Raw genomic sequence first — 144,179 nt, 5'->3', positions numbered from 1 at the left:
CAATCATTTTTTTAAAGCATTTACCCAGCAGATCATTCAGTAGAACCAGATCTAGTAGATGATTAATGTTTCCAATAAAGATACTGTCAATCTGACATCTGTGCGATGAGTCACAATATGAAATGCTTAGCCTTAGCGATTAATCAGCATTAATATGCATTTTTGTTTTTTAGAGGCTGGTTTGGCAGCACCGCATTAATGTTTTTCCTCACTGTTATTGTGATCTTCAAACATTAAACATAAAATAATAGACTAAGTTTCTTTCTTAAAACCTAGAATCTAGGAAATCACATCCATTATGAAGCCAAAGCGTTCACATGATGATGTAACCGATGCATTAACACTGAAAAGTTAATTGCTATAGCACGTCAGAGCTCCGTGCCTCTTCGTTCAGGGTCATTTTAAAAATTACACCAGACCTCACTTACACAGAGACAATTACAGATAATAACACTAATTCATATTCCAATCACTTTTTTTGTTTTTTCTCTCGTGGTGAATTAGTTTTTGAGCATCATTAAAGACATCTCTGTATTTCTGGTAAACACACTGGAAACTGCATGCCACCACATGTTCGCAGGAGTGAAACAGAGCTAGTTTTGGGACTGCGTTGAGACAGATTGATGACGGTGATGTTGTGGAGATCACAGGCGCAGGTGGGTTTGAGTGAAAGGTGTTGTGTTTCTCTGGGCACAGCATGAATTCAGGCTTGTTCAAATGTGTGCAGTCATTCCTCATCGTGACAGAAGTGCGCTGGGTGCTTTTCATGTCTGTCTGAACAGATTCCCATCACAGAATCCATGAGGCAAAAACACAACTGCATCCTAACTGCACCAGACGCAGTCTGCAGTCGAGCACAGCTGTGACACTGTAAGCATCTGGCAATATTTACAAGCTTTTTCAAACTAAATCGTGTCAGTTCAGCCATAGAGGGAATAGATCTCTGTATTATGGTTTTATCTCGTCTGCTGTACTCGCATTGCAAAATACTGAAGGAACGCTAATGGAATTTCATATTTTGGAAATTACCACAAAGGGATGAATCCACTACGAAACAGAAGGTTTTTTTTTTTTTTTTTTTTTTTTTGAATTAAAAGGAACGGTTCACACAAACATTATTTACGCCCCCTCAGGTCGTTCCAAACCTGTATAAGTTTCTTTCTTATGTTGAACATAGAAGATATTTTGAAGAATTTTGATAATCAAACATTGATTGTCCCCATTGACTTATTACCCCATAGTTTCCCTTTCCCTACTATAGGAAGTCAATGGGACCGACGCTTGCTTGTTTCGTCAAAATATTTGAAAAACTTTAAGAAAAGAAAGATTTGGAACAAAATAAGTAGTGTAGTAAATGATGACAAAATTTTCATTTTTGGGTGAACTATCCCTTTCAGGGTGTTTACACTTGAGGTCTGGTTCAGTTAAACTCTGGCACAGAGTGTGGTTTGTTTGAATAATAATAAACGCTGCCATGCAAACCTTGGTGCACAACAAACAAGTGGATTTTATTTGATTCTCTAAAGAATCTTAAGACAGAAATCTATTTGCATTCCTTTTTTGACTGTCTTATTTATTTACTTATAAATAGAACCAAAGGGGATTTTACAGAAATAGCCTTTCACAGAAATAGCCTTTTGTCCCCTAGTTCCCCGAAAAACTACATACTAGTCTAGTTTTGCTGCAGGGAATTCAGAATTAAATATGCTGATTTGAAGGACCCATATCAGTGGCATAATATCATACAGGCCTCAATCTACAACTTATTAAACATGAAAACAAATCTCGCTGTGCAAGATTTTGTCCAAGGCATCTTTTCACAACTATGAAAGGTTCAAAGTTCCTGTCAAATGAACTATCCTTCAAGGGATTTCACAAAACAACTCTGTTCAGTCTGTTTATATATTCTTAAATGCTTCAATTTGCTTAATACACCTCAACTTGGGATAAATTAATTATCAACACCAATCTCTGGCAAAGACCCCCTAGGATTGCGGGGGCGAGCTTTGCATGGGAAACAATACTCACATTTCATAGAAATTGTAAAAACTCTAATTTTGTTGTTTAAAACAGGTCATTTTTATTGTTATACAGTGCTGGCCAAAATAATGATTAATAATAAATGATTAAACATTAAAACGAATAAAATAAAATACTAAAAATAAAATAAATAAAAGTAAAATATTTTAGCTACCATGCTCTGTAAATTTTTATTAAGGCATATTTTATATAGGTTTATGTAAGTCTGCATAAATAATTTATATTAAAGGGATAATTCACCCAAAAAAGGAAATTTGATGTTTATCTGCATACCCATCCAAGATGTAGGTGACTTTTTTCTTCAGTAGAATACAAACCAAGATTTTTTATATATATATATATTATAATAAATAAAAAGAAAACAGATAGAATAGAAAAGGAATAAAGCAAGCTAGTGTTAGAGGCCTTTTTTTGCTTTTGTTAATTGTATAATAAATAAAAAGAAAACAAATAGATAGAATACAAGAAGATTAGAAAAGCTAGTATTAGTTGTTTTTTTTTTTCATTTATATTGCTATGAGTTCTATTTTAAAGGTGGTGTATGTAAGATTTTGACTCTACTAAAGCATAAAAATACCATAATATGTTTGCAGATATTTAAGAAACATGCTAAGTTAACATACTTGTTTATCTGAAAATGAATGCTACAGTCAGTAATTCTCCTTTGAAAATGTGCGTTCAGGGCCGGAATCTCAGACTTTGTTTTGGTTTGTGAAACACGCCCACTGCTAGTTTATCCAATTGTATTTCGTCACCCCGGGTTGCCAGTTGGTGGAAAACACAGCGTATTTCATTTCATTCATCATCAAGTGCGCTCGTTCCTGTTGGTGAAGTCAATCTGGCAACCTGCGTGTGTCAAGTCTGAGGAGGAGGGGCTGGGTGAAAAAAACCCTCTCCAATATTTTTAATTTTTGACTGCAAAACCTAGTTCAACCACTCTGTGTCAATCCTACTTTCAGCACCTTTAAATAAATGTTATTTTGAACTTTCTATTCATCAAAAAAATATGAAAAATATTTACTATTAAACAAATATTAAGCAGCACAACTGTTTTCCCTATTGTTAATTATAAGAAATATTTCTTAAGCAACAAACCAGCATATCAGAATGATTTCTGAAGGATCATGACACTGAAGACTTTGAGTAATGATGCTGACAATTCAACTTTGCACAGGAATAAATTACATTTGACATTTTTTTCAAAATAGACAACTATAACTAGGGATGGCCCGATACCGATACTGGCATCGGGTATCGGGTCGATACTGTCCTCATATACTCGTACTCGTACTCATAAAAATGAGCCGATACCACGCACCGATAGCACGTGCGTTTTGTGAAACGAATGGCCGCCGCTTTGTCTAGGTGAACGCCATATGAACGTAAAATGTCGGCGGTTTGGGCTCATTTCAAGATAAGGGATGATGACAGCAGCAAGGCAGACTGTAAGTTATGTTCAGCTAAGGTGTCGAGAGGAGGAAAAGAAAGTACATCGTTTAACACCAGCAATCTAATTAAACATCTGAAGACGCATCATAGTGCTGAATACACACAGTTTAGTCAAGCTAAACAAGCAACTCAGCAGCCAACATTAACACATGTTTTACAGAAGCGCGAAAAGATGTCCAGAGATAATCCACGGGCACTAAAAATAACAGAGGGAATTGCATACTTTATTGCACTTGATGACCAGCCATTGTCGGCTGTTGAAAATAAAGGATTTCGACATCTTCTTGGCATACTGGAGCCGCGATACTAAATTCCGAGTCGCCATCACATTACAACCGCTATGCTACCGAAAGTGTTTCATGATGTGAAAAAGCACGTCAGTGGCCTGTTGCGTGCCGTTTCGACCGTCAGTTTTACAACAGATATTTGGTCAAGCAGTGTCTGCCCAATGTCTCTGCTCAGTTTAACTGTACAGTGGATTGATGACAACTTTACTCTTCGCCAAGCCACCTTACAAGCAAAGCCGTTTCGGGGTTCGCACACCAGTAAAGCCATAGCAGACGCGTTCGATGGGATGCTTCAGACCTGGTGCATTCCGAAAACCTCTGTCCACGTTGTGCTACGAGACAACGCTAAAAAATATGATTAAGGGCATGAATGATGCTGGACTCCCCCAGCCTACCTTGTGCTGCTCACACTCTCCAGCTGGTGGTCCACGAAGGACTTTTGTCACAGAGAAGTGTTGCTGATGCATTGGCTATCGGACGCAAAATCGTTGGCCATTTTAAACATTCTCCTCTAGCTACTCCTGCCGAAGATATTCAGTTAGAGATCGGTCAGCCTGCAAAACGACTACAGCAGGACGTACAGACCCGCTGGAACAGTACATTTTACATGATCCAGTCCCTGATTGAGCAGAAACGGGCACTAGGAGTTTTTGTGTCCGAACATGAACTCCCTGATAATCTCACGGCTCACCAGTGGGCACTGCTGGAGAAGGTTGTAACTGTTCTGGGTCCGTTTGAGGAGTTAACACGAAAAGTTAGCTCTTCTGAAGCTATGGCAGCAGATGTGATTCCTGCTGTCACTGTATTGCAGCGATTTCTGTCTAGAGAGACCGACGATGACCATGGCATCAAAAACTATGAAAGGGACTTTAGCTGCAGCTGTCAGGAGGCGATTTTTCTGATGTGGAAGAACAACCCCTCTACAGCTTCGCTACTCTACTCGACCCCAGGTAGGTGTGTGTCTGTCTGTCTGTCTGTGTGTGTGTGTGTGTGCGTGTTTGTTTCTGTGTGTGTGTGTGTCTGTTTGTCTGTGTGCGTGTGTGTGTGTCTCTGTCTGTCTGTCTGTCTGTGTGCGTGTGTGTCTGTGTGCGTCTGTGTGTGTGTGTGTCTGTGTGTGTATCTGTGTCTGTGTGCGTGTGTGTGCTAGATAGCGAGTTAAAAGTTGCCAATGTCTTGCTGAAAAGTACATTTTAGTATTTCATTTTCATTAATAAATTATTTGATTAGGCTATGTTATTTTAATAAATACCTATTGTCAGATGCCTCATTTTTTTTCTCCCTCTGTTATAGGTATAAAAATCTTTTTTTCTCTAACACCAACACTGCTGCAAATGCCAAGGAGATGCTGATGCGTGAGCTGTTGAGGTCGTCTAGAGAAGAGGAGAATCATGACCTGCACGAACCTCCTGCCAGAAAACCACGCAGGGACCAGGCAAGCAGCAGCCTGGACAGTATATTTGATGAAATAGCAGATGAGCAAGCACCAGTCTCTCTAAACAGATCTCAAGTAGGTTCTACTGCACAATTAGAGACATGCCTAGGGGAGACCACAATTCCTCGAGAAGACAAACCACTACAATACTGGGCAGTTAACAAAGTGCGGTTCCCTACTCTGGCCAAAAATGGCATCCAGATACCTCTCAGCACCATGCAGTAGTGTTGACAGTGAAAGGCTGTTCAGCTCAGTGTCACATATTGTGAATGACGACAGAAACAGAATCACAGCTGATCATGCAGAGATGATTTTGTTCATCAAAAAGAACCTGCCTCTCATTCTCCCAAAAAGGTACCTAAGCTAGTTCAGATCACATTGCTGACTGAAATGTTTGTTTAATTGAAACAAGAGAGCTGTCACTGCGCCACATAGTTTAATTGTTGTTTAATTGAAATATGCAGTAGTTTAATTGAGACTTGCAATAGTTACATTGATGTTTTGTTTAATTGAAATATGTAAGTGTTTCATTGAGACTACACAACAGTTACATTGAAATTGAGTTAAATTGAAAGCTGGAGACGTTGTCAAACATTTCATTGATATATTGTTGAGTTGACGGTGTTGACTGTACAATACGTTTTATTTATATTTTGTCAGTTGTGAAGACAGTGCCAGTATTTTGTTTACACAGAAATATATATAATTTATTTTTTATTTGAAATTGCCTACATTTATTATTTTACTCATTATTTATTTTAGACTTGTTAAAACAAGCAGAGAAAATAAAAACATTCTTCTAACCTGTGTTCTAAAATAGTCTTCTGTCTTCTTTTCTGGTAGCCTGTAATTACTTTCGCGGTAGAAATATCGGTATCGGTACTCGGTATCGGCAAGTACACAAATGTAAATACTCGTACTCGTATCGGTTTGGAAAAAAATGGTATCAGGCCATCCCTAACTATAACTATTGTTATTTTAAACTGGAGTACTGTTTCATAAATTTACTTTTTTTTTTTACTGCATTTCTGATCAAACAAAAGGAGCCTTGGTGAGCATAAGAGATCTCTTTCAAAAACATGAATCTTACCGACCCTAAACTTTTGAATGGTAGTGTATATATTGTGTAATTTAGGAGTTTGTATAATTTAAAGCCCTCACCATGAATGGCATATTTGCTACAAATGCAAAAATGCTGATGAAATGAGAGTATAAAACACTAAAAACAGGTATTGTCATATTAAACTTAAAAAAAGTTGCAATATACAGTGGTGTGAAAAAGTGTTGGCCCCCTTCCTGATTTCTTATTTTTTTGCATGTTTGTCACACTTTAATGTTTCAGATCATCAAACAAATTTAAATATTAGTAAAAGATAACACAAGTAAACACAACATGCAGTTTTTAAATGAAGGTTTTTATTAATAATGGAAAACAAAATCCAAAACTACATGGCCCTGTGTGAAGAAGTGTTTGCCCTCCTGTTAAAACTGTGGTTTATCACACCTGAGTTCAATTTCTCTAGCCACACCCAGACCTGATTACTGCCACACCTGTTCACAATCAAGAAATCTCTAAAATAGGACCTGCCTGACAAAGTGAAGTAGACCAAAAGATCCTCAAAAGCTAGATATCATACAGAGATCCAAAGGAATTCAGAAACAAATGAGAAAGAAAGCAACTGAGATCTATCAGTCTGGAAAAGGTTATAAAGCCATTTCTAAAGCTTTGGGACTCCAGCGAACCACAGTGAGAGCCATTATTCACAAATGGAGGAACAGTGGAGAACCTTCCCAGGAGTGGTCGGCCGACAAAATTACCCCAAGAGCACAGCGACGACTCATCCAAGAGGTCACAAAAGAGTCCACAACAACATCCAAAGAACTGCAGGCCTCACTTGCCTCATAAGGTCAGTGTTCATGACTCCACCATAAGAAAGAGACTGGGCAAAAATGGTCTGCATGGCAGAGTTCCAAGACGAAAACCACTGCTGAGCAAAAAGATCATAAAGGCTTGTCTCAGTTTTGCCAGAAAACATCTTGATGATCCCCAAGACTTTTGGGAAAATACTCTGTGGACTGACGAGACAAAAGTTGGACTTTTTGGAAGGTGTGTGCCCCACGTCTGTCGTAAAAGTAACACCGCATTTCAGAAAAAGAACATCATACCGACAGTAAAACATGGTGGTGGTAGTGTGATGGTCTGGGGCTGTTTTGCTGCTTCAGGACCTGGAAGACTTGCTGTGATAAATGGAATAAAAAAATCCTGAAGGAGAATGTCCGGCCATCTGTTCGTGACCTCAAGCTTAAGCGAACTTGGGTTCTGCACAATGATCCAAAACCCACCAGCAAGTCCACCTCTGAATGGCTGAAGAAAAACAAAATGAAGACTTTGGAGTGGCCGAGTCAAAGTCTACCTAAATCCTATTGAGATGCTGTGGCATGACCTTAAAAAGGCGGTTCATATTCTGCATAGATGAGTGGACCAAAATTTCTCCACAGTGCTGGAACAGACTCATTGCAAGTTATCGCAAAAACTTGATTGCAGTTGTTGCTGCTAAGGGTGACCCAACCAGTTATAAGGTTTAGGGGGCAAACGCTTTCTCACAGGGCCATGTAGTTTTGGATTTTGTTTTCCCTTAATAATAAAAACCTTCATTTAAAAACCTTCATGTTGTGTTTACTTGTGTTATCTTTGACTAATATTTAAATTTGTTTGATATGAAACATTAAAGTGTGATAAACATGCAAAAAAATAAGAAATCAGGAAGGGGACCAGCACTTTTTCACACCACTGTATGGTCATATAAGGTTATGATGTGCAGCAGCATGTAAGAATCAAGACAAGGAGGAGACACTGTATAAAAACACTGCCGAAAAAATAACTAGGAAATGAAGGTTCTCTGCTCCTGGAGATGAAACACATAACAGACATACAGGTAACCAACAGAATGAAATTGGCACAAAACAAAACGAAATTCATCGGGGAGTGGGTGAGGGAAATGAACTAATCAAGAGCAGAGACAGGGAACAAAAAACTATGCTATGTGCTTGGAATTGCAATATTTGACATTACGTTACTAAAATTAAACATCAGGAAACTTTGACATTTCCAAACAACTACTCAAGACTCAAGAACAAAAAAGCACAATTAAAATGTGATAAGAAAAGGGTTCTTTGCTGGGCTTAGTGCTGCATTGTTGAACATTTGCATGGACTCCACAAGACCTGCCTGAACCCAAGGTTTCCCAGAAGATCATTGCCCAGAGCATTACATGCATCCGGCTGCCATCTCTCCCTGAAATAAACAAAGCACACTCATACATCCACCAGATCTAAAAACAAACGTGATTCATAATGTGGCAATAGGTGATCAGGTAGGGAAAAAATAAAATTCACCAAAAATGATGGATACAAATCCTATAAATCAACCACGCCACCCAGAATATACTGAGACATAACAGCCCTATAGAAGGGCGCACAGGTTTGTGGCCAAAGGCAGGGTGAGCATGGAGACATAGACAAAGTATAAAAGTTAAGCAATTTATTTATACACAAATGAAACTGTTCAAACACATTGGGTTTTGGATACAATATAAAGCAGTTACAGAATGACCAGAAGGAGAGAAAGACCAAAACAAAAAAGTTAAAACAGTCACCCAACAAACACTAAAAACAAAGCAGCAGTGCAGTCACATAACTGATGTACATTCATCTCCAACCAAGTTACTGGAAACCCCTGGATGAGCAGTTACACCAGCAAGAGAGATTTACGATGTAGTAAAATGCATGGTCGCTCACCACGCAAGACCACAGCCACTAGCATGCTGAAAAAGGCCTAGCTGCTAAAACGCAACAGAAAGATGCACCAAGCTCTATCCATTTTTCATGATGACATACTTCCACAAAGGTCTAGTACCAGTGATGATGCATCCCGAATCAAACCAACACTGATAGTTCAATCAGGACCACTTCCATCAAGTATATTTCTGACAATTATATTGCATACAGTTAGTATTGGCGGTATGGTTATGTTCTGGGCAACACTCCACATGCCTGTCCATGCAGCCATGCTTGGACAGAACTGGGAGAGCAGCAAGACAAACCCCCCAGGGTACAGAACAGAACCATTATATGCATACATAATTACAATTCACAATTACATGAGTTGTAAAGGAAATGTGATAGAGACTGCTTTGAATGAAGAGACTGAAAAGAAAAAACGTTAGATTGGATTACAGGTTCAGTTGGTGGAGTTGGGGTTGGAGGAGGGAGTTAATTGCAAGCAGCGATGCGATGGAAGAGACGCTGAAGAATGGGAATTTAAATAGACCACATGTGATAGGTGTCAACACTGGATTGGTACACGTCAGGAACAGCTGACTGTCGGCTGATGCAAGCGTGACTAACGTGGCCTGATTGAACTAACGCGATGCTGAATGTTCATAGGATTTAAACCATGTTAACCAATCACAAAGGAGTAGGGACACTGATAGGTTCACAGGCTGGGATGACATCAGCCAATCATACCTGGGCTATACCTTACCCGGTTACAATAAGATCAGACAACCTTCTTCCATTGCCCCATGGTCCAGTTCTGACTTCTTTCAGGGGTAAACAGCAGTCATCATCGGTTAAAAAGCCCCAAACCAAGCAAACTATGAAACTGTCTGCTTTGACACTTTTCTATCATTGCCAGTTTTTCAGCAGTCTGAGCTCTTTTGTGTAATCGGACCAGAGTGCATCAGTGAGCCCACAATCCTGACACCAGTTCACTGGTTGTCCTTCCTTTTGCTAGGTTCCAACCGCTGCATACCGAGAAAACCCAACAAAACTCGCCATTCTGGAAATGCTCTGACCAGTCATCTAGCCATCACTATTTGGCCCTTGTCAAAGTCACTCAGATGTTTTCGATGCTTCCAACACATGAAATTCAAAAACTGACTGTTAACTTGCTGCCTAATAGATCCCACCCCTTGACAGGTGCCATTGTAACAATATAATTATTGTTATTCACTTAGTGTGCAGCTAAGCAGTTATGGGCTTATCTGTTCATCTAGAAGTTGTAGGTTCAAACCCCAAATGGGGTTATCCATGAGTCACCACCATTGTCCCAGATCATCTAACCAGAGATTCAAACAATTTACTGTATCAGTGTGCTGAAACTTGCATGGCTAAAAAATAAAAAGAAATCAATATGAAAAAAAAAAATCTGTGTGGGGGGAAAAAGAGGCATTTTCAGCAAGTCTACAATTTTCTTGTCACAGAAAAATAACTCAATTTTTAGAAGTGACTATGCTTTAGTTTCTGTGACAAAACTAGAAACTGTTGCTTTGTATTCAGCCTTCCTTCACTGATTACAGTACTCCGTGAGACATGTCAGTGTTTACATTGAGTGCTGTGGAGTTTAAAGAGAGCCTCCATTTCCTCTGGCTTAATGAGTGGGAGGGCAAGGGCCAGTGTACAGAGCTTCACCCTGCCTGCCTGCTCCATTATTATTCTGGTGATGAGCCCATAGCTCTCCAAAAGAAAACGCTGTGTGGGCAGCCTGCATTGTCAGGTTTGATGTCCCTGATATTAATATTTTACCATTGTCTGAGTTCACAACAGAACCTAGTGGAAATAGTTGTGAAATCTGGAACAAAATGAGGTGAATTCGTGATAACAAATGTATTGTGTGTAGCAAAGTGAGTACACTTTGAGTTTCATGCCATTGTTTTGATGAAACCCTTAATGGAAGGCAGCTGTCTCTTAAGAGCAGATGCTGCTAGAAAATATTGTACTTTTTTGAAGTGTTCTCTCAGAAGGAGGTGAAAACTACTGGATAAAATACTCAGTGAGTCATGAAGTCCTGAGGGTTGTCAAGGATGCACTAGGTCTGTATGAAGTGTAGTCTAAGTGTGTGTTTTTTTCTTCTCTCAAATGTTTTTTTTCATTGGACATGAAGTGCCAATTTGTTTAGTCCATAAATCGATAGATATGCATATTATAATTTGCACAAACCATGATCATTCTTTCTGCAAGTTAATCTATGTTCAATCATATTGTCTGTAGTTAATATAGTTCTGAAAATGCAAGACTATCCCACAGTGCAAAATATGAAGGAGCAGGCTATAATGTGCTGTTATTTTGCACACCTACTGTGGCTGAAAACCTTTTAACCACAGCACACAAAGCACAACAGTAATTAGCCTAATTGCTAATTGTTAGTAGTTTGGTGACGTGTTTAACAAGAACTAGCTTTAGAATTCTCCGTATGCACACCGTTTCTGAAGGCATATGCATATTCATTTTATTATAATTGATATAGTTTTTTATATTAATATAAAGAATTCGTTTATTTTTAAATGTTAAAGTTTTAGTAATTTTACTGTATTTTAGTCTATTTTATCCATTTATTTTAAATATGTATGTCTGTATAGATTAAATTCATTAATCAATTATTAATTTATTTATTTTGTTTTTGTTTGATTGCTTTAACTTAATAAGAAACGTTGTCTTGGCAACAAGCTGAAATAAAATAAGTTTAGTTTATTAGTATAGTTTATTTTTTATTTAATTCACACCGTCAGTTAATGTTTATTTAATTTCAAATAATGATTTTTTTATGTCTTTAGTTTTAGTTAATAATAATAAACCTGATACCTATACACAAAACCCAAATCATGACTGTGGATCTCAGTTAGGTGTAAAGGAGATGCTACAACACTAGAATCTGAATCACAGCATTAAAAAACAGGATTCAGAACAGTTCTTCCCCCAAGCAATATGCATTATAAACAGAAAGACAATAAGTACCTCATACATTCAATTTTTTTTTCCCCATGCATTAATGCATTCCACTTTGATCACATAGTGCACACTCTCCTGCTGTTTTCACCATGATCTTTCTTTTGATTATTATAAACTGATTATTATTTTTTTTATTTCACATTATAAGTTATATTTTTCGTTATGATACCCTTAAGGCTTTGCCTGGCCTCTATCACAGCTTGCACAATATCAGTTTTTATTCATCTGTCAATGCTTTGTTTACATAATTTTCTGCTCGCTACATTACACATTTTTCCCCACAAATCCACTGCTATTTGTAAAAACAGCCTGTTGTTGTTGTTGTTTTTTGCAGTTGAGCAAGTCTATAATAACACAAGAGCATCCCAATTCACACTCAACCACACATGACAAATAAATAATCTTCAATTTCAATCTCACATTTTCTGTCAATGAACAAATCTGACCTGATGACACGCCTGTTAAGTGTGTCTGAAATGACACACAGCCTAGTGTTTTTGTGCAAGCTTCAAGCCCTCTCGAGCCGTGTGATTTTTTCACAATGACGCACATACATTGAATCACTATGCGGAGGCTTATCACGTTGCTCTATGAGCGTATTCACTCAGCCCATACACACTGACACACATTTTTAATAGGTGCTCCTTGTATTTTGAAGCATCAAATGACACATTGCTATTGTGTACATGTCAGACTGATTCCACAATAACAAAAATAAAGGCTAGTGACAACAATAATGAACAATTATAATGAAGCTGTTTCACAATGATCTCTCTTAGTATCTGACGAAGATGACAAAAGAAAAAAGACATTCAAATGACAAAAACAGACACTGCACACACACAAAAAAATAATGATTAACAGCCTTAAAAGTGAAGTAGACTCAAATAATTTGGTGTTATTGTAGATCAAAATTGTGCTTGTGTATCATTAGTGTGTGAGGCATGATCGTTTGCTCTTTTGCGATGCATAAATGATGGTATTGATAACAAGGGACAGGACATATAAATGATGGTTTAGTGAGAATGATTAAGCTTGTTAGCCATTATGCCACAGACATGATCTTATTCTGCAGTTGTTATGCAATCAATGTGATTGCTACACACTGACAGGTCTTGCGGTGCAGACAATTAGCAGTTTAGAGATGATTTACTGGATGTAAAGGAGCATATTGCACAACATTAGCAGAATATTGTCTCAGTAGATCTGAAGAGCTGGAGGAAGGGAGATGTCTGTCGATTTTTTCACCTCTGAACCCATGACAGCGGTCCAGTGATGAGCAGACACAAGGACATGCTGCCTAATTAAGCCAGTCATTTACTGACTCAAGGTACAGGAGTGCAATTAGCCAACGAATAGGGTCTATTCTCTGCAAGTTCGAAATGTCATCATCATTATCTCTATAATTATAAACCACAAAGCAGTACAAGAAGCATATAAAGGTAGTGCATTTTGTTTAAAAAAAAGAAAGAAACTTGGGTGTGTGTGTAAAGACTGTAGCTTTGATTTCCTGTCACTGACTGAAACACTGTTAAAAATAGACTATAAACATATAATAACAGATTGTCAAGCACTACATTGCTGTCTGACACCTGAGCAGAAAGTCTATTTACTGAAAACCATCGGTTACCAAATTGTGGGTTGAAGGGTGAATAACGGGCCAATCAGACACAATATGTTTTTTGACGTTTAAAAATGTGAGATGTGATGCAATGCTGAGAAATGAAAAAGGACAAAGGGCCTTGAAGCGCATTTTTAAACCTTGAAGAATCAGAAAAGCAGTGAGATGTAACACAACAGTCAAAAACATCCATCAAATTCATGTTTACAAAGAAAAACAATGACGAAGGCAGCGCAGCAGAACAAAAGAAAAATCTGTTTTGTGAATCGGTCAGAAAGATGTGATCACAAGAAAAACAATCTGCCTAAACTAGGTAGATTGTGCTGGAGTTTCTGATGGATTTAGTGCTTGACATATTAAATCATGTTTAACCATTGAACACTTCGCAATTATTATGTCAAATATTGCAGTTTGGATTAATATTTAATTTGAATAGGTTGGCTGGGTTTAAATGTTTATTAAAATGATACTTTGATAAAGATTTTTATCTTGACTTGGGCATTCGAAAACAAAGCCCAACTGTCTATTTACAAATCTGGGATCAAATATATAACGGCATGTTAGAACTATAATAAAAATAAATAAAGTTTTTATTCTTAATTAACAAGTTTGTTGGTGGCTAATCTTGTACTTACATATTTCACACAAGTGTGTCGCAGATCACAGCAGTGTTTCCTTCACGATGCATTCAGAAGAATTATCAGAGAACACCACCTATAGTTTAATCAATGAACAAAATACTTTTATGACTTAGAAGTGTGTTTTCATAATGAATTGTTCACAGTGACTTACAAGTTACCAGATTGAATCCATCTGTCAAATCATTCACTGAATGAACTGAATCTGACAGAACAGCTAATGAATCAACATTTGACTCACTCACTGACCTGCAAGATCCAGGATGTACCACTGAGAATGTGGTAAACTAAAATTGATAAATAGGCAGCTAATATAATACTATCACAAGGGGAAAAATTATTAAAAGAAAAAAAAAATGCATTTCAAATGCAAATGCATTGATTTTACCTATCTAGGTCTTAGGATGAAAAATCTGGGAAATTGTAAACCACTGAACTCACATTGGTGCTCTTTGTTGAATATGCTGGAGAAAAACACAACCAAACAAAACCTCTGTAATTCTATATCAGGCAGGTGATTTACAGCTGCTTTATGTTTGGTTTCTTTAAAGCATTTACCAGTGAGTTTATTATAACCATTCTATGTTCCCAATGGCCTTGCTCAGACCTCTGTGATATTACAATGCACGCTATTGAATCTGACGCTGTTGAAAATAAAGGCAAACTTTTAAATTGAGTTCAATACTGTGCATCTAGTGAGGATCAAGGTCCAACATCACTTTAGTCCTCATAATTCAAATGCTTTAGGCTTGTCTTCGATTCATGACAGTCAAGGGAACAGGCATAATTTATATAAATGTTTACTGTCTTGTCATTCTCCGGTCACCTTTAGTCAGCTTTGTGTTTTCAGAAACTGTATTGGACTGTAACTACATGGAAACAGCCATCTTCTTACATGACTTTTGCATGCTTGATGTTCTCTTGTAGTGTTTAGTGATGAATATTTCAACCATCTGGCTGATGGACGTTTTGTCACATCTCCTCCCACACTGTCCCCCCTTTTAAGAATAAACAGATGACATGATTAAGCAAACAAACTATGCTAAAATCCAGGCAGTCCTTGAAAGAGCAGTTTTGTCAGGGTCGCACAGTGTCAGATGAGATCTGAAAGTTGATCTATTTTAAGTTTAAAACTAATTCAGTGCTTGTGAAGCGTGGGTTCTTTGTCCACCCAATGCATTTATTCTGCTATAACTGGCTGTCATTATGGTAATGGTTTTAGACAGAATAAAGAGGATGAATAATTCAAAAAATAAATAAAAAAGAAAACTCTGTGGTGATTCAAAATATTATCATTATTATCAATATTCAATAGCAAACAGATCCATGAACTAGGAATAAGGGTCTTGACCTTCTGTGTTGCACTGACAAATGTTCTTTTGGAAAAAAGAAGTCTGTACTTCACATACTTGCAAACCAGTTCAAACAGATGTGACAGATTACTCAGATCCAAGAAAACCTCTCTTGAAAGAAAAAGTGAAAATGAAGATGGTCACGTTCATGTATACCATATAGGGAAAACTGCATATGCTTATAAATATAGGCATCGAAATGGGTGACAATCACACTAAGTGACACTGCTTTTTTGAAACCATTTGAGACGCTTTTAGGATAATTTCTGAACTACACAGAGACTCAAACTAGTTGGCCCAGATTTTGCTGCTTGTGTTGTCATGACAACAAGGGAGAATTCTCAGAATGTGCTATGAATTTAATTTGATTGTGCCGTGTTTAAATATTTTAACCTTGGAAATGTGGATGGACAAGATGTATGGATAACAACAAAGAAAGACTGAAACGTGCCATGTATAATCCCAATAGGTTTCAGCTGTTCAGCGACTGAAGAAACTGTGCTGAATGACTAGCGCTAACCTACACTTGACTTACACCTCAGAGCTTTTAAAAACTCTTAGGCTGTAGTCTGAGATGGGTAGACATTCATACTCAGGCCAACAGATATCAGTAGTGGAGTGTGTTAATAATCCAAACGCTGTACTTTCTTTTGCTTTTTTTAAGCCATTTTGCGCTACAGAAGTATATCATTTAGATGCATTTACAGAGACTGTTTAATGCAGCTCAGAGGAGGAATGAATGCATTTACACTGCAGTTACGATTGCATAAATAATGTTTTGAGATTAATGTTTTAAATATAACTTCAAAAACAGAAACATGAAATTATCTAAAAAATTTAATAATACTTTAAATATGAAACTAAACCCGCCTGTAGGTGGCAGCAAGTCTCACAAATCAAACTTTGCGTTACTAAAAGCATGTTCTAAAACACCAGTCCTCAATCCGTAATATTACTCTATTACTCTAGAGAAAATGTTGTCTCTTCTAAGAGAAATCACCAGGTGAGAGGACAACGGAAGATCAACTTTTTCACTGGAGGAAGCATTATTATGGATTATGGAGTCATATTTTGGTCATAAGTGATGGATTTACAATAAGTTAAAATGCCTCGATGATGGATTTTTTTTTCTTTTTCTTACAGCTTGTCATTTCACAAGATGTTAACTGATGGATTGAGGTTGTATGGAATAATTGTGGATTATTTTGTGTTTTTTTTATCAGCTGTTTGACTGTTGTTTTGCATTGTTGACGCACTGTTTTCCTAGTTGGTGTTGTTCAGATGCTTTGACGCAATCTTTTTTGTTTAAAGCACTATATAAATAAAGATGACTTGACTTGACTTGACTCTCATCCTGACGGCACCCATTCACTGCAGAAGATCGATTGGTGACCAAGTAATGCTAAATTTCTTCAAATCTGTTCCTGATTCATACAGATGGCCTGAGGGTGAGTAAACTGTTGTTGTTGTTTTTTAATTGAACTGTTGTATAAAATTAATATCACATTTGAAATGGGGCTGGTACTTGTGAAAACAACACCATTACCTTAAATGTCTGGAAGTGCCTGTTAATTTCCAACCCTGATGAAAAGGCCTACATGTCTGAAGTGACATCTTTAGCTGCTCCTAGTTTAGCTCCACAAATGGACCATACAATTACATATGCAGTGATAACTTGCTATTATGACACACTGGTCACACAAGAACAGAGGATTTCAATGTTTCAGTTCATTTCCACAAATGGACCACATAACCTCCCTCTCTTTATTTCAGTGGCAACATATATTACACATAAATAACACATACAGAGCACAGACAAGAGACAACATAAAAATGTCATGCATCCTGCCTTTTACTAGAAGAATAAGCGTTCTGAAATCTATAACATGAGGAAAATAAGAAAAAGACAGACGGCATGAAACTGGCATGAAATTATCATGCATTTTGCTGGATCTTACACTGCACAACAACAGCGCAATCAGTCAGAGGTCCTAAGTGTAATGATGCTCTTTGTATTCAAGCCCCGCTAGAGGGATCCATTCCCATAGTCTTCATCAAAGTGGTAGTGTTCCCCAGTGACTAACTCTACCCAGGTTGCTAGACTTTTTATCACAGCAATTCAAAACCCTCAAGTAAAGAATCGAAAATAACTATAATGGCACCTTTACCCTAAAGTAATACAGTATACATGAATAAAACACTGTCGGCAAACTCAAAATTTCTTATTAGCAATGATTGACTGTTTTATTTAAGCATCTCTGTTGGTAATGTGAACTCTGTACCTGTTCCACTTTTAACATGCATGACAGCTGAATAGCTACAGGAGAAATTCACATGTGCTGTTTCACACATTATTGATATTGCTTGAGGATATTGCCTGAGATGTTAAGTGAATTTTTAATATGTACAGAATGTGTTGAAGAAGATGAGCAGAATTTAAAGTAAACATCTGTCTGTAAGAATCGAACTGACACATGTATAAAACACAATCTGGTTTGTTCTAAAAATACATGTAGGTGAAAATGAGAACTATAGGTGAAAACCTATATATATAAGGGGTGTAACGTACACAAACATGATTGTTTGGTACGTACCTTGGTTTGACGTCACAGTTCGGTATGGTTTTGGAACAGCAAAGGGAAAAAAATACAGTACTAAACATAAAATAGCTTTTTTATTAAACAGAGATTTACCTCAGCTTATGCTCTAAACTATAGAAAGCCCTTTTTACTATAAGGTTACAATTAACAGCAGAGCCCAAACTTTAATACTATTTATTAATTACTTAATTAATATTTATTTTAAAGAATAATAATCAACACTTAAAAACTTTAAAAAAAATGTACGCAAACATGTAAATTGCACATAATGTAGTTTTTTTAATTAACTTCTAAATAATAACATTTCTAATTGTTGTTGAAATATATTCATTTACACAGGGGCTGTCATAACTTGTTTCATAACAGATTTGTTAACAAGCTGTTTTATTGACACCTTTCGGCTGAAACACTGATTAACCAATTAAAGGTGTGAGATGTTCATTCATGTTTATTTTGTGTTAAAACTGGTAGTAAAGAAGAGGGATGATTGCGTTCCACACACCCTTTATTACGACAGGACAGATCAAAACTGTCAGGAAGCAAAATGGGAGAGAGATAGGGAGGCAGGATCAGAAAAGGTCCTCAAGTTAGGATTCGAACTTGGGACACTTGTAGTGCAACTTCGTTGTATGTCGGCGCAGTGCCCTATCGGTGCCAACTCTATTTGAATATATTTTAAAATTGGTTTAATTTATTCCTGAGATGGCAAAGCTCATTTTTCAGCCTCAAAACTTGAACACAAAAACAGTCATCAGTGTCACATGTGTCACAAATTGTTCTGTTGATTTGCTTCTTAACCATTTTGAATGAAATGGTTCTAATACCCCTAAATGAATGCGTCTGTATAACTTAGACAAAAATGTATGAATTGTGTCACTGTCAAGTATTGTACTGTGGGCTGATCTGGTCAAAGATTGTGCACAACAGAAGCACTAGTGTCATCCCATGTGGATGTTGCTACATGATTTTTTCTGATTTGAGGTGCTTGAACATCAGCAGGGAAACCCTAGAGTGACAGACCTCTGAGAGGATGTCATTATAGTCTGTGTGGATTGAGTTAATGTACCTCTGAAATGGGTTACATACATTTTCCAAGTGGGGAAAAAATCCTAATTTAGGTATAGAAATAGGGAATGTGGTGGAAGTAATACCATGCAAGAGAACAGAAGCTATTCAGTGTGCACTGTATTGTAAATGGTCTCTTACATTGCAGCACAGGTTATGCAGTCTGACAGTCTGAGCTGTGCATTATTAATAGATGAATTTCAAAGGCAGTGCTGTGTTGTATAATGCACTTGTGACCTGAAGACCTGAATGACCTGAAAGACCCCTTTGCAAACCAAGAACAAGCACACAGCAGATATAATTTTCAAACTGATGAACTCATACACAACTATTACAAAAGGTGCATACATTCACTCATGCTCAATAATAAAACACAATGCATTATAACCTGGGGGTGTAAACTTTTTAACAGAATAACCATGTGTATTTTTTCTTATTTTGTTTGCCTTTCAGAAACTGTGGAAAGTACAAAATATGTACAATATTCCCTGATCTTCCTGTTCAATAAGTTTGTTTGCCTATACTTTTGACTTTGATGAAAACATGCAAACATGTTTCAGATTTGAGACAATTGCATTCACAATGTAAATGTGCTATAGCACAATTTCCAAAAACAATAACTGTGAAATTGGTGTGGAAGTAACAGAAACAGTTTTGAAGACATTTTCCATTCTTCTGTCATATTAGCATGAGCAATGATGCCTTGAAGGTGTATTGATTTGGTCAGAGTGTGTATCCAGTTTAAGTGGATTGCAGTTGAATGATCTCTTGGGAAATATATTCTGATACATTTCTAAATCATGCTTCTAAAAGGAAAACTGTCCATGTGCAAAGCATGATGCAAAAAGTAAATAGCATCTGAACACCAAGGCCTCATTCTGAATAATTTACCAGGTTTATATTCTAAATTTGCGCCTGAGCCACATTGATGCAACCGCAACTGCTCAGGTGCAGCATTAGTAACGCAGATGAAAAGATCTTGTAGGAATGTGCATGGAGAAAGAATCACTGCATGTTCTCTCTCTCTTGCAGTGAAGTGTGAGCCTTTACCACGATGTGGAGGAGGAGCCTTCATAAGAGGGGGAGTGAGGGAGGGAACGCATAGAGAAACGGAGAAGCGGAATGAGAGGAGATGAAGGCTGTTCAAGTACTGTTACATTCTGCAAGCACCTCTAGCTTGCCTGGACACCAGAAGCTTGTCAGTATTACAATGAATCTAAATCGTGGATATACAGTCATTTTTCATCCCATAAGCTGGTAAGTAAAAACAACTGATTGAAATTCTCACACCGGCATCAGATTCTAGGATGTTAAGTTGGCTCTCTGGCATTCACAGTTAGTACACATTTTCCATAACACCTCAAGAATTATGTTTAATGTATGTATATTTCTGTTAGATGACCTTGTATGACTTATCTTTATTTATCTGACTATATCTTTAAAATGCAAGATGTATTTATATACTAAATTACATGCAATGCGTCTGTTACGTTGTTTCTTTGTTTAATGTGTCTGTATACTCTGTTTAATGTTTTATGTAGTAGATTTATATTTGTTGCATTTTGCATGCTTCATTACAGCATTTTCCAATATATTTTGATGTTATTTTTATGTCTTTGTTAGAACGAGTCTCTTTTGAAATCTTAGTCTAGAGGGATGCAGTTCATGTACTGAGATGCTTTTATTTGGCTTTGAGTTCATGAAAGTTTGACGTAATTATTTTAAAATGGTAAATGAGTTTTAAAGGGGGTTAAAGAGAGACAGTGTGAGGAGGTTTGGTGCACCATTTGTCAAGTGACAAAACGGATGCACTCCGTGACTGTGACCAAAGGGATCAGTTTAACAGCCCTGCTTCTTGAAGGACACTTCATGTTATATTCACTGGCAGCTAGTCAGCTGGCTTCACATGAAAGACAGTCAGGTGTGTTTACAAAGGGAATTGTTCCCTAACAAAGGTGGCAAAACAAAGAAGAGATTCCAAAAGTCAGAGAAGCAAAAAATATTTAACATTTGTCCTGCCAGCACTGACTTACTGTAAGTGGTTTCTCTGTCTCTTAAAGCTGGAACACACATACTTGTGTGGTATGAATCTATAAATAACCTAATCTCTGAAATTATTTCTACATAAGAGTCTGTACTGTCTGATTAATAAGGCTGAAGCATAATTCACTAAAGGGGGATTCCTACAGTGCTGATCTGCTTTAGAGCAGTCATTTCTGAAAACATGTTAAGAGAGTAAAAAGAGAGGCTCTTAAAGCTACTGTTTTTGAGAACACTTCACTTATAGTTAATACACATCAACAAACCACCATAAATTTAAAAAAGAAACCAATCTGTTGAAGTTTATTACTTTTCTTTTTTTTCCTCCTCTTTCTCTCCTTTCTCACTTCCTCTTTACTCTCAATTATCCATAAGGTCGCTGCAGAAGCGAGAAAATAACTTGATGAATGTGTCCCGGAGAGCTATACCTCTCAGAGTAAATGGCTTCCTGTTCATTTACCGCTATAAAGGTCTTACTAAATAATGAGTCACGCTCTGTTCCTGCTAGAAAAAAAAAAAAAAAAAAAAAAAAAAAAAAATCACAGCAGTATCATCCATTCATCCAATTTATGTTGTTTCATCAAACAAAACAAACAGTAAATGTGATTGTTTTAGAAGAGGGACCGAAGATCAGCATTTTAATTATATCATGATGAATTCTGAGAGCCAATTACAGCCTAATAGGACGTCTACATTTCTGCATGAAGAGGATTAGTCACCTATATTCTGCATACTTCTTTTTTTTTATTGTCAGCTGGTTGTGTCATACTTTTAGCATGCAGATTGTCAGCCTATTAGGGAGCACAGCATTACATTCGCAAACCTAGTTCCCTGAAAGCTTTTGCTTTTCCTCACTTAACAAATGTTTTTTGAAAAGCTTTTGTGATTTCAGGTATGCATTGTTTCTCTTAAAGTCATCTATTGCATTTTTATGTTATTAATAATCATCATATGTATGAAGAATTTATTTACATTATTTATAAATCTTTCTTTATCACTATTATTGGTTTGTAATATTAGTGGTGCTCTCTAGTAGAATATCTAAACATCCTTGAAACAAGAGCAACCATACTTCAGAAGCTAAATTTAATATATTAAGATATTTCAGACAATATATCTTGAATTAGGTTTTTCTTCACCCCAATTTTTTAAAACTCCATAGCATTTTTTTCCCTAGTTTTAAATCTACCAAAATGTTGTAAATAAAGTTAATTCAACATATATTCTCTGAAAACAAGTCTTATCTCACGTAATTTTGCTTCTCAAATAAATTGAGCCTGTTTTTGCAGTATAATCTGACTCAGCATGTAGATCCCATGTAACTAGAAATTAATCTAGATTCATATTAAATCAATCAAATCAATCAAAAACATATTTACAGTGCTATAAAATATTTTTTACTGGGAAGATGTTTCTATTCCCCAGATAACTATATCATTAAATCGGTGTGGTTGCTAATGTAAAAGATAAAAAGTGTGTTTTTTCTTCTTCTTCTTTCTATAGCCTGATCAATAATTGAAGAGGAGAAATCGATGTTGACCGTTTCTGAGCAGCACCTATTGGGACATACTGTGAGATTAACCGCTGGTAGGCAATTGCATTCCTTCTCATTTGCCATGTTAAACCAACAACCAAATGCCTAATATAGTCCTGTCATAACCCAATGTATTGCACTCTATTCAGTCCACGATATCATGCCACGTTGACTCTGTATTTTTATCCCCAAATAACTACTCTACTAAGATCTCTGATGAATACAAAATGAATTTGTCCATTTTCATTTCGATTAGTTCTCAACCAGATGGAGACATGCTCTTCATATCTTGATGATACTGGTTCATTGCCTTTAGAGAGGTTATGATAGCTTTCTGAAATTGATTTTAGTCTTGACTCCATTTCGTTCTTCAATCCTCTTTGTACTTGCACCAGCTTTCAGGATCTTTTGTAATCACAATGCACTTTGTTCATGTTCATCTTGAGGTCTGATCCTCCTGATATTTGCTGTCAGTGCGGGTCTAGCTATATGGCTTTTCAGAAGAGCTTTTATATCTCATCATGCTGCGATACAGATTCTAGAAAGACATGTGAGATTTTCAACCATGCACTTTACATCAAATCCTCACATTCTTCATGAGAGGAAAGTCCCTAGTGACTCTATGCACCAGTGTCTAATAATTTATGGCCTTTTGCAGGGCTCTTCACGTCTTAAAATGTCAGATCACGAGGACCTGAATAAAGCCATGGGTCACTGGAACACCTCCGAGAGCTACCAGCTAAACCCAGCCAGTGTCATTGTTTCTGTGGTCTTCTCGCTCATCTTCCTTCTGGGGACCATTGGGAATAGTTTGGTGCTGGCTGTGCTCCTCAGAAGTGGGCAGGTTGGGTACAACACCACCAATCTGTTCATCCTCAACCTCAGCGTAGCTGATTTCTTCTTCATCATCTTCTGTGTGCCTTTCCAAGCAACCATCTACTCTCTGGAGGGTTGGGTTTTCGGGTCCTTCATGTGCAAGGTGGTTCACTTCTTCATCAACCTCACCATGTACGCTAGCAGTTTCACTCTGGCCGCAGTGTCTGTGGACAGGTGGGTTTCTTCAACTATAATTAAGTAATGTTATATTTAAAAAAATAAATAAACTCTCTTAAAACACTTTTCACACTCTCACTGGTTTATTTTATTTAGCAAATATTATGTTAATGTGTACAGTGTATATGCATACATCACAAAAAAACTGTCATTGTTTTACTTTTTTTAATTTCAGTAATGTTTTGTGTTAATGGCATTCTGTGATGGAAACTTTATTAACTAGGTCTGGAAATAAAACTGCCAACTCCTCATAGCTAACATTTTATGAATCCTAATACACACAGTTAAATGATATTTTCACAATTTGTGCATAATTTGAAAAAATGTGGAAATGACAATATTCGGTTCTCAGGTGATATCCACATTTATTTATTTTTCTTTGTTTTTGTCACATCTCATATTTCATCTTCACTGTCTTCAGACTTGGTAAACAAGTACAATAACTTCTGGGATGAAAAACTTTATTAGGTGCAAAATTTCTCATTGGAGATGATGCGACAACAATGAAAAAATAATGAAAATGTATATGGATTATTTTCACACACCAGATATAGAAATGGTTTATCTTTATTCTTCGTTAAGAATATCATGAGTTTAAACACACTCATTCATTTTTATGCAGGATTTTCACAGTAATGACAAGTCATGATGTCAGACAAGGGCAGTAGCACAAGTAAATAAAGATGATGTGGTAAAAAGTATTAATGTGATATCCATACAACAATCAGAAGTAAATTAAAGTCTATTAGTTTTAATAAAAGTTGTAAACCCTTGATACATAAAAGTAAATGACCTTTAAAGACAACCAAGGCATGCTGATTATACATAACATTAATCCTGTCAGGTGAAGTTCACACTAGGCCTAATAGCATCATGGCTTACCTTCACGTAACATTTTCACTGTAGCTCCATGGGGTCTAAAACGACATCCTAAAGGAGAACTTAACAGCGTTGTAATTGGTCAGGGCCAGATTTGTTATTTAATGAAATGGATCGCCTGAACACAAGAAAGTCTTGCAAATTGCATCAGCAAAGGTTGGAGTTTAACTGCATAAATGTCAGTGGAGTTATCGCCAATGATGCACTTCATTAATAAAACACCCTTCAAAAACCTGCAGCCCATTATTCCTGTCTTCACAACGAAACCAAATGGTACGGTAGCACCCACCCGTATCCACTTACTGGTATGTTAGCTACAATGATGTAACATTAAGGTCGAACTAAAGCACCAGTGACTAGTGGGACTTGTGAGCTGACCCAGAGACAGCTGAATGGGATTATTTTGCTGAAATAATGGCATAAATGTAACAAGGCCACCTATATGACCCAGTATAATATGTTACTCTCAGCCTGAGCAGCAGACCCAGTGCGCTCCATCCCCACTCAAAGTGTTTACCGCATGTTAATTTGATGGTTTCCTGCTCTGTGAAAAATGGTCCAGGGCTCAGCGGAGGCTGAGAATCCCCATTGGCAATTACCTCACCTTTAGGTAGAAAACAACAAGACACATTCATCTTGTGCACTGAAACCTCTGTCTATACTGATCACATGGCGTTTCAGGGCAAACTTAATTTCAGGATGAACGTTTCCTGTGTTTCTTTTATACATGACTACAGTGCCAATTTTTCACAGCTCGATTTGAACGGCGGGTTTCTTCTTTTGCAGGTATCTGGCCATCCGTTACCCCCTGCGCTCCAGAGAATTGAGAACGCCGTGTAACGCCGTAGTCGCGATGGTGGTCATCTGGGGCCTGTCGCTTGTTTTCGCAGGGCCTTATTTGAGTTACTACGACCTGATTGATTTCGAAAACAGCAACGTGTGCGTGCCTGGATGGGAGGAGCATAACCGTAAGGTTCTGGACACCTGCACCTTTGTTTTTGGCTATGTTATTCCCGTGCTCATCGTGAGCCTGTCCTACACACGCACCATCAAGTACCTCTGGACGGCGGTGGATCCTCTCGATGGGATGTCGGAGTCAAAACGAGCCAAGCGCAAGGTCACCAAGATGATCATCATAGTCACGGTGCTATTTTGCATCTGCTGGCTGCCGTACCATGTGGTCATTTTGTGCTACCTCTACGGAGACTTTCCCTTCAATCAGACCACCTACGCCTTCAGGCTGCTGTCCCACTGCATGGCCTACGCCAACTCTTGCCTCAACCCTATCGTTTACGCCCTGGTGTCCAAACACTTTCGCAAGGGCTTCAAGAAGGTGTTTAGCTGCATCCTTAGCAAAAAGGGACGAAATAAGGTGCACGTGGTCCATGTGGCCAACACCGTCCCTGGCTTCGAAGCAGGATCCACTGAAGTGTCTCAAATGAATGAAGAGAACGCCAGACAGAACGAGAACGAAATGGTGAACCGCCCACTCGCAGAGTCGCAGGACGCCACTATGACTATAACGTTACCCTTCCAGAATCAGCCATGAAAATAAAGCGCACGGCTAATGATGCCTTACAGAAGCCTTATTAAAAAACTCAAACCGAGCCGGAGGATTTCAGCAGCTTTGATCGACATCACCATGGTTTTGCATTGACTGAATGAGCACAGCGGAGTCCGTAGTTATTTAAGATTCAAATCGCTGAGCAAATTGAAAACGTAAATTCAATTTGGTTCTCGTACAAATGCAGCTTTGTGTTCTGCTTAGTTGTTTTGGTTCCAGTGCTAAATTATGTCTTATTTACGGCCTCCTTATCCTTTTTCAGCAGCACTGTCTGTTTGTTTTCTATTGATGTGTTACCCTCTGAGCATGTTTCAATTTAATGCTGTGATGACTATTCTCCTGTGAAAATTTGTTACCAATTATTGTGCGTATAACACACTTTAATATATGAAGAGTCCTGTGTCTTTATGTGAGCAAAGCTGTGATTTCCTACTGTGCTTGAAGCTTTGAAGAGCACTCTTTGATTATGCTCCTCAGCTTCGCTTAACAAGCTCTTTAAAAAAATATGCTTACGTTAAGTACTGTATGTTCTTGCTCTTACCTCTGTTTCTAAGCTCTGATATTCTCTGCTGTTTCAGAAAGTCTTGAGATTATTTAATTGGTGAGTTTTATATCATTACTACATTGCAAAAGCCCTAAAAACAGGGTTATACAGAAAATCTCAGATTACAGACAACCAACAGTTTAGTACGTATGGTTCTTGTGCTGTCCTGAAGGAATATTCTGGATTCGGTACAAGTTAAGCTCAATCAACAGCAATGGTGATATAATGTTAATAAAAAAGATTTTGAACAATACCTCCCGGGTTACAGTGAGGGACCCACAATTGAAGTAAATGGAGCCAATAATGGGGACGTAAATGTTAAAATAATCACTGTGTCAATAGTACAGCCACAAGACATTTTCAGTATTCTATTAGTGTGGAGGAAATGCTTTCTAACCTTTTGGTTATATCAGTTTTTTTTTCAACATGACAACATAAAACCCTAAAACAACCATAAAATAAAAGCAAAAATTAACCATAAAGTGATGAGAACAACTTTACAGTTCAAAAACACAGCGTTTTAACAAACTTGTAATGCTTATATGAAGTTATAGATGTAAAATCTGAACTGTTAATGTCTCAAAAACTGTCCATTCAGTTTGGACATTTGGAAATGTCTCACCACAATTTTGTTTTTGCTTTTTCTTGAGAGAGAGAGAGAGAGAGAGAGAGAGAGAGAGAGAGAGATGGCAAAATTATTTTGTGATAATCAAAACAAATGCTGCAGATTCAGCTTAGCTTGTACAGAGCCTGGAATATTTCTTTATCTGTCTTCAGTTCATTCATTATGTATAATGTACTGTAGCTATACAGCAAGTGCTATGTTGGAAGTTTTGAATTTGATGTTGACAGTGAATTTCAATAAAAAGTGCATTGATATTCCTCTTGGACCAGCATAATATTTTAATATATGCAAATAAATAACTCCAGTGCATTTAACAGTAGCCTGAGTAACCTTGAACCACCCTTTGGGGGATGTTTCATACGAGATCAAATCTTTATTTTCCCCTGGAGGCTGCATAAGAGAGCTGCAGCATTAAGTGAAAATTAAAATTTAATGTCTTCCATTGAAAAAACAACTTGAAGCAGAAGGAGTGAGGGAAGCACTGACGCATGCACCATAAAAGACAATAAGTCGAGGTGCACTTCTGAAGTTATTACAACAACAAGGTGAAAACAAATCATTTAATATTTTTTTTTTCTTAGCTTTTAGAGGCTTCTTTTTTAAAATCATTCTCAATCTTATTCAAGGCAGACTTTCGAAACTTCATAAATTATAATGTTTCATCACTTGGAGAAGCTAAGTACTTTGGTAAACATTACAAATCAGCCACAAATTCCTACCTGATGCACTGAGTTTATGTTTATTAATCATGGACATGGGCTATTTATTCATATTACACTCTTTGCTTTTTGAAAATTTAACAGCAAAACACTGCACATAAATATGAAACAAACCAGTCATGAAAATTTAAAAAGCTTCAATATTACAAGCAGCACTCATCAGTAATGCAGCATTGAGAAAATGAAGCCTCAATTGGCTTGTTCTGCATATTAGTCGTTGATGGCGAATTCGAAAGCTTCCGTGCACAATTAAATATCCGCTGCCATTTCTGCATATTTACAGCATTTAGTTCATCCAAGGATATTTATTGAAGCTCTCAGTGTCATTAAAGATCACTTAGCATTTCTGTCAAGCTGCAAAATTAAGAAAACATTTCCTAATGTTTGACGTAATCTGACCATATGAATGTCAATGTCAAAATTATTCTCACAGAAAAAATAAATAAGTTAACATCTTCACACAGAGATGGATTTTTGCCAGTTTCGAGATGATGGGGAGCTCAGTAGCAACCTCTCAGCTTCAGTATATTCCTCTTAGCACTCTACTGTTTCCTGAGATAACACAAATAATTATACAGACTCTAATATGTTAGTATACTTAAGCAATCTACTTCAGGTCGTGTGTGATTTGTGCTGGGTCTAAATCAAACATAGACTTTTTTTCTAAAATGCACAATGGAAAAAAAAACACTTAACCTTGAGTAACCATTTTAATATTTCTCCCTAGATACTGAATAGTCTAAAAAATATCAAAACACTTAAGTGTTCCTCATAACTTAATTACATCTGCTGTTAATTTCAGTTACTTTGACTGTGGCTTACATAACAATAACATCACAAAAAATGGGGTGTATATAACCACAAACTACATAATAACGCTTATTTTGGCCTTTATTAACAGCAGATGAATTGGAGATCCTGCAGGAAATTGAGGCAGATTTATATTACAAAGAGAAAAGCTCATACAGTTGTTTGTGTATTGTATGTGAGTGAATTATGGAATTATGCTGTAGACTGAGATGGTTCATGAACTTTAGATTGAGTAGATGCCAGATTTAATGAAATGTGATGTGAATGAAAACCAGGCTCTGGGGGATGGTCTGTTCAATTGATTGTACAGTGCTAATATCTTGTAAACCATTAGTTCTGATCCTTGAATTTGATTGACTGAATAGAGTAAGGAGTGCTGATATAAAGTCCTATAATACTAGTAATTTTCAAGTTCAGTCTGTGCATTATTGGTAGCGATTTTTCAGTGAATCTTTCTACACATGGCTATTCCAGTAGATGGAAAGAAGTCTATGGAATCATGCAATCATTCACTCAACTGATTCATTTAAAAACACAGATTCATTCAGAAACAAATTAACTATGAATCAGTCATTGAATTATTCACTCAACTGATTCATTTAAAAACACAGATTAATTCAGAACTAATTAACTATGAATCAGCCATGGAACCCTTCACTCAACACAAAATAACTCAGTAAGTCAGTAATAAAATCATTCATTTGAACGAGTTGTTTAAAAACAAAGATTATTTTAGGAACTAAATAACTGTCAGTCATGGAATCATTCACTCAACCAGTTCATTTAAAAACACAGATTCATTTAGGACCACAGCTACTGTTTGGGTTTTATTCCACTTTGACATTGTTTGGAATTCTTTCCGTTACCACAGAAAAAACAGACAAATTAACTGGCAGTATTGCATCTAAAGTGCAAATACCTCTAAACAATTCTTGTTTATTGAACTGTTGTGTACAACAACACTCAAAATCGTGCAGCTCTGTCTGTCCCTCACAGCCTTCTTTTTACTAACATCAAATTAAAGATGACGTCAAATGGTCACTATGCTCACTATGGTCCATCGTTCAAACCACTAAAGTCATTTACATATTTGACTCAAGGGGCACTTAGACGAGATTCTTAATTGGACCGCCAAGCCTGAGATAGCTTCTTCATTCAAGTGTAATTATTTGCTGATGACATCTCAATAACAAGATTTCAGGGACATAAACAGCAGCTGAAGTATCACAAATTTTAATTTAGGCCTATAGAAAACAACACACACACACACACACACACAAATAAATAGTTAGGTTGTGGGTGTATGTGGACTTGTGGGTGTTAAGTCAAGAGAGTAAATTACCTTGTGCTGTTCCTGCCACTCTGAAATCAATAACAACAGCTCAGCTGAGTCTTTCTGGTGACCATATAATCCATCACACCATAGCATATGCAATAAACATGTTGCCAGGCACACCCAAGATGTGATTTAGGGTACTCTTTCTATTAGGGCCACTTCTGTGAATCAGATTACCATGGAAAAGAGTTCAATATCTGGCTCTTTTGCTCATCTTTAGGTGCTAAATAACATTTCCTGAAATGGATGGATAATAACTACTGTGGAAGATTGCTACTGTATTTGTATCTAGGGACAGAGTGACAGAGCTAGGATCTCATTTAGAAAACTCTTAAATCCAGAAAATGAACAGATTTTTCACCCTCCATCGTACAGATCCAACCCTACATAATGATACCACTTTCAATAGTTAATCATTTTAATATTGTTCCTCTAATTTGCACCTCTTGATACATGATTAAATAAAACCAGCTCTATACTGCATCTGAAATCATCTCTTTTCTTTTACTCTGTTCATTATAATGTAGCTAAAAGAAAAGCTGGAGGATGGCGTGAGTTCACAACAGGGTGCTTTTATTCAAGTGTTTCAACATTTCTCCCTATTGTTTGGTCATTTAACATGACAGACTATTTAACTGACTAGCAATGTCAGAGGGTCAGTTTATGTATTTCTCTAATTAAAACCATGTCATAGCTTTACACATAAATTATCCATTCTCTGCTATATATATATATATATATATATATATATATATATATATATATATATATATCAGTTTTTATTTTTGGAGAATGGTGGAAAATTCCTGTGAAATCAAAGTTTATGAATGGTTTGTTGTTAATAAACTTCAATCAGAGTCCCACAAAGTATTTACAGCCTGTGCATGTCATCAATTTTATGCCGGTGTAAAATGTTGAAGTCTTATCAAAAGCACCCCAAAATGCCAGAACGCGTTCTTCTGATCCAGATCCAGACTAGAGTCTGCTAAAGTGTGCTGTGACAGAGTAGCGCAGCTTCTGGCATCATCTGTTGCTCTATCAGCGGATGTCAGGCATGCCTGTACTACCCATTCCTTCTCTCTAATGAAGCACAGCCCTGTGGGAGCATGGCAGGGCTTTTGTCACAGTTTCAAGGCAGCAGAATGTGCCTCAACAATCAGACAATCGATTCAGAACCGTGGGTGTGCATAAGTGATTAAGAGTCTATTGAAATATAACCCACTTTAAGTAATGTCTTGTCCGAGTTCAGCTGTACAGAAGATATGATTTTGCTGTTGAAGGAGCATGCTGATTATTAATAGGGCTGGCAACACAATCAAACACAATTAATTGAAGTCAGTAATTGTTACTATTTGCAACTATATATTAAAGGGGTCATGAACTGCCTTTTTATTATTTTGTACTGTTCTCTGATGTCCACTTATAATGTTTTCTACATCAAAAAACATAATTTAGAAGTATTAGGCTATTTTCTGTCCTGTTTTTAGCCCCCCTCATCAGAAGTAAATTGTATGTTTGATAACTCATATCCTTCCTCAATGGACGCTGCAGTGATTTAGATAAAAACACATTAATAGCACATAATCAGTACATATCAAAACGATCTGTAATAACAGGCAAAGCAATAGTGACTACATAATGAAAACAGTTACTCACACTTGTGTGTTGCGGCATTACTGTCAGTAAAATATAGTCCACACAGCATTGTCTTTCCATTTCAATCTTTCTGAAAATCCTGAATAGAATTGTGTGTTATTTGTAAATGAATCCATGATAAAATGAAGTGAACAAAAGACCAAGTTCTTACTGATGCGGTATGGAACTTCATTAAAAATAAAGTTAATCCTATTCGCGAGTTCACGCTTACATATAATTAGCTGAAGTATGATAATGCATATTTGTTGTGTTGTCCGAGGAAGGGCTCCGAGCTCGGGAATGGCCCGAACCTAGAGTACCCCCCTTCCCCATATAAGTGTAGAATGACCTCGAAGTGAGGAGATGGGGTGGAGGAGGGATTCTGATAAACCGTTAATGGATAGAGGTAAGTCAGCTGTATTTATACTATGGTGTTGATTAACTTGATTGTGCTCCACCAGTGTTGATTAGGCTAAGAATCTGACGCGCTCCTCCTGAACCTTGTTAATAAAACATTATATGTTAGGATCAGATAGAAAGCAATGCAAAGGCTGTTTTTCCACAATTTGGCACTGCACAGCATCTTATCTTGTGAGCCATCTTTATCGTTTAATTTCTGTGTAGACCAGCGTTTACCTCTATTCTCTTTTACACACTATGTATGTGAATCGGTGGGTGGGGCTAAACAGGCAGTGCTGTAGAAGCAGGTGTTGATCTTCTTCTGCAGAGGCAGTGTTTAGCCACACTATTACATCATAGAGTGGCACATTCCACAAGCTGTCGCTTTGGCAGATTAGTTTCAATATAAGCTGTTTTTAGACCAACAAGAAAGTTTTGAGTTCTGAAACTTACAGGATGTTTTTATTGTTAAATGACCTCTTGATCAAAAGATCAAAGAAATTTTGATTTCTCAGTTCATCATGACCCCTTTATTATATGCTAAAAAAAAAAGTCAAGGTAATTCAAAGATATATGTTTGGTGTTTGGTTTATTTCCATAAATCACCAGACAGAAGATTATCAGTGGCCTACAGTCTATAGCAACCCAATTTGCAACCCACTTCTCCAAACTCCATTTGACTGATCTGGCTCTGACTGTGGAATGTTGGACTGTTTGGTGACCTTTTCCATAATGGCAACAACTTTTTTGTGAAGGTCTTCAGAAATTTCCTTCCTTTGTGGAATGGTGCTACAATCAGAGTGCTATTAAGTTCACTCTGAAGGTGCATCCATGCAGAATTGGCATGAGATTGCAAGATTACCACTTAGGTTAAAAAAATAAGAAGCATAAAGCACCCTTGTAGAACTCGTAATTACAATTAGAAAATTCTGAATTTTCTCAGAGATTTGACTTGTATCACCATCAAGTGGAATCACTCAAAATATCAGCAGCTCTAAATGAAGCCAAGCCATTATCTTGTAATATTTCTATTTAATAATTACTATAATTGTATGCTGTTTATATCTTTATAATCCAAGGATAATGTTGATGATAATGGAAAGGCATACAGTACAGTTCATTGTTGCTACATCACAGAGTTCAGCCAAAAATGAAAATTCTGTCATCATTTGCTCACCTTTATAAATTCTCACTCTTTTGTGTTTGTGTGTGTGTGTGGAGCAATATTAGAAGAATATTGATGAGCAAATAGTTTCAGTTCCCATTGACCTCATAGAAGTGGACATTAAACAGGTTTGGAAAGACATGAGGGTGAGCAAACTGATTAGGGGAGTGTGGGGCACAAAGTAACGTGGGTTAGTTGTAACACAAGTGGTTTACATATTTTCACACATGTTAGCATAACAAAATTTACAGCATTTAATAGTTACCATATCAACATTATATAGAGAAAAAAGTGTGGCAAAATTCTAAAATCTTTTGAAGATATCACTGAACATTTATTTTACCATAGTAAAAAAAAAATCTGTCTTAAGTAAAAAAAAATTATCTCAGTTTTTATTATTCATTTAAAATTAGATAAATCTGCTATTATTTTAATCTCCAATCTGTTATTTACCAGTTTATTAATGCTTCAGTAACTAGCAGAAACACTAACCAGTTTTAAATTCCAGTTGCGCCGATGTGGTTATAATACTATAATAAATGGTGAAAGTAAAAAATGAGGTGACATGTGTCCAAGTATGGTGACCCATACTTGGAATTAGTGCTCTGCATTTATCCCATCTAAAGTGCACACACACAGCAGTGAACACACACACACCATGAACACACACCCGGAGCAGTGGGCAGCTGGGGGTTCGGTGCCTTGCTCAAGGGCACCTCAGTCATTGTATTGAAGGTGGGAGAGAGCGCTGTACATTCACTCCCTCCACCCACAAGAGGGGCTGGTACGAGACTCGAACCCGACTCAGACAAGCCAACGAGCCAGACTCTCTAACCATTAGGCCACAACTTCCCCACATTAGTGATGGCATCACTATTGAATTTTAATGTGAAACGGAACAGGTGAATAAAGACTGACAGTCAATGTTTAATGTTCAGAAATTATTATTTCAAGACATGTAAAGCATTTTTGCTCATTTATGTGGCCCGTCACATGCCTGGTTGCAATGTGTTCATGGGCAAACTCCAAAATCAGATTATTTTTCATTCTTAAAAAACGCCATTATTTTATTTTTAAAAATATTTATTTAATTTTATTGACAAAATATTTTAGTTTGTCTATTTTTTTTTCCATAAGATCAGATAATGTTTTAAGCTGTCATAGAGTCATGTGACAACATGCCCCTCAGATGTTACAATGTACCCCACCTATGGGGCATGTTGTCACATTTTACTTTCATTTTTGAGGATAAATTAAGAAAAGCTGTAATTATACACTGTAATTATGAAACAAAGTGACATATTTGTACTAGAAAAAAAAAAAAAAAAATATATATATATATATATATATATATATATATATATATATATATATATATATATATTATATATATATATATATATTCTGAACCCCATGTGGATTTACACAAACTGACAAAGTCAAAAAGTGACTTTAATATCACACTAAATAAACCATAATTTATAATAAAGCATTTGGATAATGATTGTTATATTGTGGTTTTCTACTGATTACTCAAATTACACAGATTCATTTTGGCCTTAATAGCGTTGCCATAGAAATGCATAATTCTGAGTTTGAGGAAGTGCACAGCTCCAGAACATCCCAGGTTGTCATGTAATAATTACAGTAATTACAACATGGCACGAAAGCAGCGTGATTGTCAGGGCAAATATCAGCTCAAATAAGAGCTGCTTAAACACACGCACACACACACATCAATATTAACTATAATTCATTTGCACTATTCCTGGGCTTTGTCACAGGCGCTTTGTCATACCTGCATAAAGTCTGCATAACTAAAACCTTGAAACCCCAGTACAAATTAGACCTAAAGTTAACAATGTGCATGAGCTCAGAAATTTAGACGCAATTTCACAGCACTTTATTTCAGATTAAATAATCATAAAAAGAGATGATTCATTCATTATGAATAACTCTGCTACGCTGAATACAGAGAAAACTGAGACATTTTCAAAAGCGCACACTGTGCAATCACACAGTAAAATCTCTGCCATTAAAAGCAAGTCAAAGACTCTTGCATATCAGCAGTGGCAGTCCAACAACATACTTGTACGAGAACTAAAAAAAACAGACGTCATAATGATTTCACTCTCTCAGGTTTATACCTGAATTTAATAAATCTGAAAACACATTTTACGAAATATGACAACATACAGATGCATCATCTAAGACAGGCTTTCAATTCATCTAATTTACAACAAAGACTTTGTCATAAAAAGCTGTAGGACTGCCTTTTCTCATCAAGCCTCAAACACAGGTTGTCTTTAATGTCTTCCACAGTAATGTTCCCACTTTTGAGACAGGCTCAAAATGATCAAAGCCACATCCTCGGATAAAAGCAATTAGCCAAATGCTGCTGATAATCTACTATTCTCAAAGGGCTGTGATCCAGAAGACACTATACAAATTTTCAGGGGATGTATGTATCCTTTCCATTTCTTCATGTTTTATTCATCTACAATTTCAACATTACTTAAAATCACATCTATGCAAATTTGTCTGAACATGCAGCATTTTTTTAAGCTCAACTTTGCTCTATAAATTTCCTACTGCATAATCAGTGCTATGAAGAAACTCCTATCTTCATTATTTATTTTAATAATTCAGGACAAATCTAGTTCTCCAGCTTGATCTTGCCCTGTACCACTTTCCTCAGCCCTTTGAGAGCAAAAGTCAGTCCAGTCCACCATTTCCTATCTGCATACTGATCTACCACCTTTATTAAAGATAGTTTGTATGGATCACCAATTTCCACAATCTTCCACCTCTTGAACAAAATTGTCTTAGGAGAGAGGAAAGCAGATGGTTTAACTCTCTTCAGTTGCTCATACACTCATTTATCCAGTGCTATTCCCATAATAACATGTTCTGTGATGTAATCAAAGCGTGGTATTTTTGCATTGCTGATGAGCAATCACTTATGGGCACTGAGGTGGGACAATTCACTGGGGGGACTCTAGCTTGGAAAGGGCCATCTTTGCATGGTACAGAAGAGCACAAATGTGGCATTAAGGAATATTTACAGAATTTTTGACAAGACTCAGAGGTGGCATTAATGCTTCTAATAATAACAATGTTATGAGATTAACGATTTGAATATAAAGTTTGGAATATAGAAATTTAAATTTATACTTTAAAAATTAAACTGAAACTGCCAGTAGGTGGCAGCAAGTCACTGTCTTTGTCACTGAATCATTTATTCAATCGATTCATTCAAATGGCTGATTCATTTAGGAACGAAGCAAGTGTCTCTCTTTATGAATGGATCATTGAATAATTGACTCACTAGATTTGTTCAAAAGCAAAGATTCATTCATAAACGAGACATCGTCAAAGACTATAGATGTGCAGCGGCCCAGCTGTGACTTTATTTTTAACTATATTTTTGTTGACGAAATAGAGCAAAATAGACAACAGTGTTCCTAAAATGTAAGTCACTTAATATTAACTTTTTATAAAAATCAAAAATGTATAAAACAGCTGTATAAATTCAGTTTCACATTTGCAAACTCTCTTTATAATCATTAAAAAGCTGTTACCCTCCTTAGTTCATCGCGATCTCACAAACTTCCATTTTAATGACTGAAGCTCTCTACACAGCACACTGAATCTATTAATTACATCATCTCTACACTTTGTTTGATACAATGAATGACAAAAACTGCAGTCTGCTTTCACAATCTGTGTTGTGAGGATCAGGATGCACAGCAATAGAGAAGCATTTCTATTGGCTGCAGTCTGCAGGTTTTATGGCAAAAGAGGAATTGTGCAGCGCACCATAAACACAGCGCTACATTTATGTGCAGAACTGGGATTGCTTTCGTACTCTTTTGAATGGATTAAATATAGAAAACACTTTATTTTCCAAAAAAAACGTAACCAATTGGAAGTGAAATCGAAATTCACTCCCTGGACTCCTAACCAAGAACAAAAAGTGGAGCGTGCACTTTCTTCAGCACTTGCACCACCAAATGGAATTTTTTTAAATAATAATTGTTTTCAAACCAGTTTCCCAAACAAAAATAAATGTAATCATTACTTCATGAAAAGCTTCAAAAGAATTTTTTTGTTCTTTCTGATATTTTTCATATTTCATTTTATATATATAAATATATTTCTTGTTTTTCTTGTGTTTTTTCTCTGCAAAAAGGCTGCATACAGAAAGGTATATAACGAGTTGAAAAATATTCAAAATATTCAAGACTTTTCTTTCTTTCACTAATATTTCTATTTTTTTTTTCTTTTTCCACAAATGTTTTTTCTTCCACAAATATTCTTACAGCTGCTTATTGCAAAACCACATAAGTTTTTGTTGTTGTTGTTGTTTTGTTTTTATTTAATATTTTTCCTTTATTTCAACTTATGCAATCATTTCATATTGAATGCAAGTTATTGCCAAACACCATTTAATTCAAGGTTATGCAAAACAAGCTCTAGCAACAACACATGCAGCAGATTGTACTGTACTGGAATGAACATTTAAAATGAATATTATTTATGGAAATCATATATTATATGATTTCAATAGAGATGGTGCATTGAAAGAATGTAGAGGAAAAACTCAAGGGTCCGTCAAAGTTGAGAACATTCTGACGTAGGTATCCATTTACCATTATGAACATCAGATAAGAGGGTTCAGCTGTGCTCTCGGAAATTCAATTCACTGTATTCCCCCTTGATTTAAAACTGACCCTGCTCTTTCTACACCTTCAAAATGGACCATATGCCATTTCTCTAAAAATGGTTTCTTTCTCTGGTGTGCAGGTGCCCATAGCATGAGGCTGTGAAATCATCTGCCAATCTTGTGTGTGAAAATCTGTAACCGAACTCACGTCATACCAGATCAACTTGTTAAACTCTGTAACTTTCACAGGAAAGTATCTGAAAGGGCATAACTATCCATAAATATTAAACACTATGCAAACACCACCAAAATTAATTATGTTTGTAATGCATAACCATTCATTTACCCATGTACAAAAGTCAGAAAGAAAAGCTACACATAGAAGAAAGTGTTTACTTCAGCTCTTTTTTAACACAAGGTCTGCCTGCAACATTAGATGAAGAGTTTGTTGTGAATTATTCCATCCCCACCAAGCAAAAGGATCTGTATGATTAATTTCCAAGGACATCAAGCATTTGCTCTTGGCTCTGCATCCAAAGAGAAAAGCACGTCTAAGCAAAGGTGCATTGCATACTCGTTACGAAAAGCGATGAAATCTTTGCAGCCTTTCTGTGTAGGTGTGAAGGAAAGCCTATTTCCCAGAGACGCTTCTCTTTGAACAGATTAGATGATAAGCAGTAAGACTCTAGAGAAGATTCTCGTGGGAAATATATTTCTCTAATTATTTGTGGAAATAATAAAGGCTGTATTTTGCTCATGCTTTGGACACCTGCCACTTGACACATCTGTGCATTTTAAATAATGGACAACACTCCAACTGAATGGAGGCAAATTGGTTTGTGCTGTGCCTCAATTAAAAATTATAGATATATTTTAAATCTGACTATGCAAATGCAATTTAAAAATAGACTTGTGCAGATTCAGATGCAGGGTATGAAGACATTGTTGTTTGTTTCTATACCTCACATTTGTTTTTCTCTAAATTTACATATGTTTCTTTAATTTGCAATAACAATAAAAATAATAATTGCAGCATTGCAAGAAAATAGTTATTGTTTTTTGTTTAAGGCCAATTGACCACACTTCTCACACTCTGTTTGTTCCTGTAGGAACAGCAAGTCAAAATAAATGGTGTACTTTAGCTTGGATGGTTTAATTTAGGGGACACACAGGCTGGCACAGAAGCAAAATGAGCAGTTCAATGCTGAGGGCTCTAGATTGATTATCTCACAACACTGAGCTGCTGAGAATATTGGAGACCTGCTAAATAAATAATCCACACTGATAATGCAGCACCACCAATATAAAATTCTTCCCCCTTCCTGGTAATGAAACTTAGGTTAAAACTCTTGCAGTTTGATTTTTTTAATGCAGTCTCATTTGTTGAAAAATCGAATGTGTCCATGTTTTTTAAAGTTATATTTTCTTTCATCTATTGACTCCAAACTAAATTCTTCACTTTGTACAGAGGTGTGATGATGTAATTAACAGTGAAGATGTGCAAATAGTGCTATATCTGGAGCTAATATAAGGGAGTGGAACCTCATACTGTAAAATGTTATGCATTTTTGTAAACTCCATAAACTTTAATAAAATAATTGTGTATAATGATTATATGCAATAGAAATGGTAGTCTATTAAAACTGCCCTCCCACAATGAACTACAAAGTCTTTCTGTGTCTATAATAACCCACAGAAAGCAAAGATTTTAAACCTATTGTTGTAAACCAGTCCTTAATAAAAACAGCTATGAGCTATGCAACAAGTTTGTCCAACCCAAAACCCTCCAAAAACAAACAAAAAAACAGCAATGAATTCCCATAGCTATAATAAAAACATTAAATGCATTTTAAACTTGTTGCCACAGTAATGCTATGAATGCAAATCATAAATTCTGGATGGCAGCCAGAGGTGGTATTAAATATTATGAATAACTGCAGTGCCAGCCATATCTGAACATATAATAGCAAGTCCCATTTTGCAGTAAACATAGCCTATAGTCTACACAACACTTGGGTCAGATAAACAGTGTTCTGTTTCCATCCTATATGTATACCATCCAATACAGTAAAAGATTTGTTACTATACAACATAGTTATAGGTCGTATCCTGTAGCAGTCATCGCTATCGCTCATGTCAACAGCTTATAATTCTGTAAATCTGAATCAGAATTAGATTTCCGATTCAGTTAAATTTTGTACACTAACAGGAGAAAAGACATGTCTAAAACGAAATCTGTATTAAGCTTTAAATCTGTATACTTAGCAAATATGTGATAGTCTAATTCAGTCTCTATTTTGTTAAACATAAACAAGCATACACATGCTTACCACTGCACTACGTATGAGCAGAATGTCCGTTTGAATTCAATTGAGAGAGTACCCAGATAGCACACGTATGTCTGTTAAAGATCTCTTGATCTGGAAAGCATCTGCTGTGTACAAACATCTGACAGACGTCTGTAAGATTTCAGTTTTAAATGCATTCTAAATCATAAACATCTTAAAGACATCAAATAGATATCTATTTGACATCTGAGATGAAATGTCCTATAGATGTATTGCAGACGGGCAATTGCTAAGTAATACATCTTTCAGATCTAAATCCAGATGTCAAATAGACATCTCCATGAATCTCCATCAGTGTAGTCGGCTAAAATGTTCCTGTTGAATGGATTAAGATCTACACCACCCCTTTCAATCAATCGAATCAAACTCTAATTTGGATCGAGTTCTCTTTTAAGTCAGATTGAGGCAGCATTTCAACTAAAAAGATTATTTAGTGGATTTTGGACCATGAGGCACAGAGTGTATACAGTATATAGGCCTATTTATAAGTATTAATAAAATAGATGAGAGAGTGACTACAGAATATGTTTAGGATATATTAATTTTATAAAATAAGCCCTTTGTGATGAACCCTAGATGCAGCTAGAAAGAATATTAATAAAAGTGTCACAGATTAACACCTACAGTACTTAATTAAATACGCATCTAAAGACTTACAAAAGTTTCTTCAGATTACATGGGTTTCCGAGCGGGTTTCCACTCAGCTTTGCCCATTGACGTGAGAGTTTGATTTGAGTAGGCTTGAGCCATTCATGAGAGCTCTTGCTTTCTCAAGGACAGGACTGTCATCTGTTCTCTAGCTGCCATCTTAAATGCATCAGCTCTTCAACATAACAGAACTATACTAACACACTTCATAGAGTGCCTTTTAAAATATCAGTCACACAAATGTCATTTTGTGGAACTGTTGTATCAGTCTGCTCAAAACTTGCGCCTTCGTGACAGTTAAAACACGAGGTGGTGGTAAATATGAAAAGGAATTCAGAAATAACAAGAAAACCTTGTGCTGTGAGCATGTTCACTTAAACATAAATAGATGTGGCAATCATGGTTAATAGCACTACAAGAGAAATGATAGCAATAGAGGGAAAATGACAGCACAGTTAAGAGTTTTCTTATATTTTTTTTTTTTTTTTATGCATGCTCAGGCTTTTGAATGAATTTTTATTCTGCCTTCACGTCCAATAATAGTTAGAAACTACTCTTAACATCTTAAGAGTAGAATTGAATTTATGATTTTTTTTAAATGACTTTTCGAAAATGCCAAGTTTTACTGTCTTTATAAAGTCATACATACATATATTGTATTATTGTATTTGACACTTTGACTAGATATTCACACTCTGTCTGTCAGTGAAGACATGCTAAACTGGAGTGAAAATCAATCACCCTTGTAGACAAATATCTAAACATATACATATAACATGGTGTTATTTCAGGATATTATTAGATGTGTTTTTGAAATTGCAGAATATAAAAAATAACTTGACCAGTTATGCACAATCATGAATTACTTTTGAAATTGGTTGAAAAAAAAAAATAGTTTGGAAAAATATATACAAAAATTGTATTTTCAACAAATCCTTTTTTTTTTCTTTTTATCAATCCACTATTTTTTTATATAACACCTTGAAACCCAAAAGTATGCTGGTTATTTGTTATTTGTTGTTCTTACACCTCCTCAGCTTCTTACTCAATAATTTGATTTTCCATTTACCTCCCACGAGACGCTATTCAGAAGTAATCCTGAAGGCTACTAGACAGCTGTTGCAGCTAAAGATACATGCAACATGTTCTTTTAATTCAACCCTTAATTAAAAGCCATTTATCTCACACTCCTTTCATTTTCAACTAAAAGCCAGGACCATAACATTACACCGTACAATCTTCTTTTTTAAATAATTAACACCTCCATAGTTATTTACTGCCTTCAAACTGCAGTGTCCTAAGCTGCTCCCGACACTATGTCTGTATATACAGAGAATCAAGTGATAGTTTCAAAATAAAGGGATCAAAGCCTGTATAAAATCTATTTCTCCTTGATCTTTTGAAATGTAGGCGTTTCATGTATTATGTAACATAATGTAAGTCCTCCATCCCCTCCCTAAAAAACCTTCTGTTCAAACTAAGCTTCACAAATGGCTCAGAAAAGACTTGCAGTCCTTCTGAAAGATCTCAGTGTCCCAATGCTGAAGTTTATGTGGCATATATTCGAAATGATTGTTCTGTGAACTATTGGACCTGACAGTGAACTTGCAGTATAGCCCACTGTTATTCACTTGTGAAAACAGCAGCCAATCGTAACAGAGTTTACAGTGATGTGCAGCAAACAAACATTCGATTTTTAGCCGTAGGGATCGGAGAGAAGATGGAAGTTTGTCATAAAAAATGAATGTCTGGTGCACAAAAGCTTGACATAAAAACCTTAACCATGATCTTTTTAAATGGTTAAGGTTTTGAAAAGCCAACGTAAATTTAATTTCTAGCTCTGCATCTGGTATTCTGTATTCAAGGTCTTCTCACTTTAACTTTTCAATTGTTCATCTTAAAGCTACAATCTTTTGTGGAATCAATGTTTTTTTGTATAAGCCATGGTACATTTACATGTGCAAATAAAAGAAAATATCTATTTTCAGAGAATCCATCAACAATCTCAATATAATTTCTTTTTGTTTTATAAATGGAAATACTTTTAAGACTGATGTCTGCATAATGCATGTGAAATGTGCATATTGGGAGGCCTCAGATATTTCGCTTTATATTCAGGGAGCATTTGCACAAAAATTCATCAGCTTCACCTTATGGAAAGCCAGAAATCAATGACAAATTATTTCTAGAGCTGACCTTCAATGGCAGCTGTTTATTAGCGGTCTGAGTGGATTCTATCACTTCACTCCTCCATCATTCTGGAGGTAATAAAAAGAAGTGTCTCCTTGAACTCGACTGATTCAAAGAACCAACATTATCAACTTCTTGATCTATGATTTTACCTTAATAGCAGAAACCATGCATCTGAAACTGAATATTTCTGGCCAATACTGTGGGGAAACAACACATACACACACACACACACACACAGAGCATTGCAATAAAGCTTTCTGTTTCAAGGAGGTCCAGTCCATAGTTGGCTGTATTTGATAGACAGGTTGACAGGTGGAGTGACAGCAGTTGTCACATTGCAAATAAAGGGTTTGTCTGTTTATGATGGCTTGTGTACCTATTGCCACAAGTACAGCTTTCTGAGATGCAGGTGTACATCTCTTGGAACAACAACATAAATCACTACCAGTGAGGCAGCACGATGGCAGCATTAGTGTTTTTAGGCCAACCTGCCTGCATAGGCTCTCTCATATGATGAGCAAAAATAGTAGGCTAAATCATGTGCATGATTTACTATTTTGTTCCCTCGATTTATATATTGTGCTCACGATTTACTAATTTGTTTCCTTGATTTGCTAAATCGTGCACACGATTTATAAATCAAGAGAACGAATTAATAAATTGTGCGCACGATTTAGCAAATCGAGGGAATGAAATAGTAATCGTGTGCATGTTTTAGTACATCAAGGGAACAAATTTATTTTATTTATTTTTTCTTGCATGTCATGTGCAGGGTTCCGTATCATATAAATGACTCCACATAGATATTTATGTGCTCAGTATTTTTAGCGACAGTCACCGGACATCTATCTCCGAACCAGCATGATACGTGCAGGAACCAACGTGTTGAATTGTTGCCATGTCAAGTCTGTTTCAATGTAAGCTAAACGCGCTTTTAGCACCACTTACGGGACATTTCACTTCAAAACTGCAACAATATGTGCAAGCAATTTTATTTCAACTTTTGTTAAAAAAGGTACACAGGTTTTTCAAACCAACATAAATAGGCCTAAGATTTGACTCAATGCATTTAAAGATTTTCCTTATATGAAGCTTTGCCTGTGATCTCAGAAGAACAGAAGACCTCAGCTGACCCTATTCTACCATCTCATGCAAGGCTGAATTAGAATGACCATCTTCCCCCACAGCGGTGCTTTATATGCTTTTGAGGTGCCTTAATATGTCCTGCTGTGATGAGACTCACCTAAAAAGGTACTACTGTCATAAAATGCAGTCTGAACCTCCTTTAAGTCTAGAACCATATTATACTGTCAATTTTATTGCGTTAATTTTAATATCTATATTATAAGTTTTATTAAATCACATTTAAATGTCACACCCAGTGTCTTTATTCACCCTGCAACAGTCAGTACAAGAGAGCAAAATGCACAGGTTCAGCTGCACATCTAGCAACAATGTGCAAGATTTCTCTTCTGATTCATTGCACTTTTATTTTATTTTTTTTCTTCACAATCTGACATAAGGGAAGGAGTTCTCTTCCTGCAGTTGTGTAAGTACTGCAGCACTGACAGTCATTTGTAAGCAAGGCAGGACACCCAGTAATCAGACACCCTTTTTTTTTTTTTTTACACAAGTAAACGGCAATCCTCTTTCCTCAGCAGATCATACAGCAGCTCTACCAGAGCAGCATAATTGATAACCTTCGAATACCAAGTGGTCAATCCCAAGAGGGACTGCATAATGGCTGTATCTGAAGGAGATTGAGGAGGAGCAACTCTGACTGCCACCACATGGTCAAGGTTTGGGTGAAGGCCAGGAGAAATAGCAGTGCATCAGAGATTGCATTTCATTCTTTCTGAAGCGTATCAGTCCACTGTCATGTGAAAGCCTTACAATGTTACAATGTACATTGTTCATACATGTTCTAGAAGCAGGGAAACCAGAGAAACAGAATCAAAAGCAACACAGTAGAAATGCTGGCTCCCTTTCCTGCTCAACAGAACAACATTAATGGCTTCCAGAGTGGCTTTTTCATTTATGTGCAAAATTGCATTGGCAACTTCACATTGCCTCTCTGTATAGCACCCCTACAGACCCCAACAAATGTCTATTTTTATAACATGCTAATACCTGAATGGCAAAGCTGGGCATGTAGAGTAGTTTGGAAGCCAAACAGTGGATCCACAGGAACTGCTTGTTTTTTTCTGTTAGCTCATTTTATTTAGCTTTCTGCTCTCACAATGTCGCAGAATTCCTGTGACACATTGTGCCTGTATTTAAGTGATGTATTGACCAGACCTCAGCACACACAGTTGAAATTTGGGTTCAGCCACCATATTTTGCTTATTTGAAAGCATATTTTTCAGACTTATATTTTATCTTTTGTGAAGTCACAGCGTATCTAAAATAAGAAAATATCAAAATAATATACCAGTAATACTGCTGAATAGTTTTCACTTTTATTGGTACTCGATATTTAAACTTTTTAATGACCCCTTGTAAAGGACCCCCTCTTAATACAAAAATAATGTTAAAATACAAATGCAATTATATATTTTATGTATGTTGTTTCACTGGTATTTGTGTTATAAATCCAAAAAAACAAGAAAAAAAAAACATTCTGGAAAATATTAATTGATTGATTGATTAAAAATTATATTGATACATATTGGTAATTCACCCTATATATACCATTTTCCCAGCAAATATTGTTTATTTGTTCATTTTTTTTGTACACTTTTTACTGAAAATTTTCCCCTTTGAAACCCATGCCATACATGATATAGTTGATGGAATAATAATGTAGACATTTTAAAGATTACATTTTTCATGTATTGTTTACACATATTGTTTCATAATTGTGACCTTGGACCACAAAACCGGTCACAGGGGTAAATATTTTCAAATTGAGATTTATACATCATCTGAAAGCCTGATAAATAAGCTTTCCATTGATATATGGTTTGTAAGGATAGGATGCAAAAAATCAAAACACTGAGAAAATTGCCTTTAAAGTTGTCCAAATGAAGTTCTTATCAATGCATGTTACTAATCAAAAATTCATTTTTTATATATTTACAGTAGAAAATGTACAAAATATCTCCATGGAACACGATCTTTACTTAATATCCTAATGATTTTGGCATAAAGAAAAAATCAATAATTTTGACCCATGCAGTGTATTATTGGCTATTGCTACAAATATACCTGTGCTACTTATGACTGCTTTTGAGGTCCAGGGTCACAAATAGTGTTACAATTGCTCCCAAACTGACAGTTGTGATAAAATATCACTAAATAAGGTATTGGCATCTTTTATAGATAAGAAAATATGTGTAAGATAGTAGAATATGTTTTATTTTTTATATCACTTCTGAGAAAAAGCATCATCACTATGGTTTGTTTATTTCCTCTAATGGGTCCTTAAAAAAAATCACATTTACTACTCAAGTTCCAGGGGCTTATAAAAGACTGCATTGTTCTATCTACATTTATTTTAAAATAATTAGTCTTCACAAAAGATTGAATAGCTCTAATAGTCCCCATGGGATAGACATAACTCATTGATCCAAGCACTTGTACTTTCCATAAATAATTCCCTTTAGTTCCCAGAGCACAAACATGACATCACACCACAATTAGTTCAAGCATAAAGGTCGATCTGATTTGTCAGTATTTAAAACATACTTGAGGAAATGTTATGCTTGCCTTTCTCTGTATCCTGTGTTCTCCGAGCAGCTGAAAGCACGAGTCGTCCATGTGCTTATTCTCGTATCATTGATCCCTTCTAGACTGAATGGCCTTGTGTGAATCAGAAACCTCCCCTGAGTCCCCTGCAATGAGACAAGAGCAGCATCGATGTGCAAAAAGTACTAAAATGGACATTTTTCCTAATGCTCAGCAGAGGACTCCATTCACAAGACCTCTGTTGATCCTTTGTGGAACAACAAGGAAGATGCGATTGATTTTAGGCTTGTTATGTGCACAACAGAGAGCTGATCCATGAGAAGTAAAGCATGACCCAAACAGAATTACTCCATTATTACACTTCAGTACTTTTGTCTTGTTAATCAATCAGCGATTCAGTCATTAGCGTATATAATATAATAAGGCCCAGTACTTGGTGTGGTGCTCCCCAGCTGCATAATTAACACATAATTTCTCAAATGAATTAATGAGCAGGGATTATTTAATAATTCAGACAGAAATGAAATTTCTGGGATTGGCAGAAGGGAAGAGAAGAGCAAACAGAATACGTTCAAGCTCAGACAAGGCTTGCAGTGAGGCAAAAAAGCACTTTTCTGAATGTTTTTTAAATTGGAGCCAATAAAAACAGCTATTAGACAACAAACAAGAAGGGAATTTCAACATGTCTTTAACATTTCAACATTGTGAATTTGAAGAGCATGATAATAAATATATCTGAACTGATGATGGAGAGTTTCACAGGCTCTCCATTTTTAGGCATTAATTAGCATTCAGGTCAAGAGTGTGGGCTCTTTAATTTGTGAAGAAATTATACAGGTCAAAGAGGGTCAGCAAAAGGTCATGTAGTGCACATTATAATTTTAAATAAATATACATGGCTGCAAGTGGCAATCATCAGGGTCAAATCACCAATGCCTCAGGTGGACAATATGAACTCCAGTGGCTCGTGCCATGTTTCTTTCTAAATACTGTGTAATAATACGGCAAAGTTAGGGGTTGATGAAATAGCAAAAATAAATAATTCCAATAATCATCTGTCATTCACATTAAGCCAAATATATTTTGTATACAAAAAATAAAAACAGAGATATACATTTTAAGTTTTTGACACAAAGATTAAGCTGGCAAGTACTGATGCAAAGTACTTCAGTAGGCTATGCAAAAAAAAATTCTAATAATCATCATATATAAAAATAAAATAGTCTTCACTGTGTGAATTATTAAAGCTATTAAAGTTATTCAGACAGAAGCACTGAGTGAGTTTGACTTTTCTTGACACAGACAGTAGCAGGTATTTTCACTTTAAGACAGGCAATATCGACAAAGTTGTGATTTCCAAATTACCTGCTGTGTTTACAAGAATACAGGAGGGCTTCTATTTTCTCATTTCTTTGTTGCTTTAAGGTAACATAAAATTGATAAAACTGCTATATTTACAACCTGCGATGTAAGTGATATAGCAAATTATGTCCTTTAGTATTAAACATCATTGGATATGAATGTTATCATGCATTCTCTTGCGCTTTTTTTTTTTTTTTGTATTCCATTCCGCATGAGCAGAAGAGCTTCTGCAAGTGGGGCGCTCTTTTTCCATCCCGCAAAGCTGAGGAGAAATACGAGATAGAGGCGGAAACACACTGGAGAGATAGTGATGGTACACTCACATCAAATATTGATAAATCACTAAATCTTCAGTTACGGGAACTTCTGTTATTCCTCCTTTTTCTTATTAAAAAATTATAATAATAATAATCACTGTCCCAAAACACTGCTGTAATTATCACAATAAACAATTTAGAGTAACAGTTTATATATCAGAAACTGAGCTTAAGATTTTTTTTATGAGAATCTGAACTTTATTAGGTGTCATTACCAGAAACAAATAGATTTACATTGTTTAGATAAGTACAATTTTAAGTATATCAATTCAAACTGCCCCTAATGGAAGAACCACAATAAACTGATTATGTAATATTTTACTTATATTATTTATTGGATTTGATTCATATTATAGCTCCAGAAGACCTCCCTGCTGCTGAGGAACAGCAGAAACACAATGTCCTGGACAAGAGTAAGATTAATAAATATATGTAACCCTGGACCACAAAACCAGTAAATGTTTTGAAAATGAGATTTATACATCATCTGGAAGCTGGATAAATAGGCTTTCCATTGATGTATGGATAGGACAATATTTGGCCGTGATACAACTATTTGAAAATCTGGAATCTGAGGGTGCAAAAAAAATCTAAATACTGAGAAAATCACCTTTATGGTTTTCCAAATGAAGTTCTTAACAATCCATATTACTAATCAAAAAATAGGTTTAGATATATTTACAGTAGGAAATTTACAAAATATCTTCATGGAATGTGATCTTAATATCCTAATGATTTTTGGCATAAAAGAAAAATCAATAATTATGACCCATACAATGTATTTTTGGCTATTGTTAAAAATATACCCCAGAGACTTAAGACTGGTTTTGTGCTCCAGGGTCACATGTGAGAATTAGAAAACTTATTAAAAATTCACTCATTATTGCCTCTTCTTAGTCATTGTTTTCAATTTATAACATCTTATATTAATGTTAATCACAGACTACAAATGAGCTTTCAGAGCAGACAAACTGTTTTGATTTGTGAACAATTTTCTTTTTTTTAGCCTGGTTATACCGAAAGTCTCCCCATGAAAAAACTGCTCAAAAAGTTACCCCGTGTATCATAAGCCTAAATGTCATTATGGTATCTTCCAATATCTAACAATTTAATAATTAGTTTTGAGAAAATTATAAAAAAAGAGATTTTATTTTATTTATAGGACTGAACTAATGAGAACATGATGGATATTTTCCTGCATTAAGAACTGTCAGAAAAATTGCTTGCACACATCTTTGATTCGTGCAGCACAGTAATGCACTATATCTCTGAAAACCCAGTGATCTTCCTTTGAAGATAAATGACAGCCTTACTAATTCTTTTGTCCACATCTTAATCATTTCCTTATGTTTAGAGTGAATATTTTCAGTAGTTCCTGCATTCAGTGTTGCACATGGATGACAAGCACTTTCTACGCCACTGGAAGCCAAATTTATCCACATCTTTCTGCATAGCATTTGAGGCATCGTGTTCAAAGCAAAAGAGCAGCAGCACCCTACAGGTGTTTGAACATTTCTCTGAACAGTTCTGATGCTTTCATACTTGCGCTGAATTATCTTACAGCGACTTATAAAGCAATCATTCACTTTGCCCCAGCTGCAGAAAGTAAAGCACAGAGTAGTGTCTGTGCTGAGTGCAGATACTGTACAGAGTAAATGACAATGTAGGTGAAAAACAAGAAAATAGCCCTTTCCGAGCAAGGTTAACAATGCAAAAGTGGAATCATTTTTGATAGATTCAAAATTGAGCACTGATGAAAGCTTTCGGCCTTTAAGCTTTTAGTGATCACATAGCCCTCCCAAATGTGAGTATATTGAACAAAAAATAAGTCTGACGTGATGATAATGACAGACTATTGATCACAAACTCACTTGTGCGTTGAACTGCAAAAGTGGGACAGTTATTTTAAGTTGACAGCATATATTTGTTGCAATATAAACACTACAAAATTTTCACAACAATCTTATTCTATGAAAACTGACTAGACGTTTGTTGAATTAAGTCTATGGATCCTTGTGATCTTTAAAAGGCAGCTCATTAAGCTGAACCCACTATATTTGGTTGTTCACTTCCACCCATTTGGCAAGTCAACAGTGAGAATAATTATGCCTACATTTCATAAAATAAACATTTAAAAAACTCTTCACCTAAGCAGTGCCTAAAAACTGTCTCCACAGCGCAATGAAAGAACATTAATCTTACTTCAAAAGTTTTGCATGAAGACTTCTTTGCTTATGAAACAAATAACTGGACCACTTCCAATTATTCGTGCACAGCAAAAGACTGACTCTCCCTTTGAAAATCCGTCATTTCAAGGTTAGTTTTAAGTGCTGCGACATAAAACATAAAAGACATCGAATTTCTATTGCCTCTACCTTTATTTGATTAAATATAAAACACGTAGGCCTAACATCCTTTCTATTTTTCTTGACTTCTCTGCTTGCAAAAATGAATGTCTTTTTAACATCATTAATGTTTATTTTGACATTTCGTATAATTAATGTCTTTTAGCTCTATGTTGACATCATTAATGCTCTATGTGACACATTTATTTTGACATTTCGTATTAGCTCTATGTGAGGGAAGTAAGGTCATTTTAACATAAAATTAACTTTTTTGTTTCCTCAGCCATTATAAGGAAAGCGTTTTGCTATCGGTGTATCTTGTGGTGTATCACGCAGACTAAAGGTGTCTTAACACAGCTGTGTTAAGGTTGTTCTGCGCCTGCTCAAAAATCAGTGTAAAGACACAAGCCAGACTAAATTGTGCCTGCTCTGACCCACCTCAGCAACTAGTATAAGTACACAGTTCATTGTAATTGCTGCGTAAGTGCACTTATCCCACCTTTGTGCAGCAGTAAACAGTGTGAAGACATCTTAATGCCACTTCAGAAGCACTTCTGCGCCACCTTTGCAGTGTATATTTAGCACAGATTTTACATGTTCTAACCATAAGGGAATTGCAAGTATGTGTCCATCTGATTGTTTCTAGGGTGTTGTCCTAAATATTCAATTTTGCACTTTCATCATTGGAGCTATTAGAAACCTAGATACATTTCAGAGCTGCGGTAACCATGGAGACTGCAGGATCCACTGATGTTAGCCCAATCCAGCTTCAGCAATGTACTTTAAGAGCCAGCTTTATTCCTCAGGATTATACCAAGAGAGATTTGGGGATTTTCTTTTTATTATAGGAACACGGTTACTCATTTTGTTTTGCTACTTTTAGACTTTTATGGTCTATCTTGTACACTGTGTGCTAAATATTTTATGGATGTAATATCTGTTACAAAAAAAGTACTAAAGAAAAAGTCTGAAAAATATCATAGCTGTGCAAAATTTATTTCTGTGCACTCGATACTTGTTTCTTTCTGCACACAGTCTGTGATTATTATGTGGCCCTTTTATGTATTTGTCTATATCGTCTATAAGGGTCTATATATATATTTCTGCATTGACTTTGGTGATATATTAAATATTTATGATGCTTTTCTGGTGAAATAAAACTATGCAGCATCATTAATTTTGCAATGATTTTAATACACATCTTAACTGCTGAGCTCCTCCTTGCATGTATGAGAGCATAAAACATTTTAATAACTTCTCTGCTTTAAACATCATTAGGAAAATTTCCATTCGAGTTTGTAAAATTGATTCATTTCCATGAATCAATATTTTAGGGTCTGCAAGATTTTTTAATGTTTTTGAAAGACATTTCTTGTGTTCACCCAGGCTGTATTTATTTGATCACATTAGAAATAGCAATATTGCAAAATATTACAATTAATGTAATATTGTCTTTTCTACTTTGAAATCTTGAAAAATGTAATTTAAACTTCAGTCTTGCACGATCCTTTAGAAGACATACTAATATGCTGATTTGTTGTTTAAGAAACATTTCTTATTATTAGCAATTTGGAAAAGAGATGTGCTGCTTAATATTATTTTTGTTGATTGTTTTTCCAGGACTCTTTGATGAACAGAAAGTTCCAAATCAATTCCTTTGTAATATTATAAATGTCTATACTTAGGCATGCACATAAGTTTTTCAATCTAGTTCTCATAAGAAAACCTGGAGATTTGGTTTGGTGCTCACAGCACATAGTGCATGTGACCCATTAAATATAACTATAAAAAAATCATTAATAATAGTGATAATAGTATTATCGCACTTTATCATTGTTTTATTTTAAATAAAATAATAAACAAAATAATAAGCTAAGTGTGAAAAGATACTATTATATATTTAAAGGGGTCATCGGATGCTACATGCACTTTTACAAGTAGTTTGAACTGAAATATGTGTTGGCAGTGTGTGTACACAACCACCCTAAAATTATAAAAATCCACCCAGTGTTTTTTTTTTTTTATCTGCTCAAATCTTTACCCCTTTCTCAAATCGAGCCGATCTCAGGTGCCTGTCTGTGTGACGTCACACAGACAGGCCCCTCCCACGATAGTTTGATTGACAGTAGCGTTTCAGCACAGACTGGACTGGTGTCTTACCTTAGACCCGCCCTTAGTGAGCTGTCATCAGTCCACCATTGTTTCACCGCCGGAGCAGATGTAGACAAGAATGACTCTTAAGTGATTGAGGTGTTCTGTTGGATGTAATAATGAACATAGCAGTCATCCTTTACTCCTGACATCTGAGCCGCTGAAGACGCAGTGAATTACGTTTGTTTCTGAAGAGAATGCACCCCTGATCTACATAAATGCGTCTTATGTTCACGCAAATCCTTCGTGATCCAGCTTCACCTACCTTTTTTTAATGAATCTTTGCAAATCGCCTTATAACGTGCTAGTTAGCAAGTTTCATGATGAATGCAGCTAAAGTAAACAGTCCCTCAGGGAGCGGCTTGGAAGAGAGGGGCGGGGTCACCAGAGCTCATTAACATTTAAAAGAAAATGCTACAAAACAGCTTGCTCTGAAAAGATCTGTTTTTGACAGGGTAAAAAATGTGTTTTTTACACTACCATTGAGAAAGATTCAAGGTTTCAGTTCAAATGGAAACAGTATTACGGTAAGTCAATCTAAAATGGTTATTGTGCAGTAACAGCTGTCAGCCAGGTCGGTATGCAAATGAGTGATCTTGAGTTTGCATTTCGTACATGCACACCTGTGTATCCCTGTCATCTCGAGGCAATGTGTCTTTGCTGAATAAAAGTTTTAATTTCTTTAAGAAAAAGTTGTTACTAGCCCCAAACTTTTGAACTGTAAAGTGTATCTTTTTTTTTCTCATATTTTACATTAAATATTTTGAATATGAAACTATGTAATTTATGCATATTTTTCCTTTAAATGAAATAATTTCATTGCAGATATCAATTATATATACTGAATATTATCAGAAGGCTAATAATATAAAGACATGTTTGTGACCCTGGACCACAAAACCAGTCTTAAGTGTCAATTTCTGAATAAATAAGTTTTCCATTGATTTGGCCGAGATACAACTATTTAAAAATCTGGAATCCGAGGGTGCAAAAAAAAAAAAAAAAAAAAAAAAAAAAAACTGAGAAAATCGCCTTTGAAGTTGTCCAGATTAATTCTTAGCAATGCATATTACTAATCAAAAATTAAGTTTTGATATATTTACGGTAGGAAATTTACAAAATATCTTCATAGAACATTATCTTTACTTAATATCCTAATGATTTTTGGCATAAAAGAAAAATCAATAATTTTGACCCATACAATGTTTTTTATGGCTCTTGCTAAAAATATACCCCAGCGTCTTAAGACAGGTTTTGTGGTGCAGGGTCACATTTTACGTCCAGTCCCACTTCCTATTTTGAGTGCATTGTTTGCTGAAAACTGATTTTTGGTGGTCAGCGTAATCACAAAATGGGCACAAAACTCGTACAGCATGACAAAATCAGTTTCTGACACAACCACAGGGAGCCAGAAAGCTTCTCATCAGAGCGACTGGCCCAAAAACACATTATACCTGCCACAGTGGGCAGGAGTCATCATTACTGATGAAGCCGAGACAGGGCCGGTGAGACTCAGAGAGGTACAGGTGGTCTGATCCGATTCAGCTTTAATCAGAGGTGTGAACCACAGCATCAGATCAGTATTTGATGAGTGAGGGCCATAAATCAAACATTTACCCCGGCAGCTTTGATCACAGGGGGCACAGGGGCCACCGAGGCCAGAGCTGAGAAAAACACTGTGCATATGTTTATCCTGGAGATGTACCATCTGCTAATGAAAGTCTTTTTGTTTTTATTTGGTCCTTCTAGACTTTGGTTAGACACGGCGGCAGAACACCCTAATGATCTTTCCTTTTCAATTAAGCAGCTCGGTTTTCGTAACCTGAGCCCTGCACAGTGTTCCAGATTTAATTGCAAGTCCAATACATGAGAGTGACCTTAATCAACAAGCATCCTCAAGGTACTTCCACAGCTGAAAGTGAAGAAAACACGAAACGTGACAGCACCATCAGCCTCTCAAAGAAACACAGAGCTGAGCATACGTTGAGGGAACATGCTCGATCAAAATATGCACCTTTATTATCTTTCATCAGTGAAAGCGGAAACCATCAAGTCATTTTCTCGTGCTGCAGCTACTATATGATGTCTTCAAGTTAAAAGGAGTCCATCAAGCCATGCATTTTTGTGGCTATTTTTTTTTTCTTCCAAGGACCTCTTTAGAAACCCATTAAGTCTCAGAAGTGCCGTCTACAAAAGAAAGCACCCACAGCGCCTGGACACATGTCCACAAAGACTCTGTTCCTACTGCTTATAGTCACATATAGATCGAATGATAAAGACAAAAGGAGGTTGTTTTGCTAAAAGTTGAAAAAGACAAGACTGGTAGTACACAATGTGTGCCCTCTAGCGATACAGACACAAAACTGCATGCTACTCCCGAAAGGGAACTTTAGCGCATGTTTACAGGCGATAATTTTCCTAAATGATGTTACAAAGGTTATGTAACGACAGATATCTTACCAGAAAAGTCCATCTCTGGGTCGGTTTTAAATCCTTTTAAGTCTCAAAGTTGTCGCCATCTGCGGTTGGATTATTGATGAGTTGTTTGTAAGCTCTTCTCTGAACGAGGTTTCCCAGTTTTACGGATGATTCCTTAAATGGTTTGCTTTTCAACGATTTATTGTGTTAGTTGCTCATTAGTTATGCCTACAAACCGCCAGACACTTCTGCATTTCTGTGATAAAACGCGGTCAACTGACACTGCTTTTCATTTACTTGCTCAGTAATTGATTTTTACCCAAAAACCTTCTGTACTGCGGTTTTAAGAGTTTTTTTTTTTTTTAAATAGATTCTTTTATATGATCTGTCATAATTCAATGTTTATGTGGCGCCTCAGCCACAGGCTTTATGAGATATTGGCAAAGCTCACGAAACTGTTGCTAGGAAACAAGAGCGCCATCATCTGTTTGAAAAAAAATAAATTAGAAAGGCTTCATTTAATGCATGGATAAATAAACCCAAATAACTACAGATTGGCCTTTATAATTTATAAAATATACATTCATGCAAAAAGGAACAAGAGAACTCCATGTTTGTTTTATTACATGTCTTTATTGTCCAAAGTACCATAAAATGATAACTGTACAACTCGGCACACTTAAGCAGAACCAGGGCACTAAATATCCAAATTGGGTTGCTGGTTGTAGTTGAAGACATTAAAAAAAAAAAAAAAATTTTTTTACATATTTACATAGAAAGACGTAAAGTGTGTTGATGCTCTTCGCATAGGAAACTAAACAAAAAAAAAAAAAAAAAAAAAAAATTGTTCTTAAGAAACTTAACCCATAATGCAAGTCCCTGGAACTGGACACATGGAGTGAGGAGAGCAGACAGTGGATCAGAGATGAGGATGGTCAGAAAGGCACTCTGTGATGTCTATGTACAGGTCATCCATCATTCAGTGAGAGGAGCTCACGTCCAGGCTATTCACAGTAGTTAACTCTTTACATCCCAGTTGACAATTACACCGTAATTAAAATGAGTCCAAACAAACATGAGAAATGTTCCATATATTTTGCATCAAGTACCCATATTGTTCAAGTTGATGAAAGCTTAAAACAATTCTAACTGAACGTGGGGGGGGACACACACACATGACAAATCACTGAACAAACATTGATGACAATAGCAACTTAAAATCAAACTACACCGGGAATTTAAAATTTAAAAACTAGGGGGAAAACGGGATGCCAGATCAACAGAAAGCATTCTAACGTTACAGCACCATGTCTGGCTCGGTCTCGCCAGGCCCTTCCTAGCGGTTAGTACACGACTCGGTGTTTCATTACAACACGCAGCCTGAAAACTCTATGAAGGAGCTGCATTTTTGTCGCTGATACAACGCAAACAGATTTTATTCGACTCCTGTGATAGACTGTTCTCTTTGGTGTTTCATGATCTCAACAAGGCAGACCACGTTAGGCTAAAACTACATTTTTAAAACGATTCATTCTCGCCAGGCACCACATTTAGCCGGGTTAAGCTAAAAAGGCTACAATTCTCTATTCGTTTCTTGTTCTGTAATACATTAAGGTAAGTGTAAACATGATCAGTATATTGTCCAATGGCACTAGACAGACGATGGACCCCAGGACGACCAGAACGCGGCGTCCTCTTCCACGAGTCTCACATTCCCCTGCTCTTAAACAGGCGTCAGCGCTGCTGCGGATCTCACACCTGGAAAGCGACCGTACAGAGATTCTGCATAAAATCTATAGACTTATAACTTGTGCCACTCAAACATCTTGAGATATTAATTTCATAAAATTGGTGCACTCATCCTTTTAGTGCTGTCCAATGATTAACCGCGATTTTCTGTTTACATAATATAAGTGTATATTTGTTATGTATATATAAATATGCACACATGCATGTATATATTTAAGAAAAAAAATTGTTTATAATAAATATATTTATATATAAGTTATATGAATATAAATACAATATAAAATATACTGTATTTGTGTGCGCATTAATATATATAAATATATACACATAATAAATATAAAGTACACAGGCTTATGTAAACAACTTTTATTTTGGATGTGATTAATCGCGATTAATCGATTTGACTGCACTACATCCTTTGCTCTTAAAATCATGCTGTGTTATTATTATTATTATTATGTATGTTATGACATCAACGTAGGACAGAGAGCAATGTGAAGGCATCGTCGTATAGGACATCCGCTCAAAGCAGTACTCCTCTGACATCAATGCATAATGCAGTGAAAAGTGCGGTGTCGACTGACTCCTCCCTCTCTGTGATTAACAAACCGGTTTTATGAGTTAAAAGCACTTGGTATGCGTGGGTTGTGATTTCTTCGTAACCACAGCTTTGTGAAAGCCCACCATCTTGGGTCAGGTTGATGCCGCAGCTTTGATATGGGTGAACCGATTCCTCTATATTTTTTTTTTTCCTTTTTCTTTTTTTTTTAAATATTTAAATAGATATAAAACTTTCTCTTTTTCCTTTTAAACAGACAGTCTGTACACATCTGGTACCAGTACATATAAAATTACAAGAGTTGTTAAATTAGAAAGGATATGTTCCTTCTGATACGTCATATCAAAAAAATATGCAGCTTTAGTAAACATATTCATAGTACTTTTTTTCTAAGCTAACTTTACATTGCTACATTACATTTTTTCAAAGTTAGAAATATAGCAAAAGTGAGAGAATGCTGCCTCACGCTTTCGTCTCTGTGAGTCCAAGGGCTCTCTCCGTGCACCAATGCAGTGATCTTGAGCGCACTGCGCAGCTGTATGACTTTAAAAGCCGCTGTGCGGAGGTAGACGCCTCGGAGTCAATAGTGTACTTTCCACAGCAACCGTCCCTGTTCTGCACCTCTCGCTCTCCTGCACATCCACGTTCGCTGTACCAATCTCAGCACCTGCTCGCCGCTTCCTGCTTTTATCTCCATATCCTGCTGCACCTCTGCAGCCCCGTGTGTACCTCTCTTCCCGCCTCCCTCCCTCCCCGGCATCAGTCGATCTTCTCGACTTTTCCGATGATCTTCTCCTCGAAGATGGGCAGGATGGCATCGTCTTCACGTACCTCCTCGAACACCACTCCGCAGTCAAACTCATCGCTCACTCATTCTTGAAATAATACCTAGGATGTGGTGAAGCAAAGAGATAGGGATGGTTAAATACCAAGTCATTTCATTCAGTTGACATTACTGTAAAATTATAAGCATTATATATACATATATATATACACACATACACACATCGCCATTTGATACTGAAAATAAGTTTAAAGAAATAGTTAATTCATATATGGGGTAAAACAGTATCTGTTCCACAGAAGATCGTTTGTAACAATATGAAGGTCAGTAAATGATGACAGGATCTGATTTCATGGGTGCAAACATGATGACAATAGCAACTTAAAATCAAACTACACGGGAATTTAAAATTTTAAAAAATAGGGGGGGAAAACGGTGATGCCAGATTCAACAGAAAGCATTCCTAACGTTACAGCACATGTCTGGCTCGGTCTCGCCAGGCCCCTTCCTAGCGGTTAGTACAACGACTCGGTGTTTCATTACAACACGCAGCCTGAAAACTCTATGAAGGAGCTGCATTTTTGTCGCTGATAACAACGCAAACAGATTTTATTCGACTCCTGTGATAGACTGTTCTCTTTGGTGTTTCATGATCTCAACAAGGCAGACCACGTTAGGCTAAAACTACATTTTTAAAACGATTCATTCTCGCCCAGGCACCACATTTAGCCGGGTTTAAGCTAAAAAGGCTACAATTCTCTATTCGTTTCTTGTTCTGTAATACATTAAGGTAAGTGTAAACATGATCAGTATATTGTCCAATGGCACTAGACAGACGATGGACCCCAGGACGACCAGAACGCGGCGTCCTCTTCCCACGAGTCTCACATTCCCCTGCTCTTAAACAGGCGTCAGCGCTTGCGGCGGATCTCACACCTGGAAAGCGACCGTACAGAGATTCTGCATAAAATCTATAGACTTATAACTTGTGCCACTCAAACATCTTGAGATATTAATTTCATAAAATTGGTGCACTCATCCTTTTAGTGCTGTCCAATGATTAACCGCGATTTTCTGTTTACATAATATAAGTGTATATTTGTTATGTATATATTGCACGATGCACACATGCATGTATATATTTAGGAAAAAAAATTGTTTAATAATAAATATATTTATATATAAGTTATATGAATATAATACAATATAAATATACTGTATTTGGTGTGCGCATTAATATATATAAATATATACACATAATAAATATAAAGTACACAGGCTTATGTAAACAACTTTTATTTTGGATGTGATTAATCGCGATTAATCGATTTGACTGCACTACATCCTTTGCTCTTAAAATCATGCTGTGTTATTATTATTATTATTATGTATGTTATGACATCAACGTAGGACAGAGAGCAATGTGAAGGCATCGTCGTATAGGACATCCGCTCAAAGCAGTACTCCTCTGACATCAATGCATAATGCAGTGAAAAGTGCGGTGTCGACTGACTCCTCCCTCTCTGTGATTAACAAAACCGTTTTATTGAGTTAAAAGCACTTGGTATGCGTGGGTTGTGATTTCTTCGTAACCACAGCTTTGTGAAAGCCCACCATCTTGGGTCAGGTTGATGCCGCAGCTTTGATATGGGGTGAACCGATTCCTCTATATTTTTTTTTTTCCCTTTTTCTTTTTTTTTTAAATATTTAAATAGATATAAAACTTTCTCTTTTTCCTTTTAAACAGACAGTCTGTACACATCTGGTACCAGTACATATAAAATTACAAGAGTTGTTAAATTAGAAAGGATATGTTCCTTCTGATACGTCATATCAAAAATATGCAGCTTTAGTAAACATATTCATAGTACTTTTTTCTAAGCTAACTTTACATTGCTACATTACATTTTTTCAAAGTTAGAAATATAGCAAAAGTGAGAGAATGCTGCCTCACGCTTTCGTCTCTGTGAGTCCAAGGGCTCTCCGTGCACAATGCAGTGATCTTGAGCGCACTGCGCAGCTGTATGACTTTAAAAGCCGCTGTGCGGAGGTAGACGCCTCGTAAACAATGTACTACCCACAACAACAAAACCGTCCCTGTTCTGCACCTCTCGCTCTCCTGCACATCCACGTTCGCTGTACCAATCTCAGCACCTGCTCGCCGCTTCCTGCTTTTCTCCATATCCTGCTGCACCTCTGCAGCCCCGTGTACCTCTCTTCCCGCCTCCCTCCCTCCCCGGCATCAGTCGATCTTCTCGACTTTTCCGATGATCTTCTCCTCGAAGATGGGCAGGATGGCATCGTCTTCACGTACCTCCTCGAACACCACTCCGCAGTCAAACTCATCGCTCACTTTCTTGAAATAATACCTAGGATGTGGTGAAGCAAAGAGATAGGGATGGTTAAATACCAAGTCATTTCATTCAGTTGACATTACTGTAAAATTATAAGCATTATATATACATATATATATATACACACATACACACATCGCCATTTGATACTGAAAATAAGTTTAAAGAAATAGTTAATTCATATATGGGGTAAAACAGTATCTGTTCCACAGAAGATCGTTTGTAACAATATGAAGGTCAGTAAATGATGACAGGATCTGAATTTCATGGGTGAGCCGTCTAAAGTAAACACTACAGAAGGTTGTCAAAAACTAGAACATGACAAGAGGTAAAGGTTTACCTGTAGCTCCCTTTCTTAGTAAGCAGCTCCTTGAACTGTCCCAGCGTGACGATCCTTCCTTTGACGGACGTCCTGTACGGGATGGGCTCTCCACAGAAGTAATAGGCCACGGTGATGTTCTCACAGGGCTGCTTCTTCATATTCTTATGCCTGCAAATGAACAGCGACAAACACATCAAACATCTGTTCTACAATAAGGAGGAACAAAATTATGCAGTTTGCTTTTCTAGCAACAAAGTGAGAAGTACAACGTCCCGAAAGGGTGTCTGGACCAGAGCCGTATTTCAAAGGCTCTTGTATGTGCTCTGCTGGGCTTGAAGTGGGCACGAGTGCTGGTGGGCGTCAGAGGATGTGTTTACTGTTGCCAAGTAAAACAGATTCCAGATGCCTGACAAATGTTCCTCATAAAAAAAACTAACACTGGCACCGATGTGCCGCTTTCATCTCATCCACACCAAAGCTTTGATGTCACTAAACTGCATATCTGCATTAGGAGCAGGCACATATCCACGGCCTCTCATTCTCCTGCAGCTAATCAGCGGTTAATACGCCGGAACAACACTTCACTGCAACCAAATCTGAGAGAAACTACTTACTAAAACAGGTCAAACTAGATTACATTCTTAAAGGAATAGTTCACCTAAAAAATTTAATTTGCTGAAAATGCAGTCATCCTCAGGTAAGTCAAGATGCTTCTCAATCAGGAGAAATTTAACATTACAGCACTTTCTCACCAATGGATCCTCTGCAGTGAATGGGTGCCGTCAGAAAGAGAGACCAAACATCACAATAATCCAGAAGTAATCCACACAACTCCAGTCCATCAATTAACATCTAAAGTGAAAAGCTGCATGTTTGTAAGAAACAAATACATCCTTATAGGCACAATATGCTAAGATTTTCGTAATACAATTTTCAAAAACTACTTGAATATATGTCATGCAGTTGTGTATTTATGTTATCCCAAAAGTTCCCATGGATTTGTTAATCCAGAGAAATTCCAATTTTAAATAATGACGTCCCTGGTCATTGTCGCCGATCAATGACGTAATATCCGCATAGTTTCCGCTTGAAGAAACTATGGCAAGACACGGACACAAATGCTGCTGTACAGTCAAACTAAATCCATTTCGGCTGTCGCAAATAAAATTAAATGAAAAGTGTTGACTGCAGAATTCAATTTAGATCTGCTCAATGTTGCGCCATGATTTTTTATGCGTTTTTACAGTGTTGTGCGTTATAACCAATCACACACGAGTGTGTTGAGCCAGTTAGAGGCATTGAGATGAGATTTTTGTTCAGTGCACACACTGCCTGAATTTTCTCATCATAAACAACAAAGTGCAGATGTAAGTATGATGTACGAGATTCATTCATAAAAGCTGTATAGACAGCTTTCCTGATTATAAGGGGAGTTTTTTGAGAGCGCTTAAACTTCAAGTCAGTCATAATGTTCTTTCACAATGTAAATCTTCTTTGCTCGCATTCTCTGTATAATCTTTTCACTGTTTCAATAACTGTAGGAAGTACAGGTAATAAAAAATGTATTCATTACCTCATCCATGAACATCCTGCTTCATAGTCAAGCTTCGCCTTTGTTATTGTTTTGAAAATGCGACCTCTAGTGGCGAAAACTTGCATATTGTGCCTTTAAGGCATTTTAACTGAACCGTTGCTTCCAGCCAAAATACCAGTCTATAATCCAAAACACTTGCTCCAGTGAAAAAACAAAAACAAATCCATACCATCAAAATATCTGTTAACATCGTTTTAACACGCTGCTTCACACTTCACAAGATGTTAATTGATGGACTCGACCCATGTGGGTTACTGTGATGCTTTTATCAGCTGTTTAGACTCAATCTGACGGCACCCATTCACTGCAGAGGATCCACTGGTGACCAAGTGATGTAATGCTAAATGTATCCATATCTAGTGAGTAAATTTCCATTTTTGGGTAAACTATTCCTTTAAAATGCACAGGAAGTCTGGATCGTGCAACACACAGAAGCATTAGTTAACTATGTAAAGGCACAGCACTGACAAACACATACGGGTGCATGTATCGGTAGCATGGGATGGTGAAGGGAAGGGCTACACTCTATAGAGAAGCATGGAGGACATACTCTGCATCGGAGAGCTCCATGTCAGAGACGGCGGGCACCACACTGAGCGTGGGGAACAGAGCGGGCCTGACAGCAGTGCGACCCCTCTGGATCACCTCCATCACATACCTGAGGAACAACCCCGAGTTAGACACACTGGCTGCGTTTGAAGGCTCGCGTCGCCTCATTATACGCATGCACCTAAGCCAGCCACAATGTGTGCAGGAACATGTCGAAGAGGGGAAGAGGACGCAGCCTTGCATTATGGGTCGAAGAGGGATCACTGACAAATAACTTCCAAGATGAAGAAATATTAAATTTATAAAGAAAAGTTTCTAAATGCCCAAAAAAAAAAAAAAAAAAAAAAAAATCTTTGTTCATGTTGGTTTCATATGGATTTTAAAACTTGAATAGCATTTTCAACAAAACAGTCAGTTTAACGACTCGAATGTCAAGTGGTGGAACTAGTATGTAAAACGTAATAACATTTTCCTTACACCACAAATACATGCAAATGTGTGTCTTAATCAACTTACAAATTTCCTTAATTATCAAAAAAAAAATGTTTAAGTCACCATGAAGACGCAGTCTGGATGAAACTTGCTTTGTTGTAAATGGGTAAAAAAAAAAGATTAACACTTTAAGTGACTTTGACATACAGTCATGAGGCTCTGCGGGGGTCTTTTCTATGATATCATTTTCAGTTTTATTTTTCACTGTTTGTTTCAGCACAGTCTTTTTACTGCATGTCTGATTTGGCAGAAATCTGTCATAATAATATGAATAATAATAATAATGCTATATAACTACTTTCTTTTAAGGCTCTTCTCAAGAACTGAATTCTTTCAAGATACATTTTTTTTCATTACCATATTAGAAATCTTTCATCCTGACATTTTTGACATTCTCCCCCAAAACACAAATGATCATAAAAAGGCATAGTCAGGTAATTTGTGCATAAAGTGCTTTTTAGTGCATTTTCAAACAGATCTGGCCTAAATAATAAGTGTCATTGACCCAAAGGCAAACTGCATAAAATTATTTTCATGCGATAACAAATCAAGTCATAATAGCCACAAGCCATAATATGAATTATGGTCTTCAGGTGAACATGTCTTCTCACCTCTGCTTAGCCTGCAATGTTCCAGACTTCCTCCTCTCTTCCTCAAGCCGCCTGCGCGCCTCTTCCAGCTGGGTGAGGGGGTTAGGGGCAGGGTTGGGGGGCATGGTTGGATCCTGGATGAAGGGATGGGAGGGCTGCACATTGTTGCGGAGCTGAGCGGTAACCCAAGGGTGCACAGCCCCCGGCCGCTCCACCGAGCTGGGCTTCGACACCTCGTGACTCTGAGCCTTCTTGGAGCCAGATATGCTCCTATGAAATAAGCAAGAACAAAATGAGCTTTTACATGATTCATTATGCATCTTTTTTTGCATAATTTCCAACAAAACTACTTAAATTGCTGGTTAGAAACCTTTATTACTATTACTACACTAAATAAGGGCTCTCACCCGTAAGGGCTCTTCTTATAGCGGCCAGCTTCCTTCTCGCCCTCCATCATCCACTGCAAGATCTTCTGGTTCTTCTCAATATCATCAGGGGGCAAGGGCTCTCGCATCTCAAAGTTTCGACCATCATCTCCTTTTCTGACCGGTCGCTTTGACAGTGTGCTTCCTTTACTGCTACAATGAGACATGAGAACATCAAAATCACAGAAGCTGTTGAGATAAATGGCTTTACTAATCATCTCCAATTTACACTGCCATTCAAAAATCTGGTGTCGGTACAATATTCTTTTTTTTTTTAAAGAAATTACTTTTATTCCGCAAGGAGACATAAAATTGATCAAAAGTGAAAGTAATGACATTTATAATGTTCCAAAAGATTTCTATTTCAAATTAATACTGTTCTTTTCAACTTTCTATTCCTCAAAGAATCCTAAAAACATTCCAAAATATTAAGAACAGCTTGAGCAGCTCATTAAAATTAATAATAATAATAATGTGACACTAAAGACAGGAGTAAATTATATAAAAAAAATAATAATAATATGATTAATATTACTCTTATTTTAATAGTAATAATATTTCTCAATGTTAGTGTTTTTACTGTATTTTGGATCAAATAAATGCAGCCTTGGTAAGCATAAAAGATTTCTTCAAAAACATTTTTTAAAAATCTGATTGACTCCACACTTTTGAACAGTAGTGTACATATCTAACAAAAGACATCGAGGCACATACCCGTAACCCATGGGGTCCATGGCACTGGGGCCGACACTCATCCCATCTGCAAAGTTGCGTGACTTGGATCCAAAGTGGTGTTGCTCCATGTTCCAGGCCAATCCCCCGTGCATCCTCATGGCTTCCGCATCCACCTGTTCTTTGGGTTTCCCCCCCGTGGCATAGTGTGTGTGGTGAATATGTTTGTGATGGTGCGCTGCTTCACCCTTCGGGACCAGCCGAGCCTGGTGCTTGCCTTGGCCACTGGACAGCGGCATCATCATCCCGGGAATCTTGCCCGCGGGAAGCCCGTCAGGGGAGCGGGACTTCGGAGAGTGGCGGCCCGTGCCCGGAGACTGACAGCCGGGGGTTTTCATGACGCGCTGCACATGCTCGTCCAGGATGCTCTCGGGGTTTTCCTCGTGTGCGTCCCGTAGCTGCAGCCCATTGTAGCTCATTTCAGAGTAGCGACCGCCATAATGCTGCACGTGGACCGCAGGAGGAATCCTGTGATTGGCCAGGGAGGGAGCGGTGGAGATGTCCGCATCATCACCTTCCTCTTCCTACAGGACACAAGAGATTATTCAATAATGACAAGATACTTAATAAAAGTATTGAACCGTATCTGAAACCATCTTCCTCAAAGAAAAAAACACATTTTATAGTGACCGAATGAGTCAAATTTGACAGGTGGAGCAAGTCAACTGTAGAAAACAATGGGATGTAGAATCACTGTGCAGTAACATGTTTAAACCTGCAGATGTCACACGTTTACAGCTGTCCGAAGATTCTATTGATATGCCTTTGTTATGGTCACATTGAAAACACACATTGACCTCAAACAGCCATGAGAAAATTCCCTTGTTTCCCAAAACATGACTTCAATATTCATTTTAATTATGAAAGCCCTTCTCCACAAGCAGAAATCACTTTGGATTATAAATGATCTGACATGCCTGTTCCCTTAACATTTTTTTACATTAAAATTTTATGCATTTGACAGATGTTTTTATCCAAAGCGACTTACAGTGCATTCAGGCTACCTTTTTTTTTTTTTTACCTAACATTACAAGATTAAATATTTTACATGCAAATTTGCTGTGCCCTTCTCCGATTTTGATTTTACTGGCAAAAAACACTGAGTTCTTTGACAAATGTAGTTTTACTCGTGGTCTGGTGACTAAATTGCATTTTAGTCACATTCTGTATTGTTACTTGCAGACAATGAAAAAGCATAGTTTTGTCTATGACCTGAAAGCAGAACGCAGTCATGACCTAAATCTAATTAAACTGTAACAGCGTTCCCACCATATCTTTATTCTGAATAACATTCTGTAAATTACAGATTCAGGTCGTGTCACTCCGGGTTGGGGCGTTTGCAGTAGTTCATAAATACTGGTATGTGAAGTAATTCGAATCATTTTCCCAACAAAATTAACCATTTTATATAAATGTTTAACTGTTTTAAATCAATACCATTATTAAGGAACAATTTCAAGTCAAGTTAAATTTAGTTATTTGTAATGCACTGACATTTCTGCTTGTATTATGTTGATGTGGGCTAAACCATGCAGTGTTTAGTAAACTACGCCTTTGTGTTCTCTTTGCTGATAGACACAAAAAAATAAAAAGCAATTATATATGAACAGACGTCATGATCAGTAAACACATCATACATGTTGCACTTGACCATTAAATTGCCATCTCACTATATACACCACCATTCAGAGGTTGTTGTTTTTTAAAGAAATTATTAATTTTTTTAAGCAATGAAGCCTTATATCGATCCAAATTGACAAGAAAAAGACATTTTTACTGCTACAAAGATGTCCATTTCATATAATTGTTGTTCTTTTCATCTTTCTATTAATAATCTATTTATATAAAACTAACCTTAAAAAATTGTATCACGGTATCCTTATTTCATAAAATATTAGTATTTAATAATAAATATAATAAGCAGCACAACTGTTTTCAATATTGATAAGATTATATTGATAAAGCTTCTAGATAGAAATGTATGTATGTGTGTTTGTGTTTATATATATATATATATATATATATATATATATATATATATATATATATATATATATATATACACATAAAATTTTATTCTCTGTTAACAATGTAGTCACATTTTGCATTTATTTCCATTAATATTCCTTTTTCATCGAAAGTGTCTTTTCATTTGGTTGTCTTCTCGTTTTCATAATAGAGAAAGTCAATAAAGCTGAAACCACAGCAGGTCATTTGTGTGCAAGGCTTTGATTCTCTCTCCAGGTAGTGAAGTCCAAGGAGATGAGGAATTTTGAGGATTTGGCAAATGCATCATTTTATTTTTACTGAACAGCTGTGTGGGTCAGCATCTGGATGATCTTTGACAGATCATGCCAGAATAAAAAAAAAAAAAAAAAAGGAGATGAGGTGGGAAACACAACACAAATCCAACCGCAATGCGCAAAGCAGCCAATTTTCAATTATGCAGCTTTGACTTCTAAAAACTGATTTCTGTCCGAAACTGACTGAATAACACTCCAGAATGGCAATATCAGAGTTTATTCAGACTTGTCAAGGTTCAGTTACTGGCAAAAACATGCTTAACTGTCAGAGTCCGTCCTGCTCAGTGAAGCAAAGAGAGCAAGAGTTGTATATAGAAGACTGTTGCACAGCTGATAGGTAGAGAAAACTTAAAACAAGTTTGCTGAAAGCCAAGGCTCCAGTGAGAATATCAATTAGGAGACAAATGACATTCCTCCTTCGGCTCTTAATAACTCAAAGTCACTGTTCTGTGACAGAAGTTCCTCTTACAGGAGGCCAAACTACATAAATAATCTGCCTTGAGACTAAACACCTGGCTTTGAGTCGGGAAAAAGATTCCCATTTGCGGTGCGCACAAGCATTTCTTCATGCCCCGACTGACTTCAAACAAAGTCATTACACTGAGGCAGACTAGCAAGTAGCTCAATCTCGGCAGGTGATTCACCTGACACTGAACAGAAAGACCCCTTGATAAGACAGGAAGTCTTTAGAACACATCCGACTGTCTCCCTCATGAACAGAAGTGGCAGAGACATCAGTGACGATTGGGATGCACTCACCAGCCGAACCCTCTTGAGCCGCTCCTCCAGTTTTTCTTGCGCCTCACGTTCCCTCAGCACCCCCTCCAGCCTGCTGATGAGCTCCGCCGCAAACTTCTCCGGCTCAACGTGAATATCCTTTGGCATCCGGTTTGTGCGCTGATGGGAAGACAATGCGAGTCAGTACTCAAGGTCACTTTCCACAATTAATGCGATGCGCTTAAAAGAAACTACAGCCATGGAAAGAGAACAATAATACATGAAGGTTTAAAACAACAGTGAAAGCAAAAGAACATGAATACAGTCTAGACAGTCAAATGTCTGACTGGACTGACATATTTTTGATCATGTGCCATTGAGAACGAATACACTGCTTCTGTACAGACTTCAGTAATCAGTTTTAGGTTGAAATAGTGATGCACTTTTTTTTTTTTACAGAAAAAAAAAAAAACATTTAACCGAAACTGAAAATATCCTGAAATAAATTTCATTTAAATAATTGATTAATAATGATCAACACTCAAATAGACACTTAAACTGCATGCTTTTAGGCAAATTGCATGTTTTTCATATCAGCTTTAATGATATAATGATGCTTCTAATCTAATTAGCTGTTGAAATATAGACATTTAAACAGCAGCTGTAATAAAAACTTGTTTCCTTGACAGATTCATTCTAACAAATTAAAACATGAAGACAACAGTTTAGCAAAATGCTCCTCTCTCTAGTTTTATTTTTATTTCTTTATTTTAGAATGCATTTTTGCTTTGGATAAATATTTTAGGTTGCCAGAATTTCAGTGAATAATGAATTTAAAAGCCTCAGCTTGAGGACCAAAGACAAAACATGGCAGAGAGTAAAACATTAATCACTTGATATTACTTTGGTCAAAAATAGCTCCACCAAACAAAATAGACTGTTGGCATCCATGTGAGAATTCAAAATATGGCTATAGTTATCGCCATGTCAATCATCCTAATTCTGCAAGCAACTCCTGTATTCTGTACACACATGAAATGACAGCACAGATCAGGGTATTCACTCATACATTTCAATGTGGTTGTCATGGAGAAAGTAGTTATGAAATATTAACCCTTTGACATGTCAAAATCAAACCGGCGTGATTAGAATATTTTATTACATAATCAGACTGCATCTGCTTTTGTACTATTGTTTCACGTTGCTGCTGACTCAGAATGAGGGACTGGCTGAGCAGTTATTTGTTATTTGAATGTCTGAAAATGTTTAGATGAAATATGTTGTTTGTAACAGAAATAAAAAAAAATCTAATTAGTTGCATAACAAATCGCAAGGTGCATTAAAGATTTGACCACACTAAATAAAAAAATAAAAAATAAAATACACTGATATTACACGTATCACAGCAACATCAACTACTATAGATAAGGGAGAAAAACTATATTTAATACACTATTGTAGGGCTGTCACGCAAAAGAATTTATGATATCAATATACCACGATATCTATAGAAACCTTGGGGAATCAGCTGAATTCATTTTAACTTTGTTTATTTAGTTTTTCTTTTTACCCAATGAACATAAGAATACTGATAAACACAGGGCACATGCATTTTCACTTCTTCAGGTCACAGCTGACCTGAGACTCTGGCTTACTTCTTCAAAGCTCCCTATAAAAATAACAAGAGACAAAATACTGTCAAGTTCAACAGTATGATGAATAAATATTAACATCAAAACTGTTACTTTAACCTGTTAACTTGCATACCTCTATTTTAATCTCTTTAACTCGCTTCTAATTCAGTATTAATGTGCGTCTAGTACAGACGCAGATGAGGTTTTAAGTGCATGGCACTGCAACCAACTTAACATCTTACAGAGTTTAATGTAGCAATGTGACCGCTCAGTTTTTTTAGATTTGTTTTAATCGTGTAATAGATTTGAACAAAGAAATCAAGTGCTACGCGCATTTATTGGCCATGACTTGATTGCAAATACAGATACAAAAATTAGGCAAGTAAAGAAAACCCGGTACTTATTAAAAGAATCACCCCTTTATTTAAATATATGAACATAGGAAACCGCTGTTAAAAGGTTAATGCAACGTCCTCCATTCCATGACTTGTAAAATAATGGTAACTTACTGTCTGTATAATATTGAACATGCTTCTCGGAGTCGAGAGGCCTTCTTGTTTGACAGGGTGTCAGCGTTAAGGCACAATACTGCCACCTGGGAGGTCAACCAGGTACTGGCGCTGGAGTAGGCCATTTGCGTGTAGTGTTATTATAAGTGTTCATTTTAAATATTGTGGTTATCGTCAATACCGGTATATCGCAACACCCCTACACTATTGTTTGGGGTCCTTTTTTTTATGTTTCTGAAAGTCTCTATCTCAAAAGATAAACAGTTAATACAGTAAAAACTAATATTGTGAATTATTATTACAACCAAAAAAAAATTATCTTCTTTTTTAATACATGTTAAAATGTAATTTATTCCTGGCTAGACAACACTCATATACACACTGTCCCCACTCTGGTGTACCGGCAGTGACATCACAATGACTCATGATCCCAACAGAATTACAGGTCCTTCTCAAAAAATTAGCATATTGTGAAAAAGTTCATTATTTTCCATAATGTAATGATAAAAATTAAACTTTCATATATTTTAGATTCATTGCACACCAACTGAAATATTTCAGGTCTTTTATTGTTTTAATACTGATGATTTTGGCATACAGCTCATGAAAACCCAAAATTCCTATCTCAAAAAATTAGCATATCATGAAAAGGTTCTCTAAACGAGCTATTAACCTAATCATCTGAATCAACTAATTAACTCTAAACACCTGCAAAAGATTCCTGAGGCTTTTACAAAACTCCCAGCCTGGTTCATTACTCAAAACCGCAATCATGGGTAAGACTGCCGACCTGACTGCTGTCCAGAAGGCCATCATTGACACCCTCAAGCGAGAGGGTAAGACACAGAAAGAAATTTCTGAACGAATAGGCTGTTCCCAGAGTGCTGTAGCACCTCAGTGGGAAGTCTGTGGGAAGGAAAAAGTGTGGCAAAAAACGCTGCACAATGAGAAGAGGTGACCGGACCCTGAGGAAGATTGTGGAGAAGGACAGATTCCAGACCTTGGAGCACCTGCGGAAGCAGTGGACTGAGTCTGGAGTAGAAACATCCAGATCCACCGTGCACAGGTGTGTGCTTTTGAACCAGAAACAGCAGCAGAAGCGCCTGACCTGGGCTACAAAGAAGCAGCACTGGACTGTTGCTCAGTGGTCCAAAGTACTTTTTTCAGATGAAAGCAAATTTTGCATGTCATTCGGAAATCAAGGTGCCAGAGTCTGGAGGAAGACTGGGGAGAAGGAAATGTCAAAATGCCTGAAGTCCAGTGTCGAGTACCCACAGTCAGTGATGGTCTGGGGTGCCATGTCAGCTGCTGGTGTTGGTCCACTGTGTTTTATCAAGGGCAGGGTCAATGCAGCTAGCTATCAGGAGATTTTGGAGCACTTCATGCTTCCATCTGCTGAAAAGCTTTATGGAGATGAAGATTTCGTTTTTCAGCACGACCTGGCACCTGCTCACAGTGCCAAAACCACTGGTAAATGGTTTACTGACCATGGTATTACTGTGCTCAATTGGCCTGCCAACTCTCCTGACCTGAACCCCATAGAGAATCTGTGGGATATTGTGAAGAGAAAGTTGAGAGACGCAAGACCCAACACTCTGGATGAGCTTAAGGCCGCTATCGAAGCACCCTGGCCCTCCATAACACCTCAGCAGTGCCACAGGCTGATTGCCTCCATGCCACGCCGCATTGAAGCAGTCATTTCTGCAAAAGGATTCCCGACCAAGTTTTTTGAGATAGGAATTTTGGGTTTTCATGAGCTGTATGCCAAAATCATCAGTATTAAAACAATAAAAGACCTGAAATATTTCAGTTGGTGTGCAATGAATCTAAAATATATGAAAGTTTAATTTTTTATCATTACAAAAAAAAAAATAACTAAATATTAGCAAAACACGATAATTTTTTTGAGAAGGACCTGTATGCACTTTCTGAATACTCATGGTAAAGAATAGGGCTAAAATGATTAGTCGACATTATCGACAATGTTGACACGAAAAAATTGTCGACAAATATTTTTTGTTGTCGAGTAGTCGTTTGATCTCATATGACTAAATCTCATAACCCAAAATAAAGAGAATAAAACACAGTCTCTATCTAGATAAAGAAATTAATCCATCCCTACTCAAACAAAACAGAAGAAGAAACACAGCGCTTCAGTTCAGAGCAAACGCAGACGAACCTGAAGCTGCCGATCGGCGTTTGAATGAATGTTAATATATGCTGCGCGCCTCCTCTCAATAAGAAAATAAACACAACAAAAACTGATCGCAGTGTGAAAGCAGCACTTAAAGGTGCTTTATGTAAGATTTTGACACTCCTAAAGCATAAAAATACCATAATATGTTTGCAGATATTTAAGAAACATGCTAAGTTAACATACTTGTTTATCTGAAAATGAATGCTACAGTCAGTAATTCTCCTTTGAAAATGTGCGTTCCGGGCCGGAATCTCAGACTTTGTTTTGGTTTGTGAAACCCGTCGACTGCTAGTTAACTCAATTGTATTTCGGCATCCCGGGTTGCCAGTTGACAGAAAACACAGCATAATTCATTTCATTCATCATCAAGTGTGCTCGTTCCTGTTGGTGTCATCAATCTGGCAACCTGCGTGTGCATCAAGTCTTTTATTAGTGGGGGAAAAAATATTTCATTAAAGTTTTAGTTTGGTTTGATCTAGCTCAGGACTGTTTTGATTATCATAACCCTATAAGGTATTTTAAGAGAGATTACATTGTGAATAAAATAGTTTATCCAAAAATAAAACTTACCATTATTTTTTTCTTATAAATATGACTTACAAAGAGAGATGTTTGGCAGAATGATGTGTACTTTTTCATATAGCGAATTAAATGGCGAATAAGAGAGTTTCTCTGTCATCTCATTTTGTGTGCCAATATATTTGTATAAATTAATTGTATAATTGTAATTACTTAATTTGACTTTCAAAAGCTGAAATATTTAACTAATTGCCAAAGCTGAACAATCAACAAATGTCTAATGATTAATTAGTTAAATAATCGATGATTAGTCAAGTAATCGTTCTAATATTCATTAGATTAATTGATCATCAAAATAATCGTTTGTTGCAGCCCTAGTAAAGAACATGTCTGGGGAAGCAGTCAGGAAATTTACAACTGACAAGCAAAAAGGTTAAATATTCCTTAAAAAAAAAACACAAAAAAAATCAATCCACCTTCACACATTGAGCTTGCAACGTGAACTCAAGCCTAAAAAACAAAGAGCTGAATATCAGATCATCACTCTTTATCTGAGCAGATGAGGTGGCACAGGGGAAAGGTGCACATAGATCTTTATTGTACCATTTTTTTGCTCTCAAACCAATAGGACTCTAAACAACTTAAGCTCAGGAAATGTATTATTCCAGAAGTCTGGATGGAGAAAAAGAGAGACGGGGGAGGAGGACAGACACATGAAGAAATATAGTTGCAGGCAGTGCCTGGACAAGGTTCAATAAAACCTTACAGGAGCCGTTAAAATTTTGATTACAGGGCCAAATCTGATCTGAAGTCTGTTTCAGCTCTCTTTTGTTCTGGCCTTCTGTTTGCTTAAGATTCATCAGTCTCCTCCGCAGCCCACACGGTTACATGCCCAGTGGAACTGCAGAATCTGTCAAGTCTTGACAAGGCGTTTTGGTTGCTAACACTGCCTCCCTGCCGCAGACCACGCTTACAGAATATAAGAGAGCCTTTTAAACTTAACAGAGACAGAAAGCCAGAATGCAACCAAATGGGAAAAAAAACATCCAAGCGAGAGAGTGTTAAAGGTTTAGAATCATAAACATAGTGTGAACGTAAATGTACAAGACAAACCTTAAAGCGGAGTAATAATTAAAAGTCAACGGTTCATCTGAAAATGAAGATTCTTCACTTAGTACATGTTGTGCCAAACCCACATAATGTTCTTTCTTCAGCTGAACAAAAAAGCAAGATGTTCAATCTGCTCTTTTCCATACAATGAATCTGAATGGTTATCAGGGGCTGTCAAACTCCAAGAAAAAGTCTAAAAGCATCTAAATAGTCACATGATCGCTTTGTGCGATGAACAGGCCAAGATGTGTCATTGTTCACTTTCAAATATTGTGGTTTGAATATGAACTACCATTCAAAAGTTTGGGGTTTCTATTCATAAGCTTTCTATTCACAAAAGAACCTTGAAATAACATGTACCGTTTCTACAAAAATATTAGGATGCAAAAATATTAGGCAGCATGGCTGTAGGAGTAATAACTGCTGAAAATAAAATTACATTTTAAAATATATTAAAATAAAAAATAGTTGTTTCGAAATTGCAATAATATTTCAAAATATTAGTGTTTTTACTGTATTTTTGATCACATAATTAGACTTTAAAAAAAAATCTTACTGACCCAAAGTTTTAAATGGCAATAAATGCAATATAAGAGGTTTTGAGAGATCAGAAAGATCAGATCAGAGTCAGTTTCTCACAAAACTATTGTAGAATGTTCAGAAGACTTGTGCCATATGAGCTGCAAGATTCTGGATAACTTTTTTCTTATAACAAAAATAACTGAACATTTAAATACAATAAAGCAATACAGAAAAATGAAGTTCAAAGTTTTACACAGATTAAAGTGCAAATGAACTATAAAGATCAATAGGTAACACTTTACAATAAGACCTCATTAGTTAACATTAGTTAATGAACTAACATTGACGATTAGCAATAGCTAAATTTGCTACAGAAGTTATTTATCTTTGTTTAAAAAATAAAAAAGTCTTAGTTCATGTTAGCTCATTAAATAACACAGTTGCAACTTTTGATTTTAACAATGTGTTATTAAATATTGGAATACCTAAGATTAATGAATGTTCAGAAGAATTTTTCATGGGCAGTTTATGTTAACTAGGGTTTCATTAGTTAACATTAGTTAATTCATTAATGTAAAGTGTGAATGAACAATAAAGAATCAAAACACTTTCAAACAATATCTAAGGCATGTTGTAGTCCAGATTAAAATGTAAAAAAAAAAAATATTTGAAAATAAATAGCCTATTAAGTCTAAATATTTAAGTATTTGGCGCTGTGATGAACACCATAGTAAAACCACAAAATCTGAATGGTTATTTAAATCTATTTACATACGTTTTAGAAAGTAGCGCAGCTGCTTTATTTATGGGATTTCCAGGGTAATGGCTGCATTTTCTGCAGTTTAGCGCCATCTGCTGTCAGATAGTGAATGTGCTTTCATTCAGCGCTTCTCTCACGTGTTCCCCCATGTGCTTCTCATGTGTGCTTGTTTACATCAGATAGCACACGCAGTCTTTTAAGCAGCATAACATATATTTTGTGCATTTTGACCAGTTGATGGGAAAATTATTCTTAAAATGCATTCCAAATTCGGAATAATTTGTAATATATAATTATTCACGGTATTTAGAAGTGCCCACGATAACAATATCATGCATATTCATTACCGTGATACATCGCATTACCGAATACTGGCACATGTCTAATGTGTGTATTTAAAATATATTATTGAATACACCAATTTTTATGAAATTATGAAATTATGAAAAAGCGGTTTGAATAAATGATTCAAATACTAAACTTGTTTCATTACTGGATGACTCAGCATTTTTGAACGAATCTCTTGAATGAATGATTCAATGGAAAATAAATTTTTATTAACAGTCAACCTAGTGGTGCTTCAATGAAACAATGTAAGCAACACAACTGTTATTTAAAGTGCCAGTTCCTTTCAAAAGAGGATTTGGTCTGTTTTGATTGCAAGTTCTCAACCACAGACATCAATGTTTATATCCGAACTATAAACCTGGCACTATACTAATCCCAGTATTTCTGTGATAACATGAATGACTGTAAAACTGTAATACTGTGTAGTTTCTTACCTAAACATGGCAACTGTCTGCTCTCTGTGTCAGCGGCAACGCAAGATTTGAACGTTCCGGTAAGACTTCTTCAAAGGTTTAAGAGACACGGGCGAATTGTTGTCATTAAGAAATTAGACAAATTTAACGATTAATTGTGCAGGTCTAGTCAAAACACTAATTTTGTGAGGCTCTTTTTGTCATTTTAGAGCTTGACATTCCCTGGAAAAAGCGAAACATCCCGCTACATCACTCTGGGTTCCATGAAATAAAGAAAGTCAAACCGGTTTGGAATGACATGACCGAAGTTACATTTTCAGGTGAACTATCCCTTTAAGAAAGTTTGTACATCTGCAACTTGTCACTCGATAATCAGGTATTGGTGTGCACGCTGAAAAAAAACGTTAAAGAGTCTCTAGTACGTCACACGCGCATTCGAGCTGAAGTGTCTTCGCTGCCTCCACAGCTTTCAGTCTCTATAGGATGAGTGAAAGGCCCCGGTGATGGGAAGTGTATGTTTGCTCTGTTAAATTGGGCTCTATCTCAGAGGCTCCAATTATGCTGGAGCCGGTGCAGTGGGAAAGCCGAGCCATCAGAGGGGGAGGCTTCGCATCTGCTGGGGCAGAGCAGGCAGAGCTGACGAGAACTTCAGGAACGCTTTAGACAGCACACTCGCGCTCTCTCGCTCTCCATCAGCTATTCGCCGGCACATGATCAAAGCTCCCCAGCCACCGCTGTGCATCTTAAGAATGCACATTCATTTTAGGGGCGATGGGAGAGACAAGGCAGTGGGAAGAAAAGAGAGAGTAAGAATGACAGGGAAAGACCAGAGGATGATGGACGGAGACAAGGCACAGAGAAGAAAATAAAAAGAAGGAGTGGGGGAAGAGAAAGAGAGAGAGAGGAATGATGGAAAGAAAGGCACACACACACACACACACACACACACAAAGGTGTTGTAAAGTCAACAATGTGTTCTAGAAATCCAAAGCATACTTACAGGAATATGAGGTAGTGGCACTCGCCCATTAACTTTGGCACTTTCGTGTATCTCATGTCGATGCGGCTTACGATATCTATAAGGTGGGACTCCATCTCTGTAGGGAGAAGCATGAGATTTTAGTTCTCAATCTTTAGCAATATACAAAAATACAACATATGAAGTAGACATATGACTGTATGAAATTTTTATGTTGCGGTTAATAGCTAATGCTTTTATCATGGTATAAGGTATTATCAAGGTATTGAAATTTAGTTGCAAAAAAGTGATGTTATAAACTTTAACAGGTTTAATAACTTTTTTCTTATAACAAAGAACATTTCCATACAATAAATCCAAAAAAAAAAAAAAACAGATTAAAGTACAAAAGATTTATAAAGACTGCTAAGTGACACTTTACAATATGATCTCCTTCGTTAACCTTATTTAATGCATTAACAATTAATAATGAGCAAAAGATACATTTGCTACATAAGTTATTAATCTTTGTTTAAAAAAAAAATACAACTGTTAGTTCATTAACACACCTTTTGATTTTAACAACGTGTTATTAAATATTGAAATTACCTAAGATTAATGAATGTTTAGAAGAATTTTTCATCCGTAGTTTATGTTAACTAATGTATTAACTAATGTTAATTAATAGTAGTGGTCGACCGATATTGGTTTTTTGACAGCCGATGCCGATATCTTGGAAAGCAGGGTGGCTGATATAAAGGCGAAATTATTTTTATTTTTATTTTAATTCAAATGTAAGAAATTTGAAATCATTTGACAATGGATTAAAAAAATAAATATGTAAAATAAACACTTATATGTTAGATGACAAAGTATTTTTCACAAATAAACAAATATTTAATAAAATATATATATATATTTTAGTAAACACTGTAACCAACAGGTCACTCAGTATTCTGGAAAGTTTGTGTGCATTGGGAATCATATTTTTTATATAAAGCCAGGGTAACACTATTTTACATACAAAATGTCTTGAATATTACAGTGGGCAAATGCATAAAGCGCAGCATAACTCGAAATCATGAGTTTAAAGCATTCAATTCACACTGACCAACCATCACACAGAGAACACGCTATCATGCTGGATAAAAACGCACACTTCACCAGATCTCACAGTTGGATTCGACTAAGTTTGCAAGGTTTGTGAAATTAAATGTTTATTAGTCATTCAAAGTGCGTATTTGCTTGAAGGATTAGTTTACTTTCAAATAAAAATTTCCAGATAATTTACTCACCCCCATGTCATCCAAGATGTTTATGTATTTCTTCCTTCAGTCGAAAAGAAATTAAGGTTTTTAATGAAAACATTCCAGCATTTAGTACACGTCATGGACTCCAAACGGTTGAAGGTCAAAATTACAGTTTCAGTCCAGCTTCAAAGGGCTATAAACCATTCCAGACGATGAATAAGGGTCTTATCTAGTGAAACGATTGGTCATTTAAAAAAATACATATATTTATATGCATTATAAACACTTTTCTCTCACTTCTGTCGACTGTCAAAACTGGAAGCCACTCCGGTGGATGACGTAGCACGTTGTCGTTGCATGATTAGTGACGAGCAGAGAGAGAATAAAACAAAACGCCGTTCATGAATTAGAAGCACAAAACAAGGATTTATTAAGGAATATGTCGAAGGATTTCGATATAAGCCAAGAGGAGACTGGTTTTCCTTTGCTAAAGTAAGGAAACGTTGCTTCCTTTTCTCCTAGATTTCCCAGAGGCGCACGTGCGACCCATATGTGCTACGACATCCGCCGGAACGGCTTCCGGTTTTGACAGTCGGCAAAAGTGAGAGAAAAATGTTTATAAAGCATATACATTTTTTTTTAAAATGACCAATCGTTTCACTAGATAAGACCCTTATTCATCGCTGGAATGGATTATAGCCCTCTGAAGCTGCACTGAAACTGTAATTTTGACCTTCAACCATTTGGAGTCAATGACATCTACTATATGCTTGAATGTTTTCATCAAAAACCTTAATTTCTTTTCGACTGAAGAAAGAAATACATAAACATCTTGGATGACATGGGGGTGAGTAAATTATCAGGATATTTTAATTTGAAAGTAAGCTAATTCTTTAATGCTGAAGGCAAACGAGAAAGTATTATAATGTTTGCCTTTCTATTACTAATAATATAAAAGCAATGGTTATAATACTTTTTGTATACGTGAATTCCTTTGTTTAACCATTCTATCTGATTATTAGACAGACTTCTATCTGTATTAGACAGAACTGTTAACGACGACAACGAACAAGAGGGAGAATGTAAGCACTGTGTGCTCAGGCGCTGACGCTCTCAGCACCGTCAAAATAAAAGTCTGCGCACCGTCAAAATAAATGTCCCGCCTCAAACATATCAGCCAAACTTATTGGCCGATGCTTGGAAAATACCAAATATTAGCTGATATATCAGCCTTTGCGATATATCGAGTGTTGTTACAGTAAACTTTTAAGAATAAAATGGTAACATCGATTAATTTTTGTTAATGCATGAGCAATACAATTAATACAGTATTTATTAATCACTACTAACATTAGTTAAAAAATTAAAACTGTTAATTAGTTCATACTAGCTCATGTCAATTAAATAATATTAACAGATCCAGCATTAGATTTTAATAATGCATTACTAGATGCTGTAATTAACATTAAGATGAATAAACACTTTAAATAATTTCTTAACGCAAAGTGTCACCAAAACAAAAAATTATATATATATATATATATATATATATATATATATATATATATATATATATATATATATATATATAATATATATGTAAAAACTACAAAAGTACATAAAATTACTAAAATTTAGAGGAAAACTGAAAATATAAAAATTGAAAATGTTAAATACTATAACAGCATATAAATAATACTAATGCTCTTTTCCATACAGTTAGGCAAATGGTGACCACACCTGTAAAGCTAAATTTGCAGCAAATATTTATTTCCAATTAAAGCTATCATACATCCGAAGAACATGACGTCAGAAGCCTTATAGATGAGACTTTTATGCCATTTGAAGGCTTGACAGTCTGCGGTTCGCATTTACTTTCATTGTATAAAAGAGCAGATCAGACATTCTGCTAAACATTTCTGTTCCACAAAACACAAACTCATACAGGTCTGGAATGATATGAGGTGAGTAAACAATGAAAAATTTCATTTTTGAACAAACTATCCCTTTAACCATAGTATCATTTGTCTAATCTACATACAATGCCAGTTTGCAAAAGCTCGCTACTACATAATCTAGGGGTGGGCGATATGAGCTAAAATTCATATCACGATATTTTACACTGTCCAGGCGATATCGATACTGTATGGCGATGTAAGAAAAAAAAATTACATGCAAAATATTTTAACATTATATAACTAGAGAAAGTAAGGGATTGGGCATAGACCTGAAAAGTCTTTTTTCAAATTTTAAATGGTCCTTTGTGTCAGTTATTTAACTCAATATAACTCTGATTCATCAATCGCATCATCTAGTGGTCTGTTAATGATATAACCACAACTACCACAACTGATAACGGAGCGCTCAAGAGGGTACTGCGAGTCTTGTTGAGATAATTAAAATATGTCAAATTAATATTTTGCGCACGATAAGCGGGACAGTTATGCAGTGTAGTCTTTATCATCCTGCAAAGGTTTCTTTTGCAAAATAATCTGCTGACTGTACACTATCCCTCAGTTTGGGAACCACTGGAGTAGGTGAGTTGCGCTCTATTAGTTTGGTCTGTTACGATGCTCTGTGTGTTTGATTACTAATGCCTGTGTAGTACCGCGTTGCACACAGAGGACAAAAACATTCAGCTTAGACTCTTTATCGTCATTTGTGGTAAAATTTGCAAAGTGTACCAAATTGAACAAAACTATATAAATGCAAAACTTGAATTCATGAATATGTAACGGTATCCATGGTAAGTAAATAAACTTGATAAAAAAAACATGTACTGAACATCAGGCAATTTACCGGAGCTTGCTAAATGCAAAATGTTACCTCACTAGCATGTGCGACTTGTATAGAAATGTCAGTTCTACAGGGAACAAAATGGTGCTGCTGCTTCGTAACAATGAATATGTACAGTCCTTGTGTGAGAACAGACCTCAGACTGCAAAGCTAAAGTGATAGCAGGCGTTTACGTTTTTGTTGTGGGACTGAAATTTAAAAAAACGTCCTCCCCACATCTGACTGAATCCCTGGGGCAGTGGCGGCAACAGCTTCAGAGCAAAGCTTGTTTGGGGTCCTTCACTGACACATGCACAGGGAGTCTTTAATCCCCCGGGTCCTGCTGCGGACCCCCCTGCATCTCCGCCTGGCAAACAGCTGATAATGGCCTTTAATCTAGCCCACTTCAGACACATGTTTTTGCCCTGATGTGCCTTTAATGTGTTTTTTTGTGTAACACGGATCACTCATGCCATCTCTGCACTCAGCACCTCCCTGTTGCTGCTTCTCTAGCTAAAGTCCTCACAAACCGCATTAAAAAAGGAACTCATTTCCTGACAATGAAATTGTACATTTTTGCTAAATTACAGTTAAGGTACGGTCACATTTACCACTGTTCCGTGAACTTTTCATGGGCAAAATCCAGCCATTTTGATGAGGAATTTTGTGTGAGGGTAAAAAGATTTCACCACGTAGATTTTACAACGGGTTCAAGTTGGTTACGCGGATTTACTTTACTGACCAACGGAAAGCTGATTGGTTTGAAAGAGACTTCTGCGTGAGCTGTTACATTACTGTACATTACTACACTATTGACAATGGACTTTTTTTGCCCATGAAATTTCACTTTTGAATAGAAAATGGAAATCCACAACTGCTACACTAGAAAATGGTCCTTTGTCCATGAATTTATTCTATGAATCCACACTAATGGGAATTTCACATGACGGCAAAATATTTCCCTGTGAAGTTTTTGCAACAGGTTTAAAGGGATTGCTGAATGAAGTTGTAATCTTTGTTTTCTTTGAACACAAAAAGTATTCTCATTGCTTCATAAAATTATGGCTGAACCACTGATGTCACATGGACTATTTTAACGAAGTCCTTGCTACCTTTCTTGGCCTTGAACATGTCAGTTACGCTGCTGTCTATGTAGGGTCAGAAAGCTCTCACATTTTATCAGAAATATCTTAATTTGTGTTCAAAGATGTGCGTATTTGCTGCATTGACCAATGGAAAGCTGCTTGATTTGACAATTACTTCTGTGCGAGCTGTGCTTCGTTCTTTGTTGTTCACTGACAACAACCTGTCATTTCAATGGGAATGTACACGATTAAGAATTTTGCATGAGGGTAAAAGATTTCCCTATGCATATTTCGCAACAGGTTCAAGTTGGTTACACAGATTCGCAGAACTGGCTAATGGAAAGCTGCTTGGTTTGACAGTGACTTCTGTGAGCTGTGCTTCATTCACCAACCCACTACTGACAATGGACCTTTTTTGCCCATGAAATTTCACTAATGTGACCGCACCTTGACTGAGCGCTGGCTGCATTAGCAGTTTTAAAAATACGCGTTTTTAAAAGCTTTAAATTTATAACCACTTCCACATAAATGGACGGAAAATCATTTTAATATCGCAATGCATTATCCAGCCGACCACGTCCTCGTGTCAACCATTTAAAATAATTGCATGAGGCCAAAATATTTTGGAAGCCATGAAATGAGTGGACAAATCTGACTGCACCTAAGGCCAAAACACTATTTATTCTCTGTTTGTTTTCTATATTCCATTTCCTGTTTTCCGTAACCTGCTTGTGTACATTACCAATGTGAAGGCCATTTCCTTTGTTTTCAGGGAAAGTTAATTTGAAGGGAAACCAGTCAATGCCTTCAAATTACAGCCTGCAGCGCCTCATACCTCCCAATTTGAAGCTCTATAATTAGCATAAGTAATGACATTTAGAAGCTTTCATTGGTGTGGATAATGAGCAGATGGTCCTCCTCAGAGGAGAGCAGATTTGTTTCTGTTCCCAGAGCAGAGCTGGGGGAAAATGGCACTAATTCTGCGTGCACGAGACACTGCTCTGAGACCAGCCTCCGCTAACGGCTGCCAGCCTCGGCTTAAGACACGCCAATGACAAGTAATATCGAGCTTTGTCTGTGCATCTTCCGTTCGATTCCTGAAATATCTGGGCTTCTGCAGAACTGGCTGCAAGTTTCTTGGAGGAGGAAAATCCTGCCAAATTGACTCAGGACGCCGTGGTGAAATTGAATCGCTCTAAGCTCTCGGATGGAATGTTCCGCCAGCTTGTGGTGTGTGTTTGTGTGTCTGTCGATGTGTACGTACACACTGCTGTCGGTCAGGGAGAGAGTGTCTGCGTCGCTGGACATGCTCTGCTGCTCGCTGTCGTTGGCACTGGTGGCGGGCGCCAGCGCGTAGCCAGTGTTCACGTAGTACGGGTTGATGGGCTCCCTCCATGACGCGTGTCTGTTGATGAGAAATGGGACAGAGGAGATTCCTGTTAGACACGTGATTAGGAAGACAATACAGGTCATCTCAGTGAAACGACGCATTATATTCATGCATTTCAAAGTAATAATGACAAATGAGGGATGCTCAGCTGATTGCAATCAGTGAATAATCACTTTCTATGACTCGACTGTCTGTCAACTTCACCAGATCACATATGTGACCCTGGAGCCCAAAAGCAGTCATAAGTAGCACAGGTATATTTGTAGCAATAGTCAACAATACACTGTATGGGTCAAAATTACCGATTTTTCTTTTATGCCAAAAATCATTAGGAAATTAAGTAAAGATCATGTTCCATGAAGATATTTTGTAAATTTCCTACCGTAAATATAGCAAAACTTAATATTTCATTAGTAATATGCATTACTAAGAGCTTCATTTGGACTTTTTTTTTAAAGATGGATTTCCTGAATATTTTTTTTTTTTTGCACCCTCAGATTCCTGATCTGTGGATGACCCTTAATGACTGGTTTTGTGGTCCAGGGTCACATTTCAGTTATGCAATAGACACCAGTTCGCTTTAAGACTTCAACATCACTTTAAAACTGTAGGGGAAACAAGTAACAGAGAAACTAATATAACTAACATCAACAAAACGAAAAAGGCAGGGAATGTAATTATACATAACTCAAACACTATTTAAAAACTGCTAAATATTTCAATAAAAGGAAAGAACGATTAAATAAGAATGAGGAATACACGATTGTCAATCATGAAGAGATGAATAAATGAATAAATAAATAAATACATGAATAAATATAGAAAGCTCTCACATTAAGTTTCATTACACCAAGGTGTTAAAATGAATAAATTAATTATTTCCTCATAGGACTATGTATGCTAATATGGATATTTTATGTATGCCTACATGTTCTTTTCAGGCCTATTAAAAACTTTTCAAAAAGAAATGTTTTGTGCTTGTTGATTTATTTTTTATAAATGATACCACAGCTGTCGTATAGATTGTCATACTGTTGGTTGATTGATAATTATGCTGAAAGTGACTGTGAGAGATTACAAATAACCGTTTATGTCAGAGATCCTGATTTAAAAAAAAATAAATATAAATAAGGATTGGCATCTGACTATTGAGATGAAAAGACAAAAATGTATCACTGTTAAACACATCATCACTACGTCATATTATAATTGCATACAAAAATGTAACAAGTCATAAAGATAACACAACGCCCTACCTGCCTTATTGAAGATAAAATCCTTTTTGAAAAGGACCTGCCTTCTATTAAAGACAGCACACAACTAATCATGAGCTTCATCATATAATTAACCTTAAACATTTTTTTAATTATCTTTCTAACTGGGTGGAGGCAAAACGCAGACAATCCAATTCTCAGAAAACCAAATTATCTTGCAATTAGTTAATGCCGACAAAGAACAAAAACATACCACACACCGTTGAGGACATCATCCCGTCATGCGAAAACTGCAACAAGAATAAGTGTTTCACTGCTTAAGTGCTCTTAAAATATAATTGGGTTAATGCCTGTTCTCCAAGCTAGCATTCTACTGGAAACAAAGACTATAGAAATACAAAGATGATTTATATAACTGAAAAGATATGCTAAAAAATGAAACCAAATCACTGGGGCAAGTCACTGATTTTATCACTGATTCATTCAGAAATTAAGCAACTGACTGACTTTATGAACTGACGGAAATCCGACGGAACACTTGAATCCTGATTTTCATCTGAGATTCAGAGCCAAATTACAGGGGGTTAAAAATGACTTCAGAAAGATGGCAGAATTATTGTTACTTTTACACAGAGTTTGGTAGGTCTATTAAAATCTTGAAAAGTGCTCTTTCCCCATTTTTAAATGGTCACCATTTTGGAACATAATGCAACAAAGATTGCAAAAGTCAACAGATTTTACTAACAGAACTACCAAACTCTGTGTAAAAAAGTAACGATGCTGCCATCTTTCTGAAGTCATTTTTAACCCCCTGTAATTTGGATCTGAATCTCAGGTGAAAATTGCCCATTTTGACCCCTCTCTACAAAATAAAGGATTACTCCGTAAACATTCATCCATGACATTTAATATTTTGACTTTCATCACTATACATGTTTATCTTTCTTCAGAAAAAATATTAGCAAATGAAAAAAATTTGAGCCAGGGACAGGTATGACACGGATGACCCAGTATTTTGTCGCGTCACGCTGCTCGCATCCAGTGAAGACACGTGAAAGCCACGCAGATGCACGTGAACTCTGAATTCAGATTACTTCCACGTCTGTTAATGACACATACGCACAACATGATGTCAAAAAAAATAACACCTCAACAATCATCCAAAAAAAAACAGTTATGGCTAGGGATATGCCACTATCAAATTTTCATGTTGCGATTAATTGCTAAAGCTTTTATCATGCTATACAGTATTAAAATGTAAAAAAGTTTGAAAATAAGTAGCCTATTAAGTCTAAATATTTATGTATTTGGTGCTGTGAGGAACACCATAGCGAATACACAAATCTAAATGGCTGTTTAAATCATTTAAACACGTTTCAGAAACAGAAAGTAGTGCAGCTGCTTTATTTAAGGGGTTTCCGGGGTAACGGCTGCATTTCTGCTGTTCAGTGCCATCTGCTGTCAGAGAGTGAATGTGCTTTCATCCAACGCGTCTCATGCGCTCCGCCATTCGCTTCTCATCCGTGCTTGTTTACATCAGTGCGCACGCGCGTTTCACGCAGCATACAGCGTGTTGTGCATTGTGACCAGTTGATGGGAAAAGTATTCTTACAATGCATTCAAAATTCTGAATAATTTGTAATAAATAATTATTCCCTGTATTTTGAAGTGCCCACGATAGCAATAGAGGAGGATAAAAAAAAATAATAATTTCAATACTTTTCCTCGCAATTATATCGTTGGGTAAGTGTAAGCAACTGTATATAAATTGCGGGCATCAGGGAGCCGCTTATTTTACTTTCACTTTCGAGATTTGTAAATCACAAGGACTTTAACTATGGAGCGGCAGTACTTACCACACATTTGACAAGATTAGATGTTTGTCATTGGTGCTCAGGCCCTGCAAATCATTCGCCATCGTCCTATTAGACATTTCTCCTTACTCTGTGCATGTGGTAAGTAGGGTTGGGAATCGTTAGAAATTTTCCGGTTTCTGTTCCGGTTCCATTAAAATCATTAAACAACTATTAAAAAAATAGTGTTAAGGAAAAATGCACAATACTCAACTACTCAATGCTCAAGTTTATTACTTACTGTTAACTTAATTTAAAGGTTGGCAATGTCAAAATTCAACATATATATTACACCATAAAAATTTTCCGGTTCCAATTCCATTTAAATTAACTATTATTATTGTTTTTTGTTTTTTGTTTTTTTACTTTTTTACCTTCAATGAAATGTAGTGTTGCTGGAAGGTAGTACATAACGTTGAGTAAAGCTAGTCCATCAATCAGCATGTGCTTCAAAGTTGATGTTTTTTACACTATCAATAACATTTTGCTTTTCAAGCAGGAATAAGATGGTTGGACAAATAGTCCCTTGAGGGCTAAGACACTTGTTCATTTCCCTAAATGAATTAAATATAAACTGCTATACTTATAACCACGTATACACACACTCCATAAAGCCCCTATTTTACAAATAATATGGGACAAATATAATGTAATTTAGTTGCGGCAGGTGCTGTGCGCTGCCGGTACATGTACAGTCAGACAAAAAGACGTGCACGGTTATCAAAGGCGCAAGTGCACGTACAGTCGTGGGAAACATGTATTCGGCAGTTAAAGACACGGCACGTTATTAGAAACAATGTTCTCGGTAATCAAAGAGGCAGGGCGGCATTTCTGTTATTTGGTTTGTGACATCCTTTACAGGAAATGCGAATCGTCAGAACACCAGCAAGGCTGCTCACAGCGCTTGGTCACGTGTCATACCAGAACCGTTTTCGGAACCGAAACTTAGAAATTGCTCACCGTTCTGTTTCTCTTCAAAAAACAGAACCGGTTCTGAATAAGAACCAGTTCTTGGTTCCCAACCCTAGTGGTAAGTGAACTTTCTTGTACTATAATACAACAGGTTACTGCTAGCAAGAGGCTAACCTTTTAGTGACTTTGTAGAATGCGTTATTTGTTTCACGTTTTGGGCACACCCCTAACCCCTAATGTCATCATCCATCACAATGTTTCACTGTAGACATCGTCCGATGCCAATTTGGTAGACATCGCCCAACCCTAGTTTGTAATCGATGCATCAAGAAAACGAGTGAACCGTTACACCCCTAAAAGTAGGTGCACTTGAAATTGGGAAAAAGCAAAACAGATTTCTTATAGCAGCTAATATAATTTTAATTAAAGTACTTTAATGTTTTATTACTGACCATTTATGAATATTTACTTAATTGAGAAATACTTAAAGTTCCATATGACACCGTTTCAGTTTCATTTGTTATTATCTATATTATTATTATTTTTGCTTTTTCAATTAAGTGTTCAAAAGTAGTACTTTTTGCTGTGGTACTGATAATGTCATTAAGAATACGAACTTCTACGTCCCCTACACCATTTTAATATTGATGTCAGCCTTCGCTGCTTCCCTCAGACTGAATTTACCCAGCTAACATACATCATACCAACTCAGGCATGTAACAGGATCCAGGATGGCTAATATGAGCATGACACACAGATGATGAAAACAAGAGCAACGCAAAAAAAAAGCAGTCAACCTTGCGATGCGGATTCCTTCCTCGAAGAACAGGTATGACACAAATTGAAATGCTTCTACAGTTATTCATTACTGCACGCGTGTAATTTTCGAGTGACTACAAAAGAAGCAGGAAGCATTTTGTAATATGGTATTTTCTCTCTGTTTATACAAGGCTTGTTTATTGTGTGGCACTTAGGAACAGCTAGGCACTGCTTGAACCTTTCACAAACCGAGACAGAAACATCTCTTTGTGACCAGCCTAAGCAGAGGGACAGAAAGAAACAGACAGAGGCAGATAGAAGGAGAAAAATTGAGAATATGAGAGAGGAGGGGGGAGAAAAGAGAGAGAGAGCATGAGAGAGAGAGACCCAGGCTCTCTGCAGTCTCCAGTGATTATCCTTCGCTCTCAACCCATCCACGGTCTTCTAATGATACAAGCAGCAGCCATGTCAATATTCACCGTATAAGAGATACTCAGAAGCCTTCAGAGACGATCCCAAGCCTTCAGCAGCTCTCTCCACATGCCCAGCATTCCCCCATTCCATTTGATTCTTCACAAAACAAAGGCTGCAAAACAGGCAAGGGGCATTTGGAATCTCTGAATCATTACTGCGATTCAAAACGAATCGATCTGCTGCTCTTCCCCCCAATAACATACACATGCCAACATCCAACTGAGCTAACACATTAATTACTGTGACATCTCCTGTGGAAAAAAAAAATGAAAGCAAGCCCTCGCTAGAGTAAAAAATAAAAAGCACAGGCACGTTAGGATTTAACTGGCTCCCCTTGCAGCCCATTACCTCTTAAAAATCCTTGCATCCAAAGCAACTCCACTGGGACAAAAGCACGATGCACATTTGAAAGGAGCCATTACCTAGATGCAGGTTACATTGCTGTGCCCGAGATTTGTGCACCTCCCCACATTCAGAATAATTATGAGCTCTTTGTCATCCCATTTTACATGTGATCACAGCTGACTCCAGACTCCTACGGATTAAACCCTCAAAGGCAGCTCTGCGCTCCAGAGCACAGGTAAAAGAGATTCACGTTACACTTTACCTCTAATAGAGCCATGCATCACACAAATCAAAGAGAAATCACTGACCAGCTACTGAACAACTGTCATATCATGCCTTATTGTATCATAGTGTCATACTCAATATATAAGTCGCAATTTCCCTCTCAACATACAAAGAAATCCATACTTCATGCTCACATAAAAACATCAACACGGTGTGGAGAGATCTGGACATTCCACTTTACCATTTCATCTTGATACTAGATCTAGACAGAGTAAAATCAGCCTCAACACATAACTAAATAACAAGAACTTTAGCTATGACAGCCATATTAATCCTAATAATTTAGACAATTAGATTTACTATTAGGATTGCACCGATCCTACAATTCTGAACAACACTAATAAGCCACTAAGCCAGTAACCATTTTCTTATACAGTTCAAAAGATTTGGGTTGACAAAATTTTTTTCCAAAGAAATTAATACTTTTATTCAGCAATGATGCATTAAATTGATCAAAAGTGTCAGTCAAGGCAAAATAATGTTATAAAAGACTTGTATTTCAAATAAATGCTGTTCTTTTGATCTTTCTATTCATCACAGAAAAAAAATGTTAAGGTGTTTTTAACAAATATTTCTTGAGCACTAAATGAGCATATTAAAATGATTTTTTGAAAGATCATATGACACTGAAGGCCTACTGATGCAGATAATTCTTATTATTTCTTATTAATTCTTCTTAAAATAAAGCTTTGCCATCACAGGAATAAATTACGTTACAATATATTAACACAGAAAACGGCTGTCTTAAATTACAATAATTTGAAAATATTATTATTTTTACTACATAAAAAAATTGAGATCTGAGTACTGGATTTCCTTCTGAGTATTAGAGTTTAACAGTGTTTGTTAAATTTAACTTTCAGTCACCGCAAAGATCATCTAAATGTAAAAACAGGGGACATTAACATGTAGCCTACATTTAAATAACAAATATAGGCCAATATATAATTTCAGGTTAATATGTCAAAAATGGACACACAAAAAAAACTGTAATATCAGCTGATAACGAATAAGGCACATGCATTCCTACTTCAGTGTAAGAGATCAAAACATAAGCACAGAGGGGGGAAAAAAACTATTTTCATACTTATTCCTGCTGGAATAAATTCCTCTTCTAGCATTAGATTTATATTTTGACCACCGCTCTTGGTAAAGCCTAGGATTTATTCCTAGACTTAACGATACACATTATAGACCTTCACTGTGGCTTTATTACCAAACTAACTGTCAGTACATTTCCATACTGAGAAACTTCTGAATTCCCTCACTTCCTTTTTTCTGCCAGCAAATCAAAGACATATGACTCCTGCAAAATTTACATGCATGAAACCCCAAAGCATTTACCTATAAGGCTATTTAAAAAATAAACGTGATGTCTTTCTGTAATTCCAACCAAATACTTCATGTAGGCCTAATGAAAAAATCATTTGAACACAGCCTCACAAATGCATTGCTCCCGCTAATTAAAAACACATTAGGTCCAGAGGCAATGGAACATATATACGGAGCTGGGTGGAGAGTGGAGGGTGTTTCTGCGGGTTAACAATGTCAATCTGTCATCGAGTCTCTCGTTTTGTCATGCTAAAGCTTGTTAAAAGAGGTACCCTTTAACAATGTTCAAAAATTAAAATGCTACGCAAAGCCCTCCGCATGCTAAACATAAACTGTTGGGAGAAGACGCGAGTCAAAAGAAGGAGAGGAAGAAGATGCTGCAAAACAATCTCAAAGTGAGGCGCATTTCCTTTCAGAACACTCCTGGGGATGTTTCTCATCTTTATACCTCACCTGAACATCTAAAGCGCTGAGGTTTTGGACAGAACAGGGTTACTGCACCATCAACAGATGTCAAGGTTTGTCTCAGACAGTTGAGAGAAAACTGGGTCAACTTCTAGGGGTAGATTTCCACAATTTTCAATCTCTTTGCGGGAGGAGTGCCAGCAGTGAACACAGTGCAGTTGAGCACATCAGAGCGGCGGAGCACAATGTATGCTTGAGCATTTTACAGAGGCTAAATCAGGCTGTGTAAATCCTCCTCCTGCTCCTCCATGCCCGCTTCGAATTTAAGCTTTAGCACTGAGAGAGGAAAAACATGTACTAATACAGAAATTCACATTAAGTGAAATGATACTTCAGATTCTGATTGGACGACCTGCATTCAAAGTTGCTGTTAAAATGCCTTTTGAAATTAATATGCATCACAGCTGTAAACGGTCAACAGACTAACTGTTTATTCTGATTTGTGTTTATTGACAAACTACTGATATTGCCAATTTACTGTATCTTTTAGCCACAGTTTTATAAAAGTTCAAAGTAAATGCATGTACACCAGTGTTTCTGGTGGCCTCAACAAACATCTAAGAGGGGCTGCAGATGACTTACAATTTAAAATAGGAAAAAACAACCATTAACAAACCAAAACATCTCAAAATCAAGATTTCTTATTTAATTCACTTCAAGATTTTTCTTCAAATGAGGAACCAAAGGTCCCATGGTCTTAAAAAAAGGGTGATTTTTTTAACATTGAAAAGTAATGTAATGTATGTTAACAAAAATCTGCATGGATCTTCTTTTTTAGGAAATATGTGCATTTTTTTTATAGTTATGCCAAGTTCTAAAATATTTTTAGCAAGTAAAAATGAGTAAAACTATTTTTTTTATTTCTATTTAATTCTTAGTAAATTTCAAATAAATGGGAAAAAAAAAAATAATAATAAAAATCACAGGACCTACAAATATTGTTGTGAATGACGAGGGTCCTGAAGTCAAAAAGGTTGAGGGCCACAAATTTACACACACACATTAAAAGTTCACACCAATCCAGTTTTTCTAAGGCATGGTTCTGCGGTGTCACTTACTTTCTTCTACAGATCACAAAAGAAGATTTTGTTTAACTCAAAATATCTTCTTTTGACTTCCACAGAAGAGTCATATTTGGAATGATATGAGGGTGATTAAATGATAAGTAGACTATTAAATTAGACTAACAAAGACAGAAAATTTGACAGATGTGTCAACATGCATTTAACCCTTCACATATTCGATTATACACACCGCGTAATGTATATATGAGAGAAATAAAGCTTGCAGCTTCACTGCACAAAAAGCTGCTGTAGCTTGAATATAACAGCACATGTAAAAGTAAAAAGTGACCTTACCACGGTAAAAGCATATGAACGCCTCATACCTGGAGTGGCTTATTGCTTTGATATGTCATTGTGAAAGCACCTGTCGATATTTGCTTTTAAATCTAGGATGGAAAGCTTTGTAATCTTCAGCAGAGGCTGTTCAAAGGCCCACATGCACCGCTTTCTATTCCAGCAGGACAAGGATTAAAGTATTTAGCAGTCACATCTCTAAATCCCATTTTGCTCATATGGAGGGACTCGCGGCTCTGATGCATCAAGTGATTTGCTGTAAATTTCACAGCACGGCTTAAAAACCAGGTCTCACCAGATGAAATGATGTCGGTGCGAAAGACACGTGTGCTAAAAGAGCACAACAGGCCATCACAACCGGTGGCGAGGAATGTCTTTAGAGCACAAAAAAATCATTACAAAACACAATACCTGAAGCATCCATTCCAATGCGCTCGCTCGGCGCGCAAACCATGGGTGGTATGAGAGATAGAGATCTGAACACATTCAGAAACAGACCAAATCTATACACAGCTGTGGGCTTCAAAGTGCATTAGATCAGATACGTAAAACGTCCCTGAACGCATCTGTTCAATCTATACCGCAAAACTTTTTTGGAGCGTGTGCATTCTTTCTTTCTCACAAAATATTCAATGCCGTTTCTTCCTTTGTGCACATTCTAAAGAGAATCCATGTTGTGGTTCTCCTGAAGAAACCTTTATTCTGCTGCAAAGCCTGCCATTCAAGAGACACCTGCATGGAGAACACAAAGAGTACCCACTTGCACCAACTCGCAGTAGGCAAAGACAACGCTGCGACCCACTATCTGTCTTGCTACCTCAGTCGCAGCTACTTAGAGGTTTCTGCCTATACTGCATTCCTCTCATCTCCTGTGGAAGGCTGTGCTTAACTCAGATTCCCTTTTTATCTTTTTCTTCTGCACCGCGAGGGGGGAAGGGAGATGGAAGAAGAGAGAGAAGCATTTCAAAGCTGCAGGGATTTACCTGTACTCACGGTTGTCCTGATATCTCTTACTGCTGGCCACCCGCTGAGGCACGGTTTCCATGAGCAGCTTCTGGGTCAGCCTGTTGCTGGGAGTGGGGTCGCTTTCGAGGTTCTGCCCCTGTTCCTGGTCGCACCGCCATTCCTCGTCTTCGTTCAGAGTTGGCAGGTAGCCCGGCAGGGCTTTGCCGTTGCCTGACACCGAGCTCTGGTCGCTGAACAGTTTGGGACTCTCTCCGCCCGTCCTGGTGTATTCCAAGTATATGTCGGACTTTAAAAACAAAGGGTAGGTGTTTTCTTCCATCATAGTCTGAATTTCGGTTTGCGCCTGGTCGAACATGGCGGGATCGATGTGAAGCTTCATCACGCAGTCCTTGATGAAGCTCTTGGTGGCCGGTTTGATCTGCCGGGACACGATGCCGTTGTTATCCAAGATGTACTTTTTGTAAATGGCTTTGGCTAGCTTCAGCATCTTCTCGTTGCCTTCGTTGGCCTCCTGCTTGCGGAAGCCACTGCAGGCGAACCAGAAGTCCAGCATGTCTGCGCACTCCTCCTGTTTGAGAAAAGTCCTGAACAAGTGGATGCCATCTTGGTCGTCTAAAAGCGAGTGCAAGGACTCCGCCCACTTCAAGTAGGGGGGCGTCGGGGAAGCGCTACCCTCGGGCTCGTAGCCCAGGTCCAGGTCGGGTCTTCTGGGCGTAGCTATGGAGGTCTCGTTCTTGAGGCTCTCGCTCTTAGACGAGTAAAAGCTGTGGCCGTATTGCCGTCCATCGCTGGACACCAGATCGCCCTCCTCCCCGGGGACTGGAGGTCTGGGGGCATCCTCAGTGAAGCTGCCGCCCACATCTGGCAGATAACAGGCCGTCTCGTTTACGCTCATGCTCACAGTGTCCCTGCACCCTGTCCCAGTACAGCCCACAAGGCAGAAAGTTTATATCCAGGCTTCTATTAATGCCACTGCGAAAGAATTCCTCCTGTAAGAGAAGAGAGAGAGAGAGGCATGGGAAAAACCATTCAAAAACGCTCGACACGATCAGCGTAAAAACAATGTGTAAAATAGTGCTAAAATGTTCAAGAACCAAATAACTGATGCAAAGACTTCTACCTGAATGTGATTGTAACATTTCATACAAAAAACACAAATATCCATAAGAGAATTGCATTTCAAAGAGGACAACAGAGTGTGACCAATAACTCAAACTGATTTTATATCAGTGTTTTCTCAGTATACTGGATTTCACTATGACAGCAGATGTATCAAGCAAAACAATCATTTTTGTGCCACCACTTGTCACAAGAAGCAAAACAAGCATATTCCCAACATAAAATCTGTGCACTGCATATAGCATTAAAAGATTAGACAAGCAAAAGAGGTTAGTTTATTTGGTTACACTTTACTTTAAGGTGTCCTTGTTACAGTGTAGGCTAATTATACATTTAAGTACTGAGTAATATTTATTACCTGCATGTATTTACTTTATGGTTAGGACTTGGCTTGGGGTTACTTGCATGTAATAGTTAATTGTTATTATAACAGTAAGAAAATGTAATGCGTGTAACAAAGACAGCTTAAAACAAAGTGTTACTCTTTATTTTAAGGTGTTCTTGTTACAACGTAAACAGACAAATATTAATAAACAGCATGTACTTACTATAAAGTTAGATGCTTGCAACTATGCATAATTTACTGTTAGTAAATGTAACAAGGACACTGTAAAATAAGTGTTACCATACAAGAACTGAACATTTTCAACGTTAAAAAGGGTTACACTTTATTTTAAGGTGTCGTTACAGTGTAATTATATATTTAAGCACCGAGTAATATCAATTAACTACATGTACTTACTATTACTATATGGTTAGGGCTTGGCTTGGGGTTACTTGCATGTAATTATGCATACTTAATTATTATAATAGTAAGAAAACGTAACGTGTAACAAGGACACCATAAAATAAAGCATTACCGTTTATTTTAAGGTGTTCTTATAGACAAATATCAATGAACAACATGTATTTAATATAGAGTTAGTTGCTTGCAACTATGCATAATTTACTGTTAGTAAATGTAACGTGTGACAAGGACATAAAATAAGTCTTACCCTACCAGAACAGAACATTTTCAAATTACATCCCAATAATGGCTCAGTAAACCTTTTGGGGTCATTTAAAACCTGTGCAATCCAGGTTTAATTAATTAAACCCTGCAGTGCTCTACAGTCCCATCAAACTTCCAGTTGCCTCATGCATCTATCTTAAAGCAAAGAGAGCAACAAAAAAAAAGGGCAGCCATCATGGCACAAACACTCTTGAACTCACCTGTGACACGCTTTACGACACCAACCATAAACCCAACACTTTCAAGCGCCGACCTTAGAACCTGTGACTGCCTGCCAACTAGATTTTGTCTGATGTTCTTGATAAGCGAGCTGAGGAGGAAAGAAACCTTGAGCTTTCCCGGTCAATAACGTGCACAGCGCGAACTTCAATGGCGATGAGCTAGCAGGCTAATCCAGCACAAGACGCGAATTTACACACGTTTTCCGCTGTTATTTAAAAAACAAAACACCACAGGGGTTAACCCGGGGAGGCTACTAACTAGCTACAAAGCCGCGATAAGTTAGAAACATAAACAGAGCGAACATCAACCGCATCAAAGAACGCAACGCGCGAGGAGAGGAAGTACGTGCGGCGCGAGACCTTCCCAAACAAGTGAGCACAGACGGCCGAAAACACTTTCACCATCTTCGAGCGCCCTAGCCGACGTTTGTACCGAGCTTGTTCTGCTGATCCGACTCAACTAGTGTGAGAACACGTTGTCACAGCCATCTTTAACCACTACAAACGCCAGTATATCCGATCATCCCACTTACGCACGGGGGAAAAAAAGCGGCCATCTAAAAACGGCTCGCGCTCGCTGCGTTTTTCCTTCGCTGACGACATTACAACACCCCTTTCGCTGCCCTCGCGATTTCTGCTTTGAAGTGAGCCCCACATTCATCGCATTCATGTCTCGGCCTCAGCAGCAGCAGCAGCAGGAGCGGATGGGGGAGGGGAAAGTAAGAAACAAACTCCATACACACACACACACACACACACACACAGAGAGAGAGAGAGCCAGGCCCTTCCGCAGCCCAGGGACTAGTGTGCAACTTTGCAACACTGATTTTCGCACTCCAACACCCCGATGATACGCTTTACAAACGCGCAATCGACCTCGCAGAGGATCGGGACGCGAGCGGCGAGAAAGCGTCGGTGCATTTCATCTCTCCACTACCGCAAACCCCCATTACACCCAAAGCCAGGAGGAGGAGGAAAAAAAAGTGTACCGTACTGTACCTGTGAGAACCTACTTTCCGTTTCCGAGCGCATCGGGAATAGCGTTGTATGCGGCGGGATGCGAATCGTGTCATCGATGCGGATCTCTGAGTTTAAAAATAACAAAGAAAACAGTCGCTTCTCCACCTCTCCATTGCTGTCTCTCACACTCCTGTGCCCGTGTGCGAGTGAGAGAACGAGAGTGTGTGTGTGTGTGTGAGAGAGAGAGAGAGATGTGCAGCGCCGCGCATGGACAGAAATCACACTGCCGCCTGGAGAAGAAGAAAAAAAGATGAAGGCGAGGAAACCCTGGAGTATGAGGAGCGCCATGGCGAATTCATTTACACTCACTGCGCTCACAAACACGTTTAGACCATTTAGAGGTGAACAGCGCATCGGGCAGAATAATTAAAATGATATATGCATGAGGAGATCTTCTGGAAAATGATGTTTTATTTTACATTGAGCGGGTCGCCCCCTCACGGACGCCGCCATGTTGACATCACATGACCTGGCGAGTCATACAGTCCACCAGTTCTGCCTGTAATATTTTGTTTACTTTATGATCTAAACCAAACAAGCATACCCAATAAAATAAAAACAAACATAATCTACACTGGAGGAAAACAAACAAACAAACTGTTGGAAGATGCACTGGTAGTGCTCTGCCAGGGGGTGTTTCTAGCCTTTCATCAGTCGGGAAAAAAAGTGTGCCCATATTTTTAAGCTCTTTTTTTAAAAGTGTTTTCTGCTGTTCTCAAGCTGTCAGTGCAATGAAGAGCTGCTTCATTGTTGACTTATTATAGAATACTTTTTTAAGTTTTGTTTCCTATCGACTCTATCCAGTGCTCTGTTTGTTTTATTTTTCTCCAATAAAATATCCCATTACTTTTGCGATGTCAGAAACTGCTGCAAGCGATTCAGTGCATGAGTAAACTGTCCTAATGAATCAAAATGAATCGCAAATGATTTTTAGAACCTGTTTGACCCATTAGATCAAAACAGTGATTCATTCACTTGTTCTGACTCTTAACAGCTTTGAGAAAACTGAAATATTATCAGAAAAAAAAATTATTCACACGTCGGTGTATGGTAATCTTTATATAAGCATTTAGCCTATCAATAATATTTTTGAGGCACAGTGGTATTTTAAAAAGGCCAGGACAAGTTTACAGACATTTCCTTTAATCCTAAAGCAAAACAGATAAAGCGTAATTCAAAATACGGATAAAACTCCTGCAAAAAATCAGTATGGAAACTCAAGGCATAGATGTACACTGGATCAGGTTGTTATTTAACAACATACAAATTGTTCAACTGATGAAACATCTTTACAAAAGACGTTAAGTGGACAAAAATGTTTAGTTTTTTTTAAACTTGTGAGTTTAAATATTTACATGTGATCTAGGACCTATATACAGGGCATGGCACAAGTCTTACAATGCACCCCCTTTTTCATCCACATAAAATTCAATATGGCATCTATGAGTTTATTGGGCCCTAGTTTTACAGATTTTTCTTAAAGTCTATGTACTGCAGACACAATATTACAATGAAGCCTGAAGGTGCGTCCCAAATCGCGTACTTATGCACTATTCTGTGACGTTTATTAGTATGAATAGTGTGAGTAGTGCGTTCACACTAAAAATTCCAAAAAGAAAAAGTGCACTTTAAACACCCGGATGATGCACCTAAATAACCGAAAGAACGAAGTGTGGAATGTTGGACACTTCATGCACTCAACTGTCACAGCTTTAATAACGTAGCGATGGGGGAGGGGCTATATAGACATGGTTGTGTACATAGTGCATAAGTACATAGTGTATGCGTGCATAGTGTAGTGCACCATTTGGGCCACAGCTTAAGTCAACAGTGTAGTCTTGAGTGATTAGCATGTGTGAAATCTACTAATTATAAAAAAAATATATCCAAATAAGAAATCATTCCCTGCTATAGTGATGAAACATGAGCAATGACCTCCGGCTTCCATATATACAGACCAAGGATAAACAGCAGGACTTCAAGCACCGAGTGCAAATTCACAACAGTCACAGCTGCCACACAAAACGCCTCCAGAACCACCAACAACATGCAAAAAAAATCTTACGATTGAATGCAAGAATGTGCATAGTAGAAGACAAAAACAGATGAAAAAGAACGAAACATAAAATAATTAAACAGCAATGTGAAGAGGCAGCAGTTAGTAAACAAACTTCATCTAAACTGAGAGGTCAACCCAAAACCACACTAAATGCAAACAAAACATACTGAGTGCACCTCTATTCGTTTTATAAGCATTCTGCAGATGTGTCAGTCTGTTTGATTTAGACCCAGTAGTGTGTATGTTAGTTAGTACAGTCACTGTGGACTATAACCTTGAGGAAATTATCTCAGTTTTCCATCTGCAGTGTCATTAACACACATTTCATGGCTCTGCCGTGACAGCTTGGACATGCTATCTGTTTTTAATTCCTTCCAGCTATCAAGGTGCTGTAATCTAACCAAGTTTTTGAGAAGTTTGCCAGGTGTAAGTAAATCCCTTCCTTGTATGGTAAGTTCCTTTTGTGTGCAATGTACTAATATTATTTGCACATAAAGTTCTTGTTTAAATTTCAATGAAACATATAGCTTAAATAAACCAAATCCTCAGCCTGAGCTTAGCACAGTAAAACATGAGGAACCTGAATCTGAAAAAGCCTCCACATCTCTCTCAGTGAGAGAAGAGATTAGAATCAAGGTACATTTCGGATTGTATATCTCTCCATCTAACAAAAGATGAAAGCAACGTGGTAAAAGAAAGAATGCATGAGATTTAAACACTGTTCTTTTCTTTCAGTCATGAAAAAGCATGCAGCAGGAAGTATGTCTCTTTATAATCCTGCTCAAGAATGGTTTTAAAGTCTTAGAAACCGTACAGATATTACGGGAAATAAAAATAACCTCCGTCCCATTTTTAGCCTATTGAAGGCTAAGAGCAGGAAATGTGTCATCAGAGCGGACACAGAGAGTCAAAACCTCTGCAAATGATATGCAGAAGATAATTCTGGATTTATGAGTTCGTTCAGTGAAGGAATTCATGTCTTATGACTTAGTACAGGCCGTATAGTGTTAAAGGACCTGCCTTTGAAAAAATTAGCAGGCCTTAAAGATGAATTTTACTTTGTATGCTCTGAACCTCTGAAGTTATGACTCAGCACCTGGATATAATCTGGCATGTTATCTCACAGATTCATTGCAGAAAGATCAAAGGCCTTTGGAAGGTGAAGCCCTGTTCCTCCTTTTTATGACTTTATTTGATTAGCTCATCTGAAAATGAAAGAGTGGTTTGTGTGGAACCATGACTTTAATGACATATTACAAATTGCTCATGGGAAATCAAGACTGGGTGTAGTTAGGCATTCGTCTCGGAATTTGACACACCTTAACATTCACAAAAGAACATTAAAGGAACATTTGTCATGGTTTGCCAAACCAAGGTCACCAAAAATTTGCTAAGAAATTATGATGACCATGCCAAATGAACCCTTAATTTACATTTTGGGTTGTGTACAATATTCAATATAGTTTGAATTTGGTAGGATTTTGAAAATATATATTTTTTTACGCTCTGCAAAAAAGTCTGCATAAAACCGTAATATTGAAAAAATATTATAACCATTTAAAATAACTTTTATTATTATTATTATTATTTGAATATATTTTAAAATGTAATTTATTCTTGATGCCATATGATTCTTCAGAAATCATTCTGATATGATGATTTGCCGGTCAAGAAACATTTCTCTCTCATTAACAATGTTTAAAACAGCTGCTTAATATTTTTGTGGAAACCGTGATACATTCTTTTCAGGATAATTTGATTTATAAAGTTTGGTAGCTTTATAAATGCCACTATTTGATTTATAAAGTTTAGTAACTTTAGAAATATCATTACTGTCACTTTTGATAAATTTAACATGTCCTTGCTGAAAAAAATTATTACAAAATATCTTACTGACCAAAAGCCTATATGTATGTACACTACTGTGCAAAAGTCTAAGGCACGTTAGTATTTTCACCCCAAAGAATGGTGTTCGGCCAGTTATTTCTATCTTTTGCTGTAGTGTGTCAGTAGGAAATATCAGTTTACATTTCCAAACATTCCTTGTACCATTAATTGTAATAATCCAATTTTTTTTTTCATGCACAAGGAGTCTGACAGCAGCCAGTGCTCCAAGCAGAGGTTTGATGTATGTATGTGTGTATATCTATCTATCTATCTATCTATCTATCTATAATTATATATATATAATTAGTTAGTAAGACTCTAAAAGTACTCTGTAAAGATATAGCCATTCATACCTATATATCTGCACTCAGTAAGTTTTGTTCCCATATGTCATTTAGTTATTATGAATGAAAATGCATTACCTGAGGAAATCGTACGTTTCTGTCTTGCGTTTTCTGGCTTCCCCCAACTCTCCCTCCATTGACAGAAGATTCCATTTCAGTACCATTGACTGTATCAAGTTCCAGTAAAAACGGCATCCTCCTCTTTTTCAGAGAATCCAAGGTGATTGTCCCCCAAAAAATGGTCCATTCCAGACTATCGACTGTCCCCATTCGAATCTAAAACACAGGTATGAAAAAACAATAATATCAAATCTTTTTCAGCAGAAATTTCCAACAATGTACTTCTTTAATTTTCTATTTTGGTTTATTCACACACACACACACACACACACACACATATATATATGTATATACATATATACACACACGTATATAAACCTTCCCCCTCATACACTCTAACACTAGCATTTTGTATTCTTTTTCTATTCTATCTACTTGTTTTCCTTTTAATTATTATGAAAAAAATAACCATAATCTGACCCTGTAACACTAACTCTATTTATTCTAGCTCTTTTCAATCTACTTTTTATTCTTTTTATTTATTATAAAAAACCTTGCTACGTGTACTGCATTAGACTAACTGGGACTTGTCATAGCACTTTTATATTGTTGTTCTTTTGTTGCTCTTATATATTTGTTTCGCTTCTATTGCCCTCATTTGAAAAATTTGTAAGCATTTCCTAAATGTGTATATATATATATATATATATATATATATATATATATATATATATATATATTATAGTAAATAGTAAATGTGGAGGATTTCTATATTTTTCCAATAATGTTTTCCAGCCAACAGACTATGCATGGACTAGTGAATACTGGGCCAGTGCTCAAATCAGATGGCATCAGCAGCTGCAAACTCAGATCTATCCTTGCCCTTCCTGAGGCTTGGCTTTGATTACTGGGCCCCCCACCACGAGCCAACACATGGCCATGAGCGCATACCAACTCAGTGCACAACCTCTGAGCAACCACTTGGAAACAATCAAGAGGTAAATAGCATGAAATAGAGGTGTTTGGAAACGGTTTGGAGAGATCGTGCAGATTAGGAGAGTATTTAGTAATTGCTCAAAGCCAGATTATTCTTGCCTTTGGAACTTTCACAAAGGGCGTTACAGTCGGAGGCGAGCAGGAATCATTGCCACAGAAAGTCATTTGGGAAACTGTAACCAGAGGTCAGAGTCACTTGGGCGAATGTCAGATTGTTTTTCTACGTATAGTGAAAGTCACAGTCCCGGAGGAAACTGTTGGAATCATTTGACAGCTGTGTTTGAAGAGCTTCTTTGCACGAGTTTTGATGGAGGTTGTGACTTCTGCCATTCTGCTACCTGTTGAGTGGCCTTGGAACTCAATGACACGACAGGTGCACTTCCAGCTTAAGTACCTGCTCCTCTACAAAGCAGCTGCGGTGATTGCTGGTAGGTTGCACCAGACAAAGAAAACAACAGCAAGTCTGCTCTGAATTACACTACGTTTGCTCATATTTTCCAGTTCTGCTCTCACCAGTGCAAAGCACAGTTTGTCCGAGGCTATCAAATAAACCCATTATCTTTTGAAGAGCACTCAAATAAACACACACTCAGGAAACTGTTACAGCTGCAAGGTCAGAATGAAGCACTTAAGGGATGTTTCTCAACATGAATTTAGATAAATTAGATGCAGGCATGTGAAAAAAATTGATATAAATATAATGATAAATCAGTGCAACACCTGTAATTCGTTTTAATTCACAATGCACTCTTTGTAACCTTATCAGTAATTTAATGCTAAATTATTAAAGTTTTTGTTAATATTTTCAATTCTATTTTATTTGTATATTTTTATCTATTATCTATTTAGGCTATATCTATAGTTTATTTTTATTTTTATTTTTTAGTAGTTTTAGTAATTTTGTTGTGCGTCATTTGCATTAGTTTTTTTTTTTTGTAATATTTATAAATAAAATATTTATTTTTTGTTTTTATTCTTAATTGATTTAGTTTTAGTTATTTCAGTAACTCAACTTAAACCTGATAAAAAATGTTTATTAAATGTTAATGAGAAATGTTGCCTTTGACCACTAGCTTAAATAAAAGTAGTTTACATTTAAAACAAAATCAGTTCATGTTTATTTAATTTTAAATTTTTATGATTTTAGTTTTAGTTTACATTTTAGTTAACGTTAATAATCCTGATGCAAACATAATTAAATTATCTACTTCCATCATAATGCATAGTTAACTTAGCTGAATAAAACTTTGAATTGAATTAAAATGTCTTAATTTAGTATAAAAGTACTTATATCTCTTCCTTTATAGTTAGATATGTTTTGTAATTTTTGGACTTGATTTGGTAACAATATTACAATAAAATATGTGTTGTAATATTTAGGCTGGCATGTGGGTTCAGTCTATGTTAGGCCGAAATTGGCACGTAACCTTGAATATATTTGCCAAACTTTTTATTTTAAGCAACAGTATTGTAGTTGCTGTACTACAATTCAACAGTGCTAATATTTTAATAAATTAATCATATTTTTCATAAGTTATGTCATGTCATATAAATATGTATGATCAAAATAGTTATTTTCCACGTGCCTGCCCCTATTTCATAATATGACTATGAATTTAACATTAGCTTATGACTGATAAGACATGACTGATATGTCAAAGATATTTCAAAGCTTTAGGCTGAACAATTTCTGAATAAATGGGCAAAAGCTAAAAAGTGTCACTGTTTACCCCCTTTCTTCGCTATCATTGCACATATTTTGCAATATATAGTATTATTAAACATTACATTACATTTTTTGAAAGGACATTTGTTTAATTTGCAAAAACCTATTGGCATTACGAAAAGTATGGGCCTCCAGCTGAACACTGTAAATTCCAAAGGTTTTCAGGTCTGACTAAGTCTTGTCTATATCAGCAAGAGTAATTCTCAGCTTCAAGGACATCCCGCACCATAAACACTCGGAAACTTTGTGGTACGTGACACACAGCATGATAGCAGGCCCATAAAAGTAATTACCTATGATTTTTTAGCATTGCCAATGACATCACAGACATTCTTCAAATGTCCCTTACATCAACATGTGACTTACTGTAATCTCATGAATCTCTGCAGGAAGTAATAATCAGTAAATAAATACATAAAACGGGTAACATCTGAGATCAAACATATTGTACAGTAAATTGGTTCAAATTTGTCCAGAAATATTACAATAAATAAAAATCAGCTTTACCTATTGCTGGGTAGATTACTTACAGATTGCAGTCCTTTACTGATTACAGATCACATGATGAAAATTGTAGTTAGAAACATAATCTAAGTTACTCAGTTTAGGTAGTGTATTTGCACTATTGTTTTTTTTTTTCTTACCTTAACTTGTTTAAAACCTACCATTACTTTTCCCCACAAATTCAGAAGCATGGATCATAAAATTAATTACATGGCCATTTTATATTCTGAATATTGTCAAAGCTAAATGTTATGACACACAGCAGTATTTCTGGAAAGGAAAGATTAAAAGAGAAAAAGAAGAATTGGGGAGAATCAATAAATTATGAATAATTTACTGCCTTTATATGAATATGTAATCCATAAAAAGTCACTGTAATCTGATTATGAGGATTTTAAAATATAATATAATCCAATTATGAGTACTCGTAATCTTTTTGATTACGTAATCCAGATTACATGTAATCAGTTACTACCCAGCACTGGCTATACCATAACATAAAATCATGTGTACTGTACATTGAGGGTTAATATGATATAGATATGCAAGATAAAATGTTACTGCATTGTGTTCATTCTAAGTGTTGCACAAGTTGCTGAAATCTTTTTTTTTCTTTGCATGTTTTAACAGAAAACATATGACCAAGCAGAGCTCTCCAACAACATTTGGAAATGGTCTAAGACACAAGGTAAAACCTCTCCTTTGACTGTCTATAAACAAAGATTAGATTGCAAAAGCACAACACTTAGAGAACAGCATATGATAGACATACATTTACAGTCATGTTAAAATCCTCATTAAGTGAGCAGGTATACCTAATATGAAAATGAAGCATGACAGTAAATGTGGCAGGAAACAGATAAGTTCTTGGCCTGCGGTCATTCATTTTCATTTTTAAATCACCTCTGACTAAAACATGTGGTGGCTCCCATCCCATTGCGACATCTTACATCTGGTGGGCTAAGCAGGATAAGCCAAGTCAAGCCCACGGCGGTCTTCCATGAACCTATTGTTTGTGACCGTCCCATCTGCTCAGATTCACCAGTATCAAGCGCGGGAGCAGAAGAGTGGGCATCTGCAGGGACCCCCGCTGTAAACATCACAGAAGGGATGCTTCATTTGAGGCACTGACTCAATACCCCTCTTCAACCAAAAATGAATTGCGCCTCAGAAAATGGAGATTTAATTTTCTCATGATAAGAAAAAAAATGTGCTTGCCAACTGGCTTCTTCTTTCTTCCATCTTTTGAGTAACCCATATTTAAAGTAATATTTACAGTCAGTTGCTTGTTGTATGATGGGAATCTCCATACATACTGCAGATCCAATTGTTTTTAAGTTACTAAAACATTTTCAGATTCAATAAACTTATTTAAATAGATCTGTTTTGTTTCCCAAAAGTATTTACCTTAAAAAAATTTTAATAAATAAAAAAAACATGGAAAATAAGTGAATACAGTATTCATTTGCATAGATTTCATGGCATCTGATCTTCATGACCAGTGACACTGATGACTGTAACACAACAACTATAGCCTATAAACCACACAATAGACATTCCAGTCTCTCAGCTGCATGTCACCAGGCCTCGGCGTAACCATTTCACTGGCTGTGACAGACTAATATGCGGCTCAAGCCTTCAATAAAAAGGCGATGACAGCCATGGTAGGTGAATGAAGATTTGAAGAAAAGGGAGTAAGTTCAGCAGGTGTTCCTTTAGCTATGAATCAATTTGAGACTCTAGTTACTATTTCTGATTCTAGCAAACTGTATATTCATTAATAATCAAATGTGAAAGGACAAAATATTTACTATGACTATTCTGTTTAGTGTACTGTCAATTTATTTTTTTATTTTTTTATTTTTTTTTGAAGTTTCTGGAGTAGGTTTTGAAGAAGATACTATTTCATTCTTTCTCCCTTGTATGTGTTGTTTGTCTCTTTTTGTATTATTATTTGTGAAATTTACTAGCAATTTCTTAGTGAAAACTGTTTCAAAGTAAATCCATTTTTTTAATTATTATTATTATTTGTGAAATTTACTTAGAAGCAGGTAAAATGTCATTAATCAAAACTAATAGATACGCCAAAGTGTTCCCTTTTTTAGAAATGTTCGATTTGTGTAAATTACAACTTTTAAGTGGGTGATTTGCAGTGAAAACATAGTGAAACAAAGAAGAAACATTATGAGTGAAAAATGAATGATCATTCTGTTGTCATGAAATAAGTCCTCTTGACAGGAGAAAGAAAACCCATTTCTGGCCAGCATTCCTCTGTGTTGGTTTTTGTTACAGCTGCCAGTGCAAATTTACCCCTCCTCGTAGGCTGTGCTTGAAATAGGCTTATCTTTTGAGGGGCCTGATCAGTTGACAATAGCCCATTTAGATGTTAAAGCTGAGTGCTGCTCTTCTCATTTCTACAAAAGATAATTATTCCTTCAAATAAGTTACTTCAAGGCTCCTTTTAGCACTTCTGTAAAAAGTGGAATAATAAGGCTTTGAATTATGAGGGAAAAAATTAGATTTTCCAGATACAACCGACAATAGACAAAGAAGCACATGCCTGAAATGGTCGGGCTGGGAGCACTACGAAACAAAGGCAACGAGGGTCCGGTCAAGGAAAGCAGATTTATATTTGAATGATTGGGACATCAGAAAGGGAAAATGTCTTTGGTGTATTGATAAGCTGCTCTTTTTAGCGCTCGCAAGTCTTGGGAGAAAGGTGGTATCTAAAGACTGTCAGAATGCACTCCGGTGTCCTGCTGATATCTTTTGTCATAGCTGAATAAATCGTGACTAACAAGTCCAAGAGTGGATTAGCCACAGAGGATTAAACAGGTTGTTGCTTGAGGTTTGTCTAACACCAAACTACTGATTACTGTTTCCATAAGAAAACATGCACGAAATGCTACATTCGGGCGCTTTAGCTTGTTTCGTCAGCAAACAATGTGCCGCTAATGACGCGCTGCAAATGGGCAAAAGCTTCATATCGCTAACAAATGCGCAGTCAGAGAATCTTAAAAGCTTGTTACTATCATAAATGCTACGAGCTAGAAATGCACAGCAAGTGGTCGCAACAATTGAAGCGGCGTCTTTGAAAGCGAGAGGGCCATGAGAGACCCGAACCTACAAGACGTAAATAATAAAGACAATGACAAACAACGCTACGTGGAGGAAGAAGAAACCGCCGCCATTATCAACGACACACAATCGATGCACATGCCATCTTCACGGTTACCTCAGTGTGTGCAAGAACAATTTTTTAGCCGTTCTTCAGCGTAGACTTTCCTCAACGGATCGGATTTCGCGCTACGCAGTCTGCGGCTTCGCCGGCCGCCATCTTTAAGCACAACTGGGTTTAGTTGGCGATGGTCCTCCCCTCCATCTTTCTTTATTTTCTCGCTTTCCACCCAGCCCCCTCTCGGTTTGTTATGAGGGCTCTTCTTTTGACATCATATCATGGTATCGACAGGTTCACAGATGGCTCGGTCGGGAATCGGCGAGAAAATGGAGCTCTTGCTGCTGCGCTTCACCCAATGGTGGATTATCTGACCATGCTTGATTATCTTGAAACATATCCACCGAGGACAAATATTCATCCCAGATCTGAGGCCTTTGATCTGATGAAGGCCCGATTTGAAAGCCCCCTCCAAAGAGCCCTTTATAGACAGCGTTCTCTCAGATGTTCCAAGTAATGAGATTTAGAGTGCTATGATTAATCTAGGCCAATTTCATACACACACAGACACACAGACGAAAAAACAAAAAACAAAGACATGGACATATGCATACTTGGACTGATCGGATGAAGTTTGCGCAGCGATTCCTCCCATCCGCAAATTAACGGAAAAATATGTACGAAAAGCGAACAACAGCCCAGCTGGAGATCTTTGATCGCGCTTTGGAAAAAAATTGATCTGAAGAGGCTTCAACAATCATATTGAAAACTACGGCCGCGCCGTTTCTTCTCGCTTTCATTTGCCCAACGTTCACCGTCCAGACTATTATTCCAAGACGAGCGGCATTTATTTGTACTGGTAATGCTAATCTCATTGACTACCATCTCTGACACATTTCACGGAGTCTACTCCAAGAACAATAATGTGAGTTAAGTCTCAAAATGGTTGATGCTCTCACCTGCCTCTCCTGCTGGGTGTCTCCTCTGCTGTGATTTCTGCGGTCCGCCATGACTGGGCGCAGTCGCCTACTTGCCACCCCGGAGTACTTTCTTATACTCATGAATCTCTTTCTGTTTTTTACTACTGTGTTGCTGAAAGATGTGCATCTTTACTTTATGTTGCAGCTTCAGCTCTGCAAGCTGATTGGTGGACGCAAGGACCAGATGATAGACCTCGGAACCCTATTGTAACTATGGCAACAGACCCCACAGGCATGAGTGATATGCTCCTAATTGCAAAGTAAACATTAGAAATGGAACTGGATATTATCGCAAACTGTGACGAACCTTGGGGTGGCGATTACAGAAATGCAATAAGCTTTGAAATGAAAACAAAGCTGAGTGCTGTCCGATATGCTGCCCATTCTGAGCGGGATGAAAAGGGAAGCACAAAGACCACAGAGTAGCGGTCCTTTTCAAACAGCTATGCACAGTTTTCAGCGCTTCACGCCAATGCTATTTGATGTTTGGGAGCGTTTCATTCATCGCCAGACAGCAACAACAGACCAGCGATGGGAAAAATGCACAAATATACATAGCGAGGCGAGATGAACAAAATCGGTGTAGGCAGATGAGAGTGCTGGAAAGGAAAACGTGGAGAGCGTGAAAGATGATATTGCCTTTGTTGGGTAATGTTATCAGCTGCTTACCTTTCATACGGATTTCACACTTGCTTGTCTAGTAGCAGCCAGGGTCAGACCCAGCAAACCCTTTCCACAATGACCGATTTTCCATTCAAACCATCCTGGCGAGGATCCTTGGTATTGCCTGCCACTTGCATTTGCATTGGCGCCGCCACTCTTAAACAAATTTACCACACACACTTTGTCTTGTTTTCAGGACTTCACATCATGCTGTCTTTGGGCTCGCGTCGGCTAGCAGTGGACTCTTATTGAAAAGACAGTTTTGATTCTGCACGCCACACGTTCAAGAACAGCGACGTGACTAGTGAGAAAAGAAAGTCACTACTAAATAGCAGCTGGCCATTAGTCTCAGTGGCCCTTCAGCACCCTGCACAGGCTCATATGTTTTGGGGGGGACTCAGGTGGGGGGTTTCTTGACTGAGGGAGGGAGACCGCAGATATATTTAATGAGTTGTTCTCATTGTTTATCATAAAAAAACTACTGTAGAAACTATCCATTTAAAAACTGAAGTTTAACTTATTATTTTACATATTTAGGAATATCAAGGAAGGAGCACAAAAATAGATAATTAGAAGAGGTATTGAAATAATAAATGCATTAAATCAGCTTTGAATAAATAAATAAATATACTTTCCTTCAAAAGTTAGGGGTCAGTAAGAAAGAAATCAATACTTTTGTTTAGCAAGGATGCGTTAAACTGATCAAAAGTCACAGTAAAGATACAAATAATGTTGCAGAAGATTTCAATTTTTAACACATGTTCTTTAAACTTTTTTGTTCATCCCAAAATCCTGAAAAAATGTGTCTTTGTTTTCACAAAAATATTAAGCAGTAACTGTTTTTAACATTGATAATATTAATATATCAGCATAATAGAATATGCTAGAATAGAATAGAATATGAAGGATCATGAGACATTGCTGTTGAAAATTCAGCTTTGCCATCACATAAATAAATTACATTTTAAAATATATTAAAATAGAAAACAGCTCTTTTAAGGGTTAATAATATTTCACAATATTACTGTTTTAGAGTATCTTTGATAACAATAAATGCAGCCTTGGTGAGAATAAGAGACTTCTTTTAAAAACAATTAAAAATCTTAGCAACCCCAAACTTTTGAATGCCTTTGCCTTTAAATTCACCTTTTGATTTTTGACCACACTTTTCAGCAGGCTTCTTAAAAAACAAATACAACATGTTATAAGAACACCGCTTTAAAAATTGCAATTACTTTTAAAATATCAGGTATGAAACACACCGAAAAACAGATAACATTTGTTTGTCAGGATTATCAAGGTCATCAAAGAATGTCTAGTATAGTTATTTTAATCAACTAATAAGAGCTATTTTAGCCCAGCAGCACAGCGTTGCTAGAATAGCTACATTTGTTTTTCATTTTACAACATAAGTAAAATAATTTCCAAAATAAGTAGCTTAATTACAAAAGGTAAATATCAGGTAAACTAATAAGGAAATAACAAACCAACCAACCAGCGAAAAGGGTATTGGAAGTATTACGTAAATAGATGAAATATTCTAATCAAAGTACTGTTGGCTGTTGCAGAGGGACATATCTTTTGCTGATGAAAGACAGTCAGTTCGCTTTTCCCCTTCAACAGTGAAAGGGCACATAATAAACAAGGGCAGCACATCATTAAAATACTGCACACCACACACAGAGCACAACAACCTTAAGCGCAGATTCAAAATAGTTTTGTTTGGCTCATAAGCAAACAATATAGCCATATTGTAGCTGAGGTCGATGTATAGGTCATTATAGAGCAGACACACTGATGTATTATTCAGAAGAGAATGAATAATACAAGAGATTCAACCATTTTTACCGCCACTCTAGTTGACACAAAAATGATTGTGAGACATGTGATTAACAAAATGTTAAATGTAGACGAACTGATGTTGTGAGTGCACATGTTAGGCCAAAATGACTGATTAAACAGATAAGACGACAGAAAAGTGTCAAATAATAGTAAGGTATCCATTTCAAGGACTGAAACAGACTGGAAATGTCAGGAGGAGTGGCTTAGAAGTGTCAGCAAAAACAGAGTGAAATATCCTGAGGCTTTGAAGGTGTGTCAAAAGCGGATCCAGTTTCTTGCTGGTAAAATAAGGGCAGCTAACAGTTCAAATCGCTTTAATGTTGCACCTCTCAAATAGAGCTAACATTAGCATACCCACTGGCACTACATTTTAAAATCAAACGTACACTGACTGAATGGCTCCAGCAAAAAAAAAAAGGACATTAAATTCCAATAAAAATGACGATAGCCGAAGATAAATCAACAGAATTATCGGTTCTAGATCTCTGTTATCCTCCTCGAGGTCTGCACGTCACATGCTGAAATCTATTTTCCTTTGTAAGGCAGACAGTCTGTCATTTTATCCTCAGGATCATCTATCAGAATTGTCTTGCAAGAGCTACCAAGAAAGGCTTTTCTCACCTCAAACAGTGAACTGCTTCACCTAACATAATTCACAGCTGGAAGACATTCTCAGAATTCCCTGTTCTCACCGAGACGGTATGAACAGACTTCTTAGTCGACTGTTGCATGAATAAAAATGCCTCATTAAGGGATATTGAGACTCAGGGATGGTTATACGATTGCAGTGCTGCATTGATTTGAAGATCAATGGAGAGCAAAGGTGTTCAGAGGACTGAATCAATTCTGCATAACAATAAAATCCAACACCTCAAAGATCGCACCATCCCCCAATGACACAAACTCACTGCTGGCTAGAGATAAGATGAGACATAGCGTGCTGATTTTGATATTTGATTAACACAAATCAAATCCCAGCTCATAAATGACAAAGAGATAGTTCCAGCTATGCAAATCTGCATGTTGCAAAATGTAATACTTTAGTATGAGCACACAAAATAAATGTGATAAATTAATTCTGAAATTAGTTAACCAAACAGCCTTCTCATTATCTCTAAAAATCATTATTATTTCTAAATTGTCATAACTATAATAACTACACTTACAAAAGGTACTTGAAATTCTCTATCAATTCATTTTCTGTTCATAATTTCAGTTAATTAAAAAGAAAATGAAGAGAAGCATAATATAGCAAAATGTTGATAGTTCTATATATTTTTAGAAAGAAAAGCATGCAAATAATTCAAAAATGCTAATGTTGCTATGTGTATTTATTCTATTCTACTTTTGTTAAAAATGAACACAGTGAATGGTTTGCTTTATGTTCTAATTATTACCCTTTTTTGTAATAACAGGAAGCACTTTCTAAGATCTACTTCCTTTCAAATACTGTATACACGGAAGCTCTGGTTTTAATGTTTTAAAATCCCAACTACTATAACAGTATTTATTATTATAATTTAATGTAATTTATTATTTATGTTAATAGACATTAAATATTTGCTCAGCAATTACTGTGTGTGTTCATGCATATATGTACACACACACACACACACACACATTATATGATGTTTACATTTGTGTAAAAGGCTATCATATCTCTTTCTGACATCATGCATATTAAATTATAAACTGTGTGAAATATGAACTATGAATATCTTTATATGTATACCTTTTTCATCTTTGTCTACACTAATGTACATCAAAAGCTGCACAAACACTATTCTTATGGGCAGATATCACACAGTGCTTTGAAAATATATCACTTACAGAGCATTATTCAAAATATGCCCCTTGTCTGTACAGTGCCTTTCCTATTCGCTCTGAAATCTCAGTCAAGAGCTCAGCACGCTCAGGTTTCAGCAACAAAAATGAGCTCTTCTTGCATTCCCACCCCCATCTTTGTACAGCTCTCCCCCTCCCACCTCTGGCTGTCTCTCCCAGAGACTCTTGTTTATTCCTCCCCTCAGGCTGTAAGATCGGAGCCCGGGCCTGCCATGAAAGAGCGCACACAAAACAAGAGAAGATTAAAGGACAGAGAGATATAAGGAGTGCATCTGACCAAGCCATCTGTGCTACTCAAAACCGTTTTTTTAAAACCTACACTTACATGCAGAGGTGTAAGAACTGCAGTGCAAGCAACCACATATAGGAAGCAGCAACATAAATACAAACCATGAGGGTTTATTTATGGATTCAGACATAGAGGCTGCAAAGTATACAATGAGTTCAGCGAGAACAAACTAGACGTACGATTGACCCGCATAGAACCTTCTGACAAATACCACAAAACCAACATTAAATCCAGTGTAGCTCATTCCACAGTTTACATGAGATCTACTGCAATGGATGAATAACAAATATTGCAGATTTATGCAGTTGTATTTAGGGAGGAAGAAATTATATTTCTAATACAAATTTATGAGCTTCACTGTGCTGAATGGAAAATGCAAATGACATACTTCTGGAAGGACACAATCTAGAATCTAGAATATTCTTCAAAATCTGTTTAACTTTTTTCTTTTTTGTCTTATAGAACAGAATACGGAATTCACTGTTGAGGTCATTTAGAAAAGAAAATGACTCCTTGAAATTAGTATTCATACATCCATTTTAGCACACCAGGGTGACAATGAACATACATTTTGTACATTCACAGGAGTATAAATATGAGATAACACAAAGTCCAAATTCTTCTAATCATCCGTCATAAGGAGTAAAAAGAATACAGTGCTGATGTGCAGCGAAAGATTATTGAGCTTCACAATTATAAAGTGGCTGAAAGAACAGAGCTAAAGCATTGAACTTTCCCATATCCACCATCAAGGCAATTAAAGACATTCCAGTTAACTGGAGGTGTTATGAAGCTGCCTGGAAGAGGATGTATGTCTACTGTCTTAATGCACAGTAAGGAGGATAGTGGCCAAAGACTCAACTGGAGAACTGCAGAAAATAGTTGAGTCTTGGGGTCAGAATGCCTCAAAAAAAAAAAAAAAAAAAAAAAAAAAAAACTTTTAGGAGAAAACTCAGAGCCGTTATCAATGGAGGTTGCATAAAGTGTTGAATAAAATACCCCCCCACCCCCCAAATGAAAAATCTAAAGGATAAAGAAATCAGATTTATTTTCACAGCAGAGTCAGGTTGGGGTTCCAGTTATGCATACTTAAATAATTCTGAGTGAGCTGCATATAAAACCAGCCACATACATTTTGTAAATAGAATTTAGAGGCTAGCAATGAGGAACAGATTTTGGTTCTGATTAAGATGATCATGCAAAACTCATTATTTTGAACACATTGACTGTTTACTCTGATACAAAGTAAAAACGAATCCTAGTGTCAAAGCAATCCAGTCCAAAGCCAGGGTTATATTCAGTGCAGATATTTTAGCCAAGGTACACATCACTGCATTAAGAATCCTTCCATTACTTTTCACACACACTATCAGGTCTAGATAGAGGCTCAATTTATATTATGGGGATGGAAATCATGACAGTGCACCAACAAACTCTCTACTGCTTTTTATCATAAGTAAAGCCACGATTCAACAGCCTCCCCTGGTGGATGCAATGATTCATATGCAACGAGAATGATCTAGGTGCGCTTCGAGCCTTTGGAAGTCCAAATCATTTTAGCGAATCGGTTCACTCGGACAATTCACTGCAACAAACTGATTCAAAACAGCGATTCGCTGAGACACTAGACTCATCTATCAGCAATATTTCCAGAAGTAAACAAATGTGAAATACTGCCTTTCTTATTGTATAACAGTTAATTAGCCTGCATGTGTCAAAAGTTTGTTATAATTTCAACACGTCACACAGCGTAGTTTTAGTCTAGTCCCAAACAGAGTTCTTACTTCCGACTCTAAGACGAATTAAAAAGAATCTGTTTTCTTCTGGGCTAAAGTGATTGGAAATTACCATTTAAAGTAAAATACGACACCTTTGATACTACCTCTATCCACTGACAGCGTTAAAACACTTCAAAACATACAATTCACATACATTTCTCTTATGGACGCTCATATACTCGACATTCCTACAGAGGAGATGTGACCTGATGTATCCAGCAGTCTGGTGCCCTGTTAAAATCAAAGACCTATTGTTCTCATGAAATCTAAACATCCATGGGTAGCGTTAGTTATGTGTTTGAACTAAACAGCTAACCTATCGTTAAGCCATGGCAGTCGAGTATCAGTTGCACGGGGAGTGGAACTCGGGCATCTTTAGTTCCCTCTCATAGGTTCACTTCAATACTGCGATGACGCCATCGCTATGGGAACACCTCCGGTGTGACGAATCTCTGAAGCCCTTATACAATCAGGCCAATTTATTGGCCAGTAGAGCTTAGCACCGGCCCGAGCATACTTCACTTATGTTTATATATGCGTGCTGCGCCTATTTCCTCAGATTTTCCTCGATGCTTGGGGTGACAGCGATGAGCCCGAGTGTACAGAGAGTGAGAGAACGGAATTAATCCCCTTCTCTCTCACTCTCTTCCCCTGACCGTATGCGTTCATCAGAAGAGCGCCTCGTGAGTCCGGTGGTTTAGTCAAATCTGATTCCCGCTCCAAAAGCTTGTAAATCGATTATTTCGGCTGCGGATTAGATGATGTATACTCTACAGCAGCCTCGAGGTCTCGAGCTCGCAGGCGACACAAGCTGTAGATATAAGCTATGGGCATTAGATTCCTTCTTTCATGAGTTTTCAGATTAAAAAAAAAAAAGCAGTCAGATTTCTTCCCGTTTTTTTTTTTTTTTTTTTTTTTTTTTTTTTCTGAAAGTCAATAATAACTCACCACACACAATAATGTACAATAACTGTAATTTCCTGAAAGCCAATAATTTTCTGGAAAAAAAAAATGACACCTTGCACTTGAAGATACCAAATTGTGTTGTAATTTTATACTCAAAAAACCAAAATGAGTGAAAACGGCCTATTTTAGCTTTAGGGGCAAGTTACTGATATAAAATCCCCATTTGCTCTACTCCCTCCCCTGGATCAAGTGTTTCTCAAGTTTATTAAACAACACGAGATGCACTGATTTTTCAACTCTTGTTCGTGTACTGTTTTTAGACAAAGACTGCAGCAGATATTTTGTTCTGCACCATGGTCTTGCTTCATGCTACCAAGAGTTAGTCTGCCCGAGTAATATAATATTTCTTTCAACTCTTCTGCTATGTTGAGCTGAAACATTAAGTGGCAAGCTGTTTTAACATAAATCCTATAATGGCTCAGGTTGTAAAGTTGAGCAGACAGGTTTTCCTATCTCTCTCTCTCTCTCTACTTCTGCACTGCACTAATGCATGCACTTGCATTTGAATTGGTGCTTACACTTCCAGCTCTTATTTACGCCTAATGCCATTGTGACTCAGGCTGCAGAGTGAGTAGGGTTTTTCCTGTCTCTACTCCTGCACTGCATTAATTAAGGCACGCTTGTTCATGTGACTGTTTTTAAGCATGGACTCCACAGCTGACATTTGCAGTGCGCTATGGTTTTTGGTGCTTCATGCTACCAAAGACTAGTCTGCCTGGCTAATAATTATTATTCTTTTAGCTTCACTGTTGTTTTGAGCTGGAACAAATAGTGGACTATGAGCTGGCTCTGTGGAGTTTTGCAACACACATTTACGAGACAGCTTAGGCCTTTCCACCCAGCACAGATTCCTTTTTGGGACTTATTTTTCGGTTGGAAGGCCTGGAAGGCCATGTGCATTTTTTCATATGCAAAATCCTACAAATTCGTCACACACAGAAACCTTGCACACTGAGTCCGATGAGTATTAATTTATCCTTTGCAAAAAAAAATTGCAGAACAGTAGGCCTACTAAATGGAGTCTTCAAGCATTGAGGATGATTTTGTTGTCCTCTCGCTTCTTAAAAAAAGAAAAAGAAAGGAAATATTGGGTCCATCCAATCCTCAGATATAGAAAGGACGAAGAGTTCCCCTGCAGGAACAGTGGGATTATCCCGGTTGATTCAAAGTTTACTTCAGGGTGTCAGTGGCTTAGTTTGATGCTTTGCTAGCAATACTAGAGCCACATATTAAAAAGAAGACCACCAATTTCTGTGAACTCAGTGTGCAAGGATCTATATACAGTGCTTTGTGCTGCAAGACGAAGTGGATGAACTTGACAATCGCCATTCTGGATTTTGGAGTTCACTTGTATGGTGGCTCTGAACTGTCAAAATGCTTGCCACGGATGCGAAAAACGCAAAAAATCAAACCCGAGCTAAGTGCTATTGGCCAATTAATTGGCGTGATGGTATAAGGGCTTCAGACATTAGTCACACTGGAGGTGTTCCCATAGCGATGACGCCATCGCAGCATCTCATTCCCTATTCAGGGAACCAAGCTTACATACTTAACCGAGATGGTCTTCTTCTTCTTTTTCTTGGCTTTTGTAACTTGTAATTATTGCATATCGCCAACTACTGTACAGGAGTGTGTAGAGGGACTTCCCAGATACTTACTTATCTTATTTAGGAAAAAAATACATTTCAGTTCCAAATTCTTCTTATTAATCCTGTATTCTAAGAAAAAATAAACAAAGCTTTGAGTCCATTTCTTTCCATCCCTCGTTCCTTAAGAATATCTTATTTAAGAATATTTTATTTTCTTCTTCCATTTCCTGCCATTTCTGCCTGTATTCATGGTATTTATTGCTTCTAAACAAGACATGTTCTACATCTTCCTTGATTTGACATCTTGTGCGTAATCATTAGCTGCAATGTATCATTCAGTCCAGTATCACCTAATCTCAGCCTCCCTTGAGTATACCACTTCTTCTCGCCTGTTTGCCTTATTTCGCCTCTTGATCTTATATAAGGCTACAAAGCCAGATAGTCTCTGGCGAGGGTCCTCTGGTGATTTATGGGTTCTCAGACACGATACTGTAAACTTGGTGAGGAATAACAAAGGAAACTGCGTCTTCAAAGCGCAGGCGCGGTGGCCAAGTGGTAAGGCGTCGGTCTCGTAAACCGAAGATCGCGGGTTCGAACCCCGCCCGTGCCTTTTAAGTCTATTACAGTCTAACAAAGACTCATAATGCATGGTCTTGGTGAACAAGATGTTGCACAGCTCCGTTGCGTCTTGGTTTATCTTAAGACCTTACACCGAAATACACTCAGGAATAGACATAATAAGATTTATCTCCAGCAGGGGTCATCAGAGCTGCTGCTGGAGACATCGCTGGCTCCAGCCCTCATCAAACACATCTGATCGCTTTAAAATATCAGGCTGGACACCACCAGAAGCGCATATATCATGAGAAATCTCACTAATAGGCAGTGAACGTTGTATGGCTGATTGGGTGTATTTGTTAATATTGGTTATCTACATAAAATAACTATAGTTAGACTAATAAAGTGTGCAATAATGTCTCTATAATGATGAAGCATGCAGCGTGTAGTACATTCGTCTTTGCATTTCCTTCTAAAAAGATTTGCTGCCATCCCTACAGATATTCCCAGATTTGTTTTGCATTACAGCTCCAACGAGCTAAAAGAGCTACAAGTAAAAAATATGGAAAGCTGAAACACTCGATTTCCATATATTTTATTTTATTATTCATATATATTTTTTTTAACTTTTAAAAGGTTTTTAAATTCAAGAAGTATTATATTTCTAATATTATACGTGGATCAGTAGGCTACAAACTGATATTAATTAGGACAATTCAGTCAGGACATTACGATCGCCTACATATAGGCTATGTATGATCGCCTTAGCTAAGATTGACCTGCATTTAAACAATAATAATAACAATAATAAACAACAACATAAAAAAATCTGACTCTAAAAGAAAAAGAGATAAAAAGAGAGCATAAAGAATATCAAGATAAAGATTCTTTATTAGATAAAGAATATCAACTCATAATGCGGTGAAATGTGTATTAAAATAAAAATCTAGTAGGCCATGATGAATAAGTTAAATATTAATTTTTATTTATTTATTTATTTTATTTTTTTAATTTTAAATGCCATTATTTCTTAGGCTTAGAAATGTTGCGTTATTCAACAACCTGACGACCTCAAATTCTTATCAATATAAAATGAAATAAGTTTATACTATAAAACGGCAAGTATGAGTAATAAATCATTAATAAGGGTGTATCACAAGCAGCATGATCTTGTCTGAGGAAACCGGAAGCGCTGTTGTCTGCTGTGTGGCGTCACAGCAATTTCCTCTTTAGCAAAAGGCAACAACGTCACAATCTCAGCAACAGAGGGCGACAGAGAGCAACAAATCAGTGCAGCAGTCCTACAGGTTTGATTGCAGATTAATAAATCGCATATTTTCATGTATCAACGCAGAACAAGGGCGATATAGAACTACAAACACTCTACAACTGCATCACTAATACAATTTAGGTCTTCAGTTCAACTAACCTGACATTCCAGTAACAAAAAAAATTTAAATAAATAAAAAAAACCTAAATGGATGGATGCTATGACGAAAAGGCTATTTTCTCGGCCATAACGACTCGAGGGTTTCTAAGAATAACCCTTCCTAGTTTCTATATTTGGAAATGACTTCTAGGAAAATAGAAACTGCCAGCTTCATATTCAGTTCCACGTGTTTAACTTCGCTCCCTTTTAAAGCATAAGAAAAGCATCGAGCAGCACGTGAGCGATTTTTCATACTGCCACCCATTGATGATCATTAATAGACCGGAGAATGTCCGCGAGGAATTGGCGTGTGTTGCTGGAAATGGCATCTCCCCCTGCACGGCCCCTGCTTTACCTAGTAGCGTGACCATGAAGCAATGCACGAGCAGAGAGATCTCAACATGCACAGAGTCAGTCTGCTGCTCATCTCACCAGCGGGAGCGCGTACAGCGTGCACTTAAAGAAAAAATATCTGATTCCCATCAGCCACATGCTTCTTTCAACCCCACAGCGCGTCTTTATTCATTCGGGGTAAGTTTCCAGCGATATTGCATCGGTGTGCGTTTGTGCGCGTTCTCAAAGGCAGGTGTGATCGGAATCGGAATACTTATTAATTCCACTGATGATCATGATGATGTCATAATAGGCATTCTGCTAAACGTTAGAATGGGAATTTGCGGTTTAATTCAACACGGACATGAAGAGATCAACAACGGGATGCGTCTTTTAAAGCAACAGCATGACATTTTAGGTGCATATTGCTGCTTTTCGCGGACGATGCTTCCCGACAGAGGCAGACAGATTGTGTCTGAGAGAGTACCTGAACTCTCTGGGGAGTCGAACACACTGTCTGGGACTCGACTGACGCCCAGTTGTCTCCTAACGAACAGCCCTTAATAGGTCGGATAGCGTTTTAATAAAGCCTTGCTCAAATCATACGCTTGAAAAGTTCATGTGATCGCTTTTGTGGCCACTGTGATATGTTATTGCATGTGTTACATTTTTACTTGAAGCCATGGCTAAAGAAGGTCACTTGCTGTGTTAGAAACAAGCCTAGAACATCAAATTAATGAGCATGCAGGGCATTTGGCATATTCAGTTCATTTCAAGTTTATTTGTGTGTAGCACTTTTAACAATAGGCTACATATTGTCATGCAGTTTCACAGAAAATGCATGTTTCAGTGTTTTAATCAGGAAGTATTCTGTAATCATTCAGAGATGAGTGTGTTGAAGTAATGTCTAATGGCAGTAATACACAGCTGTAATATGATGTGGTTAGTAAAAAAAAAAAATTGTTGAGTATTAGTCATATGCTCAGAGACTGCTTTAGCCTATATCAAATTACAGAGGAAATGAATGCTTTAGTTGTAATTGTGGTACATTTATTTAGTCATAATTGCGTATTATCTGTCAGTGTTTGAATATGCACTGTGATTTCAGTGACGGGACCTTGGGGGCAAGATGAGTATTGCTCTCAATCCAACTGGCCCGCAAAGTCCCGCTTCTGGGACTCACTCTAACAGCGTGACGAGAGTACATAGTTAAACTTAAAGTAGTTATTTCTCAATAAACTGTATCAGTGACAGGTACTTAATTAAATATGTTCTTGTTGACGTTTGTGCCAGATGATTGTGAGGCAAATGGTTTTATTGCATACATGTTGTGCATAAACTTGTTCAAACATACACTGTTTTTGCAGCAATTGCATAAAAAACTAAATCTGGTTCCCCAAAGAACCTTTCAGTAAACATAAAAGAGCTGTTATTTTCTTAGGGCAAAGAATGGAATGGTTCCATGGATGTTAAAGGTTCTTTGTGAAATCATGAATGCCAAAAAAAAAAAAAAATCTTAGCACAGTTTCAGTCCATTTTCATTTTCAACATTGTTGATTTTGAGACAACACTGTGTTGCAAAAGAATATGATCTGAAACCGTGCTAAAGTTTCTGAATGTAATGCCGCAGGGAGAATGAGGGACTTTTGGGGGCACTTGTGTTTCAGTTTCACCATCATAATGCCCCTAAAAATCCTTATTGCTCTTGCACTGATCACCATTTATATTTTAGCTATTCACATGCATATGTTATGAATGCATAGTCTGCTTTTATTGCAGATGAATTTTGCTTTTGGCATAGAAAGGAGTTATGTATTCCAAGGACTGACCGCCACAGTCTGCCTACACTTACATTATAATGACATTGCTAATACCACCAGTTCCATTCAGTTGGGAATATCGCACATTATGTTTGGTGCTCAATTATGTTGTGCTGCACCGAAGGCAGCTCACTAAATGCCTTAAGCATCTGCTGCATCTACTCAAGCATTCTGTCATCCAGCTGATGGTGGCAACAATCCGCTTTCATTCTCAGTCTCCATTTTATGTCATGCACAGTTTGATCTTCTTGCTGAAACATATAGAACAGGCCCGTCCCCCGAGGGCCGCTCAAACAGACAGAACAAACAAGCAACCACCAAAGGAATTTCTACAGTCCGAGTAAATTCACAGCTCTATGGAAATCATTTGTTTGTCGTTGCGAAGAATGCTGGTCATGAATGGTTCTATAGGAGTTTGACACTGTGCATGGGCCATTCACGTCAATCATGATTTAATTATAAGATGCTGCTCAAAGCTATTGCTGACAGGAATGAATGAAGATCGGAGTAATATAGGCTGCTATGTGCTTTATGTAAACAATACAGGTATGTTCCTGATACAACAGAATCAAAGGAATGATCAGCAGGAAAAAAGCAATAGAAACTTTCAGTAGTGTGTTTCGGTGATCTTTTAGTAGGCTCTAAAACATATCATGCCATGTTATTATAAGAACAAGGGGTCTATTGCTAGTTGAGGGAGCAGGATGTGATTCCAAGAATGTGAAGAGCCTAATGCCTAATGTTAGCAGGGGATAGTTTTGTTACGACTTGCCAAAGTGCAATACTTGACATTATTGCGTAGTAAACTTTCACATTCTCTTTGTCTATTTTTAGTAATCTTAAATAGAATTAAATGCTTTATGGTTCATAATCACTACAGTAACATTACATTTACAGGCCTTTTGGCTTGCATTCTGCCTTGTACCTCTTTAAAATGGGCACTGGGCACAAATCCTGCTGGAATTAGCTGTAGTGCTTTCTCTTTTCTGTGGCTCTGTTACGGCTCAACTCATGGTAATAGGAGAAAGGGAGAGTTTCAGATGGGAAAGTAATTATTGACACCCCACACAGCCAACAGTTCATCCTTCCTCCCTGAACTGAGTTGTGGTGCCTGCGTGTACTGTAATAGATTTTAGTGACACACATTTGTGTATGTTAATGTTTATTAATATAAATTGGAATGCAAACAGTGTGAGCAAAAAAAAAAAACTTTATATAACTACTAAATAAGATAACTCCAAACCAGTTTTCACTTAAAATATTTTGAAACTTTAAAGCATAGTGTTGTATTTACTGCAAACTCAATGAATACAAAGTTCTTGCTTATTGTTCCTTTTGACGTCATTAATGCCTCTGAATCAGTTTTAAAGAATGCACTAGAGAATAATTTGTGCTGAGTTGGCAGTTCACTTTAACAGTTTTACATGAAATGGTTTGGGTTTTCAAAAACCCCATGTAAGAATCCTGCCCTGACAAAAAGATTCCTCACACTCTTTAAAGGAATAGTTCACCCAAAAATGAACATATGGTGAACATGTTTTCACTCTCCATTCAGGATGAGATTGTATCTTCATTGAAATTGAAGATGAGATTCAATTCAGTTGAATTTAGCATTACATTACTTGCTCAACATCTGCAGGGAATGGGTGCCGTCAGAATGCAAGTCCAAACAGCTGATTAAAATATCACAATAATCCAGAAGTAATGTCAAATATGAGTCCTCTATACATAATATTGCTTTGGCCAGTAAAAAAGCTGTTTCGTCTGAATAAGGAGAGAAATATGCACAGATTAAGCACTGTTTACAGGCCAAAACAGTTTAAAACAAATATGTCAGTGGATTTTGATATGAGACAACAACAGAGGATGCCTAAAAAGTGACGGATTAAAGTTAACGATGTATTAAAAAATTGATTTATTTTCTTACAAACAGATTTTCACAATATGTTAGTCAATGCACTGGAGTCATGTGAATTATTGTGATGTTTTTATCATCAGACGGCACCCATTCACTGCAGAGGATCTGCTGGTAAACAAGTGATGTAATGCTAAATTTCTACAAATCCATTCTGATGTTTGGTCATGTTTTATTTATTGTACACATAATAGAAGTTAGCAATAAAGTCAGCGGAACTGTCATCACTGTCAGTGTACATTATTTGATAACGTAAGAAAAGCCAATTATATCTAATTATAAACTAAGCTGTTAGATTAGCTTAATTTTAAAAGACCAAAAACTGATTAAAAGATCTTATCGTTTGCTCAAACAAGCGAACCTCTAGAGAAGTGATGGGTTAGAGCATAATGTAAGAGAACTCACAGCTTGTGCCTCCTGAGTGTCATTCCATGATTTTTATTATGCTTATCTTGCATGTCACGATAGCAGACAGACAGATCAAACAAAAACGTTACTTTGGAAGCAGGCAGCAAAAAGTGTTTCTCTCTTCGGTAAACATCTTCACCCTTTCCTCGGGGTAAAGCCGCAGGCTTATACCACAAAAAGATTTATGTTTTGTAAATATCACATGCCTATAATTTCAGTGCTTTTAGGGTATTTAATTGAATGGATTAATAATTGATAACTATTGCATGTGATAGACTTTATGAAAAGAATATACTTTTTAAAAATTTACATAAGAATGATGTCATTTTTCATTATAGTTTGTCAATCTAAATCAGTACAGTTTTGTTTGTTTGTTTGTTAACAAAATATCAGGCATTTTAGACAAATTAAACTGAATCCATTGGGAAATAAACTTGTCTAGAAACGATGAGCTGAGAATGCAATTATTACAGTTTAAAAACTAATGTAAACAACCAAATCATCAGTATGGCTCACAATAGGCCAGTAAAACGCATTTTTATACAGTTCATAAAGTGCATTGCAGGCCCTCAATCAGAGAAGCAATTCATGCACACTGCTTTCTTTAAAAAAAAGACCTTTCATAAACAAGAAGAAACACTTAATTTGCAGGGTAGGAAATATCACACCATTAAATTTGACCGTTGCGGTGCTTGTAAATGCCGATAGGTGTATCTTAAACGTCAAGACGTACCCATGCAATTATTCTTCTGCTAAAAACACCATCTCGTGCAATGATTCTCACAGGTCTCAGCAGGGTAAGATATATACGAAAATTACACGTGACAAGTCCCCCTTGCGCAACGCAAGATGTTTACCGCTTCTTGCCCTACAGTTATATTTAGAAATCAAGAGAAAGTTTGAACAGAAGACAGAGTGCATGTCATTAGAGAGCATCAGACGTCACCTTGCTGCTTCTGCCATGAGAGTATATCTATATCTGACACAGATAAATCCACAGCTTAAGCCTTTCAACTTCACTTTGATGTAATTTTGCTGATTATTTCAAATCTGGCTAACTCAGAATATCTTTAAACTAAAGGTTGGTTTTAATTGTTACTTAAAAAAATGTGTTGTTTATACATCAAAGAATAGATATATATTTACTACATTTTCTTCAACTTACAGATACTGTGAATGCAGCATCATGTGAAAGCAGTAGTTTTTGTTTACTGATGCCATTGTGGAATTCATTCGCTGTAGTAATGATTTATTTATTCTGTGAGTGAATGTGTCCACCGTCTGGTAATGGGGGGTTACCAAGATAAATCATGTAGTATTCGGCTAGTCATATGATCTCAGTCATGCCCTGGTGAGACAGTCTGCTCAGTGTAAAATAAAATTGCTTTTATTTGGCTGCTGATATGACTGTAGTCTTCATGAGTGGACATCATTTAAAACATATTTTTCAAAAGTAGACAGGCAGACAGACAGATATTGATCCTTTGTGAGAAACGGTTGTGCATTAGCTACAACACAGTCAAAACTGCATAACAGACAAAGAGAAAAGTCCTTAAAGGGGTCATATGAAGTTGCTAAAAAGAACATTATTTTGTGTATTTGGTGTAATGCAATGTGTTTATGCAGTTTAAGGTTCAAAAAACACTTTATTTTCCACATAATGTGCATTATTGTTTCTCCTCTATGCCCCGCCTTTCTGAAATGCATAGTTTTCTACAAAGCTCATCGTTCTGAAAAAGCGAGGTGTGTTCTGATTGGCCAGCTATCCAGTGCGTTTTGATTGGCCGAATGCCTCAAGTGTGTGACGGAAATGTTACGCCCTTGCCATACTGTGATGCCGTTTCCCTGTAGGACGAGACTCAGTCCAGCTGCTCTGCTCGTGCACATCCAATCATCAGTTCTCTTTTAGCAGTTCAGTCAATGTACAGTTTGGAGTAACTGATTAACTCGGGACACTGGTTTATTTCGGGTCAGAGGGAGTGTCAGGCATGTTTATAAACCAAATATCTTAAGTAATTTGTGGATTAGTGCGTACTGGAGACGTGAACCATTTCAAACGATTCAGTTCGACTTGGTGAACTGGTTCGACCGCTTCACTAAGAAGATCCGGTTAAATAGAAAGATTTGTTTGTGATCCGTACATCACTAGACGAGACAAAACCAATAAAACCCATTACAAACGAGGCATTTGTTGCATCCAGTGGGGACATAATTACTGATTATAATTACTTATACTGTCTTTTTACGAGTTACGTTGCGTATCGTGCTACATAAACATAAAACCATGTCTGCATTACTGCTCAAAACTGGCGTTTGAATCATCATTGGCAAATTCTTTAAATATACAAAACTTACCTACAGGCTGTGAGTCAGAAGCACCAGACTGTCCTTGCAAAGATGAAACTGCCCAACTTTATAGAAACAGCCTTTGTGCCACAGACGCATTGCAGGCTACTGGTTCAGGAAACAATCCTCATCCTCCATAAAATGCTCTGCACTCATCTGAATATTTGGGTTGAACTGTTCTGGAACAGTGTTGTAAATACAACTTAACCACTGATTTCTAGATGTGTCCTCTTTTGGAAGACCAAACAAAGTAGTTTTGCTACGAAACACACAGCGTCTCCACAACATGGCACAGCGGCAACAGCGAGAATCAAAGTTACACCTTCTTTGCGTGAACATTTGTGCGGCATTATGCAAATCTTCCCACAGAGTGACGTAGACATGTGGGGGCATGTTAGAACAAGCCGTTTTGGGGGGTGTGGTTGACTCTTAACGTTTATAAAATATCTCTTTGGATTTGAGACTTCAGTCTTTGCAACTTTACAGATCTTCTTTCTGAACCAAGAGCTTGTAACACTCCAAAGAGAAAGGAAAAATTGAAATTGCATCATATGACCCCTTTAAGATACACAATTTATACAGATAGGCTAATATTCATTTCTTAAGGTGCTAAAACGGGAGACAGTAAACACTCTGAGTCTGCTTTAATCTAAAATTTGTACACTTATTTTTTTAGTTTTGACCATTTCTGCGTATTTTCACTATTATAGATAACATTAGACTTCAGAGTCTTGATAGTCATTTTCACACATTGCCTTCAAAACTTTTCCAGGAAATGACCACTGTTCACTTAATCAACGTCTTTCGGTTTTACCCTTAAAATACCATTAAGCACCAAAATACGGGTAAACTGTGTGATGTCAATCATCAGAAATGACTTTTTTTACACACTGTGTCGTTGTCTTCATCTGCATGGCTGATGAGAAGTGCTTTAGTATCTGTCCAATTTGACAACAATTTTTGATTTCCTAGTGATCAGGGGCCGATGTTTTTGCCATTAAAAACGGCACAAAAGTATCTGACTGCAGAGCTCCAGCACTAATGAATGAAAAAGAATGTGGGATCTCTTTTTAAAAAGCGTGAAACGGATGATGGCGCCATGGTAAAAGATGCCAGTCTACCACGTTTACAGACGATAACAGTCTGTTTATTATAAGTGTGAGCTGCACTTTTCTCATCTGCTGCTTTGAGGAGAGTTCACCCCAAAATGAAAATGTTATCGTTTACTCACCCTCATGTCATTCCAAACCTGTTTCTTTCTTCTGCTGAACACAAAAGAATATATTTTTAAGAATGTTGATAACAGTTGACTTCCATAGACATGAGGGTGAGTAAATGATGACAGAATTTAAATTTTTTGGGTGACTTTTTAATGCTTGAACTCTTAAATTCTGATTGGCTGTCAATGTTTTTATTGTACATCAGCTGGAGAAAATAATGTTTTAAGAGTATCCAACCATATCACTCCTCAGTATCATTATAGTTGTAATGTGGTCTTTGCTATTCTTATAGAATTATAATGATTATTGAAACCTTATAGTTATTGTTATAGCTATCGTCCTTGGTGTGAACAGGCCTTTACTGTAAACAGCGCAGAGTGAGGATGAGTGCACCACCCAGATGATTCAGTTATATGAACACTTGAACTACTCGATCGATTCAAACTCATACTGATAACTTAAGTAATTCAGGCCTATTGAAAAGAAATGATTTAAAAGGGTTGTTTGCTCCTGAATCAGACTTCACTAGTTCTGACTGTAAACAGCACATCAGTGAATACTTAAGTTCACACACATATCTTTATTGCTGAAATGATGTCAAGAAAATGTTGATGCTTTAGTGGTTTACAATGCTACATGCTACTTAAAGTTAAAATAGCTTTGCTACTGAAAAGCTATGTAACTATGAAAGCAGTGACACTGCCATCTCTCTACTGAGAAACATAGCTTTGCCATTGTTAGTGATAGTGGTACATCTTTTGTGTTTTTATGGTGTTGACCACTGTTGTTAGCAAGCCCAGAAGTAGAGAGTTTGCCACAACAGCAGAGATATCATGACGATTAACAGTACAAAACTTTCAAGACCTGGGTTTACAAAATAATTATCTCTCTGCAAACACGCTATCAAAGATGTCTTGTCATCTGGTGCACATTTAAAAGAGATTACAGGCCTGACAATGCTGGTTTTGTTGTTTTGATTTGCCAGTGGGCTCAGTAATGGATCATGCTCTTTGACTTTCTACACTGTCTTCGTGGTTATCACGAGCACATCACACACTGGCTACATGCTCCTGTGATACAGTAAATTGGCTTCTGACTGCTGCCGCAAACATCTTATTTCTCAACACTCTTAAAAATGTAGGTTCCAAAGGGGGTTTTGGCAGCGATTGCATAGGTTCCCAAAGAACCTTTTAGTAAATAGTTTTTAAATGTGTGTGAAGTGTGTTTTTAATAATCTATTAATAATCTAAAGAACAATTTTTACTATGTTGTCCAATGGAATATATACCTGTTTGTCTAATGGCAAAGGTTCCATGGATGTCAAAAGTACTTCTTGGAACCAATAAAGAACCTTTATTTTCAAAAGTGTACGGTAACTTTTATTCACAATGGATCATGGATGCAATATCAATATTAAAGAGTGCAGTACAGTACAATCTACAGCATTCATGGCATGTTGATTCCCATTTTTGCTCCAAAAAATGTAGATTGGACTTAACAGGCTAGTTCACCTAAAAACCTAAAAATAAACATTCTGTCATCATTTACTCAACCGGTAACAATTTATTTTAGGGTCTATTAACTAGTTGCTGATTAGCATGAATATTACTAGAATATTAGCCATTTATTAGTACTAATTGTTCTACATGACCTTATTCTACATCCCTAATGCCATACCTAGTACATGATAACTTTAAAAAATAAAGTGCATGTGTCCAAAATCTCATTAATAAAAAAATATTCCTTTTGTGATCAAGCAGTTCTGAATGCCACCTCAAGCTTTCTAGTGTTCTTGGTGAAGAACTTGTTTCCAGAGGCAACAGCTAAGTCATTTGTGGCAAAGAGGCAACAGTTAATTGAATAAACGCTCATTTAGCAAATGAACTGGAATCTCTAAACTAGTAACATTCTTCTATGTTCTACAGAAGATACAAAGTAATATGTGTATGGAAAGACATGAGGCTGAGTACATGATAACTTTCCTTTAACTTGAGCTATTCTTTTAAAGACATTTCATAATGCAGTGGTGGACCGAGCTCCGCACCTTCCAATATTACATAAAGAAGCACATGTCAACTACAGTGCAAGTTATCTATTGAGAGGGGTTTTTGTTCTCTTGATCTATTAAAGAGATCAGAGGGGGTGAGGAGAATGCTGACTGGCTCTATTGTCGATGAATGCCTTGCCAGGCTTAAATTTTATGATCCATGCATCCTCTTCCTGCAGGGGTATTACAGCGTGGCAAACCATTAGTCTGCATTCTTTGTATCTGTAATGCTCCTGTTGTGTGGGAGAGGAGTGTAGCCATGCTGTCATGAGTCATGGGGTCAGGGAGAAGCAAGAGACACACACACACACACACACATTAGACGAAGCTCCCTAGCAGTTCAGCTCTTAACTGAAACCACATGCCACCCCCTCACAGCCAAACCAATTGAATGAAGGTCTTATTTTGAATAAAAGCTGAGCCCAGCTTCATGCATTAAGGTGGCTGGCAGTCATCTGAAATTCATTTGCTTGCATGTTTGTCTCATCGCTGCCATTTTTCTTGTCTGCGTTCGCAATGAGGAGCTGTTGTAAGTCTTTGGGTTTTGGGGGAAACTCGCTGCGATGATTCGCTACTGCAAGTCCTTGAAGATTTACTTCCTGTGTGCTCTTGTGGCTGCTGTGTCTTGGGCCTTTTTCAAGGGGAAATGAGAAAAGAAGCCAGTGCACATGGCTTTTATTTCTGAGTCACATCCTCAGTGTTTCTGCCCACCGAATGGATTTATAGGTTCAGAGTGAAGGACAAGATGCACATAAATTACATGACAGTATGTGCGACATCTGTAAAGACAGAGGACAGTTATGGATCAGTGGCAGCGCTTCCCTATCTTTCATTTACATGTTTATATGACAAGGCCAGGGAAGAGTTTTTAGACTGAAACAGATGAGACAGGTTACGACTTGAGTCACTGCTCCCAGAGAAACAAAAAGATTCACTGTATGCTACAAGTCCAGACATTTCTCTCATCTGTCAAATCAAACGAAAATATCAATCACAGATCTATGTCATTTTCACATACCCATCTATCTATCTATCTATCTATCTATCTATCTATCTATCTATCTATCTATCTATCTATCTATCTATCTATCTATCTATCTATCTATCTATCTATCTATCTATCTATCTATCTATCTGTCTGTCTGGATAGTTAGCTGTCTGACAATCTCATTGAACACACTGATTATTGAATACTACTGGAATCAGTATATTTACAGTATTTATGAAATACAATCAAATCATAAAAAATAGCTACAAAAAAAGAAAATAAACTACAGTACAGTAAAACTTCAACTACAGTGCTTCTTCAACTTCTTAACTGGCTTAATATAAAAGGCAATATAAAGGATTGATAACTATAAACATCTGAAAACATGGTTTGGCAAAGAGGTAGAAGGGACCATAAACTGTCTGAAAAAGAAAGTTGAAGAAATATTATCTCCATAGATAATCTAATCTAATTGATTCACGTTCTACATAATACATTTCGTTATCATGAAACTTTCATGATGTAATCATGGAATATTGTTGGCCAGTTTCCATAAAACTATGCATTATAATGCAGAAGTTACTTAGCATATTGAGCAGTTGTTTCAGCTGATAGTTAGACCGTTGCAATGAAATTAATAAGCAGTCATTTTAGATGTGTAAATTGCATTTTGAAATGGTAATACTCAGATGTTATGTTGTCAACAGGTGATTTTGGTTCAATAAACAAATTATCTCGGGTTTGTGTATATTAGAAAAAATGACATCACGTTTGTGATATTAGTGCCAAGGTGATTGTGTAAAGAAACTGTAATAGATAGATACATATAGGGACATTATTATACAAAAATAACAAAACAGTATTAGTCCATTAAAAATTCTCGGTAACACCTTAGTAGGGACCAATCCTCACTATTATCTAGTTGCTTATTAGCATATCGTTAGTAATTATAAAGCACATATTCTGCATGAGCATATTCTACATCCCTAAAACTTAACAGCTACCTTACTAACTATGAATAAGCAGCAAATTAGGAGTTTGAGGCAAATATCATATGTTTGTTAATGGCAAAAACTGGACCTTAAAATAAAGTGTCCAAAATCTCATTAATAAAAAACAGTAATGATTCACTAATCCTTTTGTGACAGATTTTTTTGTCAGCAAAATCAAGCAGTTCTGAATCCCACCTCAAGCTTTCTAGTGTTCTTGGTGAAGAACTTGTTTCCAGAGGCAACAGCTAAGTCATTTGTGGCAAAGAGGCAAAAGTTAATTGAATAAACGCTCATTTAGTAGATGAACTGGAATCTCTAAACTGGCAGTAGGATGTTGGATCAGTAGCGCACCAAAACAAACATTCATTCATACAGACCATCCAAACAGTCTTGCAGTTTGAACAAAATGGATGGAAAAACCCATGAATTTTTTTTTTTACAATTATTCTTGACATGTTGACTTTACTGGCAAATATTCGCAGAAAACCAGAAATACTAACTAATGTCTTGAGACTGCAGGTCACCTTATACAACGCCATCTACACTCATAGTTCTGTTACTTGAATTCAAAGGTTCTGGGATGAAAAAAAAATAAAAATAAACTAGAGATTCTTTTCTTGTGCCAGTCGCCAGGTAGGGGACAGTGAGAGGAGCTCCGTATGCTAGCTGCGATCTCCAGAGACTTCAATTAGATCCATCTCTCAGGGTGTGAAAGCCACAGCAATATGCTATCGTGTTACACCAATTAAGTCATAGTCAGCCTTATCGTGTGATCATAATGCTTTCTACACAGCCAAAAGTGGAGTTTAAACTAAAGCCCTTTTCTGGAAAGACATGAGGAATGCCTCTTTTTTTTTTTTTTTTTTGGATGAGTAGCTATAATGCCAAGCTCCAAATAAACCCGCTGGTACAACTTGTAGAGCTGTTCGACTGCAGGTCATTAAACCTTGAAAGTAATTATATGGCTTGCTATTATGAAGGTGATCATCTAGGCTGGATTACACATGGGAACAAAATTATACAGTACTTTACTTTCTGAAGACAAGCAATTACACCCCTGGTGAAACGTTAGTAATGTTGCAATGTTTTATTAACCATCTTAAAGGCAAAGAAGTTGGTCACCACTCATGTACTGCATGGATGTTTCTAAATGTTCCATTTCTTTTCTGTGTTTGATGACATTATTACTAACAAAACCTTTGTTTATTGTAATCACTAGATTCCTTTAAATGTTCAGAAGAAGCCACTGGAGACCTTCCTGTTCCCTTTTCCCAGCAGCTACTTGTTAAAGGTGTTTAAAGGGTGCCGATTGTGATATTTCTTACTAGTTTTCCACTTAACAGTCAATTGAGTCCAGGTGTTCATGACAGTTGCACAATTGTTCTCTGAATTCATGATTGTGTTTACGTTTTTCTTTCCCTTGTGTTGTTCTGGGAACTTGTACAGAAGCCCTCAAAAACGCATTAGGACACTGAAGAAAGTCATTGTAAAATTAATTTTGTTGCATTACATAAGAAAACATTGAATTGTGTGGCTTTTTTTTAAAGATAGATGGCTCAAACACACATTTCGAGCAAAAGATTATAATTCTTTGCTAGGTTTTAAAATGAAAACTACTTTTTCTGTTTTGATACTTTCTCAATGTCAAACATAGTGCAACATTATGTCAAAAGTAGCAGTAAAGACATTTATAATGTTACAAAAGATTTTAAATAATTGCTGTTCTTTTGAACTTTCTAATTATCAAAGAATCCTGAAAAAAAACATCACAATTTCCACAAATGTATGAAGCAGTGAAACGGATTTCAACATTGATAATAATAATAAGAAATGTTTCTTGAGCAGCATATTAGAATGATTTCTGAAGGATCATGAGACACTGAAGACTGGAGTAATGATGCTGAAAATTGAAAGAAAAGCAATTTTTTCCCTAGCATAATTTGTTTGCAAATGAAACTCAGTTTGATATTCCCATCATCTAATAAATTGATATTAAAAATATTTAGGTGCGTCTTAAAATGCCCAAAAATACTGTCTTAAATTGTTTTGGACTGCTAAAGTTCTTAGATTGATTGACAAATATCCATTTTCCAAGAAGAAAAGTGAAGGTATCATGGTTTCTAAGATTAAGCATGCTATATTCCTTTTCATCATTAATTTATGTTTACCCTAGACCTATATACAACCCTGAAGAATTGAAGTTACAGTTGTTTTGTATTTCAGCTTCCAGCAACCAGCTGCACTTCATGGCGATAGATAAAGAAAACCCCATGCGCAAGGAGTTAATAAGTCAAACAAGTAAGAGCATTGTCTACAATTTAAAGATGCTCTCGGAGGAAGTAAACAAGCAGACTTGCAGACGTGACATTAACGACCCTCTTCTTTCCCCCCTTCCATGTGACTGCAGAGGCATATGACTTCCATAACTTCATCGCTCATTAACCGCTGATGGTAGGACACAATTGAGCGAGTGTTTGTGGAACTTGCCCTAGATATTCAGATCTCAGTCCTTGGCTCTGGCTGTTGGGCAGATCTTCTCCTGTTTCAGATATCTTCACCCTGCCTGACAACAGACCGTCAGGAGCTTCACATGAGAGTCCCGTGTAAGGAGTGAACTATGGGAGAGAAAGGCCAGTTATGTCCATTTAAATCCCTTAACAAGCACCACAGCAAACAAAAGACAGATTAGCATGATTTACCATGACCGTATTATTAAATTACCTCATCTACACATGAGCCAACAATTGAGTTACTTTTATAGATGTGTGCAGACGGTATTATGCAGGCACTGTGTAGGCTATTCTTTGTTCATTAATGGTTTGGTAAACCACATTTTGTAAGGTCTTGAATAGAGCTAGCACTGGTTAGACCCAAAAATTGCACATTCAGAGGTATCTTTCAAAACCAATATTCCCTATTAGCATTAAAGCTATGCATGCTAGACATTGTCTGGGTTTGACTGGGATGGGATCTCGTTTAAAAAGCAATGCATTTATAAAATATATTGATTATATTATGTTGTATATTTTAAAATAACGCTGATAACTCTCAAACAATAAAGTGAAAACGATCAAAATCCTATTGTTGTCTGTGGTTCGTGTGTAAATATGAACTGATGGTATAATGCCACCTAGTGGTATATTTCATGCAACCAGCAGCCCGATGTCTAGTTTCATTCAGCCCATACATTCATAGAAAAGACAACAAGCTCTATTAATGAACCTGATGTCATTTCTGTGTAATGCTGGGAATGAGAGCGAGGACAAGCATTAGACCTAGAGAAAGGACGAACACCATTTATGAGGAGACTTTTAAGGACACAAGGTGGGTGTGAGCTAGATTTCCTCTTTGGCCTAGAAAAGACAACACAATCTTTGCCAGCTTCAGAATTCCCATCATTCCCTGGATATTAACACATTCATTTTAGGTAAAGGAAATTGCACACCAGACCAGCTATGGTCACATTCAAAGCACCAGAATCAGTGTAATACCTCTTTAATGTTACACAGAAATTCTTCTAGGCATAAACTGTGTATTAAAACTTACTATCTTTCCTTTGGGACTTAAAAAGTAATAAGAGTTGAAAGGTATTCAGATTAAGTGTATGACGGGGTATTTAAAAGTTAATTCAGCAGTTCTAAACCATTGTCCACACCAATGTTCAAAAGACAACCAACTTTTTTGTTGTTTGTGATTTACTGGATAAGGATTTCTAAAAAATATTATTTCTTGTTTTAAGTCATTTTATGTCATAAAGCAACTGTTTGTAGTTTTTGCGATGTTGGAGCCCCCTACAGTTGAGTAAGAGGAAATCCCTGTCGTAAATACACCACTGTCGTAATTAGAGTGGATTGCTTTACGCTTCCGTGAATCATTTCACTCTTTTTGTGTCTCCATTCTCCAAACTTATACTTTGAAAGATGTTTGGGGCAGAGCAGGGGAAGGATCAGAAGCCATTCGCCTTATTATAAGTAAATCATGAGAATTATTTTGAAACTGGTAGCCTGCTTCAAGGTTTTAAAAAAAATTAAAAAATTACATACAAGTTGCTTTAAGCACACCATGGAAGTGTGAGGCCCCCTACTGGGCCCTGGCCCCTGGTTAAGTGTGAAGTTAAAGTGCACAATCAATATAAAATCTGTGATCTTTATTCATTCATTCAATCATTCATTGATCCGTCCATCTTAGGGCTATAGTTTGATGTTTGATAAAATTTAGAGATTTTAAAATAAACGTATTATAATTTTTTTTTTAAATAAACAATCATTTTTATTTTTATTTATTTGCTGTTTACTGAGTGAAATTCTGAAAAGCTAAATTAAAGCCATTTAATGGTCTATTGAAAGATAATTCAAATATTATAAGAATATAATATACAATTACATTGAATCTGCCTCAGATGCAATTAAGATAATATCTTCCCTTAAAGTAAAGAACCAAACCAAACATACAATACAAACAAAAAATCAATTCCTCACCTAAGTTAAAAAGTTCCAATCCTTTACGTCTTGCAGCTATTTTGTGTATTTTAGCTCTCAGTGATATAGCAGCAACATTCACAAATGTTTACAGAAGCGGGAACCCAGTGTGCCTGTAGCTTTCTCTGTTTCTATTTTATCACGTGATAGAAAGTCTACGGCCTTCTCAAGCAGTACGGCTGACCCATCTAATCTGCGGCCATCATACAAAGATTACTGTAAAGACACAAAGTAGTGCCATCAAGTTAGCATTTTGAAACATTCGCTTACTAAAAAATAAATAATTTCTGATCAATGACTTAATAACTGTGCACAAACAACCTGGATTTTATGTTTCTAAATGAAACATGGCTAGAAGACAGCTGCAGTGCAACAGTCCTCAATGAAGCAGCCCCTCCTAACTTTACTTTCATGAGTGTCAGCAGGACTGTTAAATCTCTATTTAAAGATGTCTATCAATGCATGCAAGTGTCATTTGGTCAGTACTTGTCTTTTGAATATCTAGGGATTGTGCTGAAAGGTATGGAAGCATATAGGTAGCGAAATTCAATTTAAAATGCAATATGCAAAATGGCAATGTATTTCTGTATTTAAATTTACATATTCCATTACCCATACATGCAAAGTTTGGCGCAAAAGGAAAATTAAATTATATAATTTACATTTGCCATTTCCAACAGTCTTAATATGTAAATTGCATACACATTTTAACGTTTTATAAATTGTGAAATTAAAATGAAAATGTACAAAAAACAAAAATTGATTTGATATGTGTTACATGTCCAAGCAGGAATGGTAGCAAAATGGGTCGCCACAATTTTGCCAAGTAAGACATGTTCCTGGATCAACATCTTTTGATGATCCTGGATTAACATTATTGTTCAAAAATTTAGACTTAACCCAATCCCTAACCCTAAACCTAATCCTACCCATAATTTATTCTTAAAATCAGTGGGAAATGATAGCTTATTAACAAGGGTGCACCCAACCCTGATTGTAACAGATATTTCCTGAAAAGTTATATCTCAGTTCTGATTGGTTGATTGGAATGGAATGTTGTTCCAGGGTCATCAAGGATGTTGATCCAGAAACATGTTGTACTCTGTGAAATCAAGCTCACCAGCAAAATGATCATTTAAATGCTATTTGTCCTAAATGCATTTAGACTAACAGTTAGAACACTTAGGATTGTTTTTTCATCATGACGCCGTGGGATATTTGTAGAAAAATTCAGTGTGGCTTTGAAAATGCATTCCAAGCTGACCGAGCCCACCCTCCATCAATCATTGCTTCAAGGTCCTCCGAAATGACTGTAATTTTAAAACAAAAACAGCTCACCAAAGCGAACTTCTTGGGGGAGTTAGTTTTGGTTCCTAAACACCTTTGAGCTACCATTGGTCAGTGGAGATTGCGCAGTCGGTGGATGTGTTCTCGAACTCCACCTTCTTTGACGTGCAATTTTTTTTTTCCCCGGTTCGTGTCTTATTCCATGGAGTTCAGGCAGGAGAACACATCTCCGCAAATATCTTACGGGCTGTGCATGGTCCAATCTTGAATGTTTCAGCCACACTTTGTTGCGTGGCCCCACAAGCTAGTACTCGGAGTGTCCAGCCAAGTCTCTCTGTAGTGGAAATCTGTGTCCTGTGCGTTTTGCACGTTTCACATACGGCAATACCCTTTTCAAGAAATCATCAAACCGCCCGGTGCACATTCTGAAGTATGAAAAATGCACTTCCTCATCTGTGCTCCACATTTCCTGCTGAAAAATCCAGCATATGCTGGTTAGGTATATTTTGGTGCTGGGATGCTGGTTTATGCTGGTCCTTTGCCAGTACACGACCATCATAAACTAGCAAAGGACCAGCATATACCAGAATAGGACCAGCACAAACCAGCATCCCAGCGTCAAAACATACTTAACCAGCATATGCTGGGTTTTTTTTTTCAGCAGGGTTGCTGAATAAAAAGGGCAAACTTGCCATCATTCTTTCTGTTCTTTCTTTTTCTTTGCCTTTGAATAGATCAGTGCTACTGCCAGATTAGTGAACTGTTCTTCTCTAACAGCCGCCATCATTGTTGTGTTTAGGGGGTACACGCGGGCGGCATGACACGTTTACAATCCCGCCTCCAGCGGAGGTGTGGAAAGTTCGAAAACAGCATACCGTCGCTTAGCCTTTTCAAACTTCTTTTTGCCCTCAAATGAATAATGAAAAATAACTTTCTTTGAAGTATATCGGGGCTTTTACTATGTCTGTTTTTGAAGCAATTGACAGCAAAAATAATTTAATCATCAACCTGCTATCTCGACAGACTTACCACATCTTTTTTTTCAAAAGTGTGCTTAACTGTTCAGAAGCAGATCTCTTAGAAGTGAATGCCTCACTTCTTTTATGGGACTTCCAAAAATCCCTGAAAACTGCAGTTGTTAAGCCCTTTCTGAAAGAGAGCAATCTTGATAACACCATATGGAGCAACTATAAACCAATATCAAATTTTACACTTAACGGAAGATTATTGAAAAAGTAGTTTTTAATCAGCTGAACAACTACTTAAACTCAAATGGATACCTGGACAATTTTGAATCTGGTTTCCAACCGCATCACAGCACAGAGACAGCGCTCATTAAGATAATAAATGATATTCGCTTAAATTCTGATTCTGGCAAAATATCAGTGCTGGTACTACTAGATCTTACTAGTGCTGCATTTGACACTTGATCATAACATACTTCTAGAGAGACTGGAAAACTGGGTCTGGCTTTCTGGTATGGTTCTCAATTGGTCCAGGTCATACTTAGAAGGAAGAGGTTATTATGTGAGTATAGGAGAGCAGAAGTCTAAGTGGATGTCCATGACATGCAGAGTCCGACAAAACTCAATTCTTTTACCGCTATTGTTTAGCCTGTATATGCTCCCACTAAGTCAAATAATGAAATAGAACCAAATTGCCTATCACAGCTATGCTGGTGATGATACCCAGATTTACCTAGCCTTATTGCCAAATGACTACAGCCCCATCGACTCCCTCTGACTCTCCCTCATGCATCGATGAAATTAACAGTTGGATGTGCCAAAATTTTCTTCAGTTAAACAAGGAGAAAATGGAGGTTACTGCATTTGGAAACAAAGATGAAGTTCTCAAGGTGAATGCATACGTTGAGTCTAGGGGTCAAACAACTAAAAATCAAGTCAAAAATCTTGGGGTGATTCTGGAGACAGACCTTAGTTTCAGTAGTCATGTCATAGCAGTAACTAAATCAGCATACCATCATCTCAAAAACAGTGCAAGAATTAGATGTTTTGTTTCCAGTCAAGACTTGGAGAAACTTGTTCATGCCTTTATCAGCAGCAGGTGGACTAATGTAATGTCCTCACCAGCCTTCCCAAAAAGACCATTAGACAGCTGCAGCTCATCCAGAACTCTGCTGCCAGGATTCTGACTAGAACCAGAAAATCTGAGCATATCACACCAGTCCTCAGGTCCTTATACTGGCTTCCAGTTATATTTAGGATTGATTTTAAAGTACTTTTACCCTTTTATAAATCACTCAGTGGCCATTGTATGCCTGTACCTATTGTTTGTGACACATTTGTCTAAACTGACTTTAATAAATCTTGAGAAATTCTAGTGTGACAAGTAGCCCCTCTCTCCCCATACTGACCAAAGTGGTGGAGAGCAATTCTCAAAACACTGTGCCATATCTAAAAAATGAGCAATACTGTGATTATTTTGCGCATATTTTAATCCATTCACTTTTGAAAGTCAGCTATGTAAATATAAAATACAAATTTATGTAGAAAATGGAAATGATTTGAACAATATAAAGCCTATAATAAGCATCAAACATACAATACAAGCTCAAAAAGATTTGTTTACCAAATTTTATACTGGCATTAGTAAATGTTGCAGGTAGGATGAACACATCCGCAGAGGAAATCTGGCCACAGAGCATATTTCTGTTTGTACGGTGCCTTTCGGAGGCATCTGGCTGCTTCCCTGTCACATCGGCAGAGGATTTTCGCACATCTGTCATTGAGTGTATCTGCGTTGAAGACATAAACGTAAATTGTTAGCTGTGTAAAATGAGTAGTTTGCATACAGAGTAAAGGAAACCATACTTTAACTACACATTATGCCTCTTCAGCAATACACTGAGTGTTTCCTATAGCACATTATGGTGTTTACTGCAGGAACAAGATCTAAAAATATGTTGTGGTTTGGTTAAAAACACTGCCTCTTTTTAGCCTGAAGTCTCCCATCTGTTATAATACACACCCAGTATTACTACTACTTCCTGAAGCTAGAGTAAAAGACCAAACAAAAAATTCATAGTCATATTTTTTCCACAAGTTTACTTTCCATTTTAAGGTTTATTGAATTTTTCTGTGTCTTATTTGACCCCAGGCTATTATAATGTAAAAAGTGATTCTGAAAGAATATAGATATGCCAGTTTAATATCTAAATAACTCATCATACCGCAGTCAACCTCCTCTTCTTCACACGTCCACTGATACCTGTCCATTTTTGTCTGACAGCCTGCAAATTCTGCATCCCCATAACAGCAGTCATGTTTGTGGCAACACCTAAAGAAGAACAAATGCCCTTGAGATTATCTGTAATGAAATGGCACAGAGAACCTAGCCCAGTTCTGTCTGGTTTTGAATTGTTTTGTCATCATGTAACATAATTCAAGCAGACTTGCAGAAATACAATGTGATCTCATACATGGAGGGCCGCTGAGAATGTCGGCCAGATAAACTGCTGACTTTGTAAGATTAGATTGAACAATCTCTCTGTGGAATGTGGTGTAATAATATCAGCAGGTTTGTTTATTCATTTTCATCCCGTTGTCTACTTCCGAAGAGCTCACTGAGAACAGCGATATTGGTCTCTGCATCCTATACTGAGGTTAAGGGAAATTGTAATTTTGTGTGTGGGAGAGCTGGGAGTAAGCCTTTTCCGGATGTCTGAGGGAATGCCACAGAAATGTACACACTTTGACCAAGATGCATCAAGTAAATTTAACATGAAAAAGCGAATTGAAAAAACAATATTTGTTGCTTCTGTTACACAGAACTGCACAGATATTTGTAGGTAATGTGGTGTCTTACCAGTCCGCTCTGTCTCTGGGCCACCCTTGACCCCCGAGACCACAGTAACATCCATACATCGCATAAGTTAAAGCTGATCGTCCCGTGCTGCACTTGATCACGCCAGCTAGTTCCAGCAAACCCCTTTTGCTCCGTGGAGACCTCTGTGGCTGCAGGGAAGCCATACTGACTAAAAAGAGTCAAATGGTGAATTTAGTCCAGGCTTTCCATTGAAATATAACCAATTTTCCTTATATTTATTTGTTTACTAGACATTTAACATATTATGCTGTTCACTTTTTTAAAATATTTTGCCACTTATAATGCATAATACTATAATAATAATCAATTATGATACAATATCCCATTTTGCATTTATGTTACTTATTGTTACTCTTACATTTACTGTAAGTCTCACGGAACAACCTCAAATTTATTGTCTAGAGTTTCTCAAGGAAAGAATAGGGCCATTTTTCACCAATGCAGTGTCAGATTCCACTGATGAAGTGTTAGATTCCAGTTGTGTGGGGTCTAAATGATGACTGTTTCGCTCTTAGTCATAAGTATATATATTTTTTATGATTTGCTTGAATTATTCTGGTAATTTATCTATGCTGTAAAAATTCCTTTTCTAAAATTTTGTCAATTATTTTCTAAAAATCCATTTTCAAGATTTACATGAAAATATTATTTCAGTCTTTCTTTTTCAAAATATTGTTTAATTTATTGTATTACTTGTCATTTCTTTGTAATTATTTGTGAAATTTCCTAGCAATTTTCTAAGTGAATTTTTTCAAGTAATTTGTCAGCCTATTTTTGTCCACTCTGCCCTACTTACATAAAATAAAAAAATATATAATAATAATAATAAATAAATAAATAAAGCAAGCTTAGGTTAAAACTTTAAAATTAACATTCACAACTGTGCAAGTTTGACTGTATTGTCGAAAAGTTTTTAAAACATTATAATTAATTGTTACAAGCTACTATGAGTAAATGCATGCATTTTAAAAATACTATAAATACATTACTCGAAGTAGCTTTTAACAATAATTTTTATTTTTAATAAATGAATTAACTATATATAGCCTGATATTCACACAAACACTACATGTCCAGTAGCACACTAATAGTATTTAATTTAATAAAAATGTCGATTTGATAGGAGAAAGCAGTGTGCGAGTGAATAGTTAAATGAGAAGTGAGCAGCCTCACCTGTAAATAGCAGGAATGTGTGATACAGCCCAGTCATTGTGCTCACAGGTAATAGTCCAGTCTCTGCTCAGTCTCGGATAAACAGACTTCCTCAGTGCTGGGCTTTATTTAGATACGGAGTAATCTCAGGACATCACTCCTACTGTAATCCTCGCACTCTCTCACTCCTGGAGGCTACCGTTTCCTCAGGGTTAAAATTATGTTAAAAGTTAAGGTCTGGGAGTGTTGGATAATGTCCCTGCTCTGATGACTGGTTTGGTGTTCAGCTCGGGACCGCCCTATGAGGGCTGGTTGGCTTTTCCATACAAACAGCTTGAGCTGGATCAGCTGCCAACTGGGAAAATGAACCATGGGTTTATGTAACACCTCAAGTAGATTTGCATTTGTTGGAGGTTAAAAAAAAAAAAAAACAGAAAGAGAAGTTGACTTGTCATCTGCATTTTCGATATATATTCCAGAGTCCTACCCCTGGCATTTACAAGTGTATACAGATGGCTCAAAAGATGCAGAACGTCAAATAACTGGGGCTGCTTTTTTAGTTCAAGACAGTGATGACCAGTGGAGTAAAGTGAACTTCAAATCATTTGGCAGATAATACTGTAGAAATGATAGGAATGCTCTTGGCATTGCAGTGGGTTGAGGAACACAAAGACTCAGTTTCAGTCTTAAAGAGTTTGAAATCTTTTAAATCATATCAGCAAGATATTCTTTTTAGTATCCTACAAATACATTCAAGAATTGTTCAAAATGATACATCAATCAGTTTTATATGGGTCCCAGCACACATAGTAATAAGGGGAAATGAAGAATTGGATAAATTAGCAAAGCAAGCTTTACAGACAGAAACGATAAAGATACAAGTTCCATTAAGTAAATCATAGATTAAGGTTTTAATATGGAGCAAAGTGATTAAAGAATTGAAAGTTAAGTGAACAATGGGGAAAGGGTAG

General features: G+C 36.9%; 3 protein-coding genes, 2 long non-coding RNA genes and 1 other non-coding gene across 13 annotated transcripts; 4 read left to right on the top strand and 2 right to left on the bottom strand.

The window, feature by feature from the left end:
• The first annotated feature begins 20,364 nt into the window (after positions 1 to 20,364).
• Positions 20,365 to 27,759, top strand: LOC109099608 (galanin receptor 2b-like). Its single transcript, XM_019113118.2, has 4 exons — positions 20,365 to 20,530; positions 22,817 to 22,900; positions 23,506 to 23,897; positions 25,566 to 27,759. The coding sequence occupies exons 3-4, from the start codon at positions 23,524 to 23,526 to the stop codon at positions 26,326 to 26,328; spliced, it is 1,137 nt and encodes a 378-aa protein (XP_018968663.1). The 5' UTR covers positions 20,365 to 20,530; positions 22,817 to 22,900; positions 23,506 to 23,523; the 3' UTR covers positions 26,329 to 27,759.
• A 30,692-nt stretch (positions 27,760 to 58,451) lies between these two features.
• Positions 58,452 to 110,462, bottom strand: LOC109047174 (axin-1-like). Of its 8 annotated transcripts, none has more exons than XM_042720077.1 (12): positions 109,397 to 110,462; positions 102,055 to 102,252; positions 94,332 to 95,303; positions 84,226 to 84,366; positions 77,894 to 77,990; positions 68,924 to 69,061; positions 65,844 to 66,385; positions 65,112 to 65,282; positions 64,726 to 64,974; positions 61,498 to 61,647; positions 60,912 to 61,172; positions 58,454 to 58,640 (listed from the first exon to the last, which is right to left on the bottom strand). In XM_042720077.1, the coding sequence occupies exons 3-11, from the start codon at positions 95,207 to 95,209 to the stop codon at positions 61,046 to 61,048; spliced, it is 2,493 nt and encodes an 830-aa protein (XP_042576011.1). In that variant the 5' UTR covers positions 95,210 to 95,303; positions 102,055 to 102,252; positions 109,397 to 110,462; the 3' UTR covers positions 58,454 to 58,640; positions 60,912 to 61,045. The 8 variants fall into 8 exon arrangements, with proteins under 8 accessions (XP_042576016.1, XP_042576015.1, XP_042576014.1 ...); XM_042720079.1 differs by having other exon boundaries at positions 110,087 to 110,462; XM_042720082.1 differs by lacking the exons at positions 102,055 to 102,252; positions 109,397 to 110,462 and adding an exon at positions 63,624 to 63,731 and having other exon boundaries at positions 58,452 to 58,640; positions 94,332 to 95,258.
• On the top strand, positions 101,837 to 105,953 carry LOC122136523. The gene is made up of 4 exons (XR_006154196.1): positions 101,837 to 101,873; positions 102,187 to 102,263; positions 102,832 to 103,460; positions 105,893 to 105,953. It is a non-coding gene; the product is annotated as an uncharacterized LOC122136523 (long non-coding RNA).
• Positions 110,463 to 118,927: 8,465 nt separating the features above from the next.
• trnat-cgu lies at positions 118,928 to 118,999 on the top strand. The gene has a single exon. It is a non-coding gene; the product is annotated as a tRNA-Thr (tRNA).
• Positions 119,000 to 120,361: 1,362 nt separating this feature from the next.
• LOC109081944 lies at positions 120,362 to 135,524 on the top strand. Its single transcript, XR_006154195.1, has 3 exons — positions 120,362 to 120,907; positions 134,669 to 134,743; positions 134,853 to 135,524. It is a non-coding gene; the product is annotated as an uncharacterized LOC109081944 (long non-coding RNA).
• A 5,136-nt stretch (positions 135,525 to 140,660) lies between these two features.
• LOC109081945 (phospholipase A2-like) lies at positions 140,661 to 143,977 on the bottom strand. The gene is made up of 4 exons (XM_019096901.2): positions 143,230 to 143,977; positions 142,036 to 142,204; positions 141,401 to 141,507; positions 140,661 to 140,965 (listed from the first exon to the last, which is right to left on the bottom strand). The coding sequence occupies exons 1-4, from the start codon at positions 143,264 to 143,266 to the stop codon at positions 140,817 to 140,819; spliced, it is 462 nt and encodes a 153-aa protein (XP_018952446.1). The 5' UTR covers positions 143,267 to 143,977; the 3' UTR covers positions 140,661 to 140,816.
• Between the last annotated feature and the right edge of the window lie 202 nt (positions 143,978 to 144,179).

This window comes from Cyprinus carpio, chromosome B3 (assembly GCF_018340385.1).
Source record: "Cyprinus carpio isolate SPL01 chromosome B3, ASM1834038v1, whole genome shotgun sequence".
NCBI lineage: Eukaryota > Metazoa > Chordata > Actinopteri > Cypriniformes > Cyprinidae > Cyprinus > Cyprinus carpio.
The sequence above is the reverse complement of the archived record's forward strand: the minus strand, read 5'-3'. Positions and strand labels throughout refer to the sequence as shown.

Bases quoted from the DNA above. Each gene is read 5' to 3' on its own strand.
- LOC109047174 (XM_042720082.1), bottom strand. From the start codon at position 95,209: ATGAGCGTAAACGAGACGGCCTGTTATCTGCCAGATGTGGGCGGCAGC. The intron at 77,991-84,225 runs GTACGTACACAT...TTCTCCCTACAG, and splicing joins TCCCTGACCGACAGCAGTGT to AGATGGAGTCCCACCTTATA. The intron at 66,386-68,923 runs GTGAGTGCATCC...TGTGTCCTGTAG, and splicing joins GGCTCAAGAGGGTTCGGCTG to GAAGAGGAAGGTGATGATGC.
- LOC109081945 (XM_019096901.2), bottom strand. From the start codon at position 143,266: ATGACTGGGCTGTATCACACATTCCTGCTATTTACAG. The intron at 142,205-143,229 runs GTGAGGCTGCTC...GACTCTTTTTAG, and splicing joins CACATTCCTGCTATTTACAG to TCAGTATGGCTTCCCTGCAG. The intron at 141,508-142,035 runs GTAAGACACCAC...GTTCTTCTTTAG, and splicing joins CCCAGAGACAGAGCGGACTG to GTGTTGCCACAAACATGACT.
- LOC109099608 (XM_019113118.2), top strand. From the start codon at position 23,524: ATGTCAGATCACGAGGACCTGAATAAAGCCATGGGTCACTGGAACACC. The intron at 23,898-25,565 runs GTGGGTTTCTTC...CTTCTTTTGCAG, and splicing joins GCCGCAGTGTCTGTGGACAG to GTATCTGGCCATCCGTTACC.